Source organism: Plecotus auritus, assembly GCF_963455305.1.
Source record: "Plecotus auritus genome assembly, chromosome: 3".
Lineage (NCBI taxonomy): Eukaryota > Metazoa > Chordata > Mammalia > Chiroptera > Vespertilionidae > Plecotus > Plecotus auritus.
Genome location: NC_137772.1, coordinates 3,386,063 through 3,512,907, shown reverse-complemented (window position 1 = coordinate 3,512,907; position 126,845 = coordinate 3,386,063). Strand labels below are relative to the sequence as shown.

At 46.9% G+C, this 126,845-nt stretch overlaps 2 protein-coding genes across 5 annotated transcripts in view; one reads left to right on the top strand and one right to left on the bottom strand.

Moving 5' to 3' along the window:
* The window catches only part of SPATA4 (spermatogenesis associated 4), a gene marked incomplete at both ends in the record, with an annotated part of 5,253 nt that extends 1,042 nt beyond the window's left edge, over window positions 1-4,211 (top strand). The window contains 4 exons of the mRNA XM_080658962.1: window positions 1-109; window positions 231-451; window positions 2,115-2,208; window positions 4,139-4,211. The exon at window positions 1-109 is cut by the window's left edge and continues 10 nt beyond it. Of these exons, the coding sequence (XP_080515088.1) occupies window positions 1-109; window positions 231-451; window positions 2,115-2,208; window positions 4,139-4,211 (497 nt within the window). The remainder of the gene's footprint in view (window positions 110-230; window positions 452-2,114; window positions 2,209-4,138) is intronic.
* Window positions 4,212-5,176: 965 nt separating this feature from the next.
* Window positions 5,177-95,058, bottom strand: WDR17 (WD repeat domain 17). Of its 4 annotated transcripts, none has more exons than XM_080661348.1 (32): window positions 94,965-94,991; window positions 77,488-77,607; window positions 70,915-71,043; window positions 69,052-69,235; window positions 64,417-64,647; window positions 59,931-60,182; window positions 56,096-56,218; window positions 54,584-54,768; window positions 49,198-49,366; window positions 48,477-48,568; window positions 45,810-45,892; window positions 43,208-43,294; window positions 40,503-40,667; window positions 38,744-38,946; window positions 37,626-37,775; window positions 36,911-37,041; window positions 36,504-36,629; window positions 35,088-35,243; window positions 31,490-31,554; window positions 28,428-28,560; window positions 27,430-27,521; window positions 25,874-25,973; window positions 24,494-24,633; window positions 21,493-21,513; window positions 19,151-19,262; window positions 14,415-14,556; window positions 14,017-14,119; window positions 12,799-12,900; window positions 12,098-12,196; window positions 11,612-11,795; window positions 8,396-8,562; window positions 5,177-7,044 (listed from the first exon to the last, which is right to left on the bottom strand). In XM_080661348.1, exons 2-31 carry the CDS (start codon window positions 77,551-77,553, stop codon window positions 8,443-8,445), a joined length of 3,945 nt encoding a protein of 1,314 aa, XP_080517474.1. In that variant the 5' UTR covers window positions 77,554-77,607; window positions 94,965-94,991; the 3' UTR covers window positions 5,177-7,044; window positions 8,396-8,442. The 4 variants fall into 4 exon arrangements, with proteins under 4 accessions (XP_080517474.1, XP_080517473.1, XP_080517476.1 ...); XM_080661347.1 differs by having other exon boundaries at window positions 5,177-6,997; XM_080661350.1 differs by lacking the exon at window positions 77,488-77,607 and having other exon boundaries at window positions 5,177-6,997; window positions 94,965-95,058.
* Between the last annotated feature and the right edge of the window lie 31,787 nt (window positions 95,059-126,845).

Below are 126,845 nucleotides of genomic sequence, written 5' to 3'. Positions count from 1 at the left end.
AAAAGAAAATTCGATTACCCAGAGAACTCATCTACGGGACGATCCACTGCAAAGCCGGAGTGCCGGAGATCCTGATCCAGGAGGTGTACACCTTGCTAACACACCAAGAGTGAGTGAGCTGGGGGGCTCTGGGAAATACAACCTCATCTGAAACGTGGGGTCATACACACCTCCTTCCCAAAATGTGGCTTGTGAACAATATTTTGGTGTGTTTTTTTTTTTATTTCCAGAACCCAAAGCATCCAGGATGACCTTGTGAACTTCACAGACTATAGCTACCAGATGCAACTGCCTCTGCTCCCCAGGTCCACGGCCTCCAAGTTCATTAAAGACAACATTCGGTTGTCAGAACTCATGAGCAATCCCAGCACGCTCAGCAACGAACTGAAAATCGATTTCCTCTTCCTTTTGCAAATGCTGCAAAGGAAATTGAGCAGAAAGTTGCACCCAAGTAAGTTTTCCTTGGAAATCCTCAACGGAATTCCTCCGCGCCTAACGACGCTCCTCTTGGGCACGGATGAAGGAAGGACTCTCGTGTCTGCTGTCTCCCATCACCGGTTTAACGGGAAAACGCTCCTGTTATGCAAGCCGTGGGATGAATTGTTTTTATCGGAGTGGTTTATGTTTTAATTCCTTCATTTTGATGAAAGCATAGGTTACCAGTGTATAGATACGTTTCTTTTTAGAAAATCTTTTAAGTGAATCTGTTTGTGTAAAATATGGTGGGAATTCAAAGTTTACATATCAAATCAAGAGACCAAGGAGGATAGGAGTGTCTAAGAGCCTGTCAGGGTGTAAGTGCTTGACCTCTAGCTGCTCTCTGGAGTGTGGTCAGTGCTGTCCGTTCTGCAGTAGCTGTTGGGGTGTAGACGGCCAGGCTGACGGGGTCAACCCACAGCGTCTTCTTGTTGTTGTGGCTTTTCTAACACTTATTCAGGACACCACTCGTGCCTGGGAACCTGACCTCCCTGATTGCAGACGCTGGGAGACCTCTTACAGGGGTCCTCAAACTACGGCCCGCGGGCCACATGCGGCCCGCCGAGGACATTTATCTGGCCCGCCGGGTGCCGCTGCCTGTCCTGCTTAGCAGCTGACTCCTCCCGGGCCCACAGTGCGCATAGGAATTTGTTCATAGTTTTTTTTTAAACTATAGTCCGGCCCTCCAACGGTCTGAGGGACAGTGAACTGGCCCCCTGTTCAAAAAGTTTGAGGACCCCTGATAGACATCTATGCCATTCGGGAGCGAGGTGGGCGCAGGCCATCAGGATTTCTCTCTCCCTTTTTTTGAACCCCGTGTTCTGAAGAGCCATCTTACTCTAGTCTCTGGAAGGAGCGGAGAGCCGCAACCTGGCCTCCCTCCCTAATTAATTGTGAGACAGATATTTTGTCCTTCCTCTATCCTGTCTGTTCTTCCATCTTCTGTCATTCTTTGTGTCTCTTCTTTGTTCTACTTGTGAATTTGAGCAGAGACAGAGCTGTAAATTTTGCGTTCAGATTTTTGGTATGTTTTCAAACACTACAGTGGATCGTACATGCCTGTGTATAATGCATGTACATTTGTGTGCCCCCTTGTAAACAGAACATCACCAATGCCTTCCCATTCCCCTGTGCGTCCTCTGGCATGGCACTCTCTACCCTTCCCGCTGAGAGTAGCCATGGTCCTCCTGCCTTACGATTTCCTTGATTTTTTAAAAATATATTTTTATTGATTTCAGAGAGGAAGGGAGAGGGGGAGAGAGAGATAGAAACATCAATGATGAGAGAGAATCATTGATCGGCTGCCTCCTGCACGCCCCACACTGGGGATGGAGCCCACAACCCAGGCATGTGCCCTGACCGGGAATCCATCGAACTGAGACCTCCTGGTTCATGGGTCCATGCTCAACCCCTGAGCCACACTGGCCGGGCTGAAAGTAACTTTTTAAAGCAACTCTTTTGTGCATGAAGGAGGTAAACAATACGGGGAGAAGGGTGGTAAGCTCTGTAGTCACAGCACTCTTAAGATTATGGGAGAACGGATAGCTGCACACTTTGCTGAATTTCTAAATCGTGGTGCTTCATTTTGCCAATGGCCACAGTGAATTCCTAAGAAACGATGTGTGTCTGTTTTACAGGCAGGTTTGAAGTCAAACCGAACGTGGGAGAACTCACCCTGGACCACATCTCTGCCCAGGCCTCTCGCCACAAGCCCAAAGCAGAGATTTCAAGGCAACGGGCCGTTCCTGTTCTATGTATGCGCTTTTGCTCTGGTTTCATTTTTAGCTTTTTATCTGTAACAAGGGATTTGTTTGTTTTGCTTTGTTCATTGTATATTGGAGGCCCGGTGCATGAATTCGTGCATGGGTGGGGTCCGGCCAGCCTGGCCAGGGGGAGGGGACATGGGTGCTTGGCCGGCCTGCCTGCTGGTCGAACTCTTAGTCGAGGGGACAATTTGCCTATTAGCCTTTTATTATATAGGATAGACACTGAGTGGCCAGATGATTATGCGTTCAGAGATCATAACAATCTGGCCACTCAATGTATATCTAGCATAAACACACAAGGGGCCATAGAATATAGATTTCTTAGTTGTGACAGGACCCTCCCCGGAGAAGTGAGTGACCTGCAGGGCCCGGGTGACCGGCTGGGTGCTCAGAGTTCCAGAAGCGGGGTGTGCCCTGTGCGTGCCAGAGCAAGGTGCTGGCGTCGTGCGCAGTGGCCTCAGCTGTTTCTGAAGCAACATTTAAAAACAGCTGAGTCATATTCGGGATCAAAATAAGCCATGGGTATTTTTAGGCACTGCTGGCGACTCCTGGGGGTGGGTGACATGCCGAGTTTTTATTTATGGCTACTATCATGATGAGCCCGTCTCCGCCTGTGGCCCTTCGCTGTGCGTACGTTTGATATGTCAGAAACGTTGGTGGTTGTGTACATAGTTAATAACCACACATTGATTTTAACTTTGTTTTTTTAAAAAAATATTCCAGCAAATACAAGCAACGCTGGCCATTAGGGAGACAATCCCGGGAAGCAGCCCGGAACACCTTCTCTTGCCCCTGAGAGGGAGCCTGTGTGGACCCGGACAAGTCACCGTGGAAACACCTCCTGCACTTGAAGAAGGGCTGCCGCCGCCTTGGCCACATTAAAGGGACAGAATCACCTCCTCTGGCTTCTCTTTCAATGAAAAGTAAATTAAAGTGGTGTCTCATCCATACTTGGGCTGTTTTTTCTTCTCGATTCCATTCAACAAACATTTGTTAAAATCACCTGTGCCACACCCTATGACAAACACCAAGTCCAACTGATGGGTGCAGAGTGAGCACAGATCACTGCAAAGGTGCATCTAACGTGACTCACCACCACGAGCAACAGGGCTTCCTCAGAGGGCGGTAGGAATGGTGAACGTATTTTATAACACCTTCCTCATTAGACAAGAAAAGAGTTACTAGGCAGCCTGACAGTGTCTATTCCCACGTCCCATCTACGAATAAAAATGTGTGTTCTGAACGATGATGACTGTACACTGGCCCATGGACAATCTTGCCCAGGTCCACAACAGCCGTTAACATTTCCTACAAACGGTCGTCCTTCCTGTTGAGACCGAGCTGTGGAGAAGGAAAGCGCTTCGCTGAGAAGCTGGCTCTGGGGTTTAGCGACCCATTTCTTCCATCTAAATATACCCACTGGCCGCTGCCATCCCCCGTACTTTACTGAAGGCGACAATAGCAGGCTTATATCCTGAAAGGTGGGTTCTCTTTCATCTTCTGGTAATGTCATGTTCACATGTGGGACATTTTCTTCAACTGGAATCACTCCTGTTAATCCCTCCATCTCATTCACAGGCCCCTGCGGCTTCCCAGGTGACATGGTAAGTCCCACCGTATGTTGGTCAGTTTCTAAGCTACACGCGATCACTTTTCCTGCAGGGTGGAAGGCGCACACCGTTTTATTAGCATTTCTACCCCTGAGACTTCCTTGCTGGATTTTACAGTTTTGGGGAGAGCGTCTTTAGTAAAAGAAGTTAAAGCCAGCCCCGATGAAAGGGATGACTTCTTAGGAAGGTGTTTGGAATCTGGTGTTATCTGCGGTAAAGGATTTGGTCCAAATGCACGTCTTAACCAGCTATCGGCTCCCTACCGGCTGCCTTGCGTTCTAACAGGACGCATCTCAAGTTGAAGCTGGTGGGGATCACGGCTGACCCATCCTGGCCGTTCCCTCGGGAAGGGTTTTAGAAAGAAGTCAGCGGAAGATCCAGAGCAAAGGACCGGATCGGGATAAACAGTCAAACACGCTGCTCTGTCCTCTTGACACTGTGTTCAACCTCCTGGAGAAGCCAGTCCCTCATGGCCTGTGGCAGGTCCCCGGGCCCTGCGGGACCCCCGGAGGGCTGGGAGAGACAGGAGGAAACGGTCCGGAGCTTCCTCCCGGGTGAGGAAGTGGGGGCGCCGGGTACGGTCAGAGTGGGGAGCTGTGAGAACCTCAAGCATGAGTGTGCCCCAGGAGCCAACGCTGGGGCAGATCTTAGCAAGGCCGTGAGCTCAGAGGCTCTTTGACCGAAGGAAGCAAGGAACTTTCCCGGGAGCCAGGCAGCCTCAGGAACAGGGTCCTGTCAATCAGGTGGCAGAAAGCTCCTCAGGGCCATGGAAGATGGAAGACCCTGCCCTAACCGGTTTGGCTCAGTGGATAGAGCGTCGGCCTGCAGACTGAAGGGTCCCAGGTTCGATTCCGGTCAAGGGCATGTACCTTGGTTGTGGGCACATCCCCAGTGGGAGGTGTGCAGGAGGCAGCTGATTGATGTTTCTCTCTCATTGATGTTTCTAACTTTCTATCCCTCTGTCTTCCTCTCTGTAAAAAATCAATAAAATATATTAAAAAAAAAAGAAAAAGATGGAAGACTGTGCTTCTCTCTCCTACTCTTCGGCGGTTTACCGGAGGCACCGTTTCCTGCGAGTGGAGGGTCTTCCCTCCGAATGTCCACGGAGTGACTTTTGCAGGTTCCCCCCGGGGAGGGCAATCTCTGAGGGACAGCTCAGCCCTTCACAGCCGCAGTGACTCTGGCAGATAGCGGAGCGTTAGGGCCAAGACTGATGCTCATCCTACCAGGTAACCACGTCACATCTGGCTTTCCCGGGGTATTTATTAAACTTGAGGGGACCTGGAATACACACACACATAAAAATCTAGACAACGGCATGCACAGTCACATGCTGTTTCAATTCAGCGTGACAGTGTTTCTTCAATTTACTTAAGTACAAATGTTTCCAAGATATGGTACAATAAGCACTTACTAAGAGTGTACTATAAACACAACTCCCGTGTTACGAGTGCACTGAATAGGAAAGCCCGGATTTTACACACAATGTGTGCCGCGTTTACTCTATTCAGAATACCTTTGAAGACTGAAAAAACGTCATCTCCCTACCACAGGGACAACAAAACACAGTCACTGCTAATGCAACCACGTTCCAGAGCACATCTGGATGGTCTTGTGGAAATATAGGTATGCTTCATTAATTGACTGACATAAAAGTCAGAGGTTTTCACACGACGTACATCATCTCGATATTGCAATTTTGTGAAACGCTGGTAATGTTAGAGAGAAAACTGTTTCCCAATGCTTTCAAAATTCACTGTCTTATGAGACTTCTTTCATAAAGGCAGGTTTAAACTTGCAAAATTATTTGTCTACGCTATGGACATCTTCAAATAGTAAAATAAGCTCAGATTGTTTATTGGATTTTCATGCATATAAAACCTAACAATGGAAAATGCTTTTACAAATTTTAAAAATTACTTTTTTTCAATAGGTACAATATATACAGATTGACATAGTCAAGTGACATTTATAATTCTGCAAAGAATTGATAGTTAAAATTAATATTAAGGTACAGAACATGGTAGATGTCAAATCATAACGGAATTGTACTTGAATCAGCCTAGTTCAGATTTCAGACAGAGCCTGGGTTACTCTCCATTGTCTTCATGTGCTACATGATTTTTTTCATATTTTATACATAAAATATTATTTTTTTGCATTCATTAAAATACAAAATGTGATTGTTTATATATGTATAATTTAAACTCAATGATATCTTTTGAAGGAATTAAAGCAAAAAAGATAGGCTTCTTTATTTAAAACAAAATAAAGAGAAATATAGGGGACTTAGACTCATTTGAAGTAAGAAAACTTTAGTACACATATGCCAATTAATAAACAATTCTGAGTTATATTTATCACCAAGGGTTAAAAAATACTCAGATACACTTTATATTATCTACTGCATCTCTGAGTTGGAAACATTCTTGTTTATAATATTAAATTTTTTAATAAAATGAAATTTAATGATGAATTAGAAGTGGTCAGTGTGATAGGTAGGTATTATATTATATATTGCTTTCTGTTTTAAGAAGCTGTTTAAGAAAAATGTTAAAGTATTTTAAATGCAACAAATTTAAAGATAATAACCACGATTATTAGACAAAAACATCTATATTACAAATTCCGCACAACGACTTGAGTATAAACTTACTGTTCTTCCTGATCTGCATTAATTTCATAAATTACAAAGTCAGAATTCTAGAACAACTGAGCTACTTATGGCCATGCCTCAGGCTTTTCTTTTTTATAGCTTTACTCTTTTAATTAACATTTTAAAAACCTGAATTTACATAATATAGCCAAAACTTTAATATCTTACTTACAGGAAATTCACTTCAAACTAAATTTCATCAAATAAATTCAGTGATATAGTTAATATAAATCAATTAGAGATTATGTCAATATTACATGCATTAGTGAAAATTAATATCTATACAGACCCAGTCTCTTTTAAAACAGTCAATTATCATTAAATGCAAATTCTCATACAGATACCACCGCTTTTTGGTTTTTACCCCCCCCCCCAATTTTTTTCATGCTTATATAACCAATTCCTTTATAATTGGACATTTGAATTTCAGATAGACTCCTTGGTAATGTTCTCTCCGTGTGGTTCAGCTGGTTGGAGCATCATCTGTTCTGAACACCAAAAGATTGCAGGTTCAATTCCAGGTCAGGGGACATACCTAGGTTGTAAGTTTGATCTCCAGTCGGGGGGTGTAAGGGTGGCAATGAATGTATGTTTCTCTTACATCTATGTTTTTATTTCTCTCTCCCTTCCTTTCTCTTTAAAAATCAATTTAAAAATATCCTTGGATGAGGATTAATAAAGTATTTTGACTGTGTATCTATTTATTGTACATATTAAACTTATAACTGTAAACTTTTATTAAAGATGAGCTAAAACTAGTGGTTTATTATTCATTAAACTAGTGGCCTAGTGCATGAAATTCGTGCACATTAAAAGGAGATTAATTAGAGGAAATAATTTAATATTGCTATTTGCCCTTTCTCTATAATAGAAATGTCAGATGAAAGAAAATTAGTAAAATGTATATGAATACCTTCTTCCTGTCAGAGTCTGGGGCGCACCACGGGACACAGAGTCAAGTTCCCACCCACCTACATGCACCTCAAAATCGTGTAACACCCAGACCCAGCTGGCCCCCACCCCCATTGGGCTAGATCCACACCTGGCCAGTCCTACCCTTGTCAAGCCCTGCCGGTCAGGGGACATAGCCTGAGGTCCCCTAGCCCAGCACCAGGATGGGAAGTGCACCTTGAGGTTTTCTGTCAAGCCCTGCTGGGCGGGGGGCATGGCCTCAGGTCCCCGGGTCTGGCGCTGGGGTGGGGGGCGTGGCCTGAGGCCCCCCAGCCTGACGCCAGGGTGGGGGACACGGCCTGAGGTCCTCTGTCAAGCCCTACAGGGGCGGGGAAGGGCATAGCCTCAGGTCCCTGCTGATTGCTCATTAAGGCTCCTTAAGGGAACTTGGCTTCAGCTGTGGGTGCAGCCATCTTTGTGACGGAGTGATGGTCAATTAGCATATTCCCTCTCCATTAGATAGGATAGAAGACAAGGCAGGTGTCCGTGAACGGACGCTCAGCCCACACACCTTGCGCATCGATGCCTGAGAGACCCGGTCCTTCGAATGTTCAGTAGGATTGTCCTGCATTCAAGCGCTGTTCCAGGGGTCGCACCCGTTCATGTCTCAACAATAAATACCTGGGTTCCTTCTGCACTTTGTGAACGTTTTATGTGCTCTTTTAGGTGATTCAGTCAGTCCTTTACAACCCAAATATTTCCTTCCTCCCAAATATGGCCATTCTATTTTATAAAGGAGACCTTTACAACTCAAATATTTCCTTCCTCCAAAATATGGCCATTCTATTTTATAAAGGAGACACCTATTTTTTTTCTCAAAAATATGCAAATATTTTACTTTTTGAAGTTAATGAATAAAAATCAACTGTTATTCCGTACTTCCCCCTCTCCCCCTCCCAACCTTCAGCTCATGGGCAACAAAGGTTAATACTAACCAATGAAAGGTCTTCTAGACACAGTGAAGCCGGAGTAAAGCCTTCCATCAGAATGGGTTGAGTCGAATGCCAGTCCCTAAAGGTGAGAAGGGGTTCACCTTGGCCCACATCAGAGCATCGTTCAGGGAGATGGCGGATTTCCCATCTTCAAGGAAATACACGGGGCCCTGCACACGGTGAGAGTTGAGGGAGGAAGAGGAGTATAAATCCACAACATGTTTCTAAACAGAGACAATCCCTCCAATAGAAAACCCACGGGAGGTGCTTGCACGGTGCTGACAGGAAATGAAAAAATACAGACTTGACTTTGGGTGGCGAACCCACAATACTATATACAGCGATGTATTAAACATTGTACACCTGGAATCTATATCATTGCATTAACCAACGTCACCCCAATAAATTCAATACAAATGTTAAAATAAAAGTATGAGAAAATTAGTTTTTTGAACTGCTACCACTGTAGAAACATTTTAAAACATCTTAATGTTAAATATATCCTGATGTCTTTCAAAATAGGATTTAGTTTCATAATTTGAGATATTTCAATACAGCAGTGTTAACAGAGATAACAGGTAATGTCAATCTGTTAAATACTGCAGTTACCATTTTATAAAGGCATATATGTCTCGTCATAGCCTTAAATGTACTTTATGTTTAATCATACGGCTGGGAAGTTATTCAAGCCAGAACCTCTGAACCTGCTGTGTGTGTGTGTCTGTATAGTTAAAATCATGCCAAACCTGCCGAAACCGGTTTGGCTCAGTGGATAGAGCGTCAGCCTGCGGAATGAAAGGTCCCAGGTTCGATTCCAGTCAAGGGCACGTACCTTGGTTGCGGGCACATCCCCCAGTGCGAGGTGTGCAGGAGGCAGCTGATCAATGTCTCTCTCTCATCGATGTTTCTAACTCTCTATCCCTCTCCCTTCCTCTCTGTAAAATATCAATAAAATATATTAAAAAATAAATAAATAAATAAAATCATGCCAAACATGTGACTTGCCAGCAGATCTATAATTTAGTTATATCAGTTAGTCCGTATGACAAGGGCAGTTCTAAAGAACTAAACGCAAAAAAATAACAACAAACAATGCCCTAATGGGTTTGGCTCAGCAGATAGAGCGTCAGCCTGCGGACTGAAAGTTTGATTCCGGTCAAGGGCATGTACCTTGGTTGCGGGCACATTCCCAGTAGGAGGTGTGCAGGAGGCAGCTGATCAATGTTTCTCTCTCATCGATGTTTCTAACTCTCTATCCCTCTCCCTTCCTCTCTAAAAAATCAATAAAATATATTTTAAAAAATAATAACAAACAAACAAAAAAACCTCTTTCAATCTGTATTTCCCAGCTCTGAGAAGGAAAAGCATGAATTTTAAAAACACAAAACCTTGCTTATTTATGTTCTAAAGTTACCAGGTTTCTGTGCATGATTTCAAATAATACTGCTTGTCAACAAATTATTTCTAGACTAGAGGCCCGATGCATGAAATTCGTGCAAGGGGCTCAGCCCTTGCAGCCCCGGCTTTGTCCGGAAGGTCATCCAGAAGGTTATTCGGCTGTCCCGTCTAATTAGAATATTGTGCTTTTATTATTATAGATCTTGGAAGATACCTCATAGGAAGTAGACAGCTTCCCGTCTACAGGTCCTTGAAACCTCACAGGTGTCACCAGGCCCCTTGATTTTCTGTGGAGACAGCAATCTCCTGGGAGGTCAGCCTCCCTCTGCTTTCATGTGGGTGAGGCACTACGAGGGGTGGGGCAGAGGAGAGGCAGCACACCCACCGCTCAACTGGTCTCTCGGGAGCGGGTGGGGGAAGACCCGGAGGAGGAGAAAGCAGTGTGAAGGTATCACGTGGTGGACACAGCACCCGCGTGCAGAGGGCACCAGGGTACAGGCTGATGTGCTGCGTGTGCACTCCTCAGTGTATGTTACCTGTCAACCCCTGTGCTCCTTATCCCTGAACGTTAGTCCTAACGAGCACATGTGCACTGTGTCCCGCCTGTTGTCGGACACACTGTGTGCTCCGAAGACTTAGCCTGAGTGTCAAGGTCACAGGGCCTAGGGCTTAGATTAGCAGCGGCCATTTATTTGGAGTGGACATCTCCCCAAACACCTTATCCGCTGGGCTGGAGGTTAGCGTTAGAGATGTGAGTACTACCCCCCATCAGGATGTGAGAACCGACTCACACACCTGCGACTGTGCCTGCGAGGTGGAGCTGTGGTCTCCCAGAGCATTTCACAGGGACTCAGCTTCACTTCCAGGGGCACCTACCCTTGGTCCTGGCTCTGGGGCGACGAAGGCCTCTCTCTTTTCGGGAGGTAACGGCCCTCCCGCTCCCTGGGGTGCACTGGCAGGCCTGGCAATCATTCCCCATCGCTACCCACTGGACAGTAGGGACCATTCTTAGGGACTGATCCATCCCTCATGATTGACCCTAATCATTGTTAGTTGCTGAAAAGTTTAGTACGTCAATATAAGAACATGCGTACTATGTCAATCATATCCATCTATGAGCTTGTAATTGTTTTCTTTGTGTTTATGAGGTACAACTGGAGACTATGCAGTCACATTTAACCGGCTATAACATTCTACACTAATAAAAGAGAAAGATGCAAATTGACCGTACCTTTGCGACACCCACCAGCCAATCAGGAGTATGCAAATTAACCCAACAAAGATGGAAGGTTAATTTGCATACACAGGAGTCAAGCAGTGGGGCTGGGATGCAGGCGTTCTGCACTGCCCCAGCCGACCCGGTCCTCTGGGCAGCATGGGAAGGCAGAAAGGCGGCTCCGGCTGGAGCGAAGGCGGTGCCGGCAGCCAGGGGAAGGAAGGCCCATTCTTGCACGAATCTTCGTGCATCAGGCCTCTAGTTTGTCATGATGATTGTGGACTGTCTCCCTTATATAATGTCCCTGTGGACAGGATCTGTATGTATTTTAAGACATTTGTCACTGAGTAGACACATCGTATGCCTGTTACATGGGTTCCTGCTATGACAACAGCACCAGCAGGACTCTCTGAGTTTATTTTAAGGGGAGAGAGACCATCTACATAACCATGGAAGCCTGAGGGGGTCTTCTGGCTGGGCCTCAGGCCTCCGGATCGGCACCCACTTTTCGTCAGAATACAGTTATTTTAGAATTTCATTTCAAAAAATGACGACACAAATAAGAGGATGGAAATGCATAATTTCTGCCCACCGTTAGACAGTACCTGGATTTTTAGCCCCGTGAGACAAGAGATGTGAGCATCAGAATGGCTGGGAAGGTGGGACCCCGTCACGTAGTCCGGCCCAACCATCCCTCTGAGTGGCTCGGCCTGCAGTCTCCGGAGTAGGGCTGCGTGCACCCTTCTCTGTGACTCGGAAGCTGGCGTATAGGGGGAGTCCTCTGAGGACCTGTATTGTCAACACACATTGCATTTCCATTTTTGCAAAATCACAGAACGATTCAGGCTTAGATTAGAAACAGTCCCGATGACTTTTTAGCCCCCCTTCATCGATGATGCCAAATCAACTTTAAACTCAATTTACAGTAAACAGGAAGGACTGTAAAAAAGGCAGCATTGTAAATGATTACTGAATATCTGCTGAACAAACCAAGAGTCCTTCTTTTGCCAGCGTGAATAATGACAACCCGCATTCTGAGCGAGCCTGTCGATGATACTAAGCGTTCCCGTTCTTATGTCAGATTCACTCACGGGGGGATGGGCTGCGTGCAGGCTCTCCATGCCTCCAGCTCCTCAGAGAGGCGCTCGATGGTCAAAGGCACGGACACCTCCCGACGTTTTAATAGCTGACTGCAACGTGAGAAAGAAATTAACTGCTGACATCGAAGACAAAGACACCAGAAAAGCAAATAAACAACTGCAATTTTAGATTTAACAACTATTGTTCAAAAATGTATGTGTATTCCTGAATGTGTGTGTGTGTGTGTGTGTGTGTGTGTGTTGTGCCTGCTCACTGTGCAGTTCGCCTGTAAGTGCTGGCGAGTCATAGCTGGTCCACAGCTGTGGGATGGGTGACAGTCTGAGGAGTGAGGGTCGGATACATGAGCTGCATAATGTATGGAGGATGGTTCGAGAAGCCAAGCTCTGCTGACTGATGGCCACGCATGGCGACGGTACGGTACAGTGTGTGTCTGCGCTAGAATGAATGTTGGGAGTAAGAAAGCAAGCAGGAGAGCAGGCGGACAATGTCAGCTCGCGGGGAGGACTGGGGGCGCAGCTGCATCCTCTACAGACAGAGCTGTGCCAAGCGGCAGGGCCCGCGATAGCAGGACCCACTGTCCTTGTGGAGTGACCCCGCGCAGGCTGAGCGGAGACACGGACGCGTGCGGCCGTGTTGGGGACACGGGCTCAGTGAAGGAGCCCGTCCTCTCCCCACAGCAGGGGCTGCTCACCTCGTGTACTCATAGAGCGCGGGGACGATGCTCGCGTACTGTCTCCTGGCGGCCAGCAGCGCGCCCGCGTAGCCACTGAGGATGAGCAGCTCGTTCCGCGCTCTGCGGGGGAACATGGTTCGGTTTAAAAAGTCCGTATCTTGAAGTGTGGAGCATCATTCTCATCTGTAGTGACTGTACTTGTGTCTCTCTGTTCTAATGGGTGACACCGACAGCAAGCTCTGTTTAGAAAACGTTCTAAACTCGAGGATGTTGCCTTCCTCAGATAACTCAGCCAGGCGTTGTGCTATGACAAATTCGGGTTCAAAACACAGATCTTCAAGGTCATCTCACTCTCTCCTTCTTATTTTTCTCTGTTGCTCCGCTGCTTCCTCATGTGCTCGCTCCCTGGGGAGCTCCTGGGTCAGATTAGGAATCCCCGGCACGCGGACTGCTCACCCACCACCTTCCTGCCCGGGCTCTGCCACGCGTGCAGCCACGGCTTCATCTCCCCACACGGGCATCAAGCAAAAGGGGCCCAAGGCCTCTATAACAGATTATCCACAGCCTCGGGACCTCAGCCACATGGAACAGTGACCTTAAACCAGGGCAGGGGACCTCTGGCCCGTGTGAGGCCCATGAAATCATTTGGTCTGGCCCTGCCAACGCATTAGGGGTGAGTCAATTAAATGTTTGACCAAACAGAGCGGGCTAATTTTAAAGTTGATAATTTAATGTGGCCCGCGAATGAGGTTATGAATATCCAACTGGCCCTGGCAGAGAAGGATCCCCACCCCTGCCTTAAATGACACCTGTTTCCGGGGGCGGCGTCACGTTTGACGTCCTAGCACTTTCACTTCTTCCCCAACCCAGCACGCTTTACACACGTGGAGAGTTAACAGATAAGATCATCAGTTTCTCAGGATTTTGAGGTCCAAAGCCACCAAAAAGCTTTAAATTAGCCCTATTTGAACCTGGTGTGTATGTGTGTATGTGTGTGTTCATACGTACATAAACATACAAACACGATTAGTAAAGGAAGCCACGAAGATTTATGATTTCTGGTTCAAATTGACCTCTGCATTTTTTCTTAAGATGACAACAGATAAAAACGTAATTTTTTCTACATGTCCTTCTACCTGTCCAAGATGATCTTATTTCTTGATCTAAACACCATAACTCGCAGGGCCACCGTGAAACACGTGGCTGCAGTGATGGATTCTGGGGATAGGTACTCACTCGGTACACGTGTGCAGGAGTAACTTTTCAGTACGAATGTAACTCAGCAGGTCAAGAACGGGATAAATGGTATCCAAAGTCCAATCTGAACTACTGATGTGTTCTGGCAAAACAGAACGAAATCAAGAGTCTCTAAGTAAAGGTATGCACGTTTGCTCACGCACTGTTGAACCCATGAGATCAGCTCTCTTCCGATGAATCCTCTGTCCCTGGGATCAGATCACAGGCATTCATTCACCCACCAACCCTCTCTCAGGCCCCACACCATATGGTCAGCCGTGTCCTTTCTTTCTCAAGGTAGGGTGGCTAGCGCTTGATGTGAAAGCTTTTTAGCAGTATGAATGAAAACATGAAATAAATGAGTAGATTTTAAATGTCTCTACCAACTAAACACTCACCTTTGACGAAGTCAATACCAACAGGAAGGGCTTTTTCAGGTTCCTGACTCAACAAGTAATACTTTACAGCTTCAAACACATGGCCATCTGCATGCGCTGCCTCCGCTAACTGCATACATTCTTCTACGGGGGGCAGCTTGCACTAGAAAATAATTGGGTTGAGGACAATATCAACAAAATGTGTAGGGATAGAAGTAACAGTATAAATACTAAATCTGTTTCATGTTTATTTCTTATGAAAGTTGCTCAAAATAGATGTGAATAAAATAACTTGTATTGAGATATATTTATGAAACTATCTTGAAGGTATAATAATAATAGCAATAATAATGAATAGTAATAAATAGGATGTTCTTGTATGCATGCATATAAGAGTAACCAACGGGTGCAAAACATTGGGGGGTGAGGGCATGTATGGGAGTGGGGTGTGGGGGGGCAGTGGTAAGATATGTACACATATAATACCTTAATAAAAAATAAAAATGCCCTGACTGGTTTGGCTCAGTGGATAGAGCGTCGGCCTGCGGACTCAAGGGTCCCAGGTTCGATTCCGGTCAAGGGCATGTACCTTGGTTGCGGGCACATCCCCAGTGGGGGGTGTGCAGGAGGCAGCTGATCGATGTTTCTCTCTCATTGATGTTTCTGGCTCTCTATCCCTCTCTCTTCCTCTCTGTAAAAAATCAATAAAATATATTTTAAAATAAATAAATAAATAAATAAATAAATAAATAAATAAATAAATAGGATGTTGCCCAAGAGCCAGCGGTTTTCATCACACATTGTCTAACAAAAGAGGGGGAGCGAACTGCCTGGGCTGTGATAGCAGAACTAGTGCCTGCAGCTGTAATTTAGGGGAAAACGCTGGGGTTCGTTATTTTAGAACCAAGATGCTGACCACTATAAGGAACTACACGCTCTTCCATGTCCTGTACACAGTACATCCATGTCATGTGGCCCCGGAGACAAGGCAGCTTCATTTCAAGCAGAAAGGCAGCCGGCGGACAAGCCCTGGGAGTTTTGGCTTTGCCGCTGGGAGACCCACACGGAGTGGGGTGGGAGCCCATGGAATGCCTGCACTGCAGCATGAAAGGCAGCCCTCCCCAGCGTCTCCGCTTTTAAAAAGCCGGTTCAGACCGCATCCATTCCTCCCGCGGGGGAGTTCTGCTGCCGGAACGAGGCAGGAATTTCGTTGTCTCCTGTATCAAATTCCACCAGCGTCCATGGGTGGGTCAGTTCAACCGTTGAAGTCTGTCGGTTAGTTTCTGAGTGACACTGATAATGGTTGGGTGCTCTGGCTCTCACCACTCTGGCCCCCGCGGCCAGCAGCTGCCACAGCAAGGGACGGTTTGGGTTATGACTCCGGGAAGTGTGGCTCACCCCCGTCTCTTCTCCGTGGGGACCTGCCACCCCCTCCCCCTCACTTTTCTTTCATGTCCCCTTACGTTACTGAAAAGGTTTCTTCCATTTGCTTACTTACTAGTGGATGTATTCAATAGGTTCGTATTTTCTGTTGTTTAAAAATTAGGTATATTGCCGAAACCAGTTTGGCTCAGTGGATAGAGCATCGGCCTGCAGACTGAAGGGTCCCAAGTTCGATTCCGGTCAAGGGCATGTACCTTGGTTGCGGGCACATCCCCAGTGGGGAGTGTGCAGGAGGCAGCTGATCGATGTTTCTCTCTCATCGATGTTTCTAGCCCTCTATCCCTCTCCCTTCCTCTCTGTAAAAAATATATAAAATATATTTTAAAAAAATAAAAAATAAAATAAAAATTAGGTATATTTCACATTAAAGATCACTCAGCCGCTCAGAAAAATCACCACAGACTGTCATACAGGAGCTCTCATGTGTATGGCATCTCGTAGTGTCCCCCATCTCTACGCACTAAATGACAGTGTGCATTGAGCAGCTCCTCGTGCTTGGTACGCGCCCGGCTCGGTAGAAAAGGCTCTGCACTTAAGGAAGCTCAGAGAGCGGGGGGTGCCCCCTTGTAGGCCATCGGCGTCTACAGATGCAGGCGGCGGGCCTTCCCACTGCCACGCGCGTCTGTCGCCGCGAACCTCGCCTGTGCACTCTGGTCGCCCACTTTTAAAATCAGACTTGTTAGTGACCTCTCTGGGTTAGTAAAGGAGATTGTGGTAACGTAAATGTGTCCATATTCCGGCGCATCTGGAAGAAATGGGGATGGTTTCCGTTTTGGACGCGTGCCAGTTACCTGGTAAGACAGTGGCTCCCATTTAAATGTCCCACTCAAATAGGGTACGACAAGGGGAGAAAGGTGATCCCCCCGTGATTCTTGTTGTGTCTTAGAATCCCGGAGGTTGTATGAGGAACCTACTATTGGATATATCATTGTTTGTGCTACTTGTGAAGTCGTCCAGTTAGTCTCATCTTCACACACACTAGCTGGCCTTTCTAAGGTGCTATAGATGGAGCCTGATGAGAGAGGAATTATGTTCTCTAGGACGTGCGGTGAAAAGACTTGGTGGAGACCTGCCCATCGTTAGGAGCTGCGATCAGTCAGGTGCTAATCTCCCCAAACCTCCACATCGGCGCCTGCCCCTCCGGGTCCAGGGACACGCTCGTGTGCATCAAGACACTGCGCAGCCAATGGAAAGCGCCCTGCACACAGCATCCCTCTCCCTTCCAGGTGCAGCTCATTTCCGCTGGAAACAGTTTCCATTTGTCATGTTTATCAAAGCAAAGCACAGCTCATTGAAAAAGTAAGTCCGGGAAGACAAAGCATATGAGGAAGTTAGAATCACTCATCTCACAACCCACTGGAAGCGCTCAGCATTTATCTTTTCGCAAGTGTTTTCTCTGATATCACACTCACACACACTCACACTCGCACACTCACAAACACACACACTCTCACAAACACATTCAACACACACTCTCACACTCACAAACACACTCACACTCACAAACACTCACACACACTCACACACACACTCACAAACACACACATTCACACACACTCTCACACTCACAAACACACACTCACAAACACACTCACACTCACACACACTCTCACACACATTCACACACACTCTCACACTCACAAACACACTCACAAACACTCACAAACACACTCACACTCACACTCACACACACTCTCACAAACACACAAACACACACATTCACACACACTCACACTCACAAACACATTCAACACACACTCTCACACTCACAAACACACTCACACTCACACTCACACACACTCTCACAAACACACAAACACACACATTCACACACACACTCTCACAAACACATTCAACACACACTCTCACACTCACAAACACACTCACACTCACAAACACTCACACACACTCACACACACACTCACAAACACACACATTCACACACACTCTCACACTCACAAACACACACTCACAAACACACTCACACTCACACACACTCTCACACACATTCACACACACTCTCACACTCACAAACACACTCACAAACACTCACAAACACACACACTCTCACAAACACACAAACACACACATTCACACACACTCACACTCACAAACACACTCACACGCACAAACACTCACACACACTCTCACAAACACACTCACAAACACACACATTCACACACACACTCTCACAAACACACTCACAAACACACACATTCACACACACACTCTCACAAACACACTCACAAACACACACATTCACACACACACTCTCACACTCACAAACACACACACTCACAAACACAAACACATTCACACACACACTCACACACTCACACTCACATCACACTCTCACAAACACAAACACATATTCTCACACTCACACAGACACACACACACACACACACACACACACTTGGTTTATCTCTATTAACACAATACTCAGTAAGTACCCATTATTGAATGAATAGGGCCACTCACGCTGGGGGGAAAGTCAAGGTTCATATAAGTAAAAAAATCTTTGTTATTTTTAGAGTTGAAAATGAGAACATTTTTTACTTTTATCTTTTTCTCCAAAGAACTATCGTCTTAAATACGCCGTGCAGTCATTTTCAAAATGAAAATTACGTGGCACGTGCATAGTGTCATAATCTGCTTTTTACTTGTGTTACAGCCAACGAATGTCAATAAAAACCGAACTTCAAGATCTTTTTAATGCATTAGTAGCCCTAAAATACAGAAATGTCCTACAAGTTACATACACATATAACCTCCCTACCGTGGAACATTTGGGTTGTTTTACATATAATCTTGGTACATAAATTCCTATATTCTGCAAAGGAGCGTTCTTTTAAAGCGCTTAAGAAAAATGCATGCACATTTCATTATACATTATCAATTCTTTCAAAGGCCTTAAATGGCCTACTTTTAAAAGTTGGCATCCATGCACCTTGAGTGCAAAGGGGGGCAGTGGAGAGGGCTGGGGACGGGGCAGGCCTGTTGAGGCTGGTGGTCTCACCCACCATTAACTCACGTAGGCAACAGCTTCCCGCCCTCCTCTGCGCTCCCTTTCTTCATGCACTAAAAACAACATCCCCTGCTTTGCAGGGTTCCGTGAGGAGAGTGAAATACAAACACATGGGAACATTGAGAAGCGGTCCAGGCACAGAGCAGCAGCACAATAAATGCCACTTAGGATGGTCTTTGCTGTCTATGCAAGGGCCCCAGGGAGAGCAGACCTTAGCTCCCCTCTGGTATCTACCGCACACCCCTGAACCTGAAATGAGTTCAGTCACGCGCTGCCCCCCAGCTACCTTCTCACGGAGGTCGAGCATCTCCTCCTCGCAGCCTGGGTAGAAGGCACAGAGCTTCACCAGCTGAAGTTCATTATCCGGAATCATCAGGAGCAGATCGGCTGCCAAATTCCTGGTCGCATAACGAAAGGGGAAACGCCCATGAGAACAAAACGCCACACGCAACAGGCGAGCCACGTGGAGGAAGGAGACTCAGGATTCCTTCCAGCCGTCCTCGCTACCCGCAGCACTGACCTCCCGCTCGACCATCGGCTCCTCGGCACAGACCCAGGAACCAAAACGCGTGGAGGAAAAACGTGTGATGAAATGCCTACACAGTTCTTTTTAAAAACATGTTCTTATTGATTTCAGAGCGAGGAAGGGACAGGGAGAGAGTCATGGATCGGCTGCCTCCTGCACGCCCCCTGCTGGGGACCGAGCCTGCCACCCAGGCATGTGCCTTGAGCTGGGAATCAAACCCTGACCTCCTGGTTCAAGGGTCAACGCTCAACCACTTGGCACCACCGGCCAGGCTCTAAATGGTTTTTAAAGCTCTGAATGGAGTCTTCACAAACTCAAAATTGATTCTGTCACTATATAATAATTGTCTAATCACAGTGAGTTGAATTAGGCCTGTGCTTTGGAATGAATTACAGACTGAAGTGAATGCTCGCCAGCCGTGGACAAGGGTGTCACTCATTAGAGCACTTAGGTTACGCTTAGAAGCTGGGCATTCTGCCTACCTGTGAAACGTTAGGGGGAAGTCGCACACAAATGCAGTTTTCTGATTTACATTTTTCAAGATGTGATCAATGGAATAAATCACTTAAAACTAAGGTGTGTAAGAAACTGCATGTACAGCAGCTTTACATTAAAAATATATATATATTTTTTGCCCAGCTGGCGTGGCTCAGTGGTTGAGCATTGACCTATGAACCAGGAGGTCACGGTTTGATTCCCAGTCAGGGCACATGCCCAAGTTGTGGGCTTGGTCCACAGTAGGGGGCATGCAGGAGCCAGCTGATCAATGATTCTCTCTGATCATTGATGTTTATATCTCCCTCTCCCTCTCCCTTCCTCTCTCTGAAATCAATAAAAATATATTTAAAAAAATAAAAAAGTATTTTTTATAAAATTCTTTTCTAAAATCACTAGAGGAAGAGTTTTTGGTTGCATGCATCATAACTGAGAAAACACTAATTTTCATAGTTTGAGATGTTATTATTCAACTTTCAAGAAACTGATAAACATTCAGCAGGACTTTAGAAGAGGCGATACTTCAAGTGTGAATTAGAAAGGGTGTGCTGTGGGCTGAGACAAACCCTCCTTCACCTCTGCTTCAGGGTAATCTAGATCAGCCATTGATGTGAATGAGCTATTTTTAAAACATTAGGAGATATTTAATCAAGAATATAGTGAGCACAGAACAACAATAGAGATAATTTGTTGTGTCTGATTTTCTATTATCTTTGCAGAGGTAAATCTTTGAATATGTTTACAATTTCCAAATTAGAGTAATTCATCTGTTCTTGATAAAATTATGAATGACTTTGCTTTCTGACACTAACATTTAATAGCAGTTTTCAATAATGTCCATAAGAATATAGAAATTACTTGCTTTTATAATATATAAAATTGCCACCCTAAAATTCTACTCAAACTTCTATCAACTACAGACAAAAATCTGTATTGAATTATATCCTGATACAGTAAAATTTACAGCAATGCTATCTAATTTTATCCACTCATTATGTGAAATCACTATATACTGAAAATTTAGTAAACCATATTGCAAGTAATGATATGGACCAAATAAATGATCTAACCTCTTAAATTTCACTATCAGAACAGGCACTTATATTTGCTTAGCTGAATTAACTATTATTTTAAATTGTAGAGAGCCACAGTTCACTTGTTATACACCTTTAGGTATAAAACCACAGTGCTTTTGTGCCTAGGTCAGTGGTCGGCAAACTCATTAGTCAACAGAGCCAAATACCAACAGTACAACAATTGAAATTTCTTTTGAGAGCCACATTTTTTAAACTTAAACTTCTTCTAACACCACTTCTTCAACATAGACTCGCCCAGGCCGTGGTATTTTGTGGAAGAGCCACACTCAAGGGGCCAAAGAGCCGCATGTGGCTCGTGAGCCGCGGTTTGCCGACCACTGGCCTAGGTTATAGGAACTTTTGTCATTCCTGTATAGTTAGGTTTTATATACTATAAATTGTGGAAATAAGTTGGCATTCTGTAAGACAACGTGAAAATAGTTAATGATAATTTCTTAATATAGAGCTGGTGTCCCAATAATGTAGAATATAAACATTTAATTAAGCAGTTTTTATAAAAGTAGATGATACCTGTATTCATCAGATGGAAAGCTAGAAAGAAAACAGTTCTGGATATGAATAGCATAGACAGGCAACGCGACCCCAGCAGCAGCAAACTTTAACCAGCACACACAGACATGTGAAGGGTTCTTGGTTTAGGAACTTACACACATTCTATTGAGATGCTGCTGCTATCTTAATTACTCTCGAAAACCTGTGGAGCTCTACTACCGTACTAACAGCCGCTGGACTTAGAGATGCCCCTTCCCCGGGAATAACCCGATCAGCATCACCTATTTCAGAATTTGAACTTTGCCCTGGTTTTCGGCATTCCTATCTACACACCGATGGGTATATACGCACCGATGGGTATATACGCACCGATGGGTATATACGCACCGATGGGTATATACGCACCGATGGGTATATACGCACCGATGGGTATATACGCACCGATGGGTATATACGCACCGATGGGTATATACGCACCGATGGGTATATACGCACCGATGGGTATCTACGCACCGATGGGTATATACAGGAAGAACTCCTGGGGCAGTTAGGGGAAACGGGCGTTTGTTTTATATTAAAAGCACCTAAGACACATAGTCAGTTGAAAGATTTTTAAAACTTTTTAAAATTCAGTATGTACTCCTGTTTGCTTTTTTTTTTTTTTTTTTGCTTTCACCTAAACACACACACACACACCCACCCACACACACACACACACACACCACGCTTCCTTAGATTGGATGCTGACTTTAGCATGGAGGCAGTCACCTCTCCACACAGACCTCATGCTTCGGGATGAGGGAAGCCACGGTGACTAGCTGACCAATCACTGCAGTTCTCCGAGGGAAACCTGGGTCTCTCAAAGGGTCAGCATTGCATACACCGATGGCAGGGGGGCGGGGGGGACCACGACATGCTGGTGGGAGAAGAGGCCCTTCTACCCCCATGCCCTGTGGGTCACAGAGAACAGCTCTGGGGTGCCCGGCTCACTCGAGAGCGCCCCTGTGCGGGTGAAAGGGAGGTGGTGTGTTGCTGAGTGAGCCCCCATAGGGGGCGGGCCAGGGCGATGGCTGCTGCAGTCTGCATGTGTGTGCCCCAAAATTCACGCGTGGAAACCAACCCCCAAGGAGATGGTACTTGGAGGTCAGGCCTTTGGAAGGTGCTCAGGTCAGAAGGGCAGAGCCGGCCTGAACGGGACTGGTGCCCTCACAGACGAGGCCACAGAGAGCTTCCCCCCCCACCACCCGGACACAGTGGAAGATGCCAGCTGTTAACCAGGAGGCCGACTCCATCGACCCAACCCGCGAGCGCCTGGATCTTGAAGGTCTCAGCTTCCAGAACCGTGAGAAATGCCTTTCTGTTGTTTAAAGCCACCGGGGTGTTTGTTACAGCAGCCGTAACTGACGGGGACCCTGGGCAGAGTGCATGCTGTGGACACGGTTCATGTGGCCTTGAATCCTGGCTCTTACCGCGCTGAGGCCCGAGGTGAATCTGAGCACTCATCTTAAGGTGGCGCGTGTGCAAGGGGTGTACGTGGGGAGAGGTCCAGGTCCTAGCAAACAAGCCTATCCAAAACGTCTCGAGGCGCTAAGTAATGTGGTGAGAGAGAAGATTAAAGTCTAAAGCAGCCGTGGGCAAACTACGGCCCGCGGGCCGGATCCGGCTGTTCTATCCGGTTCTCTTGCTCTCCCCTCCGCTCCTTTACTTTGAATGTATATTAGTTCACACAAACACTCCATCCATGCTTTTGTTCCGGCCCTCCGGTCCAGTTTAAGAACCCATGGTGGCCCTCGAGTCAAAAAGTTTGCCCACCCCTGTAAAACCATCTTCGTTCAACACATACCTTCTGAGTGACAGCATCAGCCGCATCTTCCCTAAAAGTCCCTCCCTAGTGGAGGGCGGTGGGCCCTGAGGACAGGGCTCTGCAGAGGGGAGTGGGAGCCCCTTGGACGGGGGAGCCCAGGTCGCTCCCGTCACTTCCCAGGGTCTGTCTCCGAAAGCGGTGGCCAAGTTCAGGGCAATGGCCTATGCCAAGCCTCCGGTAAATCGTCTTCGTTATTACTCTCCACTGGAAAAGTGACTTTCTTTCCCAAACCTCAAACCAAGACACAGGGGCTGACAAGGAGGAGCAGGGATGCAGAATTTGACATGTGGGAATGCGTGGTCCTGATCATCTTAAGAGGCACACATTACTGTCTCCTGCTGCCTTACGGGCTTGGAGTACTAGGGACTCACAGCTGGGTGGGCCCCGGTAGATTCCCTTACACAGCCATTACTTCATTCTCCCACCCCCCTTTCCTCCCACAATCTTACCTTTTATTAAAAAAGGAGACCCTGAATTGTTTATCCCTGCTCTCAAAAAGGATGCTTCCTGTTACTGACCAATACAAAGAAAGTTTGTGGTAGGTTTTTATAAATATTCCTTACCAGATGAAGTACATTTCTTTTTATTCCTAGGTTAAGAGATTTGAATACGATTATTATACATCAATACTGTTATCGAATGACTTTCTGAATCTTTGGGACAATAATATGATTTTTCTATGTTATTCCATTAAGTACATTTCTTTTTATTCCTAGTTTAAGAGATTTGAATACGATTATTATACATCAATACTGTTATCGAATGACTTTCTGAATCTTTGGGACAATAATATGATTTTTCTATGTTATTCCATTAAGGAGGTAAATCATATTAATTGTATTTCTAAAGTTATCCAACTTCATTTCTCTGGTACAAAGGCAAGTTACCCTTGATTCTTTTTATGTGGGACTGACCGGCTAGCTAAATATTTGGTTCCAGATTTTTGCATCCATGTTCATGAGTGAGATTCTCTGGCAGCTTTCCTTTCTGTACTGTCCTAGTCCAGTTTAGGTATCAAATATATATTAGCTTCTGGCAATGAGAAAAACATAGGACCCCCTGTATACGCCCAACACGTGACCAAATGCGACTTGCAAGACTGAAAAGATGCATTCCATCGCCATAAAATTCCTCTTTCCATGTAGAAGCTCTTACCACATGGGGATCATCATGCATTTTCTGGCCAACAATTCCAGGGCGTAGTGGGTGGCTGGGGCTGCCGCCTCGCCCAGGACCGTGCCCACGCAGACCGCCAACTCCAGCTCGTTCCCGCGGAGCAGGGAGGCCATGGCCAGCTTGCCGGGGAGAAACAACGTCCTCGGGTCAGAGACGCACGCGGGGCAGGCACCGCTCCCGCCACGCTCGGGAAGCAGGGCAGGTGCATTAGCCGACACTCAGTCATTCTTACAAAACACCGCATGCACTATTTCTACACGGTACGCAGGCGTGGCTGCAATTCCAAGTGGAAGAGCTGATAAAGGGACACACAGGAAATACTCTCCAAGGTTAGAATTTAGGAATTAAGAGCACTTTTTGTAATTAGTAACGGTCTCTCTGCAATGTCCTCCATATGTCCTTCAGTTTCTATCAGAAAAAAAATGTAAATTATTTTTAAAAAAATATATTTTTATTGATTTCAGAGAGGAAGGGAGAGGGAGATAGAAACATCCATGATGAGAGAGAGTCATGGATCGGCTGCCTCCTGCACACCCCCCACTGGGGATCAAGCCTGCAACCTGGGCCTGTGCCCTTGACTGGGAATCGAACCGTGACCTCCTGGTTCATGGGTCAATGCTCAACCACTGAGCCACCTGGCAGGGCAAAAAATGTCAATTTGTAAAAGCTTCATAAATAGTGTACGATGAGTATCAACTCTCCCCTGAAGCCAGTGTTCTAAGGAGCCAGGAACCCCAAGTCTGCATCTGTGCTTAGGACTTCCCTGATTCCATTAGGGGGTCCAGTGGGAAGCACCCTAAGAGTATGACTGGTGAAGAACATACGGAAGGAAAACAAGATCGTTCACCCGTCTGGGACGGAGTCCAAGTGCAGCGACTTCCCCTTTGTCACCTACTGCTTCTCACCTGTGGCGAGACGCTTCAAGCCGGCTTGTCGTAAACGGAGCTTGTGATGGAATTTAAAAATGTAAGGGCAGAGCCCTAACTGGTGTGGCTCAGTGGATAGAGCGTCGGCCTGCGGACTCAAGGATCCCAGGTTCGATTCCGGTCAAGGGCATGTACCTTGGTTGCGGGCACATCCCCAGTGGGGGGTGTGCAGGAGGCAGCTGATCGATGCTTCTCTCTCATCGATGTTTCTAGCTCTCTATCCCTCTCCCTTCCTCTCTGTAAAAAATCAATAAGATATATTTTTAAAAAAATGTAAGGGCAGATCTCTGGTCTGTGGAGTGTCACCCTCGGGCTTGGAAAGCACGCAGACCCGGATATGACTCAGCAGTCAGCCCGCTGTCCCTCAGACACCCGCCCTTTCCCTCACATGCCCCCCACTCCCCCCCCACTCCTCCCCTCGCCAACACCGTACCTCCACGTCGTCCATGGCCAGGTGGCAGCAGGCGGCACGCACAGCCCGGCCGCCCTGGAAGTGCCACTCCGCCAGCTGCGCGCTCACCGTGTGCAGGAGCCTCGGGAGAAGAGGGGGGCATTCTAGGTCAGCAGGCGCCCCCGGAAGGGACCCCGTGCCCTGTATCACAGGCTGGTGAGAGGATCGGAGGGACCTAGCTGGACGCCCGTGACTTAGGTAGAAAGCCGGACTGGGGGGGGGGCGGGAATCAGGAAAGCCGTCTTTCTTAGCGGATGAGCTGACAAGTCCCCCAGACGTCAGGAAAAAAGCCTCATTTTCAAAAGTCTGCCAGCCCTCGTGGAATCAGGTATGACTTGGCGACAGGGGGCAGGTGACCTTGAGGAGCTGCAGGCGGAACTCGAACTTTCCAAGGCGTGGGTGGTGAGGGGCGCGGGAGTGTGCGTGTTAGGGCTGCAGAGGCAGGAGCGGGAGGGCGGAGGGCGGCAGCCAAGCACCAGGAGGACACTGGCTCCCGCACGTCACTGCCCAGCCCTTGGTGACCCTTTGGCCCGGTAAGTGTCCTAAGCGCTCCAACGTCCCATTTGCTGGGGTGAAGGGGAGCCACGGGGAGAGGGGGGGAAGGCCAGCGATGAGATCTGAGGGAGGGAAGAAGCTGGAGAATTCTAACCCCCCTGGCTTTTGCAAACGTAACTCTTTGGACTTCTTCTCTGCAAGAGGCTGAAATGTTATTCTAGACCAGGGGTGGGCAAACTTTTTAAACAGGGGGCCAGTTCACTGTCCCTCAGACCGTTGGAGGGCCGGACTATAGTTTAAAAAAAAAAACTATGAACAAATTCCTATGCGCACTGCGGGCCCGGGACGCGTCGGCTGCTAAGCAGGACAGGCAGCGGCCCCCGGCGGGCCGGATCCATGTCCTTGGCGGGCCGCATGTGGCCCGCGGGCCGTCGTTTGAGGACGCCTGTTAGACGCTAACATGGGGCCCTGGGGTGATGACCAAGGTCACCGTGGCGCAGTCCGCACTGACTACAGGGAACGTGGATGAGCCCACACCCCTGCTCCCCACAGGCTGGCTCAGCCTCAGGACTGGAGGTGCTGGCCGTGCAATCTCCACGCGGAAACCCGCTGGCCTTCCCGGAAGCTAAAGTGTGTCCAGGCGGCGCCCACGTGGCTGACATGTCCTTGTGCAGCGGGGGCGGACGCTGCCACAGACCTCCGTCTGGTGCGAGGTGCAGGGAGGGCCTGAGCCGGCCACGTCCCCTGCAATGCGCCTAAGGGGACCCCGCCATAAGAAACATGGACCTGCCCTGACTGGTTTGGCTCAGTGGATAGAGCGTCGGCCTGCGGACTAAAGGGTCCCAGGTTCGATTCCGGTCAAGGGCATGTACCTTGGTTGCAGGCACATCCCCAGTAGGAGGTGTGCAGGAGGCAGCTGATCGATGCTTCTCTCTCATCGATGTTTCTCTCTATCCCTCTCCCTTCCTCTCTGCAAAAAATCAATAAAATAAAAAAAATAAAAAAAAAGAAACATGGACCCCAAGCATAGCAGCAGCCCTCACTCGGTGAAGTCCTCCCCGCGGGCGTCCTCAGGCCCCGAGGCCCCGTCGGGGGTGGAGACTCGGCAGGTTTGCATGTTCCCCTCACACGCAGCCTGGAGTGGGAGGAAAACGTTCGTTATTCTTTTTAAAAAGCGATCTTTAGTGTTGAGAGCATTACAGATGTTCCCTTCTCCCGCCGCCACTGACCCCTCCTCTCACTCCCTCCCCCTCCCCAGGCCTTCACCGCATGGTTCCTCTTGTTTGTTTGTTTTGTTAATCCTCATCCGAGGATATTTTTCCCCCCATTGATTTTTAGAGAGAGGGAGAGGAGGGAGATGGGGAGAGAGAGAGAGAGAGAGAGAGAGAGAGAGAGAGAGAGAGAGAGAGAGGGAGAGAGAGAGAAACATCAATGTGAGAGAGACACACAGATTGGTTGCCTCCCACGCCCACCCCAACTGGGGCCAGGGTCCAGCCTGCACCCGGGGTCTGTGCCCTTGACCAGAACGGAACCTTAGTCCCAGGGCGATGCTCTCACCACCGGCGAGGGCACACTGCTACTTTCATTAACCCTTGGCTGACTCATGGTGAGTGACACATCTCAGACGCGTATTTTGAACAAAGGATACCTATATCATGTTTGAAATGTATACCAGAATTTGGAGCCACCTTAGAATTTGAAAACACACACACACACACACACACACACACACACACACACAAAACAACAACAGGTGAACTCTGTTGTATGAACATGAAGCCTCAGTGTTCGGTCACCAGGAAAAGCTGGTTAAGCTTCTGCAACGTTCAGCAGCGAGCAAAGGCTCCGGGTTCCGAGAAGCGTGTGCATGTGAGGATCTACAGCAAGGTCAGTGTGGCCACGGCACAGACCCTGTGGCTGCAACGCCACACAGGAGGCCGGGCCGGCCCTGACTCTGTCCGTCAAGACGGCGCTCAGTCAACAGGGCCCTCTCCCTTCCGCGCCCGCCCTCCGACGTGCGAGCGTGACTGTGCGCCCGTACCTGGGCCACCAGCAGAGCTTCCTTCAGCTGGCCCCGGGCCATGAAGAAATGGGCCAGTTTCCTCACATCGCCAACGGCTATGCAGTAGGGGATGGCGTCGTCCTTGTCTTCCTGCATTAGCTGGTCGGCTCTCCTATGAAAGGAGAATCATTTCTCTTTTGACAACACAGTCATTTCCAGGTTCTCGGGTGGACTGGGATTCTCTGAAATATCTAAACTTTGAGGCAGATTTCATAAAAGCTTTTTTTGCATATCACTTTTTGGAAAAGACAGATTTTATGATCAAATCATAGACAGAAGACAAAGGTTTTCTGGAATAATATACTATAGGTACTTATTTTCCCTTAGATCAGTGGTCGGCAAACTCATTAGTCAACAGAGCCAAATATCAACAGTACAACGATTGAAATTTCTTTTGAGTCAAATTTTTTAAACTTCTTCTAACGCCACTTCTTCAAAATAGACTGGCCCAGGCTGTGGTATTTTGTGGAAGAGCCACACTCAAGGGGCCAAAGAGCCGCATGTGGCTCGCGAGCCGCGGTTTGCCGACCACTGCCTTAGACCACTACATATATTCATACTTTAAATGTACTGACCAGGCCAGGTCTTATCTATTTACACACGCGATATATTTTTCGGAAGGTAAATTGTAGACTAGATACGGCACCATCGCAGATCTGCTCTCAACTAGATTAATAAATGTGTGGGGGTCTGCTTTGTTAAAGTGACTTTTAAATGGTACCATGAACACAACGAGGAATAGAGAGCTTCTAAATGCAACTTGCTTAAAAATCATTAAAAAGAATGATGCAAGAACATAAACATTGATCATGAAAGGTGGGGTATTGTACGTGACCCAGGAACATTCCAGACAGGTGAAGGGGTGGGGGATCCTGACGCTGAAGATTACGAAGGGTACCCGGGGGTCCCTCTGTCTCTATTGTATCCACGTCTGTCTGTCTCTGTTTCTCTTTCCCTACCGTCGTCCCAGGTACTTTCCCAAAAACCAGCCAAATTCCTTCCACTCGTAATGCTTTACCTGCTTTGTTGAGTACGAATCTGTCTTTCTCCAATTTGTGTTGGCATTTGCACTAAATTGCATTTCAATGGCCAATCTTTGGGCAGGGGCAGTAGCTGCATTTCATGTTGTTTTTCCAGCTCACCCTCCACCAGCCCCAAGGTACACGGTCATCGGGGTTCCTCCCAACAGCTCTCTTGTTACCCTGTGACCCTGACCCCCTGGCTACAGCTGATCAGAAACAGTATTCTCATTGGCATTTGGAACTAGGAAGAGAGGCCGCCAATCAAACTCCATGGTCGGGAGCCTTGGGGAGAGAGATCATTTCCTGCCCACCATGTGACCCACGGAGCAGGGAAAATCTGGTGTCGGTTTTCAAAGATAAATGAAAAAGAGCTTTTGCTGAGGTTAGGACAAAATTGTTTTGAGGAATAAACGTCCTCAGCGAACTTGACCTCCTAAGGCTTCCGTGGGAGGAGTAGCATTAAGGACCATAGCAAGGACCCGAGAATTCCTCGGGATCCTGGAGCTTAGGGGACAGAGCCTCCAGTGGAGGGAGGGCGGGGCCGCCTGCTGCTGAGCTCCCAGCTGGGAAAGCAGGTGCTGGGGACCCGCCTCCATGGCCAGTGCTGCAATCCCTTGGTGCTCCAGGCTGCACTGACTGATTTTTATTGGTAAATGTGAGGTGCAGTTCCATTTTATTATAAATCATGTACCAGGAAGTAAAAGTGAAAAGTTTTCACTTTTAATGCCGGATATAAAGTAAATACTCATTAAACAGTATTCTATAGGCCTAGCACAGTGATTAACACATAATAAGCACTAAATATTTGTTGAACGAATGAATGAATGAATAGAGAATAGTCTTATGTTGTGGGTTCAAATGTGTCCCCCAAAAGGATATGTTGACATTCTAACCCAGGGGTGGGCAAACTTTTTGACTCGAGGGCCACAATGGGTTCTTAAACTGGACCGGAGGGCTGGAACAAAAGCATGGATGGAGTGTTTGTGTGAACTAATATAAATTCAAAGTAAAGGAGCAGAGGGGAGAGCAAGAGAACCCTCCGCTCTTTCAGCTCCGCGGGCCAGATAGAACAGCCGAACGGGCCGGATCCGGCCCGCGGGCCGTAGTTTGCCCACGGCTGTTCTAACCCATGGTATCTGTGAATGCTACCTTATTTGGAAATAGGGTCTTTGTCAATATAATTAATTAAGATAGGGTTATAATGGGTTAGGGGTTAGGACAGACCCTAAATACGATATGGGTCATGTCCTTATGAAAAGAGGGGAATTTGGGCACAGGGACACTCAAGAATAATGCCATGTGAAGACAGGCAGAGGCTGGAGTGATGTGTCTGCAAGCCAAGGACTGTTGGCCACCACCAGGTACTGGGAGGAGGTATGGATGTGATTCTTGCTCAGAGCCTTCCGAAGGAACCATCCCTGCCAACGACTTGATATCAGACCTCTGGCTCCAGAACTGGGACGGAATAAATTTCTGTTGTTCCAAACCACTTCGCTTGTGGTGCATTGTTCTGGCATCCTTAGAAAGCGAATGCATCTTAGAAAAAAAAATCTTGTTTATTACATTCTTAAGCAAGGACATCCAGTGAAGCTTGCTTGGTGTTGACGCTCTCCTTGACCACCTGCTCCTCCCTAAGGTCCGGGAGAGGAAAAGGCCGGGATGAGTGCTGCTGAGAGTTTCTGAGATTACAGAGGAAGTATCCCACAAGCACCTGGGAACCTTCAGAAAATCTCACCACTTACCTTTCAATAGCAACGTAGTCACCAGTGAGCATGTCTGTGGACCTGTCGTTCCATCCACTGACAGGGGAACTGGCCTTCCATTGACTTTATCAGATGTCAGGCCAAACACAAGAGCAGCAAAATGACTCGCAACCGATTAGTGTATTGTCTCAGAAGACACAAAATTCACTTCTTAGTTAAAAGAACATAAAGTATAAATCTCAAGAGCTGCCGTCCTCTTCCCCTGCTGTTCCTACGCGAACATATTTGGAAGGGCTCTGGGACACAGAGGCCTTACCTCTGCGTTAACTTCCTCCAGTACTTCATGGAGACGCCTGGGGCCACGGACAAGGCTTTGTCCCACTGCAGCATGGGGAGAAGAGCAGAAACACAGCCGTTCCGACGCACAGTCTCACGCCCAGCAGACCTGTTCTTTAATGAACTCACATTCATGAAACAAGATTTTAGAGTGTATTTAGAGTGTGAGCATTTCCAGGGTTACTTTTCTATTCTATCTCATTCATCCCACAGAGTATAAATATTACTATATCCTATGTAATAAAAGCATAATATGCTAATTAGACCGGACGTCCTTCCGGACGACCTTCCCAATGAAGCCTGGGCTGTGAGGGAAGCCCGGGTCCCGGGTGCCAGAGGGAAGCCAGTGCCGGCAGCCAGGGGAAGGAAGGCCTACTCTTGCACAATTTTCATGCATCGGGCCACTAGTCTCTAATAATAAAAGCTTAATATGCTAATTAGACCAGACTACCTTCCAGACGACCTTCCCAATGAAGCAGGGGCTATGAGGGAAGTCCGGGTCCCAGGTGCCAGAGGGAAGCCAGTGCCGGCAGCCAGGGGAAGGAAGGCCTATTCTTGCACAATTTTCATGCATCGGGCCTCTACTCTCTAATAATAAAAGCTTAATATGCTAATTAGACCGGACAGCCAGGTGACCTCCCTGATGACCTTCTGGATGAAGCCGGGGCTGCAAGGGCCAAAGCAAGCCGCCACAGCTGTGAGGGCTGAGCCCTTGCACAAATTTCAGGCATCAGGCCTCTAGTTTTAAAATGGAATGATATGTAAATTGTAGTATTTAGCAGGGAAAATCCCGAACTAGTCCTAGACAGAGAGAGACAAGAGCTGGAAAGTGGGGGAGGGAGAGAGAAAGAAGGTGATGGTGGGGGAGGGAGTTTTTAGTTTGAAAAATATATTAACTCATCATCCAACACAACACCAGAGTAATTTGATCTGTGGTATTCTGTGTTCTACGTTCAAAATAATTTGCACTGAGATTTTACTTCACTGTTATGTTTAACAAATATATCTATTTCTATTCTTTCCTTACTCACTTTTATAAATTATATTTATTGTAAATTCTTCCTTTACAATTGGTAACACTGGTCTTCATATTTAAAACATTAGACTACTAATAAAGAAGCTCATTGTTCAACCAAGGCTGATGGTGACTTCAAAATATGGAGTTCACTACATTCACGTCTGGAAGGGAAGTGAGGGAAAAATATTCTGAAAGATCACTACATAAACCAAAACTCCATTTTATTTAACCAATTTTTAAATCCTCACCCAGGGATATGTTTTTTTAATTGATTTCTAGAGGGAGAGGGGGGAGAGAAAGAGAAACATCAATGTGAGAGGGAAACATCGATCAGTTGCCTCTGAGGTACGTACCCCAACAACCTAGGTATGTGCCCTGACCGGGAATCTAACTCACAACCTTTCCGGTGTACGGATGACACTCCCACCAACTGAGGCACCACACAGGGTGCAAAACTTCATTTCCATGAAGGCTTTTCAAAACAGAGCTCTACTGCAACTAAGGCTAGAAAACTGGTAATCAGCCTAAAAATAATGTTAACATTTAATCAGGTAACTTTAAATATTATATAATTTATAATCATGTTACCTAAGAAAGGGGATCTAAATATGTTTTTAAGGGAAAATTAACTATACTGCAGTGGGAGGAAATGGAAAAAAGAAGTTGAAATGTAGGTTAAATGAATGTCACCAAGCTCTTTCAGTAAGAACGAGCCTTGTAAGTGAAAAGGTTGCATGTTTTCCTAACCTCATAGCACTCACCTCGTAGAAATAAGCCATCTGTAAGGAGGGGATGATGAACAATGTCAAGGACACCCACATTGCTAAAGGGTTTTAAGCACAGTTTCTAGATCATTAGCCCATTGATAAAATTGCACCCGATTAAAGGATCTTTAATTAAATCTGAATTAAATATAGCTTAAAATTATATATGCCAAAATAAAAAATTCATAAAGATAAAGAATTGCACTGTTCTATCAATATCTATTTATTTTCTCTTCGGCTTTTGATAGATACTATTCTTTCTAGCAGTGCCCTGTTAAAAAAGTAACTTTTAGGTCATATCTTTACTTCTTCATAAGTAAAACCTTTACGCTGCTCCCAGATTAAATACTTTTTAATTTGCAGTGCCTTTCAGCAGTGCTTTTAAATGACACATTTTATTATTTAAGGTCAGGACGTAATTGTCTTTAGAGTATGAAGCAATTAAAAGGTGCATTAAACTTCATTTTGATATATTTTATTAAAACTATTGCTTAGCTTTACTTTATCTTACCTAATAATAGACAAACATGTAAATTGACCATACCTCTGCTATGCCCACCAGCCAATCAGGAGTGATATGCAAATTAACCCAACAAAGATGGCGGTTGACTTGCATACACAGGTGTGGAGTGACCGAGGGCATTCCACCCCACCCCCGGTCTCTCAGAGCCTCTGGGCAGCGTGGGAAGGCAGGGCCGGAGCGGTAAGAGGCAGCTCTGGGGCTGGAGTATAAAGGCGGTGCTGGCAGCCAGGGAAAGGAAGGCTCATTCTAGCACGAATCTTCGTGCATCGGGCTTCTAGTATTATTTATAAGTATCCTTACTTGTATGTCGTAATTATGGTAATTATGAAATTAACCCACTTAGACATTTAAAACAAGGATCAAGTATGAAATGAGTCCACATCATTGTAGTCTTTTGTTTTTGTTTTTTGGTGGGGTGGAGAGTTTTGTTGAAGTAAGTACGCATGTAGGAAAGGAAAAGCTCAGTGAGTTTCCACCCTGGCTACACGCATGCAACCAGCACCCGGATCAAGGAACAGAGCCCGCCCCCTTTTGCTCTGTCAGTCACCGCCCACCTTCCGGTGTGAGCACTTGTGCAGGATTTTAACAGGGCAGCTTCATCTGAACCTCTCCCGGGAACTCTGCTTAGCTCCGTGCTCTGTAAAGATCAGGCTGTGCCATCAGATGACCCTCAGCGGGAACCTCTGGCCAGTGCGGGACTTAGGCATGACAAACAGTACTCGTGAGGGAAAGCGCTGGGCAAGTTAGCCAACAGAGATGCCTTTCCAGGAATCAGAGTCCAGCCTCGGGCAGTGGTTCTCAGCCTTCCTCATGCACGAGAGGCACCAGGAGGGCTTATAAAAGCTCAGATCAGCCCGGCGGGTGTGGCTCCGTGGTTGAGTGTCCATCTACGAACCAGGAGGTCAAGATTCTATTCCCAGAGGGTACATGCCTGGGTGGTGGGCTTGATGCCCAGTGCGGGGCGTGCAGGAGGCAGCCGATCAATGATCTCTCTCATCACTGATGTTTCTCTCTCTCTCCCCCTCAATAAAAATGTATTAAAAAAACACACAAAAAAAAGCTCAGGTAACTGGCTCCCACCGAGTTTCCGACTGGAGGCCTGGGGTGGGAAATGCGTGTCCAGCAGGTCCCGGAGCCCAGGACCCACCGTGATGGCACACCCCTGACGGACCAAGGACCAGCGAGATGCGGAGAAAGGTCAGCTTCACAGCCCCTAACTAACCAGACAGGGTGTGCCGTTAACCTCGCGCACTTGGCTCTGCCGGCCCCTCACCTCGCCCAGCTCCACCATGAGCTCGCAGTACCGCTGGATCTGGCCGAGCCTCAGGTGTATCTCCGCCGCCTCCTTCAGCCGCTCCTCCGTGGTGGGCGCGCCGACGCCCCCTCCGAACTTGGACATCTTGACTGTCGTCAGCTCCTGGGCTTCGGACTGGTGGCAAAGAAAAGACCCTTCTCCTGAACGGTGTGACACCAGCGCAGGCGAGGCACCTGCCTGGAAGAGCAGCCTAGGGACATGCAGCTGACAAGCGTGCGGGACTGGGAAGCGGACACTGAAACCAGCACTTCTCTCTGAAGGAGGCTGCCTCTCTGACAGTGTGGGTGGGTGGACCTGGGGGGCCTGGGGGTGCGGGAGGAGGGGGGCGGCAGAGGCGATCTCCCACTCTCCCTAAAGCTGCCGGGGTCATGGTGACCCAGGCCCCCAGGCCGGAGGGATGAGGGAAAGACGCAGCAGTGATGAGGAGGCACGTGAAGGCCGCTGTCAGACGTTAAGGGACCGGCTTCCTCGAACGGGCTCCCGTACAGTCAACAGGGAACGGTGACAGCCAGACGCGTGTGGCTGTGCACAGTTGCCTCCAGGCTGACGGGTGAGCTCACCGCGGACATTTACGGCGAACCCAAGAGCTCGTTCTTCTTCCGGGGCCCAGGCCCGGGGTGTGGTGGGCACTGCGGGGCACCCAGGTGCGAGGTAACGAATACTTGTGCATTACAGTTCACTGAGGTCGCCACAGTACGGCCAGTTTAATAAAACACAGCTCAGAAGCCAGCCTGCCCGGCCCCTGAGACCAGACCCAGGGTTGGCCCCCGCATCCCTGTCACCTGGTTGCAGGGTAAATGGGAAGCAGCGCAAGCAGGTCCGGGTGACTCTGGGGTTTCGCAAAGTGTGACTTGGGAGGACCATGGCTGCCTCCTAGGTTCTCAGGACATTCCTGCCCTCATGGCCAGACTCTCATGCTTGATTTTTACTGGAGATTTATCTCCTAACATTCACGTATGTCAGTCGACTAACTCTATTTATATGAAATTTTAAAATAATCTTTATATTTTAATTAGAGGCCCGGTGCACGGCATTCGTGCACCAGGGGAGAAGGGCCCTCAGCCAGGCCTGTGCCCCCTGGCAGTCTGGGATCCCCCGGGGGATGTCCGACGGCCGGCTGTCCCCCGAGGGGTCCTTCGTGCTTGCCAGCCGTGAGCCCAGCTCCTGGCTGAGCGGTGCTCCCCCTGTGGGAGTGCAGTGACCATCAGGGGCAGCTCCTGCATTGAGCGTCTGCCCCCTGGTGGTCAGCGTGCGCCATAGCGACCGGTCATTCCTCCGTTTGGTCGATTTGCATATTAGGGCTTCAGTATATGGATAGCGAGAACGCACAACTCACGTTTGCCGGAGCCCCTGCTGTGTGCAGACGGCACTCACCGTGCGGAACTTGAGCAGGTGCCTCAGGTGCATGATGCCTTTGCAGTAGTTGTGAGGAAGCAAGCTGTCATCCTGCCCTTTGATCACGGCCACCAAGGCCCACAGGTTGTCACTGCCACCTGGAGGCTAACAGTGGACGCGGAGTCAGCAGCCAAGGACGTGCTCAGGGGGGAGAGACCCCCGCCGTGCAGGCCCGTGGAACTGAGCGTGAGCAAAGGAACAGCCACGCTGCCTCCCACCGCCTGACTCCGGGTTCACCTGCTTGCTTACACTGTGCAGGCATGTTCAGAGGGACGCAGTGAACCAGGAGTGACACATGTGAACACGTGACGACTTCATGGCCACGGCTGTGATGGTCCATTTCGGGGCAAAGGAAAACGCTCACACCTCATCCCTGTCATACTCACGGACAAACACTCCGAAAACCACCGGAGCTTCTTCCCACGCGGGTGCCCACCCAGCTTCTCTATCTCCTGCTTAATGTCCCGCGACGCTTTGCCGCACAGCACGGGGGGCGCGCCTCGCAGGATGGCGTCATCTGGAGAACAGACATCACTCAGTGAGGAAAGACTGTCGGGAGATTCGATTTAAAAATAAAAATCTGGCCGAAACCGGTGTGGCTCAGTGGGTAGAGCGTCGGCCTGCGGACTGAAGGGTCCCGGGTTCGATTCTGGTCAAGGGCATGTACCTTGGTTGTGGGCACATCCCCAGTGGGAGGTGTGCAGGAGGCAGCTGATCGATGTTTCTCTCTCATCGATGTTTCTAACTCTCTATCCCTCTCCCTTCCTCTCTGTAAAATATCAATAAAATATATATTTAAAAAATAAATAAATAAATAAATAAATAAAAATAAAAAATAAAAATCTGGCCCGACTGGTGTGGCTCAGCGGTTGAGTGGCGACCTATGGACCAGGAGGCCGCGGTTCTATTCCCAGACTGGGCTCATGCCCGGGTTGCGGGCTCCCTCCCCAGTGGGGGGCGTACAGGAGGCAGCCGATCGGTGATCCTCATCATGGATGTTTCTCTCTCCCTCTCCCTTCTCCGAAATCAATAAAAACACATTTAAAAGTAAATAAATAAATAAGTGAAAATAAGAAGCGGACACACGCAGGTTGGCAGTACCAGTGTTCCCGATAATTTCCTTCCATGGTCTGTCGGCCAGGATGCTGATCTGTAAAGGGGTGATTAGAGGTGCCAATGACCACAGCCTCACGGTGGAGTCCCGGGAGCAGGAGGCCATGGTGAAGGGGCGGCTGGGATGGCACGTTAAGCCTGAAGGAAGAAGAAACGGCTTTCACTGGAGTCAACATTGGAAATATATTTTATCTACATGGACCTCAGCGAACGCATACAGGATTGAACTTTTGAAGAAATGTTTCTATCTTGACTGAAAATACTGTAAGAATGGAATACATTATGTAGCATATTCCATAAATAACGGATGTAAGTGGAATAGTTATGGGAAGGCAAACGGCCCTGGGTGAAAATGCTGAAATCATATTTCAGTTTATTAATACCGATGCAGCACACAGCCATCTGCGACTCCATGGAAGGTCTAGCTACAGGGGCGGGGGCCCTTTCGATTTAAAATGTCCCAAAGTGCAATTCTCTCTCACGCTCGGTCGCACGCTGACTCAATGAAAAGGCCCCTGGGCTGAAGCACATGGACACACATGGCTGGATTAGGGTTCCTTTCTTTGAGGAATCATGTTTGCCATCGTCATTGGCCTACTTAGGCCCAGGAAGGTTTTGGTGCTGCACATGAGAGCAAAGTGATGTGCAAAAGATAAGAAAGGTGATTTCCCATACCCAACTCAATAATATTAAAAAACAAAACACCACTCTACATATCCGAGAAGAGAGGTAGAGGAATGGCTAAATAAATTATATCTACTTCGTTACCGATTTCCTGTTTTATAACGCACCCCTGGACTGAGGGTAAGAGAGGAAGAAAAATCCAAGCCATACATGCAAATATGTGCGCACGTGTGTGTGTGTGTGTGTGTGTGTGTGTGTGTGTGTGTGTGTAAACACAAGTACACCTGCAGGTAAAGACACCACAATGTAAACAAAAGTTATAGTCTGCAAACTTCTGATGATGTTTTTATTGTCTGTATGGTTTCTAATGAGAATGTTATTTAGAAACGAAACAGTGTAAGACTTCTTAAAAACACTATACTGCTCAGAAATGACGGTCGTCATTAAGAGGGCACAACGTAAAGGCATGAGAAACACTTTACCATACACGTCTGCGCCATGATCGTACACGGTGTCCAGGCACGTCCCCTCGCGCGTGTCCCACACCCTCACCGTGTAGTCCCAGCTGCCGGAGACGAGGAGGTACGGGATCTCAGGGTTCCACACCAGCCCCCGCACGGGGCCCGAGTGCCCACTGAGAACACGGATGCAGGCGTCTTGAGTATAATCCCAGATTCGAACGGAGCTGGAACAGAACATTCTGGGTATAATACCATTGGAGTTATAATTCACCTGGAATGTTAACATATTCTTATTGGAGCACAATGATTACCTCTCAGTATATGAAAAAGCATTTTATGTTTCATGATATGCTGACTCTCTTCTTCACAGAAGATGGAAATGAACAATTAGGCCAGAGCTAGCGTAATGCAATTTAGAGTATTTTTTCTCCTGACTTTCACTGGTCATTTGCTAATGATACTAAATGTACTATTTCACAGTTTATATGTTTAAAGAATTTATTTCTTAAAATGAAATACCCAGAACAGATAAAACCAAAGAAAAATAGGAGTAATAACATGGATAAGACAATTTAAGAACACTTAAATTTTTTGTAAGTCATGAAAACACTGTCTATATGGCAATGGATATTACCTGAAAAATCAATTCATATTTGTGATTATACCAGTACAGTAAGTCATCCCTTCATGTTTCTGTCAATATAATAAGCTGCTTATTCAGTGTGGAATCACTCTCAGATCATTACAAAATTTAAATATAACTGGATTCATGATATGACTTGAATCTACTGATTAAACAAAGTACAAATGTTACTAAAATAAAATTTAAACTAAAAATCAACTTAAGACTCCCCTAAATGCCAACTTTGCTTAGACAATTCATACTAATTTTTTAGTCACAGATTTATATAAATCTGGTGATACCAAACTATTGATACTTCAAAGATTATATTATACTATAAAGGAGACACATTACATCTGTTTTTATTTCTTTAAGGCATATCTCTTCTGCTTTCTATAAAAAGACCTCTTCTTCCCCCCCCCCCCCCCCCCCCCGCTATCCTAGGATAGCACAATGTATCCAGGTGTATCAAAATCTACTTTTGGGTGCTAAATTCTTATATATATTTAAATTATTTTGAAATCTGTAGAGGGCCCAGGCACATGGGCATTTCTTTAAATTGTTGTCTGCTGAGCCCAAGGCCACTGGCAGAGCCGCATCTCAGTTAGCCCCCCCAAGAAGGTGGGGGGCGTTATCAGTACTGACTTTTTACCTTTGTCCAGGTGCCAGGGAGCGGGCTTTGATATGTAAATCCAGGCAAGCACCAGGAATACTAGGGCCTACTCAAGAATGCAAATAAGCTTCTTTGATCCTAAGTTTTGGTGATACTTCCTGGTATTTGGGGGTATAAAATAAATGTGCTGCGTGGGCTTGGGGTCCCTGCCTCTCCATCAGAGAGGATGGCGTCCCACCTGGCTCCCAGCTTTGTTTCTATCTTTCTATCTGGTCTCCTTCTTTCTTTTATTTCTTAATCCCCAGCTCCGCCACTCAGGAACCGGACCTGTTTCTTTTCCGTGCTGACGCGGAAAAGAGAGAACACCTCTACAATATCACACCTTCATAGGTAAGACTATATTAATTTTTTAAAATTAATGCAATTAATTTGAATGCCATTAGGTACTTGTTAACTGCCAACATGTTAAGTACATATGTAAAACATGTCCGACACCAGCTGGATCATATAAATGGACCGGGAAATTCGGATCCAAAGCCACGCACCCGTCATCAGAGCCACTGCAGAGGATGGCCTCCCTCAGGGGCGACCAGCGCACGTGGAACACCTTGGCCGTGTGCCCCGTGAACACCTTCAGCGGCTGGTCCGAGCTGGTGGCCACGTAGTAGACGCGGACGCCTCTGTCTTCACAGCCAGTGGCTATCATGTCTCTGAAAGGCCAGCCATCGGTGGCCCGCGGAGATATGAAAATAGGAAAGATATGATGTCACTTGTTGCCGATAATTTTAAAACGCAGTTTTAACTTCACACAGTGGAAGTTGTAGCTTCCTTTGGGAAGTGAGGCTAAAATCCTACACAAGTAAAAACATAATTTGCAGAAACTGCCCTAATACCAACAATGTGTCTCTCTTACTGTTCCCCTCTAACCAGTTAAATGTTTATTTTATTCATCTTAGACCTGAGATAACGGTATTTATGTTTCTATATGTTCTTTTTCAAAATGTCCAGATTGAGAACTTCTTGACTATTTCTCAGAACTACTGGTACTTAGGACGGGTCCCCAGTGGTGAGTGATGGAGATGTGCTTGCTTGCTGGTAAGCAGATTGTTAATTACACGCACCCAGCCCTCTGGTCGATTCTGTGACAGGCTGGGTCAAACAGTTGCCCTGGGAAGGCCCGCTGGGATCGCCCCCAAACCAGGGCTGTTCACCCAGGACAGTGGTCAGCAAACTCATTGGTCCACAGAGCCAAATATCAACAGTACAACGATTGAAATTTCTTTTGAGAGCCAAATTTTTTAAACTTATTTATTTATTTATTTTTAAAATATATTTTATTTATTTTTTTACAGAGAGGAAGGGAGAGGGATAGAGAGTTTGAAACATCGATGAGAGAAAAACATCGATCAGCTGCCTCCTGCACACTCCCCATTGGGGATGTGCCCGCAACCAAGGTACATGCCCTTGACCGGAATCGAACCTGGGACCTTTCAGTCCGCAGGCTGACGCTCTATCCACTGAGCCAAACCGGTTAGGGCCAAATTTTTTAAACTTAAACTTCTTCAAACGCCACTTCTTCAAAACAGACTTGCCCAGGTCATGGTATTTTGTGGAAGAGCCACACTCAAGGGGCCAAAGAGCCGCATGTGGCTCGCGAGCCGCAGTTTGCCAACCATGAGGCTAGGGCGAGTCACAGCCCTGTCTGCCGATGCTCTTTTGGCTTGAGATGCTCTCACTGCTGGAGGCAATTAAGGACCTACTAGAATATAACATGTGGATCTGATCTTTAAATGACCTTGTTTCACATTCTCAAGAGCGTGAGAGTAAGCTAAGCAACGGCTTATACCCTCGTGGTCACGCTTGGGATACTGTTTCCAAAGGGAGTCTGAGTCTCGGCAGACGGTGGGGTCCTGGGCCCATCAGAACAGCCCCCCAAGGGCCATTACCCACCACAAGCAGCTCCTACACCCTAGAGACCAAGAGGCCCCATCACAGGGCACAGGCCTCGAACCGCGGCAGCTGCCCTTGTCACAGGGTTATAAGAGCTGTACCTACATGCCCGCTGTGAAGACATACACCCGTTTCCAAACGGGCATGCTGATCTGTAAATGTGCACGTTACATCTGCCCAAGCCACTGATACACGGGCTGGTTTCAGTATCGTCGGCATAATACAATATTTATATGTATAAATGAATATGTTTATATATATATGCAGACACATAAGTATAACATCTTAGAAATGAAATAATAAACATCCAAAGACTGTGCATACAGACATGAAAATTAATATTCAGAGATACCTTATGAATAAACGTTTATAGGTTCGAGGTGTTTCTCACCTATCTCCTAACATGCTAAGTAGAACATGAATATAGCAATTGGGACATTTTAAAAAGGTCTTTAAAAATAAAATTTATTAGGCAGGCTTGGTGGTAAGCGTAATAGTTAAGTATGAAGGACTTTTTGAAAAGAAAAGCTTTCTTAGCCAACGAAGCATATTGCATTAATCACTAGTTTTAATTTCAACTGTCAAATGCCTGTTAACCCTACGAAACTGAGAGATGAGAGCGTGGAGCGGTTATGTTGGTCAGATACGAGGGGATTTGTGTGTTGAACACAGTGTTTGGCTAAGAACATAGAGCTGCAAAAAGGTATCACTGAGAGCTGGTAGCTCAATTTGAAAAGGACATGCATTTTAATAAACACGCCTTTATAGCTATTCGAAGTGTGTGTGTACATCTTGGGGGGCCACCCTATAGACTGGACTGATTTCTATTTTTCATTAGTTAGCCACACGCTTTATCCTAAGGTCGTGGTCGGCAAACTGCGGCTCGCGAGCCACATGCGGCTCTTTGGCCCCTTGAGTGTGGCTCTTCCACAAAATACCACGGCCTGGGCGAGTCTATGTTGAAGAAGTGGCGTTAGAAGTTTAAGTTTAAAAAATTTGGCTCTCAAAAGAAATTTCAATCGTTGTGCTGTGGATATTTGGCTCTGTTGACTAATGAGTTTGCCGACCACTGCCCTAAGGCATCAGAAAGCTGTTCTGAAAGCAGGGAATTGGTGTCTCTAAGTCACATAAAGACCAATCACGAGATAAAAAGACACTGGGACCCAATAAGCACTGCCGAGGCTAGGCGGGGGGAGTGCTCCCTGAAGAGTGAGGAGACTCCCTCTGGGGGGACGTTGAACTTGGCGGCTACTCAAACCTCAGCGATGCAGGTATTCCTGACTTCGGGGGGAAGACTCACTTGCTGTTTTGGCTCCAGTCGCAACCAAACACGGCAGCGGGGTGCTTGTACTTGTGCAGCACTCTCCCATCGAGGGCTCGGATGATGCTGAAAGCGAGGGCAACGTGTTACCTGAGACACGCACTGTGAACGTTCCGTGCAGGGGAACAGAGAAGGGTGGAGGTCAAGCCGGAGTACTTTGGGACAGGGACCTTGCCTGCACAGCGCGGGCACATTCGAAAGTGCTGGGTACATGTTATCTGTGTCACAGATTACTGATGATGGTAATCTGTTTATACCCATTAAAGGTGATACATTTTTATTTAAATATAGTTTATTGATTTTTTACAGAGAGGAAGAGAGAGGGATAGAGAGCTGGAAACATCGATGAGAGAGAAACATCAATCAGCTGCCTCCTGCACACCTCCCACTGGGGATGTGCCCACAACCAAGGTACATGCCCTTGACCGGGATCGAACCTGGGACCCTTCAGTCCGCAGGCCAACGTTCTATCCACTGAGCCAAACCGGTTAGGGCAAAGGTGATACATTTTTATTTAGAAATGATTTCTTATAGAATTTTTTATTGAGGAAAATCACAACTTATACATCTATTTTAAACCACGATGATATAGCTAACATATGCGTTTAGGGTATTCAGCTTTAAAATTTATATTTAAAATAACTCATTTCTAATGCTGGTTCCATGTCCTATCATACCAAGTCCAAGATGCACACGTTGTAATATTTCTCTGCATGTTCTAAGTGATAGAAGTAGAAATTGGAAGGACCCCTTTTCCCTAAAAGGATCCTGTGTACTTTAACTGCAGTACCATATACATGACACCATAATGCGAGGGCTACTGATTCCTTTAGAAAGAAAAATGCAAGTTGTGTATAAACTAATGTATTACAGGTTCTAAGAAGTTTTTGGAACAGACCCCCTAAGACACCGTAAGGTCCACCAGAACTTCTGAGGCTACTGGGTGGTGTGGTGACCCGTGTGTGTAAGTGTTCAGTCACTGACTGTGCTTAGTCATCAAATAAACACAGCCCCGAATGGACATGTCACCCCATCAAAAAACACGTAGGCACATTTTTTGTATTTTGGTTTGTATCCATTTGCAAATAGTTCTTTCGAGGGAAATATCACTAATATTGTTATTTCCGCAAATTTTAATATCCCGGTAAAGAACTTTAAATTTCCATAAGTACTATCTTTCCCACTGAAATTAAGAAGTGAGCCCTCACCGGTGTGGCTCAGTGGATAGAGCATCGGCCTGTGGACTGAAAGGTCCCACGTTCGATTCCGCTCAAGGGCATGTACCTGGGTTGTGGGCACATCCCCACTAGGAGGTGTGCAGGAGGCAGCTGATCGATGTTTCTAGCTCTCTATCCCTCTCCCTTCCTCTCTGTAAAAAATCAATAAAATATATTTTTTAAAAAAAGTGAGAATAAGGAAACTGTGCCTGTACAGCAAAACTGAAGACGGGACAAATCACTACAGTCCAGCAACCATGAATGTCTGTGTCACCGGCAGAGACAGCAACCCCTGTAGCTGAGGGGCACCATCAGATTAAAACACTGTTTTAGCCCAGAGGCAGTTTCCGCCTTGCATAGTTTATTTTGGAAACCTACCTTCCCCTATACCAGTGGTCGGCAAACTCATTAGTCAATAGAGCCAAATATCAACAGTACAATGATTGAAATTTCTTTTGAGAGCCAACTTTTTTAAACTTAAACTTCTTCTAACACCACTTCTTCAAAATAGATTCACCCAGGCCATGGTATTTTGTGGAAGAGCCACACTCAAGGGGCCAAAGAGCCGCATGTGACTCGCGAGCCGCAGTTTGCCGACCACGGCCCTAGGCCTTAACCGAATTGAGAAAGCACGTGATCCTGAGACATGGGGTCAGAGAACCGAGCTTCTATAAAAAGGCATTTCCCACATGCATTCCCTTACCCCTACCCTTTTCTAAACAGCAGCACCTCCAAAACTGTGAAGAAGTTTCTAGAGCACTTGCTAGCTCCCGAGTTGCTGTAACACTGACCCGCCACTCCCTCCAGAATCTGAGGAGCAACATTTAGACTCTTTATGGGAAGTCCTCCAAGCCTCTTGGAGGCCATTCGCTCTCTTTTCGTTATTACTGGGGTAGTGCTGTCACTTTGCAGCAAAGGCTGGTTCCTTTTTATTGTTTATGTATTGTTAATTTTTTAAAAATTGACTTCAGAGAGGAAGGGAGTGGGAGAGAGAGAGAAACATCTATGATGACAGGGAATCATGGATCGGCCGCCTCCTGCACGCCCCACACTGGGGATGGAGCCTGCAGCCCTGGCATGTGCCCTGACCGGGAATCAAACCGTGACCTCCCGGTTCATAGGTCAATGCTCAGCCACGGAGCCACGCCGGTGGGGCTCTTTCTACTTATTTTTGAACATCACTTCATCGTGATTTACTACTGATGCATCACAGCCATACAGCAGATGCCCGTGTGGACTTCTACATAGTGATGACAGGTGTGCACACAGGGAGCCCCATCAGGACGTGCGTGTCGGAGCTGCCAGGACACACAGGCAGGGCCCGGGGCAGCTCTGTGGACGTGACAGCCGCACACAGCACTCACCAGAGACCATCGCCGCTGCAGGTCGCTATTCGTTTGGGATCTTTATGACTCCAGGCCACGCAGAATATCCCGTTGTTTCCGTGCTTCAAAAAATGCAAAATACCTATCAATAAGAAACAACGCACCTCTTTTTCTCTAATTTGCTTACTCCGTCTAAGTATTATTTTGCTCCGAGGAGCTGGCTGTGGGTGATGCGAACAGAGGCACTGCGGCCCACCCCCCAGCAGGGAGTGAACGTACACTCAGAATGTGTCCAGTTCTCACACTTAACCCAGGATCATTGTTTCAGAACATGAAGCCGGTGGCTTCTGCCTCTCTCCTGTGGACCTGGGTCAAGAGCCGGACGTGCTTGCTGAGCTCCTAGCGGATGAAGCTCTGCTCCCCGCCTTCTCCTGCAAACACCAGCCTGCGGGGAGGGGGACCCGTCTGCTTCCTACCCCAGGGCAACCAGGCTGGCGTGTAAGCCACACGGCAGGCATTGTTGCCACGACTGTTCTTCTCAATCTCAACGTTTTACTCTTATGAACGCAAAGAAGAGCAGATTTAAGATCATCCCTAGAACAAATGACTTCAGTTATCTGTGCACACGCATTCTCAGACTGAGGGCGCGGAAAGGGACGCAGTCCCAGCTGCTGTGATGAGAACTTTTAAGACTCCAGAAGGATGTCACACACGGGCATGTCATCCTTCAACGGGGATACGGGCGAGTAAGGTGCTGTCACCCCATTTTCAAAGCTGACGGGAGACATTTCGATCTTACCCAGCACTAAGCTGTGGCTGCTTCAGGGGAGAGAAAACGCCTTTTTACCCTGTTTTGTAGCGTTTGACTAAGGCGGTCTCCAGCTGCTGTTTTTACCTCTTTGGAGGCCCAGGGGGAGGCTTACAAAAATGGATACAAAATGGGGTCGTGTCCATCCCTGTCACCTGGAGCGCAGGCCCCCCGCCAGCTCCACTCCCCCAGGCGGCGTACCCCTGGCTGTCCAACACCCTGCTTTTCCTGTGTGAGGCGCAGGTAACCGCTAAGCCAAGCAGGAGTTGCTCCGTTCCCCCATATTTATTCTCCTAGATCTGAGCCATTTGATGCTGGTCTTCACTAGAAAGACACGGTGGATCCGGGCGATAAGAATACGGTGCTGCGATGCTGGGCTCTGGGGTCAGCTGGGGTCAGCTCTCTGATAATGGGCAGCTACCAAAGGTCACAAGACGCCCTAAGAAAGTCCACCAGAGCTGACACTGGGGGTAAACGTCTTGTGTTGAGGGTTCCTCTTCAGGTTCCTTTCTCCTCCTGGCTCCCTGTCATGCGGTGCGTGTTGTTCTAGCTTTGGGGGGGCAGGGGATAGGGTGGGCGGTGCTGGAGGGATGTGTGGTTGTTACAGGGAGAAAGGGCAGGAGCTGAGGCCTCTGTGGGAGTTTCCTTGCTGAGGGCAACACTGCCCCCTGGCGTTGGAAATTCCCAAACACTCTCCAACCCCAGGAGATCCAGGCTGCTTGATCCTCCAAGGCAGCCGTGGGCAAACTACGGCCCGTGGGCCGGATCCAGCTGTTCTATCCGGTCCTCTTGCTCTCCCCTCCGCTCCTTTACTTTGAATTTATATTAGTTCACACAAACACTCCATCCATGCTTTTGTTCCGGCCCTCCGGTCCAGTTTAAGAACCCAATGTGGCCCTCGAGTCAAAAGTTTGCCCACCCCTGCTCCAAGGGGAAGTCTTTTGTATAAATGGTTTAAAGCCTCAAATATACACACGATTTTATAGACGGTATAGACTTAGTAGACATTAACAGTAATCACTGGAAATGAATGAAATCTCAAAATAGCAAGAGACAACCCTAGATTCCGTGGTATTTCCCTTGCTTCCCATCTAACACGCTGTCGTGAGACCATGTGTGTTTGCCAAGTACTAGTGGCACTCGGTCAACTCTGGGCAACAACAGACTCCAAGCAGAAGCACAAGTACCATCGGTGACACTACGAATAGGACGAGGCGAGGCCTTCGGGCTTGTCATGGAGTGAAAGGATCTGAGGACTGAAGGGAAACCTATGAAACTATATAACCAACTCCCCGTCCTAGTCCTAGAGGTGAAGAGTCGGGTTCAGGCAACAAAGGGTTCTCCCTAGTCAACAGCTAACCAGCGAGAGGCCCGGGGCGGTGACATGGGAACCGTCCTGGGTTTAGTCCTGGGGTGGGCAAACTTTTTGACTCAAGGGCCACCATGGGTTCTTAAACTGGACCGGAGGGCCGGAACAAAAGCATGGATGGAGTGTTTGTGTGAACTAATATAAATTCAAAGTAAAGGAGCGGAGGGGAGAGCAAGAGAACCCTCCGCTCTTTCGGCTCCGCGGGCCGGATAGAACAGCCGAGCGGGCCGGATCCGGCCCGCCGGCCGTAGTTTGCCCACGGCTGGTTTAGTCTCTTCGGCTACTGAACATGTGCCGAGGTCATGTGGGGAGGACGACTCAGGTTCCTGCGCAGACCTGATGGCACCTGAGGTGGACTGACGTTTCAGAATTCACTTTAACATGTAAACATGCTCCTGGGCTCTCTTCTGATTCAGAGAACACAATGCCACCCCGTGATTCCCTATTAAGTTAAGAGACAAAAGCATTGGCAACGTCTGGAGCAGCATGAGACCTGAGGTGACTCAGCCACCGGCAAACAACCCCTTACCTCCTTAAAGCGCTGCACCACCCTGCCCTTCTTCACATCCCAAATGAAGGCACCGTTCTGGGAAGTGGCTCCGGCAATACAATCCAAATCGCCTTGGGAAACAATGTGATAGACGTTATCTGAAATGCTTGCCCGAAATGTGCTTCCCCAAAATGTAATTTTTGAAAAAGACTTGAGATTCGCTAAGTAGTCCTTTAAAAAAATTTTTTTATGTGAAAACCCACAGAATTAATCACACGGTCACAAGCGAACTGCGCTGGTGTATAACCATTCATATTTACAAAACAGCTGCATCAGGGGAAAAACTCTGTTTTGTAATTTAGAAAACAAATTTTGTAATTTTAGAAAGCAAATGTTTAACACTTTCATATATTCGATTCGCATAAAACTTCAAAGGAAAATGGTCACGTAAAGGTGTGATATCATTAAAGGCATGTCTATACAAATGCAACTAAAATTAGATGCGTCACAATGAACCTGACTTACCTGGGCTTTTCCTCTGTGGTTACATGATACCAAAGGGCCCGAAATCCAAGGGTCCACGCGGGAAGTCTACTCAGAAAACCTCCCCAAAACTCACCCAACAAATACGTTCTTCCTGCTGGGCCTCTGCCAGCACTTGGAAGACGACGACATTGAGGGGAAGAAGGAAATTCAAATGAAAATAGAAGTCCGGAAGGCCATTTAATCGTCCTCCTGATTTTAATGACATGCTTCTTACCTGGCGCCCAGGAGAGGGAATAAATCACCCCCTCGTTCCCCGGGGACGTGTGCACCGCCGTCAGTGTGTCCACATCCCAGACCTTCACGGTGCCGTCGAAGGACGCTGTGGCTAACAGGTTGGGGTCGTTGGGCTTGAACTTGCAGTCGAAGATGGTTTCCACGTGTCCCTAGGAATGCAGCACACCAGTCAGAGCCACTGAGCCAGCCCAGGCGATGGATAAGCAAACCACAGTGTGTAGCCAAGTTCAACCCTCGACCAGGGTTTCCAAATACCAGTGCCAACCTGTGACGGCGAGCGAAGACACGGAGCCTGCGTGCCCCTCTGTGGAGCGTCCCCGTGCTGTGACTGGACACACCTCACAGGCCTAGATTTTATTCAGCCTCAGCTCCCTAAGTTGGCAACTAAGTCAGGGGTGGGCAAACTTTTTGACTCGAGGGCCACAATGGGTTCTTAAACTGGACCGGAGGGCCAGAACAAAAGCATGGATGGAGCGTTTGTGTGAACTAATATAAATTCAAAGTGAACATCATTACATAAAAGGGTACGGTCTTTTTTTTTTTTTTTCAATAGTTTTATTCATTTCAAACATTTTAACAAGAAGAATGTAAACACTAATTATTATAATTTGAAACTTCAAAAAATAGAGGAATCATAGCACAATAACATACCTTATATTGAAGATGGCAAAGGCAAAATAAAATTGCCTAACAAAGGAAAGGTACAAAAGCCTTTCAAATTAAACTTAAATATAATAAAATAATTTAAAACTAAAACAAATAGAAAAGAACAAAATGTGTAAACAGTAAATTAAACATTTTCTTTAGTGCAACTTCCAAATTATGCCCGGGACGTAGATGTAGATGGCAGTGTAGACTGGGTTGAAAGGTTTTTGGTCTTTAAAACATCAACTTCAGTGGGAACAGTGTTGTTGGTCTCCTTTTTAGCTAATGCTCTGATACTGTGCTCTCCAGGGGCGTGTCTCCCTACATCACCACAATAACGTGTCTCCGCATTCCCAGGGTGATGTCGGGGGGACGCGTCCGCGGGCATTCCAAGGAGCCTCTGGAAGATTGAGAGGTTGTTCCTTCTACTGAATGGGGATATAAATCCGCCCACTCAGAAGAAGGAGCCGTGTTTCCCGACGTTGCCATGTTCACACTGCTGCTGGTGAAGGAGCGGAGGGGAGAGCCAGAGAACCCTCCGCTCTTTCGGCTCCGCGGGCCGGATAGAACAGCCGAACGGGCCGGATCCGGCCCGCGGGCCGTAGTTTGCCCACGGCTGAACTAAGTCAAAGATGTCCAAAAGTCCAATTTCAGCTGCAATTCAATGCATATCTTTTCTTAATACTTGTCATACACAGAGGACTATGCTAGGAATTTATAAAGCAGTGAATTCTCAATAGCTATTCTGTAATGCTGGGACCATAATGAAAGACAAGATAAAACGGGAAACATCCTTTAATGCAATTATCGCTTTCTTCATACCAATGACATACTCCAAAGGACTTCACGGCGTTCACTGAAAGAAGACGCATCTGGCTTGGTCTTGGTTTCTAACCAAGTTTTTAAACGGTTCCAAAGTTTCCGAGCAAGTTTACTCTTTGGAACTCGCAATCCTGTTCCCATGACATGGTGACACGCACCCCAGACACCCCGCCGGCTGTGCGGTGGGATGTGCGGATGTGTGCAAACATACACTTGCAAAGTGGAGGTTAACTACCGGGTGCCTGTGCGCGAACCTGGGAAGAATCTAAGCAGGCGTCCTCACACTACGGCCCGCGGGCCACATGCGGCCCGCCGAGGACATGGATCCGGCCCGCCGGGTGCCGCTGCCTGTCCTGCTTAGCAGCCAACGCGTCCCGGGCCCGCAGGGCGCAGAGGAATTTGTTCATAGTTTTTTTTTTAAACTATAGTCCGGCCCTCCAACGGTCTGAGGGACAGGGAACGGGCCCCCTGTTTAAGAAGTTTGAGGACCCCTGATCTAAGGTAAGTAGCCAGTTGCCATGTGGGATGGGAACTGACCCTCCCCTCCTACTCCAGGCAGCAGACACTACAGCACGCTGGGACCCAGGGAGAATGAACACAGGGACAGGGCGGGCTCTCTACCCGCCCCCCCACGCCTGCCCTAACGGTACAGGGGGGCCTTTACACTGAGGTGTCTCCCCGTGAGACCAGAGAGCAGGGCCTCAGGAAACACACCAAGGCTCCTTGGGAAGGGGAGAAGGAGGGGAGAAGGAGGGGAGGAGAAGGGGAGGAGGAGGGGAGAAGGAGGGGAGGAGGAGGGGAGAAGGAGGGGAGAAGGAGGGGAGGAGAAGGGGAGATGGAGGGGAGAAGGAGGGGAAAAGGAGGGAAGAAGGAAGGGAGAAGAAGGGGAGAAGGAGGGGAGAAGGAGGGGAGAAAGAGGGGAGAAAGAGGGGAGAAGGAGGGGAGAAGGAGGGGAGGCGGGTGCAGCTGCTGGTGCAGCCTCAGGGGGGTGGGGGCGGGGCTCCTCCCATCCTCACTCACTCAGGGTAGGGACGGCCTGCAGGTGCATTCTTCAATGTTAATTCACGGCTACGCTTTCAGATCTCATTTGAAAAATCAAATTGCGAGACTAAGCGGTGAAAGTTTCTTGTCTTTTTATCAGGAGGATTGCAGGGGTGAGAGGAAGAAATGGAAGCATTTTCCTTCATTTTAATCAAGCCGACATCCCCGTGGAAGGACGCCTGTTAGTAAGTATCTGAACAGGGGTTCCTGATGCCACGTGACCTGAAGGCTTGGCGATGCCTGGCGCAGGCAGCACCACGTGGGCTGTTTGTGCTGGTAATCGTCCTGCGCCCCCGGTCTGGGTCTGCGTTAGCGAGGAGACTTTATAAGGAAAACACTCAAGTCTCCGCTGACTGGCAGACACTTTTAAAGTGAGAAGAGCCAGGGAAATAATTTATGATCTTGAACAAAAACAGATCCAGAGACAGAGAAACATCGATCAGAACATCAAACCTGCCAAAACCGGTTTGGCTCAGTGGATAGAGCGTCAGCCTGAGGACTGAAGGGTCCCAGGTTCGATTCCGGTCAAGGGCATGCATGTACCTTGGTTGTGAACACATCCCCAGTAGGAGGTGTGCAAAAGGCAGCTGATCGATGTTTCTCTCTCATCGATGTTTCTAACTCTATATCCCTCTTCCTTCCTCTCTGTAAAAAATCAATAAAATATATTAAAAAAAAAAAAAAAAAAGAATGTCAAACCTCAGGGAAGGTAGGGGAGGGTGGGGGTAAAGGGGAGAGATCAACCAAAGGACTTACATGCATGCATGTAAGCCTAATCAATGGACACAGACACCAGGGGGGTGGGGGCATGAATGGGAGGTGGGGGGTAATGGGGGAATAAGGACACATATGTAATACCTTAATCAATAAAGAAATTTTTTAAAAAGTAAACAAATAATGGTAAGAAAAATAAAAACAGGAATAATGTTTTAGTTTTGATGGAATTATAAATTTAACCTAGTTTTTTAAAAATAGAACGTATTTTAATATGAGGATATACACTCAATAGAAAGTCTTTTGAACTTAGATTGCGTAACTTCCTTACTAATGAGAATTTTGAAACACTTGTTATATTTTTCTCTCTTCCCTTTCGTAATTCTTTTAAAAGAAGGTGGTAATTGGAAATATGGAAGAAGTTTCCCACACTGAGGAAGCATTTACATGGAAGGAAAAGCTTGCAGGGAAAGAAAATTCAATAATCAAAAGAATATCTACAAAAGGAATGTTTTTATATAACTAAGCTACACATTGTTAAAAAATATTTTTGCTAATGTTCCATATTTTTATTTGAGGATAAAATTAAATTAGCCTTCAAATAACAGTATTATTATTTCCCTCTTTTTTTTAAAAAAAAAAAAAAAGAAGGGCAAATATAGCTGTAGAGTCCTTTCTAAGTTTTTCCAGGGAAAAACAATTAACATTTAAAAGTCTTAAATGTCTAGATTAGTATACTTCAAACCTGTAGGGAAAAAATGGGCATTTTATAAACGAGGAAAAATTAAGAAGGATGATTCTTGACGAATAGTAATTACAACACAATATGCATGATTACATTCATTTGCTCATTCATTACGCATGTATTCATTCATTCGACAACACTTAATAGAGTCTTGCTATGTGCCAGGCCCTGTGTTAGGTAGTGGAGATAAAGCACAGATTTAAACCAAGCAAAAACGCGAGTCCTCCGTGAGGCTGTATTCTATTGCGTATAGAGCAGCCGTGGGCAAACTACGGCCCGCGGGCCGGATCCGGCTGTTCTATCCAGTTCTCTTGCTCTCCCCTCCGCTCCTTTACTTTGAATTTATATTAGTTCACACAAACACTCCATCCATGCTTTTGTTCTGGCCCTCCGGTCCAGTTTAAGAACCCATTGTGGCCCTCGAGTCAAAAAGTTTGCCCACCCCTGGTATAGAGGCTTAGTGGTCATGAGAACAGAAGAGCCCTGGCCAGTGCTGCTCAGTCGGTTGAGCATCGTCCCTACAGCGAAAGGTCACCGGTTCAGTTCCCAGTCAGGGCACGAGCCTGGGCGGGGCTCAGGAAGCAGCCGATCATCGATGTTTCTCTCTCTCCTTCTCCCTTCCTCTCCCTGAAAAATCAATAAAAACATTTTTAAAAAAGAACAGAAGATGATAGAATCATAATGACTGAATAATAGAAAATAAATCTTAAAAGTACTTCATCTAACCACCTTGCTCATTTACAGATGGGAACACCAAAGCTTGGAGTAGCTGGCAGAGACGGACTTGTCCTTCCTCCTAAGAAAGGGTTGTTCTGTTTCTCTCTTTGCTTCCAAAACATGGCACAGCAATGCAATTTCCGGCACTGAATGAGGGCTGACATGGTCCACACAGCAATGGAACACTACCAGCCATGCGGGGCAACCAGGATAAGCAGGCAGTGATGTTCCCTGGAGTTTCATGTTTAAAGCTTAAAGAATCTTAATAGTTTTGTCATCATTCTATACATCATTCTATACATCATTCTAAAATGTTTCAGCCACCCTGGGTAAAGTCCTAATGATATGATTTGTTTTAAAAATATATACATTTCTAGAGAGAGAGGAAGGGAGAGAGATAGAGATAGAAACATCCATGATGAGAGAGAATCACTGAACAGCTGCCTCCTGCAGGCCCCCTACTGGGAAATGAGCCAGCAACCTGGGCATGTGCCCTGACAGGGAATCGAACCTGTAACCTCTTAGTACATGGGTTGACGCTGCTCAACCGCAGAGTCACACCAGCAAGGCTGATTCTTTACAAAAATAAATGTTAACAATATTAATATGTAAGTCAAAGTAAACATCATGAGCGTCACACAATAAGTGCTGTGTGTGAGAGAAGGGAAGGCCGAAGACATACCATGTCCCTCAGGAAATCCCACTTCTTGGCTCCCAGGTCATATAGGCCCACGCCACCATCCAGGAAGCAGCAGAGGGCGTGCCCGGGGGGCAGGGAGGACGCCTGGCCTGGGGTCAGCGTTGGCGGGGGCAGGGCCTCGCTCGTGGAGGACGTGTAGTGATTTGGGGTGGGAGGCTGGATTGAAACTGAAAAAGAAAAAGACCAGCAGGTAAACATTTATGGTACCAGCTTCCCGTGTGCGGATGACACCAGGGGATTAATTTCCTCTCCCCAGAACTGGGATCCGTGAACTGTAGGCAACAATCACATTTCTGCCTCAGGAGTACTTCTTCAGTTTTGCCAAAATGGGGGGGTGAGGGGTTGTGGGAGGGGGCAAAGGAGGTTTATAACTACTATAGTAATTAATCAGTCATAATCCTATCTAATAAAAGAGAAATATGCAAATTGACCGTACCTCTGATACACCCACAAGCCACGCCCACCAGCCAATCAGGAGTGAGTATGCAAATTAACTCAACAAATATGGCGGTGGCCACGGAGCTGGAGCAGGCAGGAGGCTTGGGTTGCCCCCAGCGATGGAGGAAGCCAAGCTTCCCGCCCGCGCTGGCCAGCCCTGGCCTCCGCTCAAGGCTACAAAGTTTCAATTATAGAAGATAAATAAATCCCAACAAAGATGGCCATGGCCATGGAGCTGGAGAGAGTAGGAGGCTTGGGTTGCCCCTGGTGATGGAGAAAGCCAAGCTTCCTGACCGCCTTGGCCTGCCCTGGACTCCGCTCAAGGCTACAAAGTTTCAATTGTAGAAGATAAATAAATCCCATATACCAGGGTCGCCGCTTGGGTCGCTGGGGGGTGTGGCTGGCCTGCAAACCACCACAGGCCCCTCACCCAGGCTGCCCCACGCCCCAAGGGAAGCCCCACCCTGATCCGGGACACCCTTCAGGGCAAACCAGCTGGCCCCCACCCATGCACCAGGCCTCTATCCTATCTAATAAAAGAGTAATATGCAAATTGACCATCACTCCAACACACAAGATGGCTGCCCCCATGTGGTCAAAGATGGCTGCCCCCATGTGGACACAAGATGGCCACCACAAGATGGCCAGCAGGGGAGGGCAGTTGGGAGGGACCAGGCCTGCAAGTGAGGGTAGTTGGGGGTGATCAAGCCTGCAGGGGAGGGCAGTTGGGGGGGACCAGGCCTGCAGAGGAGGGCAGTTAGGGGTGACCAGGCCTGCAGAGGAGGGCAGTTAGGGGTGACCAGACCTGCAGGGGAGGGCAGTAAGGGGCAATCAGGCTGGCAGGGGAGCAGTTAGGCATCAATCAGGCTGTCAGGGGAGTGGTTAGGGGGTGATTAGGCTGGCAGGCAGAAGTGGTTAGGGGCAATCAGGAAGGCAGGCAGGTGAGCAGTTGGGCACCAACAGTCCTGGATTGTATATCACCACATCAGCCATTTCATTTGGAAGCAGCAGATACAATATTTTAAGGTATTAGACTCTAATGATACTCTTACTCACATTTCTTTCTTGGTGGAGAATTAAGTACATGTAAGCAGTGAAATCCTGTTTTCTTTAGCTTAAAATTATCAATCGGTGTTGTTCTTGAAACATTCCAAATGCGTAAAACGCCTACTTGAGAATCTAGGCAGGAAAAAGCATCACGTTAACAAGTTTTACTTGAGATATAAAATGCCCAGACATAAGAGTAATAAAAGAATCTACAACTTGCAAGATTTTTAGCACTACCAATGGGCATTCTTCAAATAAGACTGTACAATCCTATATAATAAAAGGGTGATATGCAAATTGACTCCCGGGAATGACCAGTCGCTATGACACACACTAATCACCAGGGGGCAGATGCTCAACGCAGGAACTGCCCCCTGGTGGTCAGTGCATTCCCACAGGGGGAGCGCCGCTGACGGCTGGGCTGACAGCTGCAAGCGCAGTGGCCGTGGCGAGAGCCTCTTCCGCCTCCTCGGCAGCACTAAGGATGTCCGACTGCAGCTAGGCCGGCAGGTGGACGTCCCCCGAGGGGTCCCGGACTGCAAGAGGGTGCAGGCTGGGCTGAGGGACCCCCTAAGTGCACGAATTTTTGTGCACCAGGCCTCTAGGAATACAATGAAACAGACGGCTAACGTGCTATGCAACCTTTACATCTTGGACATGTTTACTATTTTTTTCTGTTCCGGACCCTTCTCTAGGGTGAGAAACCGCCTTCTCTGGCACCTTTGCCCACAGCAGTCATTGTGACAATCCGATCACAAAATGCTCCCTATGACCCACGCAGTCTAGAAAAGCCCACCACTGACAACTCCCCACCCACCCTTAGACAATCCTCCCTTGTCCGACACATTCATAAGCTGCCCCCTCGCTAAACTGCAGCCAGACTAGGTGCCTAACAGACCCGAAACCCAGTTAGAAAGCCCCAAAATTCTACCTTCATCAGCTGCTTTGGAAAACCACCTGACAGGCCCTCAAGTGATCCAACATGGAGTCAACATGTGACCCAGCATGTGCATCTGATGCATGTACCCACAGAACTAGAAACTCGCCCATACAAAAGCCTGCACACAGATGCTCATAGCAGCGTTATCCGTAACAGCAAAAAAAAAAAAAGTAGAAAAAAGCTAAATGTCTGTCAGCTGGTAAACAAGGCCGGGCATACCCAGGCAATGGAATGTCATTCACCCTTAAAAAGAAATGAGTTACTCATGTCCCCAACAACACGGATGAAGCTTCAACCCCTATGCGACCTCAAAGAAGCCACATGTAGACTTATTTCATTTCTATGAAACATCAGAATCCCCAGAGACAGGAAGTAGACTAGCAGTTTATGTTCACACATGGGTACATGAGAGGTGGTGGAGAGGGGGTCGCTGGGAGTGACCGCTAGTGGTAACAGAGGAAATTGACGGAGGGGATGATGGAATGTTCTGGGATTAGACAGCAGTAAAGGTTGTACAACTTTCTGAGCATAGAAACCATTAAACTGTACACTTTAACATGGTGACTTTTACGGTATGTGAGTTTTATCTCAATAACAATAATAATATTAGCTATATAAAAAATTCCCATGTCTAGCATTAATTGTACCCTGTGAAATTAAAAGCAATTAAGATATATAAGAACCTGTCTAGTTCCATGTGTAACCTAAGTGCTTAAAGTAGTAAAGAATGTCTTTTTTTTAACCACAGTCTACATCCAGTACCATTCCGCCCCAGTTTCACACACACAGCACAGCGGCTGGATAAACAGGTGCTCTACTGAGTGGTCCCCCATTGCCCAAGCACCCATCTGGCCCCGTGCCCCGTAACCTCCACATCACCGACTGTTCTCCACGTTGCAATTGCATCTCTGCATCTCCGTGGCTGTTCTGCAACTACCTATGTGACCTGCTCAATCCCCTCATCTATTTCACCCAGGCCCCCAGCCCCTTCCCTCGGACAGCTGTCAGTCTGTTCTCTTTATCTATGAGCCTGTTTCTATTTTGTTTGTTTTGTTCCTTAGATTCCACCTATAAGTGAGATCATATGGTGCTTGTCTTTCTCAGACTGGCTTACTCCACCTAGCGTAATACTCTCCAGGTCCATCCAAGCTGTCACAAAAGGTAAGACTGCCTTCCCTTTTACGGCTGAGTAGCATTCCATTCTTATCCACTCAGCTGCTGAGGGCACTTGGGCTGTTTCCAGATCTTGGCTATTGTGAATAATGTGCAAATAATTTCTCTAAAAATGTTGAGAGGAGAGGATAAAGTCTCTCTTTTATTTTACACTAAGCAAATAACAGGAAGTGTTTACACAGTAGCTGACAGCACTGTCACTTCAGAGACCATACTTTCTGAACCTAAGTAAATAGTAATCCCAGTTAATTTCTGATTAGTATTTTAAATTCCCCCTCTTCCCATGCCCATCACTCCTTGACTGTGCTCACTCTCCTGATTAGGAAGCCATGTGATAGATTCTGGGGCTGCCTAGGCATAAGGGCTCACTCAGATCACAATTCCCAGGAAGGCTCAGAGGCCTCCTGTCCAGATAACCTTCTGTTCGAGTCCGTACACTAACTCTCATCCTGCCATGCCTGAAACCAAACTGTCTTTGTATTTTGTACACACACAAACATAACATGCACACATGTGCACATACATATTCCAATTTATTACCAGAAACCTGGATAACAGGGTCTTACTTTCATTTGTATTTGTCATTATGTTAATGACATACAGTACACTAGTCCCTTGGGTTACGTCGGAGATCCGTTCCCACGGCGATGTAACGCAATTTTCGCCGTAAGTTGGAACCCACCTACATAAGCACCTACGTCACTCACATGGAGCACATACACAGCAGTCATGAAATGAAACAGTAAAAAAAATTTAAAAGAAGGATAAAAATTCCTGACCTTTACTTATGGCAAATAAATAATAAAAAACATAAAGCACATATGTACATACATCGAAATGATGTAACTTTTTTTAAATAAATAAATGGGACATGGCGACGTAACCACAAAACGACGTATGTCGAGTCTGACATAACCCGAGGACTTCCTGTAGTAATAAAAGTAAACTAGGCATCCTAATATATAAAAATGCAGGGGCTATCATGACCTAAACGACCAGATGGACGACCGAACAGTAGGCTGCATGGGGCGACCAGGCTGGCAGGGGGGTTAGTGAGGGACGACCAAACGACTAAACAGCAGGCTGCGTGGGGCGACCAGGCCAGCGGGGGGGGCGGGGGGGGAGGGGCAGTTGGGGGCCACCAGGCCGGCAGGAGGGGCAGTTGGTGGCGGCCAGGCCAGCGGGGGTTGGGGGGCAGTTGGTGGCAACCAGGCTGGCAGGGGGGCAGTTGGGGGAAACCAGGCTGGCGGGGGGGCACTAAGGGGTGACCAGGCTGGTGGGGGGGGGCAGTAAGGGGCGACCAGGCTGGCGGGGGGGCAGTTAGGGGCAACCAAGCCAGCGGGGGGAGGGGTGGTTAGGGGTGACCAGGCTGGCATGGGGGGCCAGTTGGGGGTGACCAGGCCAGCAGGCAGGTGATCAGTTAGGAGCCAGCGGTCCCAGATTGTGAGAGGGATATCTGACTGCCGGTTTAGGCCTGATCCCCGGGATGGGGCCTAAACTGGCAGTCGAACATTCCTGAGGGGTCCCGGATTGGAGAGGGTGCAGGCTGGTCTGAGGGGACTCCCCCTGTGCACAAATTTCGTGCACCGGGCCTCTAGTTTACTGTAATAAATAATAACATTTGCAATATTAACAAGTCTTACACAGAAGTAACCAATGAAGGAGTATTATTTGCCTGACCGAATTAAAGAATACACGCGCATTTAACACGTGGGGGATGTGCGCACTCACCTCCAGTGACGAACATCCCCGGGGCGCTGGGGACCCAGGCCAAGCACTGCACACAGGCTGCGGCGCTGGGCAAGCTGAAGGTGGTTATGCAGCAGAGCGACTCCGCGTCCACCAGCCGGATCCCGTGATGCAGATTGGCCACCAGGAGGTAATCCGTGGACAGCGGGTCCCACTCCAGGGCCGTGACTGGGTCCTCTTCGTCTGTCCCTTCCAGAGAGTTGGGCCTCAGAACATGTCTCTGACTTTTATTACCTGTTAAAATACAAAGAAAGTGACTTTAAACGACATTCTCAGAAAAAAGTCAGTAACTGAGAAGGTGCTGATGTTCTCCGCGCACACCACGGACGCCGGCAGCACGGGAATATGAAGCTGGCGTGTCCCGCAAAAGCTACTGATGACGTGTGACGGCGGGGAGCTAGGGTTTGTCCCAGTGACGCAGGTCAGAATGGACTGCTCTGTGTTGGTGATCTCTAGTACCTGGGAAGTTTGCCCTATTTGTTACTGAAAAACTGTAAGAAAAAGACATGAATACACCCGATATTGTCATCAACTACCATTCCACTGAGTGACAAAGCATACAGACAGGAAAAGGCTTACCTGAAGGAAGAACATCCTGTTGTGATTAAAAGCACAGACTTTGGGTCCAGCCCGACCTCATTCCACCACTTACGGGCTCCGTGTTCTTGGACAAGACACGTCATCTCTGTGTGCTTCGTGTTTGTTTGTACAGTGAACATAACGATACCTACCTTGTAGAGTTTTGTTTTTTAAGATTGGGTGAATGAGTTGCTGAAAGTGCTTAGAACAGTGGGGATATCATGAGCAGCACATCACTATCTGCTGTCACTCTTTGTCACGCATCAGACCATCGGTCATAACCATCATTCACTCCTGACTCCACTACAACCACGGCCGCCAGACACACAGGGGATAAAACAGGGGCATTAAATGACGCCAAGGCCCGCCCTCGCCGGTCTGGCTCAGTGGCCAGAGTGTGGGCCCTCGGACTGAAGGGTCCCAGGTCTGGTTCTGGTCAAAGGGCACGTGCTTTGGTTGCAGGCTCCATCCCTGGCCCAGGTCATGGCTCGTGTGGGAGGCAACCGATCGATGTGTCTCTCTCACATCGATGTTTCTCTCTCTGACTCTCCCCTACTCTCCCCTTCCTTCCACTCTCTAAAAGTCAATGGAAATATATCCTTGGGTGAGGATTAACCAAACAACAACAAAACCCCACAAAAAACACACAAAATAAATGAAGCCAAGGCCCATCAAACAATCCTCCGTTCCTTCCAATAACATACACAACTGGCAACGGGGGGAAATCCGCTTCTGCAGTGCACCCCATGGGACTCCACTCCGCCGACGCGCTCATGCCCCAAAGCAAGGCCGTGAAACACTTAACAAGGATGGGCAAACTTTTTGACTCGAGGGCCACAATGGGTTCTTAAACTGGACCGGAGGGCTGGAACAAAAGCATGGATGGAGTGTTTGTGTGAACTAATATAAATTCAAAGTAAATGAGCGGAGGGGAGAGCAAGAAAACCGGATAGAACAGCCGGATCCGGCCCGCGGGCCGTAGTTTGCCCACGGCTGGACTACACCCTTATGGAGAGCCCAGTTATCCCTGCGTGCTCTACACGTTAAAATATTTTATTTAAAAAATAACACAACTGAAAGACACCATAGCTCTGTCATCAGCGCACACGGTTCTCCAACCTTTCAGGTTATAAAAGCGATTCCCTTGGGTCTGTCAGATAGTATGAAATGAATTGAAAGCCTTACAGCTTCTGCCTTGACATTAACTTCGTCAGAATATAATATTATATCAATACAATGTGGATCTTAAATAGGTATTGTTTTAGTTAGAATTTGTGCACATAAAGTCATAGAAAGTGCATGAGAGATTTCTTTTATTTGGGTTTGTCAGATTTTCACAATAACCATCAAGGAAAGTTTGTTTGCTTCTTCTTCCCCCAAACAAACATCATCTAAACTGCTATTTTATGTAACAATAATGGATATTAATATAGTGGGTCATTACAAGGCCAAAACAGGCAGAAAAATGATTTATTAAGCTAAGTTGTACTTTACTAATTTTTAGGTATTTGCATGTGCCAGTTAGCATCTATGACTTATTAAAAATATTCCAGGATATGAAAAAAAAGCAACAAAGAACACAGTAAAATTTACAATGAAAATGTTATAATATCTAGATTATGTTGCTTCAAAGACCCATCTTCAGTCAAAATGATAGAGTTATAATCACTGTTTTCTGTTCTATCAGGTATCAACATTTTTATTATAAAAGATAGAAAAATCAATCTATAAATGTAAAGCCAGTCACTAGAAAAACCGCTGATACTGTTTTAGATTACATTATTTATTTTGCTATTACTTGTGTTCTGTTTTTTTATACAGATATCAGGCCCCTTGTGTTGTCAGCTAAGGACAGACGCATGCGATAAATTGGTAAGATGAGGTTGACAATGTCTGTAGGAGAGACAAAAACTGGGGCAAGGGAAAACTATGGTTGAAAAATAAAATAATGAGGCTGATGCATAGAGCAGAGAGCTGTTGAAATTCTGATGTTGAGATCTGGTGGCTAAAGCCAAGAGGAAAGAAATCACAAAAGGTGGCACAAGAGGGTAAAAATAAAACAAAATGACAAACGCAAATATGTTCCGAGAAGCAGAACGTTCCCTAGAACTGACACCAGAAATAAACGCCTCTCCCCTGTGCGTTTCCAAACGGGGACACAGTGTTGTATGAGGACAATGTCACCAACAACATTTCTAAGATAAAACAATGCAAACTTGATTAATGCCCTCCTCGGGGTAACAGCAGAGTCAAGTCAATGAAAACAGCTCCGTTATGAAGATAAGAACATTCTCTGATGAGCTGGCTCTGTCCAAGAATATAACTGGAAATAGGTAAAGCAGTGGTCTCCCAACATTTTCGGCCCTGGAACCCTCTATTCATATGAGGGTTTTGACATGAAAATACAGATAATACAGAACAAAGTGCTTTTAGACTGACTGAGCCACCTGGGTCACCTACCTATCCTTCTCCCCTCCACCCAACACACACACAAATATGCACACACACTAACAATCACAATTTTAAAATCACGGATTTAAAACAATGGGTGAACTGCCTTATTGTGGGCAATCCTCCATGAATATGTCCCTTTTCTTCTTCTTCCAAAATAGATAAAGCCGGACAGTAGTCGCCGGCAGGAGCCTGGAGGACAGAAATTCTGTCTTGCTAGGTAGAGACTGAACACCTGTGGGGCCAGGAACTCAATAACAAGGGGAGGTGCCGGCTCCTCGGGGAACAGGAGAAAGCTGAGCCCTAAGTATTAAGGCTGCAGTCCTGAGGCTTCAAACTCACAGCAGAGTGTCTCGTCCAAATCAAAAAGCAGCCTTTTCTTCAAGACCCATTCGCTCTTGTCTACGCAAAAGGGAAAGGCATAGCCAGCTGCCACCTCTCCTCATGGTGTGTGCATGGATTCTTAAAAGCCCTGGGGCGTACATGAGAGCGACAAGTCTACATTGGGTTCTTAGTGGTTGAACTGTGTCCCTTCAAAGGATGTGGCATCTCCGTGACGTTGTTGAGAAGGCGACCTGGTTTGAAAACAGGAGCCCCCAGCCCCAGAGACGCCGGGTACAGACGGCACGCTGCCCGGGAGCCAGCAGGACTCTGTGATGTGTGGGGAGTCATTCAGGGAAGTTTTCAATGGACATTTTGTTATTGTTCAAATTTTAAAAACCAACAACATTTTCAGACCCTTTCCTTCAGCCAGAGTGCTGAACTAATGGGGTCTAAAGAGTTGTTTGTCCTTTCCACCCCAGGACCAAAGACCGGGCTGAGGATCTGGGGCATCCGAATGGTATTCTACACGCAGGCGGGAGAATAGTTCTGACTGGTGAGCCATCAAGGGTTCCAGATCCATGTCCTTATCCACTCAGGCAGTTTTCTCAGTAAGTGTGCAGAAACAAAGAATTGACTTAAAAAGTGAAACTATGGGACGCATGCCTAATTTGGGGTACATCCAAGTAAAATCTGCACAGCTGGGCTGAATGCATGACAAGGCCCGAGGTGTAAATTAGCTTCCAATGATTACGTGGAATCAGTAAGACGCTGGGTACTACATGCACAGCTGTTATTTTAAGATCAGAATTCTGGCCCTGGCTGGTGTGGCTCAGTGGATGGAGCGTTGGCCTGCGGACTGAAGGGTCCCAGGTTCGATTCCGGCCAAGGGCATGTACCTTGGTTGCGGGCACATCCCCAGTAGGGGGTGTGCAGGAGGCAGCTGAATCGATGCTTCTCTCTCATTGATGTTTCTAACTCTCTATCCCTCTCCCTTCCTCTCTGTAAAAAAATCAATAAAATATATTTTTTAAAAAAATCAAAATTCTGTTACTTTTGGCTTCCTGCCGTGTATGCGCCTAGGAGAAGAACATGCAGGAGCTGAGTCCAGCCTCACCTGGTTGGAAGATGGACAGGCTCCCATCCATGTGGCCAAACACGACTTCGCCCTTCTTCTGGGGGTGCCACCGGAAGGTGCAGATGTCGGACATGAAGCTGTGGGCGTCTCGGTGCACGGTCACGCCGCTGTCCGGCCCCGAGATGGTCCAGACGAGCAGCGGGCCCCTGCGGGGAGCGAAGGCCACGGCCTCGCCCGCGTTCCAGCACCAGCTCAGGGAGGCGGGTGTCCCTGCAACAGAGGAAACGTGGGTCACAGCAGAGAGCCCCGGCCGAGAACCGCCATCCAGCAGCATCTGCTTTGTAAGTTCTGCGACAACGTGGAAGAGTATGTTCATGGTTTATAAACATATGACCTTCTGACCTGGGAACTAGAGCTTTAACCTAACCCCTGAGACCACTGGGAACGTACGTAGGGTACTTCGTCGGTGAAAGGAACAGTACCTCATTAGGCTTAAACTACTGATATGATTACACACTTCCTATTTAAGGAAGGGTATAGAGTTCTTTCTTTTAGAAACCCGTTTGCTTACTAGAGCAATTAATTTTGACCGAGTTCTTGGGTGTGAGACCTGCTCTAGGCATTCCCTATACAAGTTAGTATAGGTTACAATTCCCGCTTTAAAGGATCTGAAATAAAAACTGGGAAGATAAGGATGAAATGTATGAATAGTTAGACATTACTATAAGGATTTCATAACAATGGAGCTCATGCTACAACCTATGTCTTATCAGGAGTTTAGAATCAAACCTGAGCGTTCCCTCAGGTGACCTAAACAAGTTACTTTCTGTCCGAACCTCGTCTCCTCGCCCATACACTGGATACAACGACAATCATCGGACCACTTACTTCACAGGAACATCGAGAAAAGAAAACATAATAATGTATGTAAACGCCCCCTTTAAACTGTAAGACAGAATAGAACAGGTCATTGTAAATCTCCCCACTGTTACTGCCATCAGAGATCCTGAATGAAATAAGGGGTGGATTTACGACTCAGGACAGGGATGGCGGCTCTTCCAGCAGGTACACTGACCAATCGCATCAGAATCACCAAACTGAAGATGGGCATCGGATGAAGTGGAATTGGGGGCCTGGGGGTCGATTTTAACAGGGTTTGTGAACCACTGGGCTACTGTTCTGGAAAGCAAATGGGATTTAGATTACACCTTGAAGGAGCCATGGATTTTAAATATGTGAGATGAACGTTGTTTCCCAGTTAGAGAAAATGACATAAACAAAGACACAGAGTCCAACGCTGTTTGCTGACCGTAAAATCAATCCGTGTCTGTAATGAGCCAAGAGGCAGAAACTGGAGATCTTACGCCTCATTCAGGGCCGGACACATAAGGGGAACTCCGCCAGTTGTAGTAAATGAATGAATACATGAGTATATAAATGAGGTCAACTGAAAAGACGACGTGGTTTTAGGGAACATTAACAGACGTAGAATTTCCCCAGTAAGGGATGAGACACTCTATATGACCAAACCACCACAGAACACTCGAGAAACCATGAGAATGCTGGCTCCCTGAATGGATATTTCCAGAAGAGCAGCGAGGAAGAAAAGGGACAGGAGCCAGTGTCATATCCTTACAACAGAAAACTCTACCGCCGTGGCCTGCTGTATGCAAGTGTTTCTCAGAGCTCTCCCAATATTCACTCACTGGGTTCTCCCAACAAGATTCTAAGGCAAGCAGGACACATAATTATCCACCACTAAAGGTTTTGTTTTCTGACAGCATATTGTGATATTTTCCATGTTGGTAACAATTTTAAAATTAAACACATTAATACATTGTCCTTTAAATTAATTTCTTGATTATTGGGAAGAAGTAGTGATGAAGTAAAAACTACAGTTGCAGGTTCGAGCTCAACTGCTGGATGGGGAAGTTCTAATACTGATTAAAAAACTGACATGCAAACTTCTCCTTTGCTTACCCTGGATTCTGGAAAGAAAAAACAGAGTCTGAGCCATTTCAAGGGGACTGTTTAAAATGAAAGTGACCAAAAATATCCACAGTAACTCTGAAAATAAAATATCAAAGTTTTCAATCTTCAAATCAAGGAGATACTTAGAAATAGCATGAGGAACTTATTGATACGTCTTTGAAAATTTCAGAGGCAAAGGTATGCACACTTGATTTAAATTGTTACCAAATTATTTAGTCATTCTGCCATCGCGAGTGAAAAGTTGTAGTTGTATGTTCAGTGGCAAAGGAAGCAATGGTACACACAGCCGGTGAATGAAAAAACTCTCCCTCCAGGAATGGCGGTGATGCAGCCGGTGTCTGATGGCAAAGCAGGGGATAAACCTGTTGGTAATACAGCAACGCACAGTCTCATCTGTACGTTAGCATAACACAGTGGTCGGCAAACTCCTTCGTCCACAGAGCCAAATATCAACAGGACAACGATTGAAATTTCTTTGGAGAGCCACATTTTTTAAACTTAAACTTCTTCTAATGCCACTTCTTCAAAATAGACTCACCCAGGCCGTGGTATTTTGTGGAAGAGCCACACTCAAGGGGCCAAAGAGCCGCATGTGGCTCGCGAGCCGCAGTTTGCCGACCACTGGCATAACATTTCGATAGCATGGCCTCCTGTAGATTTTGTGTGACAACTTCATGAGAACAATGACATTGTGTGATATTTTTAGTTTATGTCACATGAAACATGGACAGAATTTTAGGGAGTATGTATTGTGCTATTTCAGATTAATTTCCCACAAAGCTAGATTTCAAGTACTGGGGTAACACACGATTTATTAAAATAATACTGGGAAATCTTGTAGGGTTTGTGGTTGTTGGAGAAACACATAGGACTCGAAAAACATGAAAAATCTTGATTGAGGCAATCAATGGCTTTTATAACTTTTTAAAATTCTCACCTGAGCGTATGTTTTTATTGATTTTTAGAGAGGAAAGGACAGGGAGAGAGAGGAACATCAACTGGGGGCTCCATGGGCGCCCCGACAGGGATTGAACCCGCAACTGAAGTATGTGCCCCGACCGGGAATCCAGCCCACTTCCCTTTGGTGCGTGGACGACACTCCACCCACTGAGCCACCGGCCGGCTCCACGGCTTTCATACAGCACAGAGCTTGCACCGAAAGGAAGCTGGCTTTTCGTACGGATGTATGGAAAGCCTTAAGGGAAAGCGTTACTTAAATCAATGGAAACTCACTGGATATTCAGATATTTTTAAATATTCACAGATTACAGCAAATTACTAACACTGAAGTTCACTGGCTGTGGCAAGTAAAAACAGGAAGTAGGATTATGAAACTGGAAATAAGACTTGCATTTTTCTAGTTGAAAACTTAACCTTGTTTGGCAAATATATATTTTTTAATTTTTAAATATATTTTATTGATTTTTTACAGAGAGGAAGGGAGAGGGATGGAGAATTAGAAACATCCATGGGAGAGAAACATCGATCAGCTGCCTCCTGCACACCTCCGACTGGGGATATGCCCTCAACCAAGGTACATGCCCTGGACCGGAATCGAACTTGGGACCCTTCAGTCCACAGGCCGACACTCTATCCACTGAGCCAAACCAGTTGGGGCTCAGCAAGTATTTTTAAGATGAAATTTACATAACAAAACTGGTATATTTTACCAGTATTTTCAACATCCCTAATGACCTAAATTTGAAAGACAAGGAAAAAGCAATAAACAAATTATGTTGAACATATCTGAAGACTCCAACAGGCATTACTATTATTTTGGAAGCAAGACTGAGCTATCATGGCCTATGGGTTCTCAGCATTGTCACTACACACTGGAAAGAATATCATAAAGAATCCTTAAACAAAATAAAGCTAGTGACACTGTCACTTCTCCGTGTTCTCCCTCGCAGTTAGCATCAGAATTCTTTAGGGCAGGAGCTAAATGTGGAAGATGTATCCAGGAGTAGTTTCCCAATCCCTAATCCCTGAGCTACACGCGGCGCTCAGAAAGAGGTGGCGTTATTGTGATATTGACGGACACAGGGTGCCCGAACTTCCCCGTGACTGCAGGGTCTGATTCTGGTCGGAGGGGCAGCTTAGTGATCCTATTCGCTTCACTGAGACCCCCAGGTGTGAACCAGGGCTTTCCACCTGGACCTGGAGGAAAGAAACCTGTTCAGCAGGGCACCGAAGGCGCGTGCGTAGTGTCCTTGTGGGTTTCGGATTGGAACAGAGCAGTGCGTAGGCAAGGCCAGCTGTCCCATTAAGAAAATCTTATCTGGTTATTATTTTTATATTTACAGGGTGGGGCAAAAGTAGGTTAACACTGTGAGCATGCAAAACAGAGTTGATGCTTCTATCCTTATTCATTAACTGTTGTATTATTTTAGGTACCTACCTTTGCCACACCCTGAGTTTTGGAAATGTTCGTGTTTTATTTAAACACTAACGACGTGATTTGGTATTTACTGTTGCTGACGGTCCGGTGGACGGAGTGTAATTTTCCATGGAATTCCGTTCCCGTTGGGCGCGCACGCGCACACACACAGTAAGGAGCCAGGACGTGAGCTGTAGTTCTTGTGCAGGTGCCCAGGAGAGAGCTGGGCTAACCGAAATGCAATACTCTGTTCACTGAAATGCAAATGTTTCATTCCATAAAACACATCCCCGTTCCAAAGATACCTTTTGTATTGTTGAGCTTAGCAATGACTTTTTGTTCTGCGACATTCCAAATGATCACTAAGTTATCGGAACTGCCACTTGCAAAGAGATCGGGGTTATGTGGACACCAAGACATAGCTGTGATAGTTTTTTTGTGTTCAGACATAATTGCGTGGAGTTTAAATTCATTATAACGGTGATCCAACTAAAAGAAATACATAAATAAGACATTTCAGTGCTTCTTTCTAGATCGTACACTTTCCATTAATCACATTTTCACAAGCTCCCTCAATGAAAATGAGCAGATCTCTAACAACAAAATATGAACACATTTTCAAGCCTTGGTCTACTTCCGGGTATATTCGATCAGCTGACAGAAACTATTTTGAAAAAATATGAGAGAATTGAAATGAAATGTATCAATTTTAAGAACAACTAAAAATAAACATTGTACATTTAAATACGCATAATTGAATTTTTATCATATTTTTATAGCTATATCTATTTATGAGGAAAACACTCTTCATCTCGAAATATTTTTACTGCAATGTTTCACTTATATTTGAATAAAAACAGGTTAAATAAACCAACTCTCATTATTACATTAGTACGATGTCCAAAGTCTGCAAAGCAATGAACCTATTTTATATCACTGCTTTTGGATGGGACATTATACTGCGTTCTTATATGTAAGTGGACAAAAGGAATTGCCTAATTTTCCTATGTCCTTCGTAAATGTGCCATTCATTGGTGAGCAAATCCATCTTTTTATCATTGTTGATATATTTGGGATTATGTTATGTCATTTTATGATTTCTTCCTTTAACATGCAATGAACTTTTCGCATTGTTATTGGGGGTTTGACTGGTCATGGTTATGTTAGTTACTTACCATCCCAATCTTTGTTTAACCATGCAACCACAGGAACATCCTGACTGCTAATATGACCTTGAACACCCTACGTCGGGAACCTCTGCTATTGGCCAGTATCATCTGGCTTCATTTTCTTCCTGGTCCACTCTGACCTTCTCTCTCCTCTACGGCCAAACCATTTCTGCTGGAGGGCCTCTGCCCGCAGACCCCTGGGCCATGATGCCCCCCTCCCCTATTTGTCCACAGGTGTTCCTTCCCCTGTCCAAGTCCCATTCAAAAACACCTCTTTAGAGACCTGTTTTCTGACCACGGTGTCAAAATAACTCCATGCCCCTTCCTGGAAACGGGCCCATGACTTTCTGTAACCTTTAAAATGGATATATAACGCACATTGAACATTATATTCGCTTCAGGTGCACAATATGATGCTCTGATATCTGTGTGTATTGAGCTTGCTGCCGTCTTCCATGTGGGGGATGGGAGGTGGAAAACGGTGGGTTCTATGGGAACTGCATTTCTCACTGATCTGTTGTTCCCCTTAGTCATGCATTCACTGGTTGATCCATGTATGTGCCCTGACTGGGGACTGAACCCTTAACCTTGGCGTTTCAGACGAAGCTCCAACCAACCCAGCTGATCGGCCCGGGCCTCCAGGGGCATGCTGGGATCGCCACACATTCGAGAAGTGCACCCTACAGAACCTTACTCTCCACTGCGGGAACTCAGTAGTGTCTAGGTTAACACCATTGTTTCCAAAATGTCAATAGACGACATCATTAGCAATTGCAAGGAATTTTACTTCAGAATAAAGCAACATTTTTCTTCACTTTTAACTGAAATGAGTTGGTGTTTCAAGATTTAAAAAAAACCATTTAGGGAACATTCAGTGAGAATCTGCCGAATGCTGGAGTGCATGCTAACATGAGAACTGAACGATGAGGAAGATACTTGTTACGTAAATGGTCATCGTCCCGATAAAAGGAGACGTGGGGAGGAGGCGGGAGTCTTTACCTGGTAGACGTAGATGGCCAGGGTGGCGCAGTAGGCAAACCTGTCCCCACTGGCAGCGCACACGTCCTTGTTCCAGGGCTGACACCCGGCGGCCAGCAGCCCCACCTGCCTCACCCGGGACATGCTGGCCTTGGGAAACAAACGGGGAGGAAGTCGGTTATTGTCACCCCGAAATAACCTTCCCCTTCGTTGTCTATCACTGTCTCCCTCAAGCCTTACCTCTGTGCCCCGAAAAAATGTTCTACTATTGCCATCAATCTCAATGTACACTTTCAGAGAACAGGAGTTTAAATCCGCAAATGTCTACGCACATCAAGGCAGGCCACTTACATCAGGGAAGCAGGAGACTGGAAAAATGCTCGGTGACAGGGGACACTGGGCCAAGGGCTGGGAAGCTCAGGGCAGGGAGGGGGCCTTGCGTGGAGCACAGGGTGCACAGGGTACACATCCTCCCTCCGATACCCCTGGGGAGGCCCTGCCTGGTGCCAGACGCATGGAGCTTCCGAAACAGAAATATCCAGATATTTTTTATACATTTTTATGGATGTCAGAGAGGAAGGGAGAGGGAGAGAGAGATAGAAACATCCATGATGAGAGAGAATCACGGATCAGCTGCCTCCTGCACGCCCCCCACTGGGGATGGAGCCCACAACCCGGACCTGGGCCCTGACCTGGAATTGAACCGTGACCTCCTGGTGCCTGGGTTGGCGCTCAACCCTGAGCCACGCTGGCTGGGTGAAATATACAGAGTTTTAAGTAAAATACAAATATATTTTTATGTAAAATGTACAAGTTTTTAAAAAGGGGCAATTCATTCAAGGCATCAAATTCAAATGTAAAACCATGAGCCAATATCGGGAGGAATGTGGTGTTTGTCATAGAATTTCAGCATTTTTACACGGATGCTGTATTCTTACAGAAACGACTGGAGTTACCCAGGGAGAGCTACCAGCTGAACTGCAATGCTGTTCATTGTGAAGAGGGGCCGACGGAAGCCGAGACTGCGGACCATACACTGTGTATGTGGCAGCGCTGGGATGCCCTGCGTCTGTCTGTCTGTCTGTGGCTCCCGGTGTGGGGGCAGCAGTGTGTCCTGTGACCTCGCTTCTCTCGTGGATGAATGAGAAGAGTTGTCCATTTTCTGTCCCTTCGGATTTTACTGTTTCAGGCCCAAGCGAGGACTTCTAAGCTCCTTACACGCCTGACTAGAAACCAGAAGCCCCTCAGCTATATTTTTATGTGTTCAAAGCAAATAAATTACTCTGAAACCCATGCCAATACAGATTTACTTTAACTATCGGTGTATCCTGACTTACTACTTTTTAATTGTCAAAGTGAGATAATATAAACATTTTGATTTTGTCATACAATTTGTATGCCCTTTAAATCTCAGGGTTCACCAACTTATGCCCTTCCTAAACTCACAGCTGAATAACTCGTCCACATCAGCCATGAAAATACTAAATAGGGGACAAAACAAAATGGCATTGTATTTTAAAAATCTAGCATTTTGAGTGAAATATTTAAAAATGATGAATTATTAAATATGAATACTATGACATTTATAAATCTGAGTTATGTTTTTAATCTGGTAGTATTTGAAACTTCCAGATTATTTTCCAGAAGTATTACTATAAGATATATTTGGCACATAATACTATGTAGCCTTTATGGAGTGATGCGTAGCGTTTCGGAGGAGACAAAGCTTCTGTCATCTCTGTGGTCAGCATGGATCGGCCACGGCGAATGGACCCACATTCCTGGAAGCAGACCTGCCCCGCTGTGGTCCATTTCAAAACATGCATCTGCATGTTACACAGGAACCCTGTGGGATGTCACAGAGCTGGGCCAGTAAGCAGGCTTAACATCAGGGGGCAGGCAATTATGTGCTTCAGAGAAATAGTGGACCCTTGTTTACCTTTATTCCATAGTACGTTTCATTTCCTATTTGAACAACTTAAGGAATGTCACGTGCACGCATGGTTTGTTGCTTCAGAACGTACCATCTTTCTGGCCCAGAAACCATGCGTGCACGTGACAGAGGAAGCGCTAGGCAGTGCGGCTCAGGCTAACGCAGGTGCAGAAAGGCTTTGGGAGGGAGGACGCCGGAGCTTCCCGCACCAGTGCAAGTGCTGCTGTCGGTAGCCTGGCAACCACAGCCCTGCAGAGCGATGGTGTTTATTTCTCCAGCCTGAGTACAATTTTAGTTTCTCTCACACACACACACACACACACACACACACACACACCCACTCATACACACCTTCACACACACACACATCCACTCCTACACACCTTCACACACACACATACATTCACACACACACTCACACACAGACACACTCAGACACATATTCACACACTCACACACACTCACATATACTCACACACACAACACTCACACATGCTCACACTCACACACACTTTCACAAAATCACATACACTCACACACACACACTCACATACACTCACACACACTCTCAGAAAGTCACACACACTCTCTCTCTCTCACACACACTCACACACACACACTCACATACACTCACACACACTCTCAGAAAGTCACACACACTCTCTCTCTCACACACACTCACACACACACACTGTAATTGCAGTGAAGATGCTTTGCACAGTAAGTGTACAAAATGCAAAGGAAGTGATGGGTATATTTTCATTACATTTACATACTATGAGAGCTCACTTTTGAAAATGCAAGAGTATTATGAAATGAAATGATCACAATAAAATTTAAAATAAGCTAGATAGTTATAACCCTGACAAAAAACAAAATGTTACAACGACATTAAAATCAAGTTTACGTATGTGTCTGTGAGACTGTAGAAGTATGTACATGTGCCATAAACAAGAATTCCATCAACGTGTACTAGTAAACGGCCAATTTGGTGCTCTAAAGATCCAACTCGTGCCTGTATGCGAGTTTTCAAACACCACATATCTCCATTACAATTTTTAACTCAAAAATCCACCTTGTGAATATTTAAAACACAACCAACTGACCGTTTGCCATGCCGCATGCTGATTATATAGTATTTACATGCACATACGCATCGCCTGCAAAGGAACAGGCTGGGTTTGGGAGAAAATAAAAGTCAATATTCACGTGCCCATTTTCATTATTGAGGGTAGACTCTTTCTTTCTCGTCTAAGCCCGTGTAAGAGCTGATGGAAACCGGACCCAGAAGCAGCTCACGCTCAGGAAGACAAATGGTAATGTCAGGGTCACACTGGGCCTACAACAGCTACCATCATGGAACATCTCAGAGCCAGAAACTCATCTACAAAGGCCAGGGGTGTCAGCAAAGGGCAGACTGGGGCTGGGGGTGGGAGGAGGGACTTGAATCCTCACACTCTCCAGGAGCTGCCCCAGACGCACTATAAGGGAAAACATGATTTGTGTAAAAAGCATTTTTTTTCTTGGTCTCAGACACCCTTTTCCCCAAATTAGATGACCATCCGGGTCCCCTCCCAATGAGGAAATATGGACGGCGCTGGAAACAAAGCCTCCTGTTCCAACATCAGAAATGCACTTACTACATTTCAAACGCATGGACGTAATACAAAGGATGCTGGCGTTGCAGAGCGTGTGTGGGTATGCGTGGGTGTGTGTGCGTGTGTGTGTGTGTGTGTGTGTGTGTGTGTGTGTGTCCAGGGGGATTGCAGTGCTGTTATTAAATTCATAAACTGAAACATTTTATCATTTGCGGGTAGGACGGGAATTCTCAATCTCAAACCTGCAGAATGCTCAGCATTCACAGTATGAGGGATTTTCTCCAGAGTTAGGTATTAACTGGCTCCAGAGCTGTTTACCAGTTTGGTTCACAGCTGAAGAAAAACAATTCTAAAAAGTAGGCAAGAGGCTTTTAAATGGCTGAGGATTTACAATGAAAGAGATAATTAAGCAAAACGAGAAGAAATAAACCAATATATTGATTATATATAAGGAACGTATATCCTTATATGCACAGCCCATCGACACGGGCAATAGGGTGGTGAAGACCTGGGGGGTGAGGTGGGGCTGGGAGGAGGGGGTGAGAGGGGGGAATGGAAGATATCTGTAACACTATCAACAATAAAAATATATTATAAAATGAACTGAAATAGTGAGAAAATATCTCTGATGAAGGTGAGAAGAATGGGAAACTGAAGAAGTGAGGATGGAGGAACAGTCAGTGCTGCACATCTCAGTAGTACCTGTCCTCCAGCAGCAACAGGGAAACTACAGTCACACACCCTCCAGCAGCAACGGGGAAGCTGGGAAACTACAGCCACACACCCTCCAGCAGCAATGGGGAAGCTGGGAAGCTACAGCCACACACCCTCCAGCAGCAATGGGGAAGCTGGGAAACTACAGCCACACACCCTCCAGCAGCAATGGGGAAGCTACAGCCACACACCCTCCAACAGCAACGGGGAAGCTACAGCCACACACCCTCCAGCAGCAATGGGGAAGCTGGGAAGCTACAGCCACACACCCTCCAGCAGCAACAGGGAAACTACAGCCACACACCCTCCAACAGCAATGGGAAACTACAGCCACACACCCTCCAGCAGCAACGGGGAAACTACAGCCAAACACCCTCCAGCAACAACGGGGAAGTTACAGCCACACACCCTCCAGCAACAACGGGGAAGTTACAGCCACACACCCTCCAGCAGCAACGGGGAAGCTACAGCCACACACCCTCCCGCAGCAACGGGGAAGCTACAGCCACACACCCTCCCGCAGCAATGGGGAAGCTACAGCCACACACCCTCCCGCAGCAACGGGGAAGCTACAGCCACACACCCTCCAGCGGCAATGGGGAAGCTACAGCCACACACCCTCCAGCAGCAACGGGGAAGCTACAGCCACACACCCTCCAGCGGCAATGGGGAAGCTACAGCCACACACCCTCCAGCAGCAACGGGGAAGCTACAGCCACACACCCTCCAACATCAATGGGGAAGCTGGAGAAACTACTGGAAGATGTTCCACTCATTAATGAAAAAAATTCCACTAATTGCCTTCATTTGAATAATTTATAATTCATCCATTAAAAAGGTAAAAAGTCCAAGAGAAATCATATGTTATTCTAAACAAATCCATTTTGATAAGGTGCATTTTTAAAGAGCAGTTTTGTACTATTGCAAAAATACATCTGAATAGTTATTTTCAAAATACTATGCCAAAATTGCCACAGTAACAATGCAAATCCTTTTGAAACATAACTAATTGCCTAAAAATTTATCAAATGTAACATAGCCCTCTTCCTCAGAGAATTTTTTACATTTCCTTTTATAATATTACTAGAGGCCCCGTGCACAAATTCCCTCGGCCTGGCCTGCACCCTCTCACAATCCAGGACCCCTTGGGGGATGTCCGACTGCCGGTTTCAGTCCAATTCCTGCAGGCCAGGCCGAGAGACCCCCACCAGTGCACAAATCCATGCACTGGGCTGGTTTTGGCCCAATCCCCGCAGGCCAGGCCGAGGGACCTCGGGCCTCTAGTCTATATATATAAAAGCCTACGTGACCAAAGGACCCGTCAACTCGTCGCTATGATGTGCACTGACCACCAGGGGGCAGATGCTCAATGCAGGAGCTTCCCCCTGGTGGTCAGTGCACTCCCACAGGGGGAGCACCGCTCAGCTGACCAACAGGCGCCAGACGCAGGGCTCACGGATGGCCGCTGCAGCCCGGAGACCACGGCAGAGTAGCAGCGAACCTGCCGAGCGGTGGTGGCAGCGGGCGCAGCGGGGCCGGGATGAGCAGGAACAGCAGGCAGGAGCGGCAGGAGGTGCTGGATTGCTGGTTTTGGCCTGATCCCCGCAGGCTATGCCAAGGGACCCCATGGATGCACAAATCCGTGCACCGGGCCTCTAGTGTGCATATAAGATCTTTGGTTAATCTCTTCCTGCCCTCCCTGCTCCTCCCTTCCCTCTGAGATTCATCACTCAGTTCCATGTTTCCATGCCTAAGTGTTGAGCGTTTGCCCCCTGGTGGTCGGTGTGTGTCATAGCTACTGGTCGAACGTTCGGTCGCTTAGGCTTTTATATATATAGATAGTATTATTATACGCATCTATTCATTGAATGCATTTCTTTATGAAAAATTATTTCATTGAAATTATTGCTATTTTTATACATTAACCTCATTAGAAAGGATTTAGTTTATACAGGGTGGGTCAAAAGTAGGGTTACAGTTGTGAGTATGCGAAACACAGAATTCTTGTATTATTATTTTCTGTTGTTTTATTTTCCATACGAACAACTGTAAACCTATTTTTTCCCCACTTTATATTTAAGCCTAAAGACAACCTGAAAACACTATGCATTCATCTTAAACCAGGAGAGAAAAATGCCTTTTCTTCAATGTATAATTGGGACTATTTGCATATATCATCTTCTCACCTCTGCTTTTAAATCTATCAAATCAACATCTTACTTGCACTCAAAATTTTGCAATGCAAAACTGTTCACAGTGTAAATGACGCAGTAATACAAAACAATTGCATGAGAAATAACACAGAAAAAAAAGGCATAAAATTATAACTACAACATAAATATCGCTTACTCTTTGCAGTCCTTCATACCAATCATCTTGCTCAAACCAACTTGAAATGTAAGTCATCCAAGCCATCGGCTGTTTCTACCTTAATCCAGGCAAATGGAAATCAGCATCGCAAGGCAGCACCTAAAGTCACAACAATGCGTTTCAACCAACTCTGCCTCGATAAAGGCTGCTCAGGACAAGAAGGGAGGCGTGCACACACATTTCAGCCCAAGCAGTGTTAACGATTTACAAAGGACAGTATCTGTAAAAATAATGCTAAGCCAGAAAACGGACGCCTATATGCAACCAAGAAAAAAGAAATAAAACAATAATGTTATTGCACAGTAGCTGAGAAAATGCTGTATCAAATAGTTTATCTGGTTTACAGTTTTCATTCTAAAAATCTTAGTTTTAACTTTTGTAAGACACAGGCGAGTTCCTACTGGAAGTTACCAAGTTAGCACAAAAACACACGAACTAACAGGAAGCAGAAAATTAGTTTCACTGTCAACCTCAGGAGTTGGACAGACAGATGGAAGAAGGTTTCTAGGTTAACAACTGTACGAGGACAAGGTCAATCCTATAGATCTATCTGCTTCCAGCTCAGCTGACTGCTAACCTTAGCACCTGAAATGGTTTACAGACTGCACAGGACTGAATGGAGTGCTGAGGTGTTCAACAGAGAATCAAAACCACACCAACTTGACTTCATTTTAGCTTTACTGACTTCCAGAAGAAGCTATTTACTCGCCATGCTAAAGAAGAGATTTCTTGGAATCCTGGGAGGATATCTGAACTTGAAAATAGCCCCCTAAAGCTTAGATGCATCACCCACTGTGGAACAGGTTTCACGTGATCTTGTCCTGTCCGAACTCATCAAACCCTCACACTTCGGGGAAGGAGAAAGGAAGCAAAGGAGAGAGGAAGGGAGGAGGGAGAGGGGCGGTGGTGGAAAGGAATAAGAAAACCGTCCGAATAATGTGAGTGTTCCCGTTTTCATACCCCAGAAGCAGACTAGCTGTTGTTCTGACAGAGAGAGACCGACGTGTATGGCATGTAAATGTCACCGGAGGCAAGCGAGAACAGCCTATGGCTACAAGTTTATCAATGGGCCACGGCCCTCTTCTGCAGAAGTCTTCTTGCTCTCTGGAAATACTGTCCATCCTACCTGCTTGAAGCCTTACAGAGGAAGTTCCAGGATGGGTGCTACCACCTGCCTCAGGTTCCCGCCGTGGTCCCTGAACGTGGACCGTGTTTTCTGTCCTGCCCTTTGAGTTCCCACAGATCCCTTGTCCCTGCCTCACTGCTCAGGACTGGCATCTCCTGCACTGTCCTCCCCTCGGGGTTTGCTCCCCACACGCCCGCTGTTGCCTCTCTTGTCTATGGCTTATCTGGTTTTGAGCTTCAGTTCTATGTCCCGCATTAAGCGTTCTTCCCCCGCCTTGAACTTCTATCTCTAGCAACTGCCCAACAACTCTGACTACCTTGCCACTATTTCAGTGGTTCGGTCTCTCTTCTAATACACTCGACCAACATCACCCATGCCGAACGCCCAGACCCCATGCCAAACTACCTACCTAACCTAGATCCCTCAGCCTTTTCCCTGGTAGCCTCGATGTGAACATGTGTAAGACCCAGCTCCTCTCTCTCGAGCGAGGTTTCCCCTCTCTACCACTCCCAAACAGCCTTGACTTCCCCCTGCATTCCCCATTTCAGAGACGATCTTTATACTCAGTAACCCCAGACACAGACATCAGGCCGCCTTTTGCCCCCTCCCTCTCCCCTTGGTGATCGAAAAGACATTCGATCACCAAGTCTTTTAACAGGTCTCTCCCAAAGGCCCTTCTCCCCATCCCAATGCCACCGTCTCGGGCAAACCAATGTCTTTCATAAACTAACACATGAGGTTACTTACCAATCCCTCCTTTCACTGCAGCCCCTCAACACGTTCTATACCAGGGGTGGGCAAACTTTTTGACTCGAGGGCCACAATGGGTTCTTAAACTGGACCGGAGGGCCGGAACAAAAGCATGGATGGAGTGTGTGTGTGAACTAATATAAATTCAAAGTAAAGGAGCGGAGGGGAGAGCAAGAGAACCGGATAGAACAGCCGGATCCGGCCCGCGGGCCGTAGTTTGCCCACAGCTGGCCCAGACCAATCCCAGGCCTCCAGGGAGGTGCAGGACCACCCAGCTTAGCCAGACCTGTTAGGAAAACCCTAGGACAGTGGTCGGCAAACCGCGGCTCGCGAGCCCCATGCGGCTCTTTGGCCCCTTGAGTGTGGCTCTTCCACAAAATACCACGTGCGGGCGCACACGTACAGTGCGATTGAAACTTCGTGGCCCATGCGCAGAAGTCAGTTTTCGGCTCTCAAAAGAAATGTCAATCGTTGTTCTGTTAATATTTGGCTCTGTTGACCAGGGGTCCTCAAACTTTTTAAACAGGGGGCCAGTTCACTGTCCCTCAGGCCGTTGGAGGGCCCAACTATAGTTTAAAAAACAAAACTATGAACAAATTCCTATGCGCACTGCGGGCCCGGGACGCGTCGGCTGCTAAGCAGGACAGGCAGCGGCACCCGGCGGGCCGGATCCATGTCCTCGGCGGGCCGCCTGTGGCCCGCGGGCCGTAGTTTGAGGACGCCTGCGACTAATGAGTTTGCCGACCACTGGCCTAGGATTACAACTGTGAGCGTAATAAATGCTCACTGCTCTATTGTGCTGAGTTGGGGAGCGGTCTGTAACAAAGCCCTTTTGTGGCAATAGCTCCCTGACACATACAGCAGCCCCTAGGAAGGTCAGACCCAGCACTGCGGGGCCAGGCAGACACCGCACCCCACAGAGCGCAGCTGGCCCGTCAGCAGGCTCACTTCACCTGCGCTGGGACCGCAGGGCTGATGGCCGCAGGAAGGAGGCAGGACCGACAAGGTTAGAGTGTCCTGACAATCGATGTGCCGGAGAGGAGCTACGGAGGACAGGGCGGTTTTTCAATGAGCTAACTCTGGCAAGAGAAATGGATGCAGATAAAGAATCTGAGTTAGCGCGTGTTTTCTTTTCAGTCTCCAACGATCAGTCATTGCAAGACGTTGAAGACGAGTCCTTTCGCAGGAGGAAAAGGCACGGGCGCATCTCAGGAGGCCCAGGCAGACGGGGCGGTCCCCCACCGGAGGAACACCCTCTCCGGAAGCGCCTCTGATTCTGTGTCCGCACCGGCAGGACGAAGGGCACCACGTAGGCCCTGCTCTCGTTCTGAGAAGCCGGCCGCAGCGTCCGGTCCTCACCTCGTGCCGTAATGACAAGGACCGAAATCAAAACGCGGGCGCGCCGTCCCTGGCAGAGACCTGAACGCACGAAAAGTCCTCTGGTGTCCTTTTATGGGGACCTATCTGTGCCAGATCCTGAAGCGGCCGTTTCTGCGCTCTTCTGCCCGAACTTGGGACGGTCCCTAGTCACTCACGCCTGTTTAAGACCCCCCACACAGTGACATGACACGGTGGCCTCTGCTCTACGTCTGGGTCTCTGTCCAGTCTGCTTTGATTCCACACGTAGGTTTTTCCAGCCGGTGTTACCTGCTGTCTCGGCCCAGGACATCGGCTCCACCCTCTGAGATGTGGGCGTTTGTAGCCTTTCCTTTCCTATCCGGAGTCTGGCCCCACCAGGCACGCCTTCGAACCTGTGGCACCAGCTGCAGCTCTGCTCTCCGTCAGCCCTGTCTCCCTTATCACAGACACAGCCATGGTCCTTACAGGAGCTTCCCGAGGAACCAGGATGAACACGCCCAATGAGCACAGGGCGCCGGTTCGGTCAGGGCAGAAAGAAGCATAACATAATGCGCTGCTCAAAACCGCTCTCCCATCCCTGCATCTGGCCGGCCTGGAGCCCTGCGGGGATGGTCAGAGAGGACGGGGCTGGGGCAGAGGCGCGGGAAGCGTACCCGGGCCTCCCGAAGGTGGTGCCCAGGGGGCTGCAGACCTGGGATCACCTGTCTGCCTACTCTCACCAGGAACAAACTCTCCTCTGAAGGAACCGCAATGAGTGGAAGGCAGCTGTCAAAAGCACTATGTCACTGCAATTCGGGCGATCCATCTACCCCGCCTAGATCAAAACCCCCATTAACATGTCAGAAGGAAGAGCTAGAGAGCAGGTACACGGTTTACAGAGTGGGCTGAGAAGAGTCAGAATGAGGCCTCATTTTTTGAAAGATGGTTATTTCGTGTGTCAGTTCCTTTTGTTCATTCGATTCCACCTACGAGTGAGATCGTGTGAACAAAATAGATGCGGAGACAGGAAAGCGTGCAGCCGAAGGAGGGTTCTCAGAGGGAAGGCGGGGGCGGGGAGGGAAGAGACCAACCAAGGAATTTATATGCGTATATGCATAAGCCATGGACCAGGCGTCCTCAAACTACGGCCCGCGGGCCATATGCGGCCCGCCGAGGACATTGATCCGGCCCGCCGGGTGCCGCTGCCTGTCCTGCTTAGCAGCCGACGCGTCCCGGGCCCGCAGTGCGCATAGGAATTTGTTCATAGTTGTTTTTTTTAAACTATAGTCCGGCCCTCCCACGGTCTGAGGGACAGTGAACTGGCCCCGTTTAAAAAGTTGGAGGACCCTTGCCATGGACAGACAACAGTGGGGGGAAGGCCTGGGAAGGGGACGGGAGAGGGGAGAGGGAAGTCAATGGGGGGAAACGTGGACATCTGTGATATTTTCAACAATAAAGACAAATTAAAAAATATATATATATTGTTATTTATAAATAAGACCCTGGCTTCCAGCAACGGCGGACAAGTATATATATTCTAGTTCACCCACGGAGAGCAACTAGAAAAGGTGGGTAAAAATATGTAAAATCTCAGAAGTCCCAAGAGCCTAGCCAAGCGCTTTTTCATTGAGGATGGTGGTTAGGGTTGGGGGGTGGGGTGGATGCTACGTTTTCCCCAACAGCATATGCTTAAATAAAATACTGAGGAAGCTGGGAGAACCTCTGGTAAGGGCTGGAGGGGAAAATGACCTGATAATGGTGTCCTTTCAGCAAGAACCAGCTGAGCCTACGTCTTAACCATCTGCACGCCCTAAGCGTCTATAGCAGCCTTGGGCAAACTATGGCCCGCGGGCCGGATCCGGCCCATTCGGCTGTTCTATCCGGCCCACGGAGCCGAAAGAGCAGAGGGTTCTCTTGCTCTCCTCTCCGCTCCTTTACTTTGAATTTATATTAGTTCACACAAACACTCCATCCATGCTTTTGTTCCGGCCCTCCGGTCCAGTTTAAGAACCTGTTGTGGCCCTCGAGTCAAAAAGTTTGCCCACCCCTGGTCTATAGACACAAGGGGCGGACCTTTGCTAATTAAATTCAAAATATCGTGGTAGTTAACTTTAAGGCTAAGGAGGAAACAGAAATAGACCATCCCCCACAAAGACTGAGGGTCAGCTTCGAACAAATTCATCCGTGACTGGAGCGAGGTGGTCTTCCCCACGCTAATGCTTTTCAAAAGCTGCAGTGACTTCCCTCTGAGGAAGACAGCATCACACTGTCCGGCTGCACAGCCAGGGAGGGAATTCCCAAGGGGAGGGAGCCCCCCTAGGGAGAGACGGACGTGCCGATGGTTTCACCACGGACGGGGCAGGGTGAACGCGGGGTCTGCCAGAAAAGAGGGTGAGAAAAAAATCAGACAAAAATGCACTTCATTCCCGAAGGCCAATGTGCGCTGGAGCGTCTGCTTAGCGTAGCTGGAGGCCCTGGGCAAGCTGAGCTGGCCCTCATGGAGGGGATCTTCTCCACGGGCCTCAGCGGGGTGCTCAGGAGGAAGAGGGCATCAGAGGTGGTGTCCGCAGTGGCTCAGACATGCAGGGAGCCACTGGCTCCTGAGAGTGACAGGCATGAACACTGCAGACTTCCTTGAATCCTCCTCTCATAGGAAGCAACTAGAGGCCCGGTGCACGGATTTCGTCAAGGGGCTCGGTCCTCGCAGCCCTGGCTTCATCCAGAAGGTCATTCAGGTCATCTGGCTGTCCGGTCTAATTAGCATATTACGCTTTTTTTATTACAGATATCCCCATGAGGGGCGAGGAAACAAACAGCCACACTCCCAAGGGCCACGGAGTGTGATAGAAAGCTCTCCTTCCAGGCCCCGGGAACTAGGCAACGGTCCACTACCCGGGGCAGAAGGGAAGAAGCAAAAGCTGATCGCCCGGGTGGAGGGTGGGCAGGACAACATCTGCACCGAAACACGGCCCAGATCTGCCAGGGTTTGGGGAGGTGCAGTCTCTCCCTCTCAACACCGTCGCAGATCCAGAGTGGAGTGTGGCTGCCACAAAGGGCGGTGGGGAGGGGGAGACGCGCCGGTCGCCCCCAAGGGCAGGTTCCCCGATCTGGGAGAGAGAAATGGTAGTATCGTCATATATTCGGGGTACTGTGCACTAATTAAAATGAGCTACCCACACAAAATGGATGAAGCCTATAATGGAACGATGATTGAAAGTCAAACATAAAATGATACATAGCACATGATTCCATTTATCGAACTTTAAAAACAAGCAAAATTAATCTGTGCTATTAGAAGTTTTGAGCACGTTTTCTTGGGGGAGAAGGAAGTAGTCATGGGAAGGAGCCATAAGGGGGTTTCTAGGAAGCTTAAAATGTTTCTTTTTATGCTAAATACTAGAGGCCTGGTGCATGAAATTCGTGCACAGGCGGCGGGGGGTGGGGTTTGTCCCTCAGCCCCCCCTGCACCCTCTCCAACCTGGGACCCCTCGGGGGACGTTCGACTACCGGCAGTCAGACATCCCTCTCACAATCCGGGACTGCTGGCTCCTAACCACTTGCCTGCCTGGCTTCCTGATTGCCCCTAACCACTCTGCCTGGCAGCCTGATAGCCCCCTAAACGCTCCCCTGCCGGCCTGATTGACACCTAACTGCTCCCCTCCTGACCCGATCACCCCCAACTGCTCTCCCCTGCAGGCCTGGTCACCCCCAACTGCCCTCCCCTGCCGGCCATCTTGTGACAATGTGGGGGCGGCCATCTTGTGATGTGAGGGTCAATTTGCATATTACCTCTTTATTATATAGGATTATTATATAGGATGCTAATGGGAAAATTTTGCTTATAAAACACTAAGTGGCACATTTCTGCTGTCAGTCATATAATCTAAATAAAAAGCAATTATACACTAGGAATCCACAGCAGTGTTTTCTAATACTAACAACAAAAATAAAGGAGAAACACGCCAAATAATCTTGTCCACATATAGATATTGTATAATTGGATTTTATTTTCTAAGTTCACTGGGACACTCTCATTTATCTTTTTATTTTCCCCTTAGAGTTCCCTGCCCCAGTTACCACCCCCAGCCATCATATTCCAGAACACATTAACTTACGTCTTTCTTTGAGATATAGCACTAATATTTTATTAATCCACAATTGTTTTTAGAAACAATGTCAAGGCCAAGCAGATGCACACAAAAAGTAAATATTCTGATAACAGGAGAAGAGCAGAAACTGAAGTCTATCAGAACGAGCTGAAGGGGCTGAGAGGGGCTAGATTAAGGATATGTATCACCCTAGCCAGTGTGGCTCAGTGAATAGAGTGTCGGCCTGAGGACCAAAGGGTCCCGGGTTCAATTACAGGTTCGACTGGTACCTTGGTTGCAGGCTCCTCCCCAGCCTGGGCCCTGGTCAGGGTACATGCAAGAAGCAACCAACCAAACGATGAGTTTCTCTCACATCAATGTTTCCCTCTGTCTTTCCCTTTCTCTTCTACTCTCTCTAAAAGATCAATGAAAAAATATCCTCAGGTGAGGATTAACAAAAAATAAAAAAGTATATGCATCTGGGATCCAAAATACAACACTGTGGAATTTAATGACTGCCATGGTCAGCCACAGTGGGTGCCTGTTAATGCCACTCACCGAACAGATCCTCTGAGACGTTAGTCTACAGAGTCAGTGCAGTCAGTCAAATCCCAGCACGGTCAGTGAGGTGTGGGTAAGCAGATGAGCAGATTCTAAACTTCATCAGGAGATACGCATGGCCAGGAACAGGCAAGGCAGTCTTGAAGAAGAGGAGCAAATCTGAAGGGTTATATACTCGCTCACCACACTGACTACGGAGCCATAACAACTCAGACTGTGGAGGGGATACAAGGCTGCACAACTGATCAGTGGTACAGAACTTGATTCCAGCGGAGATCCCCGTATAGTGTTCACGGATTGATGAGGTCAATCATTCTGTACATTGGGGAAAGAAGAGACTTTTCAAGCACTGCTTGTGGGTCAACTGAATACCCTTCTGGAAAAATATGTAAATATCTTAACCTCACTCTTACATAATGCAAAAAGGCACCACACATATATCCTTATACACACAGACACATACATCAACATTCAAAACTAGCAGCACAATTTACCATAGCTAAGATTTGGAAACAGCCTAAGTGCCCATCAGCAGATGAGTGGATTAAAAAACAGTGGTACATCTACCCAATGGAATACTATGCTGCGGTAAAAAAGAAGAAATTCTTACCATCTGCAACAGCATGGATAGAACTGGAGAGCATTATGCTAAGTGAGGTAAGCCAGTCAGAGGAAGATAAATATCACATGATCTCACTCATTTGTGGAATATAAAGAACAACATAAACTGATGAACAAAAACAGATCCAGAGCCAGGGAAGCATCGATCAGACCATCAAACCTCAGAGGGAACGTAGGGGAGGGTGGGGGTAAGGGGGAAAGATCAACCAAAGGACTTGTATGCATGCATATAAGCCTAACCAATGGACACAGACACCAGGGGGGTCAGGGCATGAGTGGGAGAGTGGAGGGGGTCAACGGGGGGATAAGGACACATATGTAATACCTTAATCAATAAAGAAAAAATTTAAAATAAACAAAAAAACTAAAAGAATATACACTACAAGGTAAATAGCTGGCTAATTAATAGTTGAGAATTTATTATTCTTTATTTAATTATTTATTTATTTATTATTCTTTATTTATATTTTCTAAAATTATAATAATCACTTCTCAATTCATTCATTCAACAAATACTTATTGAGCACCAATTATGTGCCAGTCAGGCAATAACAATAAAGCACTGTGCAAGCAGATAAAAACCCTGCCCTCCCACAGTTTTCCCAGGGAAAAAGGGTAAGCAGTCATAGAGATAGAGCCAACACTATAATTTTTTAAAAAATACCAGGTAAATATTTTTATTGATTTCAGAGAGGAAGTGGGAGGGAGAGAGATATAGAAACATCAATGATGAGAGAGAATCATTGATTGGCTGCCTCCTGCATGCTCCCTACTGGAGATGGAGCCCACAACCTGGGCATGTGCCCTTGGCCGGAATCGAACCGGGGACCCTTCAGTCTGCAGGCCGATGCTCTGTCCACTGAGCCACACCGGCCAGGGCCAACACTGTAACTTTTAAATTGTTGGTTCTGAGCAAAGATTTGAAGATGAGGAGGCAGAACACAAAGCTATCTGGCCAGAGAGCTAAGCAGAGGGAGCAGCAAAAGCAAAGCCCTGGCCTGAATTCAGCTCCCCGGCAGGCCTGAGACACAGTAAGAAAACTCAGTGAACATAGACAAAATGCGTCCTCAAAGCTCAGAGACATCATGATACAGAGATTCCAGGTAGATCTGCTGAACCGTTATCCTTTTCAGAACATTGTAAATTTTCTTAGTAGAAATTTACTGCCTGTATTAATAAAAAACAAAAATCAAAACCCTAAACACATCTTGTTGAAAATCAGTGTTTAAAATATGAATGAAGCCCTAACTGGTTTGGCTCAGTGGATAGAGCGTCAGCTTGCAGACTGAAAGGTCCCAGGTTCGATTCCAGTCAAGGGCATGTACCTTGGTTGCGGGCACATACCCAGTAGGGGGTGTGCAGGAAGCAGCTGATCGATGTTCCTCTCTCATCGATGTTTCTAACTCTCTATCCCTCTCCCTTCCTCTCTGTAAAAAATCAATAAAATATAAAAAAATAATAAAATAATAAAATATGAATGCACTATATGCTCACGGCTATGCCAACATATTTTTGGAATTATATAACCAATGTGTGCTTGTTAGGAAACTTTGGAAACGGCAGAAAACGAGAAGAGCTTTATTTTCATTGGTCCTTAGCTCACTAGCTTGGTGTGCACGATTCTAAACGGCCACTTTCTCACCGAGATATGTAAAACCGTCGTAATCAAGGATGACTGAGATTTTAAATCAGTGCTTCTCCAAGTAGGGGTCTCAGGTCTCTTGTGTCAGAATTCACGAAGAAACTGGCCAAGGTTGCAGATTTCCCAAAGCCAGCGGGTCAGCATCGCAGGGTCTGGCAACCTGCTTTTCGACATCCTTCCCAGAGGATTCACGTGCACAGTGAGGCGGAGAGCCACTTTCTTCATCCAGCAATCGGAAAGTAAATTTGCAGGAAACCCGCCTCTGTTATCTTCTCCCGGAGGAGATCCATCTCCTCAATTTTTATCATTCTTAAGTGTTCCTCTCGTGCATTTGGCAGGGTGCTTTATTGAAGCATTCCCAACATACGTCAAGTCACAATGTTTTTAGAGCTTGGATTATAAAATAGGTCACAGTAAGCACAGTATTAAGCTACGTTAAAACCCTGGATTAGGGAGCAACTAGAATAGGAGAAGGTCATTGCAGTAGTTCCAGTTTGGCCCATAAAATAACCACTTCGACCAGTGTGAATTCCAGTTTGATCCGCAAAACGCGGGCATTCTATGTAGGACCACGAAACTGACTTAAAGATGTGGCAAAGCTAATGCATTCCATCGTTCGGCGACACAGTCACCGTTATACCTCCCCACCTTGTAGCCACCGGACTGAAAATGGTATGGAATTGAATTTCAGAATTGGATTTCTCTAGGTGCTCGAAGGGTTACAGGATCCGTTAGCTGTAATGTGGAAATGCGTTTTCATTTGACAGGAGGACTAACCCACTCTTCCTGAACAACAGGGTCACTCACATACCTTCAGCGTGACATTCTGAAAGCCAGCCAAAAAACACAGAACGGGGTCAAGTCACCTATGTTCACTCATCAACTAAGAAGTTAGAGTAAATATTCCATTAAGAGAGACATTATAATGCAAATTTGGAAATACCTGCCATGAAAAGATAGAGGATTATTTCTGTAATAGAGCAAGGCAAAAAGACGTAGCCTCGTCTGTCCACAGGCCCGGTCCTCATGAAGGAAGACCTGAGTTACACATGAACCTGTCAAGCTCACCATCCCGCCCCTTCTAAGTCTCTGCTGCATAAGTTGGATTTTATCGGTGAGATTTTTAAGTAGGCTGGACCTTTATGCTTATCTAGGATTGTCACATCATGATACAGAGATTCAAGGTAGATCTGCTGAACCCTTATCCTCTTCAGAACATTGTAAATTTTCAATCTACCTTGAATCTCTGTATCATGATGTGACAATCTGGATTTCTACTGGCAGTCACTAAAACTGGCATTTTCATATTCTGGGCAAAGGATGTTAAAAATTATGTTGGCAAGTCAGTTGAAAAAAAATCAGCAAAGGAAATCAAAGGAATATAAAGCTTGAAAGCTTTCAAATGAAAAGCAGCAGCCCATATAAAGTCACTATATGCAAACATTTCTTAGATGTATGCACCCATACAATGGTGGATGGCCTGGAATAAATCCTCAACTTTGGGAAGTAAAAGGCTGTATCAGCGAAGGCAGGGCCAATGCATAGATCGGTTGCTACTCTACTTTGATAGACCACCTGTTGAAAAGTATGACCTTAGCCAACCTAAAATTCCCCCTAAAGATGAACTGATATAATTGATGATGATGGCTATTATTGAAATATAGATGCTTATGAAATAGATCTACTATGTTTCCAGGAATAAATTCATTTGTTTAGTAGTTCATGGTACTCCCAAGTTTCCAGAGGGGCATCAGACATGGACATCACCAGCTCGCAAGCTGATCAGATCCAATGGCATCATGAAGCTATGTCAGCATCCCTCAACCTCCACCTTCAGAAGAACCAGCAGAGGCACAGTGAAACCCAGATCCCTGGCCCTCCCCCAGAGATTCTGATTCTGTAGGGGTGTGGCCTGCAAATGTGCATTTCTAGCATGCTCCCTGGAGATACCCATGCTGCTGGTGTAGGGTGCACATTGAATAATACCACTCATCATGGCATCTGATACCAAAGTGGCAGGAAGTCTAGCAAATAAATGTATCCAACTTCAAAAATGTCACCTAATGGTAACCATAACCTGACACTTTAGATGTAACTTCCGAAAGCTTCCTATCTAATAAAGACAGAATATGCAAATTGACTGTAACTCCGTGACAAAGATGGAAGCACCCACAGCCAATAAGGAGGGAATATGCAAATTGATACGACAAGGCGAGAGGCGGAAGGCGGCTCCGGGCTGGAGCAAAGGTGGAGAGGCAGCTCCGGCCGGAGCGAAGGCGGTGCTGGCAGCCAGGGGAAGGAAGGCCTATTCTTGCATGAATCTTCGTGCATCAGGCCTCTACTTGCTTATATTCTTTGTTTGTTTGTTTGTTTGTTTAATATATTTTTATTGGTTTCAGAGAGGAAGGGAGAGGGAGCGAGAGACAGAAACATCAATGATGAGAGAGAATCCTTGATTGGCTGCCTCCTGCATGCACCCGTACCAGGGATCGAGCCTGCAACCCAGGCATGTGCCCTTGACTGGAATCAAACCCAGGACCCTTCAGTCCACAAGCCGACACTCCATCCACTGAGCCAAACCAGCTAGGGCTAGTTGCTTATATTCTTAACAGTCAATTCTGGACGTTTGGGCTAGTACACTTATGTGCCATTGGGATGCATTAGGATAAAAAAATTTGTAAGGTAACTAACTGGGTCCCAAAGAATCACAAAAGACTTTTCAGCACAACTTAAATTGTCTTAATGAGCAAATCAACAAATAGCAAAACTTGTAGGAAAACACTTTTTTAACTAATAGTTTAAGTAAACTCTTACGTGACAAAAACCGAACGCATGCACGTTGTTCATTATGCACCACAATCATCCCAACATCACAAAAGCGATCTGAAGCTTCATTACTCGAACTTTTGAATCAGTCACTTGAGGAAATACAGTGAGAGAGAAAATGATGCTGTTGATACATTTTTAACATCTTCAGGGAGCAGCACGATGCCGAGTGTCAGAGGCTGAAGGTCTAGACCAGCTTTCACACTGACTAATTTTAAGCAACACAATCTTTATGTGTTTAGTGACCTCATCCACAAAATAACGGCGTTAGATTATTTTGTCTCCAAGGATCCTTCCAGCTTAAATTCTGAAGCGACTCCTTCAAACCTGTTACCATGTTTACCTTAAAACATGGGCCCTGGCTGGTTTTTCTCAGTGGTTAGAGCATTGGCCTGCAGACCAAAGGGTCTCAGGTTCACTTCCTGGGTCAAGGGCACCTACCTGGGTTACAGGTTCAATCCCAACCCTGGTCAGGGCGTGGGCAAGAGGCAACCAATCAATGTATGTCTCTCACATGGATGTTTCTCTCTCTCTCTCTCTCTCTCTCTCTCCCCCTCTCTTCTCCCTCCCTCCTTTCCACTCTCTCTAAAAATCAATGGAAAAATATCCTGGATTAAATAAATAAAATGTGGCATAACTTTTCATTATGACTCATTCATAATGTTTTGTCTTAAAGGACCAAACTAAATTAAATATTACCTATTTCTTATTAACCAAGACTTGAATTTTCAGCCCTCCAGGTGGAGTTGTTTTTTATTGGGAATGAAGGTTTTCCTACAGCATATCAAACATGAGTGCTCCTTGTAATGAGACTTATTTTCCACTGTCCAATTGGAAAGGAAGTTTTTGTGTGTTTAGTATGAAATGGAATTTATTATACATAATTGCAAGTGAGCCTACATGGATGCTGGTACATGCTCACAACTTAAAATGCTGACAATCTGGAAGAAAACAACAAACCTAAGCATAAGAAAAATTATCTAATGGCCTCTATGGTGAGTTCTCCATGGCTGAGCATTCAAATCTGTGAACCAAGTATTCAATGATGCACCATCTTCACTGCAGCATGGAAAAGTATTTCTTACATCTTTTGATAATTTTCTTAAACATTACAATGATCAACTATCCCAATAATGGCAAATAACACTGATAAATTATCTCTTGTATAATCTTGTTGTATAAGATTTATATTACTACTAGAGGCCTGATGCATGAAGATTCATGCAAGAATGGGCCTTCCTTCCCCTGGCTGCTGGCACCGCCTTCGCTCTGGCCGGAGCCATCTTTCCACCTTCCCACGCTGCCGAGAGGCCTGGAACGCCTGCATCCCGCCCCGCCCCCGGCCGCTCAGCACCCGCGTATGCAAATTAACCCGCCATCTTTGTTGGGTTAATTTGCATGCTCACTCCTGATTGGCTGGTGGGCATTGTGAAGGTACAGTCAATTAGCATGTTACTCTTTTATTTGGTAGATCTGTTTCCATTATACTAGTATATGGATTTCTTAAATTAGACTATAATAGAATTCCAGAGTTTTGGGAGGTAATTAGGCTACTAAATTATACTTTGTAAGTGCATGTAAAGTAATAACAAGTTAAGACTTTTATCCTTATGGTTTAAAAAAAGTATCACTCAAGTGGCTGCTAATGTGACATCCCTGACAAGTGAGCCTGGGCCTACCGTTTTAGGTTGTCTTTTCTAGAAAGTATAGCCTGTTTCAAATGTTCGAATTTCTCTCCAGTTATATTTGTCTCGTCTTTGAAATCAAGCAAAAACAACCTCAACAGTCTCCTAATGGGACAGCCTGTTTTACCATGAAAATTGTTGAAATATTCCCAATCATCCATGATGGGATTTTTACCTTCAACACAGAGAAAGGTGTAGGCCAAAGCTGGTCATTTTATAGCATTTTGCCGCCATGTTTTAAAACCAAAGTGACAAGTCCTTCTTGAACAGTTTAAATAACCTCAAGAAAGAGAAATGTTTTCCTTAAGGCTTTGTTTCTCTGCAGAGTAATTCGGTGTGGGATTTCTTGTTCTCAGCAGGCATCCCTGTCTAATTTCTTGCTCACAGCAAGGTGAATAGTCTCATCAACAGGGAGAGAACAATGCCCATGTGGTTATCCTGGACCACAGCTGGCCTCGGAGGCTGAAAGAGCCACAAAACTCTTGGTTTAATCCATGTTTCTGATACAAAAGAAAAGAAGGAGTCTGGGTAAATAAGAAATCCCTCCCAATCTTCTAATACGATTTCTGTGGATTAAAATACTCTCAAATCCCTGTCTCGAAGACACACTGGAAGCTACAGAACTCCACTTTAATATTTCAGCCTGCGCAACGGAATAGATATACAAAATATAGAATGAGACAGTTTGGCAATTGCAGAAAGTAGTAGTATGCTTGTATATACGTCATTATCATGAATGGCTGGGTAAACTGGTTATTTAGTAATCTGATCGACTGTTACCTTCCTCCCATCCATCGGATTTCAAATAAATACTGGAATATAGGAAGAAAAATCCTTCAAAACTGTTTGGATTTCATGTTAGCCTTCTTTATGGAGTTTAAGCAAATACAACTATGTACTTTGGAGAGTCGGTGCACACTTTATCGATAGTGACAACCTGATCATTCATGTTTGACGGCCGGTATCTATGAAGGTGAAACAAACAAAAACAAAACGATTCCTACTCTCCTCTAAGTCATTTAAGAACTGCCCCTGACTTACCTACGCCCAGGCCCAGGGCTACAAGATGGAGACTATAGAAAACAACCACCAAAACCTTCTCCCCACAGTAGCCCCTCTATTTGGAGCAGAGGAACTCAAAAACATTCTTTTCTAAGCTAAATTAAGTTTGTGGCTTTCTAATCGATGGAGTTATTATGTGACTAATGGGTCACAAAAAATTTTGGCACACCAGAATTTAATTATTAAAAACAAAAAGAATGAAGAATTTTAAAACTTTTCAATAAATACATTTTTTTTTCAGAGATACAGTTCTTTAAGTATTTCTATTGATATCCATACAGGGGAACATGAGATCTATATACCTAATACTACTCAGCTCCCTGTTTTATATAGAGTAAGTCTGCAGAGCACACTTAAATACATTATTTTGTTTTCCTTCCCTGTGTGCCCTTTGAAATCGGTATTGGTTTATTCCAGTTTAGAAAATCTCCCAGGAACTAGTAATGCAAGGACAGTAAAGTAGCATCAGTCTCCAAGCAATCCACCAAAGCATGTTCCCCAGAACGTTGTGGAATTCAGTCACCCAATGACCACATTTAACTTTAGATCGCAGAGCTGGCAAGACGGTCAGACCGCTGGGCTCACGCAGGGAAGATACAACTATGCCCCTTTCTTGCCCTGAGGCCAAGGGGCAGAATCTCAACAGGAGTGGGAGCTTTCCCAGGGGCTGTGAGCACCAGCCCCAGCATCAGTGCCCGCCCCTCCAGCCAGCCTCCCAGGCCAGGCTGTGGTCTGGGGCAGTCATAGGGACACCATCGCTCCCTGTTGGCAGGCTCTTCCTTGGAGATTTCCAAGCAAGAATAATTACCCCGAGATGCCTGCAGAGAGCTGCAGAAATCCCCCAAAGAATTTACTCTGTAGGGAAACGAAGCCTCAAGGAAACCCTTTTCCTAATTGAGGTGACTTCAAATATTCAGCAAGGACCCGTAACCTCGGTTACAGAGTCTGGCAGAGAAAGGAGATTCTGTGACTAGTATTTCTCAAAGTCTCAGACAAGGAAAGATTCGGGAATGCAGTGTTTCTCTTCAAATCCCTGTTAAAGACTCCCGTAAGTAAATCTGTATATGGGAGCTACAAAAACAAGTGTGCCTTATTTTTGATACATGGCCAAAGCAATCACTAAATGCCATTCCAATCAATTGCTTTTAATTGATATAGAAAAAAAAAGTCAGCTTAAATTTTGCTCAGTATTTGCCTGCAAAAGTCTGGATTCCTTCAGGGGGCAGGACGTGTCATAGTGTCATGAAATACAACGTATAGGATGCCCCACACATTTCACACGGTCTTTTCCCGGATGTTTCCTCTTTTCCGGACCGCTTTCTCGGTGCAACCTGAAGGTCAAGCCCCTCTTCGGAGGGGAGGTCATCCACGCAGCGCCGGCCGCGGGCACCGTGGGGGAATGGCCCCGGACTCCACCCACACCCAGAAAACACAGGCATACCCCGTCTCCAGCCGGACTGAGATCTGCGAATGCGGGGGGCTGGCTGCGCGGGGTGCGAACCAGGTGCGTCTGAGGCTGGGGATGCGGACACAGCCGTGTGCACATCCCAGGAGCGCGCGGAGCCTGGTCTGCGCTCCTGGGGGGCCCGCCAGGGCCACTGGCTTTCACGACGCCACAGGGTCCCGGATCGCCGTCCCCGCCCGCCCGCCCGCCCGCCCGCCGCCCGCCGCCCGCCCGCCCGCCGCCCGCCCGCCGCCCGCCGCCCGCCCGCCGCCCGCCGCCCGCCGCCCGCCGCCCGCCGCCCGCGGCTCCTTACCTGCGGGAGGAAGCGCCGCCGCCGCGCACTGAGCCGGGCTAAGGGGGCGCAGCCGGCCAGCTCCCAGAGCGCGGCCCCGCCCCGCCTCGCCCGGCCCCGCCCCGCCTCGCCCGGCCCCGCCCCGCCTCGCCCGGCCCCGCCCCGCCTCGCCCGGCCCCGCCCCCTCCCGCGCCCCGCCCTCTCCGCCGGCGCACCGGGGGTTCCAGGGGCAGGAGGGCGGGCTCCACCAGCCAACCGCGGCCCCCCAGCGCTCCTGGTCCCGCCCCGAGGTCCACGTGACCGCTCTCCTGGCCCCTGATGGGAGCGCCAGGTGGAGAGGCGGAAGTGGCTCGTGACCCTGGGATACCAAAGGCGCCCGAGGTGGTTACCTGGCAACGGGCAGTCCGCGGGGAAGACGTGGGTCCAGGCTCAGCGAGGCTTCGGCAGAGTGTGCAGTGAGGCTGACCGTGGGGAGACAGAGCCGCCCCTAACCCTGCCCAAGGCGGGTCTGCAGTCTGGGCAATAGGGGCGGGTGAAATAGGTCAGTGTCCTCCTGGAGGGGCCGCAGGAGCGAGGCGGGTCTCCTTCAGAGGCCGGCTGCCCTGGCCTCACACCGTCACCTGCACTTCACTGTGGTCTCAAGGGGCTCAAGCAGCTCCCAGGGAGACTCCTTGGGGTGCCACGGCTTTGTCTCTCTTATGGGAGCTGTATGGAGTTCATATACGGCCTTGCAAGTGTGCCACACTGGCGTCTGCCTTGTGCGATGTGGCTGAATGGAAATACTGTCATATTTTCGTCTTCATGCCATTTGAAATACCTTCACTACCCATGGCCTTTATCGAATACTCGGGAGAAACTAAGCCTTCGTAGACTTGACGTAAAGTGTATTTCATCTCATTTATTCAGCGTGAATTCTATATCAGACCCCGACTAGGTAACGAATGGTCTATCCTGACCAGGGAAATTCCCTGGACAAAATTCCTACCCTCCTAAGCCATAGCGTTCTCGTCTAAAGTATTCCCTGAAGGCTGTTTCCTCCCACCGCACTTACTTCATTCTGCAAACTGAAATTGACTTAAAAGTTGCCTTTCCACATAGACGATAAGCTTGTTAAAAGCTACGGTCAGCTCTTACAACTGTTCCCTACATCTAACCAAGTGCCTGATGAATAGCAGGCCTTCCTAGAAGGTGGATGGATGGATGGATGGATGGATAAAGGAATAAAGTAGCCCATTCTCTAGACCAGGGGTGGGCAAACTTTTTGACTCGAGGGCCACAATGGGTTCTTAAACTGGACCGGAGGGCCGGAACAAAAGCATGGATGGAGTGTTTGTGTGAACGAATATAAATTCAAAGTAAAGGAGCGGAGGGGAGAGCAAGAGAACCGGATAGAACAGCCGGATCCGGCCCACGGGCCGTAGTTTGTCCACGGCTGCTCTAGAGTCTAGAGAAAATATAAAAGGCAACAACTTAGTATAATTCAATGTGTTAAGTTCTACAGTGGGGTGATATAAAAGTTCTGTGACATGATTTCATGTGAAGGAGGCAGAATTTTTTTCTTCCAGTGTATTCAGAGAAACGTTCAATAAGAGTGCTATTTGAACAGGAACTAAAAACAAAACAAAACAAACCAGATTTCACCTGCTGGAAAAGGAAACAGGACTCACGATGCAGCAGGAACAGCATGGCCAAAAGCACACAGTGGGGAAGTGCATGCCAGGTCTACCTGATTTTGACTCGTTTGCTTTCTCTGAGGAGGTAAGGATGGGGACCTCAAGATCTGAGGGGGAGAGAAAATTTTTTAAAAATATTGAAATGGCCAAAGAAAACCAGACTGATTAAGACATTGACTCCCTATTCAGATTACCCTCTGACCTCTAAAACCAGGGCTTTTTCTTGAGGAGAGACACCTTGGAAATGTTAGAGGACGTAAGGCTGCAGAGAAGTGAAAAAGCAGTTGATCAGGAGAGAAATGCAGTCGTTTGTGGAAAAGATGCTGATGGCCTGAACTCAGACAACGAAAGGAGGAACGATGCAGAGGGAAGATCACAAGTGTTTCTGGGAAAAGAGACTCATTTCCTTTCTGACTGATATCGTTGGGCGCCACGCTAACCAGTTGATAAGATACTAGAACACGAAGAGAAAACAGTACGCCAAGGCTTGTCTAGCTCGGCCCCTCAGTTGGAGAGAAAAGTCTTGTACGTCTAATCGGTTCATAATCACTCCAGCTCTTCAGTTAAGAATCATAAGTCAAGCGGAACATTAGACATGATCTGTTTATGCATTCATAATTTGCAGATGAAGGTCTGGAGGCCTGGAGCCTTATAAATTTGTCAAGTCACGCAGAGTTGATACAATCATCTCATTTGAAAGGGAGAGTTAAACAGCAGCAGGCGTAGTTAGATTTAGAACCCAGAGAGAAATGCTTTAACCTGATTTCTGAGAAAAAGATCTCTAATTTTTATTCTTTCATTCAAGGAACATTGAGTGTGTGCTCTCATCTTACAATGAAAAAAAAAAAAAAAGGCCAGTCACTCAGGCTAAGAGTTTCGGGGCAATCATTCGTTCTTCACACAGTACAGCGAGTTCTTCATGATGAGACTGACAAGCAGAGCGGTGAGGGGGATAAAATGACTCTAGTCGAGTCATCTTCAGTTCCTTTTCAGTGAATATTCTAAAAAAGAAGAAGAAGAAGAAGAAGAAGAAGAAGAACTCCTTACATTTTAGAAAAATTTAGCCAAAGGGGTTTTTGATAAACCTAAATGAAAAGCCCTCTCACACACTTTTTTTGTTCTTGTTAATCCTCACCCGAGGATATTTTACCATCGATTAGGCGGACGCTCTATCCACTGAGCCAGACCAGCTAGGGCCCGCTCACACTATGTTTAATGTAAAAGTGGAAAGAGAACAAAATAAGCATGTCAGAAAACTCACCCAAAACCTGATCAAACTGATGCACAGTGAATACATAGAGAACTAAATATTTTAAAACTTTCTAAATGTGAAAGTACTTTTAAAACTTGGAATAGTTTTAAAAAGTATAACCTACTTCCACAATATTGTCTATTAAGATATATGTATATATCACATACATTGAAAAATTAATGTTAACATTTTGGTTGTTATGAAATATATTACTTATCTAACATGACTCTTTGGACTAAATGGTCTACCAAAGGAGCTTAAAATTAATTAACCAATAATTACATAAAATTTGAGATTTTTATCGCCAGAATAATATTGATTGAATTCTTTAAAAGATTTTAAGTTATAAAGTCTTTAAACAGGAAAATACAGAGAATAGCACAATAAATATTTATGTTTAATACATTTTTACCTTCTGCCATATTTGTGTCTTTAAAAAAAATAGCACTTTGTAGATAAAGTAAAATAGTCCTTTTTTTTCCCCTTGTCATAACCTCTCATTTCACTCAGATGTAACTGATCTAATAGATAAACCTATATTCTAAATGTGCTTATTCTCTGTCATTATTTCAAACATTTCATACATATTGGTGTGTGCAGGCATATTTACTTTGATTGATATGGGTCTCGCTGTAGAAGCAAACATATGGCCACAATTTGCTCATTTACCTGCAGGTGAGTGCTTAAGTTGTGCCAACTTTTGCCTCGTGTGAAATGCACTGAATCTCCTTGTCTGTGGGATTCTCAGACCACAAGGTGGGGTTGCTGGGTCATGAACACATACATGCATGTTCAGATATAACATACATGTGCATGTTCAGGTATAACATGTATGTTCGTGTTCAGACATAACGTACGTGTGTGTTCAGGTATAACATATACATGCATGTTCGTGTGTGACATGTGCAGATATGCATGTATGTGTATGTTCAGGTATAGCATGTACACACATGCTCAGGTATAACATGTACATGCATGTTCAGGTATAACATGTACGTGCATGTTCAGGTATAACACATATTACCCAGTTCCTCTCTGTTTACCCTCTAGCCAGCAGCCTATAAGTGTCTCCCTGCCCCATATCCTCACCAACATCATATTTTCGCACTTTTTCCAATCGATAAGTGAAATGACATCTTCTTGTCACTTAAGTATGTATTTCCTGCATTTGTTGAAATGGAACATTTTTTGTGTTTGGAGAAAACAGTACTAATGCAATTCAGCTGTGAGGTGGGATGTGCCTATAGCTGTCACCCTGTCAGCAGCATGGGGGAACAATGCTTCCAACATTGAATAACTAGTTTCCATGGCTACAAAGAAGTCGCTGCAGTTAAGGATGAACAAGCCTTCATTGTTTTCCTTTTGACCCACCCACGAACACAAATGAAATTATCACGGTTGATCATTTCATTCATGTTAATGAAATTAATGAAATTCATGTTAACGATGCACTCGTAATGCACTTCGATGCAGAGAGGAGGGAGCCTGGTTTCAGGGTGCGTCACCCGAGAACCGCCCTCTCGCAATCCAGGACCCCTTGGGGGATGACAGAGAGCTGGTTTCAGCCTGATCCCCGCAGGCCAGGCTGAGGGACCCCACCGTGCACCGGGCCTCTAGTATAAAATAAAAAATAATACATATTGAATGACTATGTGTAAATTGCATGCAATACACCCTTTATATCAGAACATTTATAATAAAATAAATTATATATATATCTACACACACGTTTTTTGTTTTTTGTTTTTTTCAGAGAGCTGGTTGTTATACATTTATTAACACACCACTAGAAAGTACATAACTGTGTCTAAAAAGGTGACCCAAGAATGTGTTACTTATTTCAGTGTTCCTAAAACTGTCCGTCTTGTGTGTTCATCTATGTCTTCTTATTTATGTTTCTAGCTTGGTTTTGACGTGGTGCCGCTCACCTCCAGCTGTGGGCCACACCCAGCAGAGACGCCCAGCCGCTGTGCTGGGACTCCTCCGCCTCAGGCCTTATCAGCGCTGCACTCCCAGAATGTTAATGTTATCTCCATAATTATCCCTCCCCCTTAGCCAATAGCCAGTTAAGCCCAGTGAATATTCAAACACCCCGAGTATATAATTGGTCCAAAATTATGTGAATACATTTCTTAAAAAAGAGAAAGGAAGATGCTTTTCGAACATAGTTTGCCCTGAACATTGGGAGTTAATAGAAACCTGGGCAAAATTACTCTCACATGGACAGCCACCTGAGCTTATACCCTTAATTTTACCACGTTCCTCTTCGATGGTACATTTTCAGCTTATTATTTCCCAAACAGGGGTATATTTTGGTATAAGATACAGGTAGCTTTTATCTGAGATAGATATTATACCGCCATAAATCTAAAACTCGCCAATATGGGCATTCAATTTGTGTGTGGGGGTTGTAATCCTATCTAATAATCCTATCTAATAAAGAGGGAATATGCAAATTGTCACGCTGTAACAAGATGGCTGCGTCCACAGCAGAGGCAGAGATTCCGTAACACAAGATGGCTGTGCCCACAGCAGAGGCCGAGTTCCCATAACAAGCCCTAATGAGCAATCAGCAGGGACCTGAGGCCGCGTGGCGCTGGGCCAGAGCAGGGGACCTCAGGCCATGCCCCCCGCCCAGTGGAGCTTGATAGGGAACCTCAGGCCATGCCCCCCGCCTGGCAGGGCTTGACGGGGGACCTCAGGCCATGCCTCCCCCACCCCGGCATCAGGCTGGGGGACCTCAGGCCATGACCACCACCCAGTGGGGCTTGACGGGGGACCTCAGGCCACACCCCCCTCCCGGTGCTGGGCCGGAGGATCTGAGGCCATGGCCCCCCGCCCCAGTTCCAGGCCGGAGGACCTGAGGCTGCACCCTGCTACCCACGGGGCTTGAGAGGGACCTCAAGGTGTGCCCCTTGCCCCAGCCCAGGCTGGGGGACCTGAGGCTGTGCCCCCCCCTGCCTGGCAGGGCTTGATCTAGCTCAATGGGGGTGGGGCCAGCTGGGTCTGGGTCTCATGCAATTTCGAGGTGCACGTGGATGGGCAGGGACTTGACTCTGGTTCCCGTGGCGCGCCCCAGACTCTGACAGGAAGATTTTCATATACATTTTACTAATTTTCTTTCATCTCTGACACTTCTATTATAGAGAAAGGGCAAAGAGCAATATTAAAATATTTCCTCTAATTAATTCCCTTTTAATGTGCATGAATTTTGTGCACCGGGTCACTAGTGTGTGTGTGTGTGTGTGTGTGTGTGTGTGTGTATATATATATATATATATATATATATATATATATATATATATATATATCTGTCTATGTATTTCAATACAGTTTGTCAAAGCCACCCAAAGCACTGAAGAAGTATATGTAATAGACTGACACAATACAGCAGACTGAGCCAGCAGAGTAGAGCAGAGCCAGACTTCCAGTTCTGGAAAAGCTGCCTTAGGCTGCTTTGCTGCGGAAACAACACAGCACGCTGTTGCCACGAATGAGAGTCCCGCATGAAGCAATTAGTTGAAAATATTTCAGAAGACTTAGGCCCCGGAGACAAAGCTTGTTGGTTCTAAGGATGATTGCCAACACTTCCTTTTAATCCATAATTCCAATATTTTAGTGGCACCAGGTAAATAACTTCTTCCTGTTTTGAAAATGCTTATGATCATAAACAAATACTAAGTAAAAACGTGGCATTCCTCACATCGCGTTCAGTGCCTATCCAAGTTCCCTTCGGCTATGTTTCTGAGAGCAGTTGTAAAATTAAACCTCAGGGGATTCCTTCTGTGTTATTTGTATTTCCAAACATACCTACCTTGGGGAAAAAAAAGAAAAGCTCTAAATATATATTTTATGAAATATAAAACCAATATATGTTATGTTGGATTTTTCTGGGTGGCACATTGACAAATGGATGGATTTCATGGCCCAGAAACTGTTTCAAAGAGCACAGTAGGTTAAATTAATGAAACTATGGCCTATTTTTTTGCATACTGTTTTTCCACACTACCATATCCTTGTGACACCTGACCACACCATTATGCTATGTTTCATTTTGTTATTTTTAAGGATGGAAGAGAAATAAGAAACCAATTGATCCAATATTTCTCCTGGAGACGGTAATATCGAATTTATTTTTCTCTCAAAAGGAGGGCGTAGTTAAAATAAGCCAGCGAATAAGCAAGTCAGTCAGTACATGTCTAATATGTACCACAAAAATAAGTGGCTTTATTAAGTGAATGTTAAAAAGTGTAACTTTGCATTGGATACATGGATACTTAAGGAGATGATTATATATAGCTTTTCAAAACTCTGCCTTGAATCATGCCTGAATTTTCGGTTGAAACTTACAGGGTGATCATGAGACCAGATCCATAGGGCCGCGGTGATTTCCACCGACTTTTCAAGGCGGTATTTGGGGAGCTCCTGTGGCCCCAGAGCACACTCGTCGAGGTGACAGCTATGCGGGCCTTAGATTTGACTGCTCTGATGGATTCCAAACGTCCATCAGCTGCAGGTTCACGGAGGGAACAAAGATAGACGCAGGGTGTAGGAGGACTGAAATACATCTAAGGCTTAGCTTAAAATAGCGCCTGTTATCTAACCGCTATCAAGGCATCGGAGGAGGATATTAGTCTATTTATTCACCACCGCTCTTTTAAGATCTTTAGTGTCAAATTTACAGTGGCTCAGAGCTGAGAGATGTTGGTGGGGGGAACAGGTGGAGTGTATTATAATTAAATATAATCAGGAAAGCATTAATCTCTTCATGTTAAAAACTCTTGGTGAATTTTTGCTTGGCTAAGGTATGGAGTTTATTCTATTTCCTTCTTATTGAATGAATAGGGATGACACTGGTTAACAAAAATTACACGGGTTTCAGGTGCACCGTTCCATAACGCATGGTCCATGAACTGACTGTGTGTTCAACACCTCCAAGTCTCCTTCCATCACCACGTGTCCGCCTTACACCTTCCTCCCCCACCCCCTGCCGCACCCCAGCAATCAACACGCTATTGTCCGTGTCCGTGAGTTTTTCTCTTTTTTTGATCAATCCCTAAGGTTTCTGGCATTCCTGAGTGCACACATTGCATTAACAGGACAATTTTACTTTTTCTAGTGATTTTTAAGTGACACTTTGAGTTGCCACTAGATGACCCTGTCACCTCCTCAGTCAATGTCACGGTTGATGTCTCTTCTGTTGGTTCTGAAGGAAACACAGCCCCATCAGGGCAGGCTGGGCCCCACGCCCCTTCCCCTGAGCTTGTCTGCTTGCTCATGAAGGTCCACTCACACCCACCGTCAGCCCCACGTGGTGCTTGTCCAACCCCGAGAGGGTGCAGTGACATCAGGACCTGTGATCCCGCCTGGCTATTGGGAGCCAAATCACTGAGACCCACGCATCGGTCTTCCCTCTTGCAGGTCACCTTGCTTTGTGCATCTTTTCAGAGCAGTGGGTCGCCCCGGCGTCCCTGGGAAGCTGTGGTTGGCCTCCATCCCTTGCCATGCGCTATGGTCACTGGCTGGAGGCACAGGCGTGGTCCTGATGGGAAAGACTCTCTCTTTCTCTGGTGGCAGCAGTGGGAGGTGCCTAAGGAGCCCCCACAGTTCCTTTGACCTTTCCACCCCTTCACACTCATCACCCAGTGCTGCGGGGGGACCAGGCTTCCTGAGGGGCTGGTGTGACAGAGGGGCTGCAGCGTAGGAGGAAGCACGTGAAGACTACCCTGTAGAAGCTAATTGTGCCTCTTCTCGCCATCTGGGGAAAACAACCCAGGAATGAAGTTACAGCGTCTACAGGGTTAGGGTTTTGCTTGTTGGGTTCACTGAAGTTCCTGACCTTCATTTCCCTTTCTCAGAACGGGCTACTTTTTTAAAAAAAATCTTTATTGTTGAGATTATTACAGATGTCCCTCTTTTTCCCCCCACTGCCTCCCTCCCGCCCCCCCCCTCCCCCGGGTTCCTGCCCTGTCCAGGCCTTAGCCACCCTATTGTCTATGTCCACAGGTTATACATATATGCGTATAAAATCTTTGTTTAATCTCTTCCTACCCCCACCTCCCTTCCCTCTAAAAATCATCAGTCTGTTCCATGTCCATGCCTCTGATTCTATTTTATTCACCAGTTTATTCTGTTCATTAGATTTCTTATTCGTTTATTTTTATTTTTAGATTCAATTGTTGATAGATATGTATTTGTTGCCATTTTGTTGTTTATATTTTTTATCTTCTTGTTCTTCTTCTTCCTCTTAAAGAATACCTTTCAGCATTTCATCTAATGCTGGTTTGGTGGTGATGAACTCCTTTAGCTTTTTCTTATCTGTGAAGCTCTTTATCTGCCCTTCAATTCTGAATGATAGCTTTGCTGGGTAGAGTAATCTTGGTTGTAGGTTCTTGCTACTCATCACTTTGAATATTTCTTGCCACTCCCTTCTGGCCTGCATAGTTTCTGTTGAGAAATCTGCTGACAGTCATATGGGTGCTCCCTTGTAGGTAATTAACTGTTTTTCTCTTGCTGCTTTTAATATTCTCTCTTTGTCTTTTGCTCTTGGCATTTTAATTATGATGTGTCTTGGTGTGGTCCTCTTTGGATTCCTTTTGTTTGGGGTTCTGTGTGCTTCCTGGACTTGTAAGTCTATTTCTTTCACCAGGTAGGGGAAGTTTTCTGTCATCATTTCTTCAAATAGGTTTTCAATATCTTGCTTTCTCTCTTCTTTTGTTACCCCCATAATGCAAATGTTGGTATGCTTGAAGTTGTCCCAGAGGCTCATTACACTGTTTTCATATATTTTTATTCCTTTTTCTTTTTGCTCTTTTGGTTGGGTGTTTTTTGCTTCCTCATATTTCAAATTGTTGATTTGATTCTCAGAATCCTCTACTCTACTGTTGAATCTCTGTATATTATTCTTTATTTTAGTCAGTGTATGCTTAATTTCTGAATGGTCCTTTTCCATTTTTTGGAGGTTTCTAGAAGATTCTTGAGTAACCTTATAACCATGGTTTTGAACTCTATATCCAGTCGTTTGCTTTCTTTCATTTGTGACATGTTTTGTTGTTTCTGTATTTTGGCTGCTTCCCTGTGTTTGTTTCTGTGTATTGGGTAGAGCTGCTATGCCTACTTGAGTTGGTAGAGTGGCCTTGAGTAGTAGGTGTCTTATAGGGCCCAGTGGCTCAGCCTCCCCAGTCACCTGAGCTGGGAGCTCTAGGTGCACCCTGTGTGGGCTGTATGCACAGTTTTGAGTCTTGATTGCTGTTGGTGTCACTGGGCTGTGAGGACCAGTTGCAACTACAGTGGGAGAGCTGCTGTGCAGGAGGGGCTTGGCTTGCTTCAGTGGGGCTTTGGTGCTCACTGAGTCTGCCCCTTGAGTGTGTCACTAATGGATGTGAAAAGTTGTAATATGGATGGTCTCACAATGACCCCTGGGTACACTGGCTCTTGGATCTCCAAGGAGGCGCAAAGTCATCCACTGCCTGGGGCCACCCAGCAGGAGCTACAGAAAGATCTGCAGATTTCTCCTTTTTGTATCAGGTTTGAAAGTGCCCAGACGAGGCCCAGCTGTGAAGCAAGGCAGGCTGTGCTGGTGCTGGTGCTGAGTCTTGGGCCTTTTATTGATACGTTTGGGGCTCCCTGACCCAGCTGCAGCTTGTTCGAGAGATTTTAGCCTGAGTAAGGGCAGGCCATTTATATACAAAACCTGCTGCACACAGCTTGGGTGGGGTTGTAAATTGGATGAGATGGGGGTCTTAGGGATCACCAGGGCGGAGCATACAGAAATGGTTGCCAGTCAGCCCTTACTGGGGCAGTCCCAGCACAGGAACAATGATCCCTGTGAGCACCTCCGTCTGGGAGAAAGCCAACCTCAAGTTCCTGCCCCAATGCCAGACATTTCAGTTCCTCCTCGGATGTCTGTGTCCCCCAAAGCCTTGCCCTGGTGCTGGAGCTCTGAGGAAGTGGGACCTTGTAAGTTCAGTTCATGGTGCCGGCCTTTTAAGAGGAGCAGCTGTGTCTCCAGGAACCTCCATGTCACTCAGCCCCAATCGGCACTGGTTTTTACAGCCCGTAGTTCTTACGGCTCGTAGGGACTTCCTTCCCAGCTCTGGGAGCCTGGGCTGGGGGTCTGGTGTGGGGCTGTGACCCCTTGCTCCTCTGGGTGACCTCTGCAGAGATGAACTCCCTCCCGTTTAAAAAAGCATCCCACGTGGGTGCCGGACCCACCCGTTCCACGCCTCGGCACCTCCATGCCTCCGCACCTCCTACCAATCTCAGTGTGCTGTCTTCTTTACTTCTCTAGTTGTCCGACTTCCATTCAGCCAGCTTTCCAGTGGTTCTGGATGATGGTTGTTCTGTATTTTAGTTGTAATTTTGATGTGGTTGTGGGATGCAGTGAGTACAGGCGTTTAACTATGTTGCCATCTTTAAATCTCAGAACTGGCTACTTTAAAAGATTACCTCTTCCTTCTAAATTCTGCCATTAGACACTCCACCCACAATTCAGGGAATCCACTCCTATCCACAGAGGTTATTTTATCTCAGGATCCTTCCTGCTCTTGCTAGTGCATTCTCTAAGTTAGCCATAGCCCTTCAGTGCAGAGGGGAGCAGAGAGGGTGGGGGGAGCGGCAGAGGAAGTGGTTGGTGTAGACCTGTGGAGGTCCGAGTCCATCATCATCATCATCATCATCACCATCATCATCATCATCATCATGCTGTGGGCAGAAGCAAGCCTGCCAGCTCGGTGCCCTTCCTGCACGTCCAGTACTCTAGGTTGCAGGTGTGCGGAACTTCATATTGCCTGGGGGCCTCTGAGAAGTTAAATGGACTCATGACATGGACATCTGTGGGAGCACACTCCCTCAGAAGACAAACAGCAATGAGCAGAGCCAGCAGGATGTAAATAGAGGTTGCAAACTGGTCAGAACCAACATACGTGTCACGTTTGATTTAAAGGTTACACCCTTGTTTAAAAGTGAGCCAGCAAGTAAAAACCAGGGCTTTCCCCATAAAACTTCATTGTCCTAGCTTTTCTCCCCCAGTTAGAAGCACTGGAAGTTTGGGGCCTTTATCCCAGGGGACAGCTATTGTTGGAGAGTGGGAATTTTCGCCCATTCCAGAGAGACCATGGACTATGGCCCAGAGAGAGTTGTCAGTGCTGACACCAGGCCAGGCCTTGAGATATGGTCTCATGGCCCCTTCCAAGCACGTAGGCCTTCTTTCATAGAACACTGTCAGCTTTCTGAAGAACAGGATGACCCTGTGAATAACATGGTCGTCAATGGCATGATCCTGACGTTGCTTGGGAAAACTGTTTTGTCTTGGGTTACTTGCTCTGAAAAAACAGGATGTGGTTAATGTGCTTAAAAGTGGTCCTGCACAAAGGGTCGCGGCTGCTCTCCAGACTCCCTGTGTGGAGAATGGCAGAGCAGTCGCCTGGCCGGCTAATAAAGGCTCCCTAAATTTTAATTTGGTCTGGGCTCCAGTGGTCATTCACTCACGCTCGCTCCACAACACCATCAGCTGGAGTGAGGAGGCATTCGCCCCCGAGGGGGCAGGCTGTCCCCTCAGAAGTCACTCCTCCTTCTTCCCCCCACTGCCTGGACTTGTTTCCAGACCTGGCTGGCCACTGTAGGCATGGAGTTTTGCAAATGCTGATCTCCAGTCCTAAGGAGAAAAGAATATTTTCCAAACCTCTGATCAGGTGTAAGGCCGCTCCTCTCACAGCCATCGCAGAGTTGGCACTTTACCTTGTGTTTTCCCAAGAGCAACACCGGTTCGCGTCCTCCACCTTCCCTCGCCCACTCCTCCAGCTGGACTCGCAGTTTTCATGAGATGCTTCGGCATAACCGGTTGTCACCTCGGTGTTGCTGCCTGGCAAAGATTTCAGCCCTCGTAGGAGCGACCATCCCTGTAGTCACCAGCTTTGACCCTCTGCCCTCCCACTCCGCACCTGACTGTGACCCGTCTGTCTGCACTAGGCAAACGTGAGCCCGCTGCTTAGCAATGTGTTTAGAAGGCGCTGCCCTCGGTGCTGTGATCGTCCTGTGATGCTAGAGCAGGAGTGAAGGGATGTTGGTCTTCAGGGTACACTGCCACAGGTTTCTGGGATCCAGAACAAATTAATCAGCCTTCGTAATGATCAGTCTTCTCACCCACAGAGGAGTGTGTTCGAGTTCTACTGATTCTTGGACTCAGAAGTAAGCCAGCTTGTACAGACTGGCCCTGCATGAAGGACATCTTAGGAAGCACAGCCTGTGGTCCATAGTAATGTGCCGTGTGAGGGAGGAGGCATTCCTGAAACCATGCGATTTTAATTCATGTGAGTGTTGAACTCCTGGGAGGAAAATTCAAGGAAGAGATAGAGGCAAGTAAAACTAAGGCTAAATATCATAAATACCGAGTTCAGTCTCATCTCACATTTATAGGAAAAAGGGTTATAGAACTGCATTGGCCACATGGAATTTGGAGTGAATAGCAATAATCACTCTGGGCTTCCGGGGAATGGTATAAGTCGGTGGTCAGCAAACTCATTAGTCCACAGAGCCAAATATCAACAGGACAACGATTGAAATTTCTTCTGAGAGCCAAATTTTTTAAACTTAAACTTCTTCTAACGCCACTTCTTCAAAATAGACTCGCCCAGGCCATGGTATTTTGTGGAAGAGCCACACTCAAGGGGCCAAAGAGCCGCATGTGGCTCGCGGGCCGCAGTTTGCCAACCACGGGTGTAAGTTATAGCCGGCAGGAAGGACGTTGTTCTGCAGAATGGGCAGCAGAAACGTCTATTCTCTTCTCCATTTAGTGGCAAAGCAGGGGCAGAACCAGGAGGACTGTGTGTAGCTGCTTTAAGAAAGGGCTTCTAGAAGATGTTGCCGTGATGGGCTTTAATGTGATGGGTTAATGGATTGGCATTGTCACCATGTGAAAAATCCCAGCCACGACCAGGGGTGACCATCCCTTAGTCACCAGCTGACCTTGTGCATTACACCAAATTAAATCCATAAACAAACAAAAAGTAACTGTGGACAGCTAGAATGTCCTGTGTCGATGGTTCCTAACACCATCCCTAGGAACTTGGATATGGATGCATCCAGTTTCTCCCGGAAGCAATTGGCAGAAACTTTAAAGCGGGATGATGGGAGAAACTGGCTTTGGGAATAATATGGTTATAATATATAGTAGGAAACACTGCAGAGTAACCTCTTGCTTATTTTGAAGATGTCAATGAAAATGACTTCTTTTGAATTCATCCTGACTTCATGCTGCCAGAAGCCAAATCCGTTCTTCTTTCCCCGAGCCTCTTAGGCTGCTACCTCTGTGTGGTGTGGGCCTGAGCTTGCTTCTGACATCATAACCTCAGGAAGACCGGTTTTCTGGGTTTCAGAATGTCCTCATCTAATGGAATAGAAAATCAGCCCTCACACAAGGCGCTAAGTGTTAGGATAGAAACCGCATGTGGCATTTCGGAGATGGACGAGCACTTGGAGAAATTACATCCTGGGTCTTTGGAATGTGACCTTCCCCGTGCACTTGTGCCTGGGCTGGAGTCAGCGGTCCAAGCAGAGGCCCTGCCCTCCTCCTCCCACCAGGCATGCGCTCAGTCCCAGCTAACAAGTGCCCTTTATTTCCTGCCATACAGGGATTTCTTTTTATCTTTTATGTGATTCGAGATGGCTCCTTCTCAACCCTGATTAAAGTCATCTTAATTTATCTACCTGATTTTTTAAAATAATTTAAAAATATATTTTATTAATTTTTTACAGAGAGGAAGGGAGAGGGATAGAGAGTTAGAAACATCGATGAGAGAGAAGCATCGATCAACTGCCTGCTACACATACTGGGGATGTGCCCGCAACCAAGGTACATGCCCCTGACTGGAATCGAACCTGGGACCCTTCAGTCTGTAGGCCGATGCTCTATCCACTGAGCCAAACCGGCTAGGGCTGATTTTTTTTTTTTCTTTAAAGCTTCTGTCTTACAATCTCTGAACATCCATCTCAAGTCCTGTTTGGATCCCCTGACCCGCTTTCAGCCTTCACTGTGGCAGGAAGGGTCTGAGACCTTACCTCAGGCTAGCCAGCACAGTTTAGAGCAGGGGTGGGCAAACTTTTTGACTCGAGGGCCACAATGGGTTCTTAAACTGGACCGGAGGGCCGGAACAAAAGCATGGATGGAGTGTTTGTGTGAACTAATATAAATTCAAAGTAAAGGAGCGGAGGGGAGAGCAAGAGAACCGGATAGAACAGCCGGATCTGGCTCGCGGGCCGTAATTTGCCCACGGCTGGTTTAGACATATGTGTGTGATGGTTCATCTTCTGTGTCAACCCAACTGGCGAGGGAGGTCTGGGAGCTGGTACATTAGCTCTGGGAGTTGTTCCGGGGAGAGATCAGCCGTCGACTCAGTAGACTGAGTAAGAAGGTCCCTCGTAGCAGTCCTTCCAGGGCTCTGATATAACAAAAAGGAAGAGAAAGGCCGTCCGCTCCCTCTTCTTGAGCGGTGACATCCATCTTCTGCTGCCCTCAGATACTGGGGATCCTGGTTTTTGGGCCTTGGTAATCTGATGGGATAGACACCATTGACTTCCTTGGGTTTAGGCCTTCAGATTTGGACTGAATTACACCACTGTCTTTCCTGAGCCCAACATGCAGACGGCAGATCATGAGATTGCTCTGCCTCATAACTGTGTGAGTTAATTCCTCCTAACAAATTTCATTCTATATATCTTTATCTATCCTACTGGTTCTGTTTCTCTGGATAACCCTAATGCAGCGTGTATGTGTGTCTGCACACACGCGCAGACACATAAAACTTCTGCATTAGAGAACAAACGTTTCATGGACTCAGAGAATATCTGTCCCCAGGCTCCAATGCCCCTCGAGGAGACATGGCAAGAGTCAGGTATTTCTATGTCAGAGGGGGTTTTCACATCACATGAAAGAAACTCTGAAATTATGAAACCAAGAATTACGTTAGAACTGCTGGGATATCTTCTCATCCTCCCATCTGGGTAGAGAGAGAGAGAGGGAGAGAGAGAGAGAGAGAGAGAGAGAGAGAGACAGAGAGAGAGAGAGAGAGGGAGAGAAACATAGACATAGGCATTGAAGTAGATGTAGAGGTAGACATAGAGGTAGAGGTAGACAAAGAGGTAAGCACAGAGATAGGTATAGAAGTAGACCTAGAGGTAGACATAGACATAGAGATAGACTTTATCTTTTATTGTGGAGTGTAAACAAATCCTCTCTCGGGGGAGGATGGGAAGGTCTTTACCTTGAAATATAGGCATTTGACTCTAAGGGAAGCAAGAAGGTTGTCCTGACACTTTACTGTGCATACAATTTGTTAACAAGCCAAGCCAGGCCTACGTGTAGCCAACCTACCAAGAAGCTTGTTAAAAACTCAGCTTCCTAGCCCTTAACTCTGTGTTGCGCAGACGTCTAAAAATCAAAAGGCCCTTTCTCAATACAGATGTTTGCGGTCGCTGCAGTAGGGTGACCACCTCTGCTCAGTGCCCAGGACCATCCTAGTTCCAGTACTAAATGTGCCATGTCCAGTGTTCTGAGAATTCCTTTGGTCCCAGGCAAACCAGGAAGGTTAGCCACCCTACCAGTAGAATAGACTTTATCGCCCAGATTTAGCCATACTAACCCAAACAATGCAGCATTTGCAAAGCCCTCGCATTTCAGCTAAGCGTCTGAAAAACAAGAAAGAGATCTAAGTGCCCATTCCACGACAACGGTATTTTTGTAAAGAATGAAGACCAGCCAAAACCGGTTTGGCTCAGTGGATAGAGCGTCGGCCTGCGGACGGAAGGGTCCCGGGTTCGATTCCGGTCAAGGGCATGTACCTTGGTTGCGGGCACATCCCCAGTGGGGGGTGTGCAGGAGGCAGCTGATCGATGTTTCTCTCTCATCGATGTTTCTAGCTCTCTATCCCTCTCCCTTCCTCTCTGTGAAATATCAATAAAATATATTTTAAAAAAAACAAAAAAAAAAGAATGAAGACCAGTTTGCTCTGAGGATGGACGGTCCATTCCTGCGGTTACACTGCCCTCTGGTGGGTCTGATTGCAACTGCAGTCGCTGGAGAGCAGATAGTCCAAGTGAACTGGATTTTTCTCTTCGGTTTTTTTATTTCCTTCTGTCAGAAATGAAATGTGCGTCATCTCTAGGTCCTCCTTGGATCTTCAGTCTATGGAGGCAGCTCTGTGGTTCTGCTGCAAATGGACTTTGTCACCCGTGGGCTGTGTAACCACGGAGTGGGGAAAACGGGGGTCTCTGGTGCCATTGGTACCCACGTTCCCTTAGTTATTAGTGGGCAGCCTCTGCTTTACTGTGAAATCGATGACAAGGTAGTTCATTTATAATCGAGTTGCTGAGTACTGGTCTTCACATACGGTGTGCCCTCGGCCTTCACATACATTCTCTCCGATGTCCACGTGTGTTTCTCCTTTGCTTCCTCCAGATTTCTGATTAAATGTTACCTTACTGTAGAGTCCTTCCTGACTAGTCCTTCCTGACTAGTCCTCCCTAACTAGTCCTTCCTGGCTAATCCTCCATGTATTATATAAATAGTAATTCTCTCCCTGACATTTTCATTGTCCTTAGCCTGCTCTAGTCCTCTTTAGTCAGGCCATCTCTCTCTCTCTCTCTCTCTCCCCCTCTCTCTCTCTCTCTCTCTCTCTCTCTCTCTATGTATTTCTCTCTCTCTCTCTCTCTCTCTCTCTCTCAGTATGTATTATCTATCTACCTATCTATTCATCACTATTCCCACTAGAAAAAGGCAGGGGCTTTGCTATATTGTTTACAGTTATATCTACAGCATCTAGGATGTGATGCCTAGTAAGTACCAGTAGGTGCACAATCTACATTTATTGAATGAATGAATGAATGAATGAATGGCCACTTTTTCACTGGCATAATACCACTCTCTGAAAGACAACCGGGGGCCAAGCGCACTGCGTGAGTCCTCCTGAAGGAAGGTTTCAGTGAAACGAAGCCGCACTGCAGGCTGTCCTTCCACAGGCAATCAGCCTGGTTACCTGACTTCACAAAGGGACACAGGCAGCACGTGTCCCTCCCAGGCCCGGCCAACCAGGGGCCCGCTGTGTGGAGAGGGCAGAGGAGGTCCTGGCAGGTGTGGCTCAGCTGGTTGGGGCACTGTCCCATGCACCGAAAGGTTGTGGGTCAATTCCGGGTCAGGGCACATGACTGGGTTGCGAGTTCAGCCCCTGGTTGGGGCGAGTACCAGAGACAACCGATGGGTGTTTCTCTCACATCAATGTATCTCTCTCTCCCTCTTTCTCTAAAATCAGTAAAACATATCCTCAGGTGCGAGAGGGAGAAAAAGCTGGGTTAGGGCAGCGCTCCAGAGCGGCCCCAGCTGTCTGTAATCTCAGCTGGGCGAGGCACCAGAGAGCAGGGCTGGAACAGCTGCAGGGGTCCAGGGTGGCTGGATGAAGGAAGCTAGCAGGCCAGAAGGATGGAAGGGGAGTGGCCGGAGTGTTAGAAAGTGCTCAGCAGGAGGCCAGGCTCCGGGTTGGCGGGCACAGATTGGAGAAGCATAAGTGAGGGCAGTCACGTCTCTCTTCGTTTTTCTCACCTTGAAGTCTGGGTAAGTGAGATAAGCCATAAAAGTCACATGGTAATTACTTGGTGAGGGTTAGCCGTGTAGGTGGTGCACACAGACACGCACCGAGCACGACGGGGGTAAGTCATGACGTTGAACTTTCCACGCGAATCGGTCCCATGGGCCCCTCGCTGCACCTTCTCTGTGAAAGCTCCCTTCCTGGTCATTCCCTTTCCCCTCTGGCATCTGTGTATCCCACCAACGTACGTACGTTCAGGGGCTTACAGTTCGCCGAAGACTAGCGTGGCAAAGATCAGTCATCCACAGCTTGGGGCCACTGCAAGGTTCTTAGGTTCTTCTTCCATTTGTTAGGGATAGGAGCAGAGATGCTTTGAAATATAGGGACTTCCTAATTTCACTACCACTTACTGAGCTTCTTTAGCAGTAGGAGGAATCCATGTATACTTCCCCTTTTTATTCTCATTCTCTTTATTAAAAACCAAAACGCTGTAATAAAATGAACTGGATGTTTTTCCTACCTTGTAATTCATAGGAATCTTTATTGCCTTCCCTCGTCCTCATCACCAGTTGTGCTGATTCGTTTGTATGGTACCTCGTAAAGAAAACTGCTCTTCGTTCCTCCGACATTTCCTAGCTTCTTTGTTCTGTGCTAGTCACAGTAACATGACATTTCTCTGGAGCTAAGACTTTAGCCGAGAATAAGAAAATAAGTTTAGCCCTGACCGGTTTGGCTCAGTGGATAGAGCGTCGGCCTGCGGACTGAAGGGTCCCAGGTTCGATTCCGGTCAAGGGCATGTACCTGGGTTGCGGGCACATCCCCAGTAGGGGGCGTGCAGGAGGCAGCTGATCGATGTCTCTCTCATCGATGTTTCTAACTTTCTATCCCTCTCTCTTCCTCTCTGTAAAAAATCAATAAAATATAAAAAAAAGAAAATAAGTTTATAAATTCACTGTGTTATGTAAAATAATAAGCCCTAAAGCTGGCATTTTATTGTGAACCAGAAGAGGAAAGACCAGCATGTAAAGATACTAATTCTGCATGGTCAGCCACTCGAACAGCCGTTTGAGTTATCAAACTCTAGGTCCCTTGAAGCACTCAGAAATGGGGACAGCTGGAAGAATCAGAGACCTGGACATCATAAGGTAGGAACAATCCCAAGAACAAAAGCCTACGACAGAGAACAAGAACAATCATGGTTGGCCCTCAGTCTTTTACTAAATCAAACAGCGCCTCTTGGAGATACTTGAAGCAATAAGTGTTAAAGTTAATTTGATGGACCGATTGTCAATTACCTGGACTATTAGCTTAAACAGATCATTTCCATTTCCAAAACAGATGTGTAAATGAGGAAGTAGATATATATATTTTTTAAATACATTTTATTGATTTTTTACAGAGAGGAAAGGAGAGGGATAGAAAGTTAGAAACATCGATGAGAGAGAAACATCGACCAGCTGCCTCCTGCACACCTCCCACTGGGGATGTGCCCACAACCAAGGTACATGCCCTTGACCGGAATCAAACCTGGGACCCTTCAGTCCGCAGGCCGACGCTCTATCCACTGAGCCAAACCAGCCAGGGGAGATATTTTTTATTATTTTGTATGAAATGTATTGGGGTGCTGCTGGCTAATAAGATTACATACGTTTCAAGTGTACCTTTCTATGATACATCATCTGTCTATTGCATCACTACCCACCATCCAGTCTCCCTCCATCACCGTATGTTGAACATGCTATTCTTTAGTTACTCAGACCCCGATGTGTACTTGTTGCTACATTTCCTGTGTATGTTTACCGCAGTCAGTTGAAAAGCTCCTTAAGAGCAATGATGAGGCTCTTCCATTTTTTCTGTTCCGTTACCAGGTCTCTCAACGAAACTTTGTTCATAAGACAGGGATTTTGTAGCTGCTGCTGTTATTTTTCCTTGTAAGTCAACTTGCACCATAATTTTAGGACAGTTAATGATTCTTTTCTCTTTATCTATTGACATTAAAATCAATATTAGTGCTTTTTAATAGCCTAAACCAGGGGTCCTCAAACTTTTTAAACAGGGGGCCAGGCCAGTTCACTGTCCCTCAGACCGTTGGAGGGCCGGACTATAGTTTTAAAAAAAAAACTATGAACAAATTCCTATGCGCACTGCGGGCCCGGGACGAGTCGGCTGCTAAGCAGGACAGGCAGTGGCACCCGGCGGGCCGGATAAATGTCCTCGGCGGGCCGCATGTGGCCCGCGGGCCGTAGTTTGAGGACGCCTGGGAAACTATTATCAGGCATACGTATTTTCCCTTTGAAATATGTTTACCTCATTTGGATTCGTAACGTCCTGACTCCATCCTGGCTAAGCTGTCCCCGCGCACATGCAGTCCTACCTGGAGCTTATCCAAGGGCACGCAGACAGAACGTTGAGAGAGCCACGCTGCCCGTTATCAGTACCGGACAGAGAGGATGAGCTGGTTTTCCTGTCAATACTCTTTGGTTACATAGGGTTTAGTTCCACAATCTTGGGCTTTCACCTGAAAACACACCTAAGAAGTCATTACACCTGGGAGTGCTTGAGAGAAACGATAAAAAGCTGTGCTTTAACCCTTTTTCCCGAAAGTTTGCTTGGACATAATGTCAGACCTGGCAAGAATATTAAAACGTGGCAAGAATATTAAAAAGAATTTCCATATTCCTTTTATTCAGATTCCCCGAATGCTAACATCCGCACCTCTGTTTGGCTTTATTGCTCTTCCTTTCCCATATAGAGCACACAGACACACACAGTGTAATGTCTCTGTATACTGCTTTTCCTTTATTTTGTGAAAACCAGTGGCAGACACCTCTGTACTCTGAAATGTCTCGGGGTGTGTTTCCAAACTGCGAAGACATTCTCTCACTAACCGAAGCAGAGCGATCAAAACGAAACCATCAGCATTGAGATGAGCCACAGACATGATTCAGAGTTTTCCAGTTGTGCCAATAGCATCCTTTACAGCAAGGGAAAGTCCCGGGTCACAGCCTGCTCCTGGTCGGTAGCCCGTTGGTCTGCCCTCGGCTGGGCCACCTTGGTTTTCCCGTCTCCCTCACCCTGGCCGTTGTGAAGCAGGTACTAGCAGCCTGTTGCGTTGGAGAACGCCCTGACACTTGCTTTCCTGGGAGAGGAGATTCATGGCGTGCGTTTTGCCAGGAATATTGCAGACGCAGGCGTGTGCCCTGAGCCGCAGGCATCGGTTGGTCCTGCCCCTGGTAATAGGTACTTTGACCCCTTCCTTAGCGTGGTGTCTGCCCGTTCCCTGTGTGAAGTTATATTCTTCCCTTGCGATGAATAAGCGCGTTACGGGAGCCACTAGTGTCAGCATCTGCTGAGAGCTCTTCTGGCACTAATGATTACTTCGATGGCTGCCAGATGGTGGTGATCCATGTTATTAATAGGACTGCTCCAATCAGAAATGAAATATATTCTATAATTGCGTTTATCTTTTTTATAGTTTAATTATTTCCTTAATGGATTTTTATGTTCTTATTTTTTCCCCCATGACTAGATTTATCTAAGAGATCCATGGAAATTCCCTAGGTCACTTGGTAAAAAAGCTACTGATTCTATCGTTCATTTCCTTCTTATAATAAGTAATTAGCCATATTATTTTAATAATTTCAAAAGTAATGACACTGACTATTTAAAGAGTGCAACTTTTTTTTTAAAAAAATATATTTTATTGATTTTTTACAGAGAGGAAGGAGGAGGGATAGAGAGTCAGAAACATCGATGAGAGAGAAACATGGATCAGCTGCCTCTTGCACACCTCCTACTGGGGATGTGCCCGCAACCAAGGTACATGCCCTTGACCGGAATCGAACCTGGGACCTTTCAGTCTGCAGGCTGACGCTCTATCCACTGAGCCAAACCGGTTTTGGCTTTTTTTTATATTTAAAGGGATGTCCTTATGACTTTGTATGACCTTGACCCCGGGTCAGGAGTGAACACGTGGGTCAGTTTTTTGACAACCTGACGTGAGCAGCACGGAGCAAGGAGCTGTGGAAAGATCTTCATCACAAACGACATTCACTTACATTTCTCCCTTTCTCTTGACCATATGGCCCCATGTGGTTAATATTACATGATACATCCAGGAGTTCTATACAACTCCTCTATTATGATTCTTCTTTAAAAAATCTTTATTGTTGAAAGTATTACAGAGATCCTCCTTTTTCCCCATTAACCTCTTCCAGCTCGCTCCCGTCCTCCACCCTTCCAGGCCCTCCCCGCCCTATTGTCTGTGTCCATGGGTTATGCATGTATGCATGTATGTTCATTGGTTCAGCTCGTCTTCCCAACCACCCTCCCCTGCCTTCCCTCTGAGGTCCAACAGTCTGTTCATGCTTTATGATTCTTAAAGAAAATGCCATTTTAGTAACAACACTGGGCAAAAAAAGTTCTTAAAATTATGTATTGTTGAATGCTCTTTGCAATGGCATTTAAAAAATTTACCCGCCTGAATATACATATTCTGCTTGTGTTACAAGGATTTTTCTCTCTCTGCATACATGATGGAGGTAGGAAGGGTGGGTCTCATGCTTACCACTCCACACACGTTACCCTCAATCAGGCACACCTTATCTCCAGGTAGTAACATGCCATGGCTGCTAAATTTTAGTTATCCAAGTAAGAGTAATGGAGAAGAGCTTCATCTTTTAAGAATGAAATAAATTGGTGACAGCACAAATAAAATGTAAACATTGTTTTGTGATGAAGTGGGAGGTAAAATTGGGGGAGCTCTGGGGTGGCAGTCACTGCAGGGTTGCTGATGTTCAGGTGTAACTTCCGTTTTGCTACTAGCACCATCATCACATTTGCCCACATGAAGCCTGATTGACTTCCATCCTGTACTCTTGGACGTGTAACGTGTTTCCACAAACGTGTCCTTTATATTTGCTCACCAGGACAATGCTTTATTTTTATTTTTATTTTATTATTTTTTTATGATGAAAACAAGATGTTCTTTTTTTAAAAATTTCTTTATTCATTAAGGTATCACATATTTGTCCTCATCCCCCCATTCCCATCCCAAACCCCTCCCCACACAATTGTTGGTACCTTAATATATTTATTTCACGGTTTATGATCATTCAGATGGAACTTATTTTTGTTGTTGTTTCTTCTTGCTTTGCCTGGGTGAATGTTGAGGAAGTAAGTTAATTGAACGGATGTTAGTTAGCATTTGTTTTTCTCCAAAATGAGACTGGACGGCATTGCAAGGAAGTAATAAAAGCTGTAGCCAAAAAGACAAAGGTAACATAATTCTGGGAGGGTAGAAATCATGTATACTGATCTGTCTTCCTTCGTAACTTCGTCGTAACCTTATAGTTACCTCTGGCCATCGCCCTCCCCCCTCACCCACATCTGCTCCACCCCCATCCCCTTTCTCAGCTCCTAACCATGCTCAACCTGCTTTCTCACAGCGTACCTGGGCCTAGTTTTATGTCCAGGGATGGGTGTCTGCAGGATGTAATTTTCACAGATTAGGTCTATCTGTAGAGGGTTTTAATCCTGGAAAGTGTATAACCAGATTTGCAGTTTGAGGATCACAGATTTGGTGGCAGAATGGAAGATAAAAAGGTGGAGGAGCAGGGACACCGTCAAGAAATTGTTGTATGTTGTAAATCAGATGGTTCCCAACAACCCACTTCTTTTTTTTTATTGAATTTATTGGGTGACTTTGGTTAATAAAATTACATAGCCCTAACTGGTTTGGCTCAGGGGATAGAGCGTCGGCCTGCGGACTCAAGGGTCCCAGGTTCGATTCCGGTCAAGGGCATGTACCTTGGTTGTGGGCACATACCCAGTGGGGAGGATGCAGGAGGCAGCTGATCGATGTTTCTAACTCTCTATCCCTCTCCCTTCCTCTCTGTAAAAAATCAATAAAATATATTTAAAAAAATTATATAGGTTTCAGGTGTACAATTCTACAACATATAATCTGTATACTATATCGTGTGTTCATCACCCCAAGTCGAGTCTCCGTCCATCACCATGTATCACCCTTTTACCCTCCTCCACCTCCCCATTCCCCTTCCCTCTGGCAATCACCATACTGTTGTCTGTGTCCCTAAGTCTTTCTTTCTTTCCTTTTTTTCCCCCTTCTGCTTTGAAACATTGTTGTCACCTTCAGGCTGTCACGTCCTACTTTGGTCCCGATGTGCCCCTTCAGAATAGAAACCCCTAGACCCCTGGTGGTCTCAGAGCAACTACTTTCTTCCGCGGTTCAGCTTTCACCTCTGTGTTTGGATCTTGTGCTTAGCGCTCTGCAGGGAAGGCCACTGACTGGCCTCACACAGACCCGTGAGTCGCTTCGGGGTCAGAGCCTTCCTCTGTTCTCAGATGGCTCCTCTGTATCTGCCTCCCCACACAGGGGGCGGCTGTATGACTATGAGTTACTAGTAATGCCTGCTAAACTCAGGCTCGCTGGGAGGGCCGCATATGGCATGTTTATGCAAAGAACCCAGCACATAGGAAGCATTGCAATAAAATACATGATTATTCTTTATGGTGGATCTGTTGGTTCCCTTCCTCACAGGACTTAAGCATTCTCATGTGAATGTAACTTCTTCCCCCACCCGCATTTCCTAGACTAAATATACGAAATGGAATCAAAATAACTTTAAACCACGTGTAGGTCTGTCAGCACAAAAGACAGCACATGACTCAGATGTCGCAGTACAAACACTGGACCAGGCATGCCGAGAGAAGCGAAGGGACAGAGACACTGGCCGGTGCTCATCTTCATGAGCGAGATCTACGAGGTGTGGCTGAAGTGATGGGGCTGAGACCGCGCCTTGAAGGCTGGCTCCTCGGCCCCACACACAGCCATCCTCCTCATCGTCTAGTTCTCAGAGCGACGTTAGCGTCAGAGCAGATAAGAGGTGTCTGGTTCTTCTACATTAAATGTAGATGGCATATGAATTGCATTTTAACGATTGTGTTTCTGATGTCCTGAAATAATTTATTTATACTACAAGAATGCTTTGAATTTATGAAAGTCATCAACTCTTTTTTTTTTTTTCTGGGATTATCAAATCATCCTTATCCTTACAATATCTAAAGTAAAGTGAACAGCATTTAAAACTGATTTAATGGTGGGAAACAATGACATCTCATTTGCTTCGGGTAATTGGACCACATTTCACAGTAGATAGAAAGTGAAGTTTCTTAACTTTCCCCATGTTCTTAGGGGCATACAGAACGGCATGTTGTTGAGTGAGCTTATTTTATATGCAAAATCTACCGTGCGTCTCACACAAATCATCCTAAAGTAATCTCACAGATATAGAAGGGTTTCTTTCTAAGTTTATGTTTATTTTTTTTATATATATTTTTTAATTGATTTTTTACAGAGAGGAAGGGAGAGGGATAGAGAGTTAGAAACATCGATGGGAGAGAAACATCGATCAGCTGCCTCCTGCACACCCCCTACTGGGGACGTGCCTGCAACCAAGGTACATGCCCTTGACCGGAATCGAACCCGGGACCTTTCAGTCCGCAGGCTGACGCTCTATCCACTGAGCCAAACCGGTTTTGGCTCTAAGTTTATGTTTAATTTGGTGGGGACCTCAATGCTACTTGATATTTCTTTCATATACCATGGTCAGCTCCCTGTCCTAACATCATAGCCCCTTTACAAACTCCATCTCTCCCTTTAAGTGGAAAGTAGCCTGAATTTACTCGTTCCCAGCTCATTTCCTTCCTACTGCCAAAGAGTGTTAAGATGATCAAGCCACTGGATGGTCCACCTCTGTCCCCAAACTCCATAGTTAAATGAAATCTTGAATGAACTCTATTTCTTTCCCAACCTCCTTCCCGACCTCGGAGGAGCGGGATTTTTCCTCTTCTCCCTCACTGGTTCCTCCTCCTGTGTTCCAGACCATATCTCTTCCTTCTCCAGTATTCTGGGACGTAAATCTCTTAAGATCATTATCTCTCTATTCACTAATCTGTTAAACATGGTTTGGCTTCTTTTATAGTTCACAAAACAAACTTCCCTTGACCCTAACACCTTCTAGCTACCTCCCTACTTTCCCTGATGAGCTAGGAATAGATTGTCTACATTGTTTTCCTACCACCGCCCACTTCCTCATTGCTCTTTCCTTTGAATTTCTCTGCTCCTCACGGTTGACAATACCCTTCGCTGATTGTTGGAGGAGGTCATGCCGAGGACGTGACTGCCAGTTGACCTGTGAGCTGGACCTGGACAATCAGAGGCCCCTCGTCCCCTCCCCTGTCCTGGGAATGCACCTCTAGCCCACTGTGCTAGGAACCGCTTCAAGGACACAGCCTCGAGAGAGCAACGCGTGGTCATATATGGTGGGTAGGTGTGGAAGTCTACCTGTGTTGCAGTGCCCAGGACAAACATCATAGGTAAATGTCCTTGCTTATTGCGACTGCCACTTCCCTGGAGTGGTGGCCTCTTTCTTAGGTCCTCCCCTGCCCTCAGTGGGTCCAGTGGCCAGTTTCAGGCTCACCCGGAGAGCTCCCAACTCCCTAGGTTTCAAAGCAACACTCATAGTTCACCAGTGACCTCATAACTGCCAAATCCAAAGGAAGCTTTTCAGTCCTCATCATATTGGCTCTGTCTGTGGTATCTAACCCAGCTGACCCAACCCATGCCTCCTCCTTGAAATTGTCCTTCCAGGACTTTCACTGGAATCGTTCGTAGCCTAAGAACATTCTCTTGTGCTCCTATTTGTAGAGCCCCTTTACCCACAGTTATTGAATGCTTTTGTCACCCATTTCCCAACTGTTGGTTTTCTTTTCATACTACATTCTCCCTCAGTGAATCAAACCATTGGTGATGTTGGAATGACATCTGACTAAGACAGAGAATGCTCAACCAATGACCTACGGTCACTCTATGCCTAGATCAAACCTTTTTTAGTTTGCAATAGAATCTGTAATGAAGCTTTCCCACTGATCTCAGAATTTAGTGAAAGCCTCGATTTTGAGTTCCATGGCTGGTAAGAACCTCCATATTCTAAAAAAAAAATTACTAGTCATATCCCCACAGGACTTGTGCAGAGTGGGTCCTGAGGTGGGGCAGGCAATGAGGTGGGGGGATGGTTTGAAGGCAGAATCTTAGGACTTAATGGACAATTAAGTGAGAGGATGAGAAAGCAGAAATACAAGAGCATTGGCATTATGAATAAAATACATTAATTGAGGCTATGAATTAATTGCCATGTTTATAAAATCCCATGTAAAATGATATAATTTGTTAAATCTCAGGTGAGATAATGGCTTATCTATCCTGCAGATCCAAGATATTGATGGCCATTTATATGGCCACTGTGAGATAGATTACTTAAACATCAGAGCTGTGAAGTTTTCCCTTATAACCAGCCAACAGAGAGATGGCATCATGATTTTGATTATTAGATGGCAGTATATCATCAGTTATATCTTCAGTGTTTTCCAAAATTCTTATAAGTCACTGGGGATGTCTTAAATATTTATGATTATAGTTAATGCTGACAATACCACCTCTTCCCCAAGTACGTGAGAACGCTCAGATCCAAGGAAGGAGCGTGGTGAATGGATAAGGTCATGCACTCTGGAACACTCTGCCTGGGCGGGAGTCTCACCTTCCTGTTTATCACCTCTGCAATTCGGGCCAGTGCATTACTTCCTAGTGGCTCAGTTTCCACAGTTATAAAGTGGGAATAACAGTTTCTCCCTGTAAGTTTATTGTGAGAATTATACGAGTTAATATAAAGCCCCTCCAGGGGTCCTCAAACTACGGCCCGTGGGCCACATGCGGCCCGCTGAGGACATTTATCTGGCCCGCCGGGTGCCACTGCCTGTCCTGCTTAGCAGCCGACGCGTCCCGGGCCCGCAGTGCACATAGGAATTTGTTCATAGTTTTTTTTTTAAACTATAGTCCGGCCCTCCAACGGTCTGAGGGACAGTGAACTGGCCCCCTGTTTAAAAAGTTTGAGGACCCCTGCCTTAGAACAATACCTGACAGTAAGTTGCACTGACTTTATGTTGTTATCATTATATCATGTAATTTGTAGAATTACAACATCTTGAGTAGAGCCTTAGGAAGTAAGTGGTGAGTTGTCTGCGGTGACCCGAAAGCTGTGCTGGTACATTCATCTCCAAACACTGGTCATCTGTCTCTGTGAACCTGTGTGTCAGTTTGATGCTTTGCTGCAGCCTCGGTTCATGCTCATCAATTTCTAGAACGGTGATGCATGTCTGAATGGCACACCCCTCCCACGCCCTCCCACAAGAATGACTTCCTATTCCCACTGGGCTGAGGTGCATTTACAACGTCCCTTCCAGGAGCGCACCTCTTCCATTATGGGAGAAAGAGCCGCATAAATGCTTTTGTGTCCCTTTAATTATAGGCTCTGCATTTAGTCATCTCTCTCTGCCCAACATAGTCTTTTTATTTTTTAATCCTCGCCCAAGGATATTTTTCCATTGATTTTTAGAAAGAGTGGAAGAGAGAGGGAAAGACGGAGAGAAACATTGATGTGCGAGAAACACATCGATTGGCTGTTTCCTGCACACGCCCTGACCAGGGCCCAGGCCGGGGAGGAGCCTGCAACTGAGGTACGTGCCCTTGACCAGAATCGAACCTGGGACCCTTCTGTCCACAGGCCGACGCTCTATCCACTGAGCCAAACCAGCCAGGGCTGCCCACCATATTCTTAATTATCTTTCACATCATGTCTTCTCCATTACACGGCCAGTTCCTGTAGGTTAGCAATCACGACCACTTAATCCCACCACTTGCTGTGTGTGAAGAAGAAGCGGAAGATACGTTGGGACCGGCTTACTGAAACAGCTTCTCCAGTGTGGATCTGGAAAGAGCTAGGCCAGTAACCCGCAGGATTATATAATTATTTTTAGCTCAGAGGGACCTCCAAGATTGCTTTTTCTAGATCCTTCACTTTACAGATTAGGAGACAGTCCCCGTGGATCACAAGCCATTACTCCCACTGAGGAGCCCAGTGTTCCACGGGGCCACCAATGACTCTTGCCTTGAGTCACCTGTTCTGGGAGTGGCTGCTGCATATTATGGCGTGTGTGTGTGTGTGTGTGTGTGAGTGTGTGTGTGTGTGAGTGTGTGTGTGTGTGTGTGTGAGAGTGTGTGTGAGTGTGTGTGTGTGAGAGTGTGTGTGAGAGTGTGTGTGAGAGTGTGTGTCTTTCAGGACTTCACAGCCTGGCCAGGTTACAGGGAAATAGATTTCACATAGAACGGAGAGAGGCATCGTGTAAATTAACGGGAGAATTTTACCTTCCTCTTCTCTTTATTAATATTCTTATCCTCGTGATTAAGGGGAAAATGGTACACTTAAGATTCAGGGAATGTAAAATCTACAAAGCAGACAGTCTGTCCTGGAATAATCTTCCCCTGGTCTCCAGGTAAGGATTGTTTTCTGGCCACCAGGTCCTTCTTAGCTGAGACTGTGAGTGTGTGTGTGTGTGTGTGTGTGTGTGTGAGAGAGAGAGAGAGAGAGTGTGTGCGAGTGTGAGTGTGTGCATGTGTGTGCGAGTGTGTGTGTGAGTGTGTGTGGGAGTGTGGTGTGTGTGTGTGAGTGGGTGTGTGTGTGTGAGAGAGAGAGAGTGTGTGTGCGAGTGTGAGTGTGTGCATGTGTGTGCGAGAGTGTGTGTGTGTGAGTGTGTGTGTGTGAGTGTGTGTGAGTGGGTGTGTGTGTGAGTGTGTGTGCGAGTGTGTATGTGTGTGTGAGTGTGCACGCGAGTGTGTGGGAGTGTGGTGAGTGTGTGTGTGTGAGTGTGTGTGTGAGTGTGTGTGTGTGTGTGAGTGTGTGGGAGTGTGGTGAGTGTGTGTGTGAGTGTGTGTGTGTGAGTGTGTGTGAGTGGGTGTGTGTGAGTGGGTGTGAGTGTGTGTGTGTGAGTGTGTATGAGTGTGTGTATGTGTGTGTGAGTGTGTGTGAGTGTGTGTGAGTGTGTGTGAGTGAGTGTGTATGAGTGTGTGTATGTGTGTGTATGTGTGTGTGAGTGTGTGTGAGTGTGTGTATGTGTGTGTGAGTGTGTGTGTGTGAGTGTGTGTGTGAGTGAGAGTGTGTGAGTGTGTGTGTGAGTGGGTGTGAGTGGGTGTGAGTGTGTGCTAGTGTGTGTATGTGTGTGTGTGAGTGTGTGTATGTGTGTGAGTGTGTGTGGGAGTGTGGTGAGTGTGAGTGTGTGAGTGTGAGTGTGTGTGTGTATGTGTGTGAGGTGTTTTTAAAGTCTTTAAGGCGGAGCCTTTGCACGTGGCTCCCCTGGGAGTGAAAGGGGCGCGGTGGGGGCGGTGGGGAGGAAAGCAGGGAAGGAGAGGGGGACCCGCAGCCAGAGGAGGCAGGTGGGAGAGGGAGGGGTGCAGGAGCCCGGACCGCGCTGCTGGGAGGGGCCAGGCTGTCACTGGCTGTGCCCTGAGCGGAGAGCCACTTGGAGAACTTGCTGGCGCCTGGGGGCTTGCTCTCCAGGAAGGACGGACGGTGGGACGGCCATGGGTGAGTGCTGGGGCGCGGGCTCCGAGGGGCGCAGGGACGGAGAGCGGGTGGCTGGCTGGGAGGAGGCAGCTGGCACCCCTCCCGTGCGTTCTGTGGCTGAACTTGTCCTGGGAGCGGGCGGGGAGGCCCGTGGGGTCCGGTGCTCAGGGCCGCGGGGAGGGCGGAGAGTGGGTGTGGGACAGCGGCCCCTGCGTGTGCCGGTCCCTGGCGGGGAGCAGGCGGCGGTGGGACAGGAGCGGGAACTCCGACCGCTGCCAGGCGCCTGGGCGTGCTCTCAGGGGGCGCCTCGTGGGGAGCGGGGACACTGCCGGCCCCGCCTCGGGAAGGGCTGCCTGTGCTCAGAGGCTCGGAGCTGCGCCCAAGGCGATCGGTCTCTCCGGGGACCCCGGCTCAGGTCCCCGCAGGCGCTGCTCGAGTTCCTGGAGAGCCCACTCCGGGACTTGGCGGCGCTGGGAGCAGCCGGGCTTGTGGGGGGAATGGGGGGTGGGGGAGGAGGGGAGCGGGTGTGAGAGAGTCCCAGGGGCGGGAGGGCGTCCCCGGAGGGTGGGCAGGCGGCGGAGTGGGGCGTCCTCAGACCTGCGGGTGCGTCGGGGCACCCAGGGGCTCTCCGGTCAGCTGAGCTCCCCAGGCGGGCGCTTGCCCTGCGTTCAGCGGCTCACCCGCCTCCCGCGCCCCCTGCCCTTGCCTGTGCTTTGTTCGGAGGGTTCCCTCCCGAGGAAAGGGGCCCGGGACCCAGGGTGTGCCCGGTAGGAACCCCTGTCCCGCAGGCTGGGGCCAGGGGGTGCGCACTGCTGGCCCCTGTGGGGACGGACCGGGCCACGTGGAAGGAAGGGGGCTGCGGCAGGCTGCCTGGGCGGTAACGGGGCCCCACACACACGCCGCCTCTGGCCTGACCTGGGAGA

Excerpts from the sequence above, each read along its gene's own strand:
- WDR17 (XM_080661348.1), bottom strand. The coding sequence starts at position 77,553 with ATGGCTTGGATGACTTACATTTCAAGTTGGTTTGAGCAAGATGATTGG. Across the intron at positions 56,219-59,930 it reads GGGGATGTTCGTCACTGGAG|ATTCTCAAGTAGGCGTTTTA; the intron begins GTGAGTGCGCAC and ends TTTCCTGCCTAG. Across the intron at positions 12,197-12,798 it reads GCGCTCTATGAGTACACGAG|TCAGCTATTAAAACGTCGGG; the intron begins GTGAGCAGCCCC and ends CTCACGTTGCAG.